Genomic DNA, 121,896 nt, shown 5'->3' on the forward strand with positions numbered 1-121,896 from the left:
CTGCATTTATTTGGAGAATAAAAAAAACTGGAATAGAAATAGTTACTCCTGGCTGAATAGTTGTTTTACAAATTATTCCTATTTTTTTGGATAAAGATGTTTTACTTCAGAAAAAAAAAAATCTTATCCTAAGAGCAAAGACATTTTGTCTTTTCTTGGAATGTTTAATTTAGTAAAAACAAGTTTGATTGGAAAACTATTCTCCCTTAATTTGCTCTTTTTTAAACTCAAGTGACGGAATAAGACTTATTCCAAGTCTTATTCCAGATTCGTTTCTGAACCAAATCCAACACGAGGAATTGAGATGGAAACAAATGAGATGCACTCTTATTTGTTGGAGGCAGGCCATCAGATGTGACAATAATTGAACGCTAATGTAAAGGAGATGAGATGACAATATGGCCTCAACTCTCAAGATGGCATGATAGAATAAAATATTTCTCAAGGTGGCCTTTGTTCAAACCTTGCACCTACTTGTCCCAATGCTCTGAATTGTTGGGCTTTTGCTCGCATTTCTCGGGACTTGTCCAATTAAAGAGTGGAACCAAGATTTCCTTTAGAAGGATAGCCTTTAGAATAATGGTATAATAGCTAAGAGCTGCAAACAATTAGGGGGCAGGCCACTGATGGAATCATGGGAGCAGTGGGAGATGGAGGTAGGTGGCCGCTCGATAGTCCACTCTCCAGTTTGATGAGAGGAGGATTTGGTTATTGAGCTATATTTTTTTAAACCTCTTTTTCGAATCGCATGCATAGATCTTGAAGTGGTTATTGCGCAATCCAACGGTTGATATCATGAAAGAAGATGAATCATTCTTTCCCACCAAAGATACAACCCGAACCTGGCTCTCAATTTTATCAAGGACAGGAGATGTCTGGATATTTAACCAAATTTATGGGCTTACATGGTTCTGGGTCATCTCAAGTAACCAAACTGGCTCATTGGGTTAGTCATATTAATTTGGGTTTAAGCATATATTAATTCGATTCCCGTTTTCTTTATAGAAAACCTGATTGGATATCTGTTTAATTATGGATCAAGAGGTTAATTAACTAATCTTCAACCTCAAATATTTGAATCTAGGTAATTTATTTTAGATGGATCTCTCTCTCTCTCTCTCTCTCTCACACACACACACACACACAGAGAAAGTGTGAATTCCCTTCTTTCTTTCTTTCTTTCCTTCCTTCTTTCCTTCTCTTTTGTTATGGAGCAGAAGTCATTAAACCACGTTAGATCATAGCAATCCAATCATGGATGGTTTCAAACTTGTATAGAATCATGTTACTGTCAATACCCTCCTAGATTAAAACTACAATGTGCACCTTTTGAATCCAAGCAACATGCAATCTCTTGGCTCTTCTACCAAACTATCAAGAACCATGCCCCAATCTTTCAAAAGCATGCTTATAATAAGTCATTGTTGTAGTCCAATTGGCAAAAGGTCATCCAAGGGCTAATAGCATTTTATCATATAATTTTACCCCATACATTCTTTCGGGAGCAAAAATTGTACACCATACATCTAACTTCAGAAGAAAGCCACGAGACAATGATAAATGGGAGACAGCACGGCGAATGGAATGCATCTTTTGAGATAACCATAGACAACAAATCTCGAGTTCAGATTTTCTGCAGTTCGTGTTTTGTACAGTAAAAAGCTGTACAGTCCTGGATAGCTACCACATCATCTATCTGAAATTCGAGCAGTAACGTGCGGTGCCAAATCCGGCAAGCACATCCATCCTCAGAGATGATGGGAGTAGTACAGCTCTTATATTCTGGCAGATGCAAAAGAATCCAAGGGACTCAAAACATTGAGAAGGCCATTAGCTGGCCTATGAATTGTCTTGCCAATTATGAAATGACAACGTAGAGTGGATAGCCTTGATAACAAAAAAAATTACTGTATGATAGGGTTTTTTTTTTTCACCATACTGTTCCAGAAGGATAACCATACGAAGAGAACACACGAGCAAACAAAATTTTGGTCACTAGTAATGAAGGGAAGATGCGGTCATTGCACAGCCACTGGGAAGCACAGTGGAGAAAGGTGACATGGTGAACAGTGGTGCATGAAGTTCGTATGGTGTCCAGTCCTGGTGCTCGGTGATAGTATATTTATATGGTGGGTCCAACTTAGCCAAAACATCACAATCTTTGGTGGGATTTTTGACTCCACTGGTCCCTCACCATGCATGGCTCTTGGACACATAACGGAAGAAAAAAGTGGGAATGGACCCATCGACAGCAACACCACCACCACCTCCGGATCCAAAGAGAGACAGGGAAGACAGCAAGCAGTGCAACAGTTCCATTCCTCTATCTCCTCTGGATGGAGGCCACCATTGCTCCCATTCCATTATGATTGAGAGGGCCAAGCGGGCCTACTCGGCAGTAGCAGAAGTTTGACTCAAGGTACGGTCTCGCAACCACTCCACCTGAGGGTAAGAGAGAGATAAGGATCGGTGGGGTGTAATAATCCGTCACCAATGATGGCCACCATGTAGTTAAAAGAGAGAGCTAAATAAAGAGGAGAGACCGGGGTTTGAATTGTTTCTGAAGGGTGCCTTTTGCTTTGCCTTTTGACCTTCTGAAGGCACTTCGCTGAGTGGAATGATGGGATCATATGTTAAGAGTGGTTATTGACAGTGGTTCTTGGGAGGTGTCGCCAAGAAAGAAGTTAAAGAGAGAGATAGAGATAGAGAGGAGAGAATCAAGGAACTTTGTCCCCTCGCATGCACTTGCTCTGTTGAATATTTAACAGCTTTATATAACATATGCATGCGGCAAGATGCTGAAAATTTATTAATTTGTGTCTTTGTGAATTTTGTGTATGATTTAATGGCTTGTGTTAATGGAGGAATTCAAAACTTGATTTCACCTTTGGTTTTATGTTTCTTCTAACTAGAGGTGGCAATACTTAATCGTTTATTCTGCCTAACTTAATTCAACCCATTATAGTTTAGATTATGTTGGATTCGGATTGACAAATTTTTGATCTATTTTGTATTTGACCTGATTCATACCTAGTCTGACTTGACCCGATTGCCACCTCTACTTCCAAGGCATATCATTTAATCCGATGAAACTAACCAGATTTGTTTCCAGATCAGTCTCCTATGAGATGCCGAGTTACACAGGATCGCTCCACGACAGAATTGCTGAAAGGTTTTTGATGTACCTATGGATGGATGAGATGTGTTTGGGCGGAAATCACACAGGCAGCATCAAGGCATTTTCAGAAATCTCAATGCATGCTTGTGTGAGGAGACACACAAACTTTGGCACCTATGATAAACTTCACCATGCATGCCTCAATGTAATTACACTTGGCTGTCCCACTTTGCAAGGAAGTATCATTTATGGCCGTAGCAAAAAGGGTGGCCAAACGAGGAGTCAAAAGATACAAATGACCGCAGTGTTCCGTGTGTACTTTTCATATAGTTTATAGTAGATATCCCTGAATCTAAGCTCCAACCTTTGCCGGAAATGAAGGGTCCGTTCTGTCCTTGAGAAGAACTTTAACACTGGTCCATAACACTCCACCATTCTACAAACCATCCCATGGACCAGTCACCTCATGAAACCAAGCAATCTCTCTATTGGACCAGCTCAGATTAAATTCACTTCCAAAAGTACCTGCATCTACTTTTTCCATAGTAATAGAGCAACAGAAGTTTACTTAAAAACATTCGTCTCTTAAGGCAAAAACAATACCACCTAATCGCATGGGGGTTGCATCCATAGCTCTCGAGCACGAGAAGTTAAAATTAAGAAAGAAAAATCTTAATAACATTGTACATAGCTTATGTGTGATTTCTCTACCATTAAAGAGTTGCCAGTAGATGTACATAATAACTATTCATGCACCATTTTTATGTGAGATTTTCTCTGTCACAGAAGCAGTAATGCTCCAGTAGCACAGGGTATTGGCTCCGCCGACTGCACTGAGTTTGAAAGCAAAGAAAGACTGCAAAGGAACCATGGAAGACAATAAAGAGAAGAAATATATATGTAGAGAACACCGGAATATAAAGGGGTGCACTGAGAAGGCTAGGTGTGTCATCATTGTTTCTTCTTTTGCTGACTGAGTTGTTTCTTGCTTTGCTGACTGTCTCCTAAAGTTCATACTTTTTTCAAAGTGAAATTAAAGAGGTAAATGTTCATAGGATTGGAGTAGGATTTAAAATAAATTAGGTAAATGTTCAGATACCCATTGTTTTCCCCAAGAACAGAATAAAAACAATTTCAGCAATATCATTGTTATAACAGCTGTTATGAATGTAATTTTAATTTGCAACATTAATGGAATAAAATGATACTGTAATAGTCAAAACAAATATTTTGGAAGAAAAAATGTTATTTCACTAATAATATCCATCTTTATTTATTCCCTTAAAGTCATGTAACTAGTTTTTAATAAATGGAGTTGTGAACAGGACATGCATAGCCACTTTGTGAACTGAGTCCATGGATAGCTTAGCTTGCAAACATTTATGCTATTCATATGGTTCTTTTTTTTCCCCTTTTATTGTACATCTTGGACTGTAAACTGTTGATAGTGACAAAGATAATGAGAAAGCACCACAGTAGAGGCATGTTTGGTATCACTTTTGTTTTCTCTTTTTATTTACAAAAGTTCAAGAAGAAAGTTGAATTAACCGATCAGATACATTTCGTAGAACTCCTTGATTTCTTAGATTGTTTATATAACATTTAGAGATTTTGGTAACAAAATTTTATCGCTTTCAAAAAGATGAGAATAAAAGTATGGAGTGGATATATATATATATATATATATATATATATATATATATATATATATATATATATAGTAAATTCAATACCGGTGCACCAAATATTAGTTATGCCATTAATGGTGTTAATAGGACCTAATACTCGAGTCAAACTTGAATGACACTATTAAACCTTAACTGGTTTTGACACACCATACTTGGCGGATCTAAAGCCTGTCTGCTCTGCTTTTAATTCTAAACAAAACCAGATTTAAGCTTGATCAATATTTCTTAACTTCTTTTCACCTTATCAAATAGGGCCCCACTAGATCTAATTGGATCCAGATGGATGAAAGTACCTAATCTAATTTCATTAAGTTAAATTTTAATCTGTATCTAACTTCTAGGCCTTACTCTGGAAGTCAAAAGCTGAAGAAAAAAAGTTCATCATGAGTCAAAAAGCTTATTTCTGTGAAATTACCTGCACAATCTCTCTGAAAAGAGCCTTAAGCCTAGAAATTAGGGATCTTTTAGAAATCAGAAGTCATGAAATTCCAATTATCCAAATAAGTCATGAACTTTAATATGAAAAATTCAGATCGTATGGTTAACTACAATGTCACAAAGATTCTCTAAGAGGTGATATTTAGAATTTTTTTTTTTTATTCATACAACCCAAGAAAATTCATAATATAGGGTGTCACATAGGTAAAATAAAGAAAGTAATAATAAAGCCAAATTTTAGTGAGGATTAGTAATTATTAAAAAAGAACAAACGAAGTATCGGATAGATGAAGATTCTCTTGAATATGATGCAAACTCTTAGAAGAAGAACCTACGCCCTACTCAGGTCTCCATAGTCCATAGCAAATTTGAGGGGATGACAAGAAGAATTTTCAATTCCAATGAGTATGAAGTTGGTTTTAAATAAAAAATGAACATGATTCTTTTAAACATTAGCCGACAGGGCTACAGAAGAAGAAGATTCATGTGATTCCAAATCCAGTATTTTAATCTCCTCATCTCTTCTGCCACATTAACTTAATCATATATGCAACCAGCAAAGCCAAAAAAAAAAATGTACATTAGGGTTTTATTTTATGTAATAAAGATTCCCAAAGATCGCCTCATAAAGCAATTCTAAGATGATTAAACAATGTAGAAAGCATATACAAGATCATGGAAGAAGCACAGAATCGGCGAAAGGAAAATATGCGAAACCATGCAAACATAGGTTGCATTTATATTCTCTGAATTCATATAATGCCTTGATGATGCTGCTTGAATCCACCAGAGTGTCAATGATCTATATGATGCATTTAATCTTAGGATACCTTATTGGTTCATCTCACTTGAAATGAGGAGATTTATGCATCAGCTCAAAATTAGAGCAAGAGGACATGTTGATCATGATAAGTTGAGCTTTTGCATGACTTCACGATCCATCTTCACTAGATATTTAGAAGGCTATCATGCTTCTAAGAGGGGTGGCCTGAAGTAGGTCTGCAATGCCAAAACTTTTGCTTTAATATTAAGTGTGATGGTCCTATCTAGCATCTACCACTTATCATGCCAAGCGGATGCTTCTTGAGGGGGATTCTTCTGTGGTGATTGACTGGATCCGAGGTGTGGATAGATATGGTGATAGCCATCCCTTCATTAGAGAGACTCGGAGATTGGCTCAGGAGTTGAGTGATTTTCAGGCAGTACACGTATTTTGGAAGGCGAACAGGGCAGCAAAATGGGTCGCCTCCTTCGTCGCCTGGTACTCCAGAAAGTTCCTGCAGGATGTACTTACATTAGAGCTATATAATTTGCCATTTTTATCAAAACAAAAAGAAAAAAAAGCAGTGGGGCAGACACACAAGAATTGTGACGAGTATACAAGCAGAGGAAATGCCCTCATGCGGCGGACAAGAGGGAGGAAAACTCGGGAGTAAATTTGGGCAGTCCTCTTTTAATAGAAGATTGCTTAAATGACACCCACTCTACTTTTGCACTAGAGACATTCTCAACTCCTTTTGGTAAAGCGAATGGCAACTTTAATATTGTTTCATTATCACTCATCATGGCAGCCATGAGCACACAACCAATCCCCCTCGCTTTAATCCAACACAGAGAACATCACCAATGCGTCACAACAACCTGCTCCCCAGCTGAAGTGTGAAAGCGCCGATAGCAACAGTTGGAGGCCAAAGGGATTGGAGGCTAGGAAAAATATAAATCACCACAAAAAAATTCACACATCATTAGATGGACCATGCTTTCATTATTATTATCATCATCATTTTTAAACTTTATAAACACATATCAATACATCCATGAAAGCTAGAGCTCTAGCTCCCACCATAACATTCGCCTTTTTTCCTTTCACATCTTATAGAGCCCACAAGATAAACCAACTCTCCAACTCCCTAAAAGCTTCAATATAAACCTCATATAGATCTATAAATACACCTATACCTAACTTCAACATCAAGCAAAAAGTTCTTTAAAGAAGATGAAAAGGAAATTAACAGCAGAAAAGGGAAACTAAGGAACCCAAGTTTCTCATGTATATCCAGCAGACTCTCTGGTCTACCTCTTGACACCCTCCATCACTTGAAAGGAACCTAAAGAGAGAAGAAACAGAGGAAGGAACACCACCCAACCAAGCAAACTCCTTCCTTTCCTCACATAATTGAGCAGCTATTGGGGTTCTCATCACTGAAGAAGTTTGTATATGAATCACCATGAGGGGGCGGCATCGGCGCCATCGGCGCGTATGGCGGCGGCGGCCTCCCATATCCATATGCCATCTGCGGGTATGCGGCGGCGCCGGCTTGGCCATTCATCATCATCCTCTGCTGCTGCATCAAAGCAGCCATGTACTGCTGCTGCTGGTAGGGGTTGGCAGCAGCCATCATCTCCGGCGGCGGCGCCGCCATCCCTCCCTGGAAGTATCCGGGCGGCGCGGCCCCGGCTGGGAGGCCCTGGACTGCGGCGCCGGCCGGAATATTCCCCATGTGGCCCATTGGGGCCCGAGGCATGCCCCCCATCTGACCCAGATTCATGCCTTGGAAGGACTGGCCCATCATGTTGGGGTTGCCCATTGGCTGGACCCCTCCCACAACATCATTCTTCCCACCTCCCTTCTTCCCTCCAATGGCTGGATTGCCATTATTAGCATTACTCCCACCATTGCCATTGCCACTGGGAGCCCCCTTGTTACTGTTTCCTCCTCCATTTTTACCATCTTGGGGCCCGCCACCATTTTTACCACCACCTCCACCGCCTTTCTTACCTCCCCCATTGCCATTATTACCGCCCATAGCCTTGGTTTGCACTGGAATTTCTACACCACCCCACTTCTTACCATTGCCACCGCCTCCGCCCCCACCGCCACCGCCACCCTTCTTGTCATTAGCCATCCCATTCCCGTTAGGCTGAATATTCATGGGCTTCATCATCTTGGGATCATAGTCGAAGTCATCGTCGAAGCCATCCATGTCATCGAAGTCATCGTCATCATCAAAGTCATCGAACTCGTCGTCGCAGTCGCTCCCTTCGTCGCCATCTCCCTCAGGAAAGCTGAACTTGACTTGTTTCTGATCCTTTTGGAAGGGGAGCTTGAGGTCCTTCATCTGGGGGAGCTTCATATCTTTGAGACCTTTCATCTGCTGTAACAGTTGCAGCTGCTGCTGTGGAGTTGGTTGCTGGCCCTTCTGGGCCTTCCCACCACCACCACCACCGGCACCACCTCCTCCTCCCCATCCTCCACCCTTCTGCTGCTTGCCATCGTCTTTCTGCTGCCCTTTCCCATGCTCAAGCTGGAGCTTTTGAAGCTGGTTGCTGAGATGTTGGTTGTTTCCACCCTTTGAGCCCCAGAACTCTGCATGCTTGCCAGCCTTGTTTAGCTTTTTTATGAGGGTGGCAGGATCAACATTGCCTGAGACAATCACCTTCCCCTGCTCCGCGTCTATGTTGGTCTGGTAGACCCCTGAAAATTAACAGGAAAAAGAAAACATAAAGAATTAGAGGCACACAGAGGGGAAAGAAAAAAAAAGAAGAAATTCTGTGCAGAATGTTGGACAAGAAGCCCTTACCATAGTAACATAAAAAAAAAAGAACTAATGACTCTAGACAGAAGCAGTAAATCATAGACTAGCACTCAAAATGGGGAAGGGTAAACTAAAATTTGGTAAAAAAAAAAAAAAGAGTGGGAATACCTTCAATCTTATGAAGCAGCTTCTTCACCTTCTTCTTGCATCCATCACAGTGTATGTTCACTTTGAGAACACATGTCTGCAAGTAAGGAAAGAAACAAAGGGAAAGAAAAAAAGAGGGGAGACAACTAAGAACACATACCAAGCACAACAATCATGAAACACAGTTATAGATGAAGAAGGATAAAAGCAAGAAACACCATTATAGGAAAAATAATTACATGGAGAACAAAAGGACATGAAAACAAAGAAACAAGCATGTGATGCCATTGAGCTCAGAAGAAGCAAAGTGAGAAAGAGTGTGAAAAAGGGAAAAGAAGAGGAATACCTGTATCTTGAGGAAGTTGATATTATCTTCTCTACTCATCCTCCCCAGCAAACAGATCAACCAAACCCAGGAATGTATTCAAAACAAGAACAACTCCTCAGAGATCTGGGACACAGAGCAAGTGAATCAAAGGAAGCCAAGGCCTAACAAACAAAAACCTACAAACCAAATCCCTTCCTCTTGGCAGCTTTCCAAAGCCCAAAAGAAAAACACACAGCACTAAGTAGAAATGCCTTATATCAAGAAGATTTTAAAGCACTTAGGTGGGCATCAAAAGGACACTATGCCCAAGCCTTGGTTTTTCTAGCCTCCTCCCTTTAGAGAGAGAAAGAGAATGACAGTGAGGAGGAGGAGGAGAAGGAGGAGGAGGAGGAGAGGGAAAGGACCATTTCCATATGGAGAAAGAGAGACAGCCAGCTATGGCCTTCTCTCTTTCAGCCTTTATTTAGCCTCTTTTCTAATTTTTATTTATTTTTCTTTATGTTTTAGCAGTGCTTTTTAGTTAATAAATTTCCCTTGGATTTTCCTTTAGTCATCACTCATCAATCGGGTTGGTACTCCCATGATGTCAAGCTGGCTCACGGGGATGGGTCAGGTCACCGGTGGTAAAGATAAGATGAGGTTTTTTTCTGGCTGTGTCAGAGAAACGGCATCCCGCATTAAAATCGGTGTCATTATGCCACTGTCGCATTCGAAATTTACGTAACTACCCGCCTTGTTTCGGCCATACCCCCCCCCCGGCTCCTTCTAGTAGTTCTTGACCGTCCGTTCAGGTGGATCCGGATGAGGCGTTTTGATAGATCTTGGAGATGGTTAGGGGGTTGCTTTCTTAGTAATAGAACCAACACTTGCAAGGTGGGTCATTTTGCATGTGTTTATCTGATGGAATGGGGCATCCAAAGACAAGTACACCAAAAATACAACTAAGAGCCAGCCCTTGTGATCAACCAACAAATTATTTGTTGAAAGGAACTTATGTTTTAGAGGTGCATACTTAGATAGCAGAATCCCCTACATAGTTGCTCTTTATTGGCATGTTGCAAGTCGATCTCATCATGCTTGTGAAAATGGCAAATAAGCCGTGGTCCATGGGATTCCCATGCTCGGTTTGTCGCACTGAACTTGTCCTACTCAATATTTCATAATTAAGATCAGATTATTTGCCTAGCTACTTAGATCTATCAATATACAGCTTTTATCTTGCACATTATACACAATAGTCCTAATATGGTTTCATAAACTTTTATTATTGTTATTATTATTATTTTGCAGTTCGATGAAGGCAAGATTGAATGATGAATCCGTCATTTTCTTCTTACTTATCTTTCATTAAGCGGTTCTACTTATCTTTCCTCCTTTTTTTTTTTTTCTCCTAAATAAAGAGAAACTCAAAGAAGTGATAAAGTTGAATATACATGAATCGATTATTAATGACAAGAAGGTAATTTTGCTAGCAAAAGACAATCTAAGATGTAGAATTTTCGACTAGGAAATCTTTGTATCAAGAAGAAGTAACTTAGAAGTGGGTGAAATCTTGGGACCAGATTTGGGCGTGCAGGGTGGTGGAGCCACAATATAAATTATTAAGTTTGAGGTGATACGTATGGTGGCGAAGTATGATTTCAATGTCTCTTCGTACCTCTGTTCAGGAGATAAGAGGTTTGAGAAGAAACCCTGTAACGCCCGTGTAGTCTCTTAATTATGTGCTTCTTTTTTATATATATATAAAGCAGTGTCTTCATTATCTCACACACGCAAGTGGACTCTTGGATGCCTAAGATAATTAATGTGTCACATCATGCATGGTTACTGCTCAAACTATGATGAGCACCCTTGCTTTAACTCTGAGATAAGTACTGAGAAAAATAGCGATACTTCTGTTATAATTATCTTCTGGTAAAGTTCTCAACAAAATGATAATAATAATAATAATAATTATAATAATGTTGAGTAACTTTTACGACTACACTTCCCTCAATCACGTTTCTTTCTCTTGCATACACTATGGACATGGTGGAAAATTATTTATCCCACTCTAGTATGGTTTCTTAAGTACTTGTCTCTATTAAAGAGTTTTGAAAGCTTTCACAGAGAAGGACTAATTCTGTTTGGCAGCAAGGTAAGGCATAGACAAGGAAAAAGAAAACAAAATTCCTTTCCATCTGAAAAGGGAAATTTGATTTTTCCTGATTTGCTTAATTTGCTAGAAAATTTTATAATCCTGAAAAGGGAATAAAAAGTTAATGAGGCAGAAAGGAATGGTTGAATTCTTTTGGCTTTCAGACACTCCTATTTAACAGACACGAACTAAATTAATTTTTCAGCATACATGGCATATTCCTTCTCATGTATTCAATTTTACTTGCAAAACAATGAACAAAAGAAAATAACTAATTTTTTCTCCTTGCTTTTTTTATTAAGGATTGTTTTAATATCATGATGCATCCATTGGAGAGGCCCTTTTGAAACATGGAGAACTCAATATCCTCTCTTTGTTAATTGGGTTTCTATGGTAATAGATTGCCACAGTGAAGGAGGAATAACTTTTTCTAGAAACAAATATGAGTAGTACAAATAGGCATAATTTAAGCATGCTCTGTCCTCTAAAGCTTGAGTCGATCCATTTTTAAAATCTATGGTTGTGCACCACTTATTGCAGAGAAATTGATCACTAGTTTACTGCCCATCATTTTCCTTTGAGAGCATGGGGCCTCACTCTTTTGTATTTAGGAAACTTTGGGCGCAAAAGAGAAAGTTATTGCCTCCCCTACTTGAAAGTGTTCGCCACATGATAAGAGTAATTTTAGGGTGAAGTTCTTGGATATTGTTCAAGAGTTCCATACTGGTGTTGCAAATCTAGTGGAGATTCTTTATGGTCATAAGCAAGGTGTTTGATGTCTTAATGGAGAAGGCTAAGCCAACACCCTTCTTATTTGTTATTATGATCTTACAAAATGAAACATCTAAAAATAAGTTTTAGCTAGGACAAGATTATGTCCTTCCAAAATTCGTATCACTAAAAAAAGAATATCTCAATCAAATGTTAAATCATTCTATTATTCTTGTGACAGAGAGAACTCCGGCAAAAAGTTATCATCAAGCATACCCTATAAATTTAAATAAGCTCGGTTGGATCACATGTACCCGCATCATCCTAGCATTTTCTCTTTTTTTTTCTTTTCTTTTTTAACATCTTGTATAGCTTTAGCGCCAACTTAGGGTTTTGTGGCTCGACTTTTTTTTTCTGTTAGGTTTCGATTGACCTCGTAGACTACCTAAATTTGGATTTACTATAACCACTAAAATCAATAGTAGCAGTAACATAATTTAAAAATATCGGGCAATGTAGTTCATAGTCATATGATAAAAAATAAATGCCCATCAAATTAAGTCATGATTGTGAGTACAATCAAATCGAAAGATCGAAAGTTGAACAAACATAGTTGAACCCTAGTTGTTAAAGCAATCAATCATGAAGCTAAGCATTAAATTCCCCTAATATGTTTTGTGCTAGATCCAGACATTCTTGGAAACTGACATGTTAGTAATTATGAACAGTAAACTAATTATTCTCAACCATACCTCTCTTGTGGACATGCACTCCTTGATCTAATTACCGGAATTCTAAATCCATGCTGTTGCTCACGGAATCCACCTAAATTATTTCACCTCAGCTAGTGAGCGAGCTCTTGTCGACACCATTAGCTAGATTGCGTGCACTACCTTATATAGACCGCTACAATTCCCTACTCCTTATGGTCTATGGTTTCACCCTACCACGTGGACCGTGCATCCCCTTCAATGCGTCGTGAGTCCTTTTCCTCCTTCCCTAAAGAACTCAAGCATCGCACCTTCTAAAGGTCCACAAAGGGAATGGCAACCATTAGCTTTAGAAGAAACGTTACGGAATTAATAACTGAAACATACGTTACCAGCCTTTGCGTATTTGTCCTGCTTCCCATAAGCTCATGCAACCAATGACGCGTTTGGTCCATGAAAAAAAAAAAAGTAGAGGAGAAAGTGGGGTCAACAAAACCTCATAATTGGTTAAAAAAAATTTTAAAAAAGAGAGAGTATAATAAATATTTTATATTTTTTTTAGAAAAACAGATGCTTTTTTATGATAATCAAAAGTATAAAAAAATAGTTTTTTTGATATTATATACCTAGACATCAATTTTTAAAAAATAATTTAATAGAAAATATTTTTACGGTGAACCAAACGAATCCTAAAGCAAAAGCTTGTGCAAGTAGCCCACCAAACTCGCTTGCACTTGGGTCTACATGGTAAAACGGAAACATGAGGAGGTCCAAAACAATTTGGGTTGTCTGTGGCCAGTGTGGGCCCACCCCATACTTGTCCTTTAGGAGTCGTGAGAGGACGAGTTTGGACCGTTGGATACTTCAGGGAAGCATGGGAGGTACAGAGTGTCAGTGATTGTCTCACATTAGTGCAAGAGATCAACAGCGGAAGAAAGATCTTTTCGGGCTCTCTCTCTCTCTCTCTCTCTCTCTCGGGAGAGGGTAAAAAAAAGATCAGAAAAGAAAAAGAAAGAAGGAAGGGAGAGAGAGAGGACACGGAGTCCAAAAAATGCCTTGGAATTGGGTATTGGTGCTGTGGGCTTCAGGCCAAGCTATCGTTCAAGGACCTTCACTTCGATCAGAGTTGTCGGGAAAAACGCGTTCCCCGTGGCTTTAGAAAGGCCTCAGACAGACAAACTTGAACGTTGGAAGACTTTCTTTTGGAGCAACGCCACAGGGGTGCCGCTGCGTCACCCACTCCTTTCCTCCACTGACCTGGCAAAGAGTAATTGGTGCAGTTCGCTACATCAGTTGCCACGTTGGATGGAAAAGTGAGTCGGCAAATAGGTGATGCTTCTGGATTCAGGGTCCGAGCGGTGGTGGGGTGGTTCACCCCTGCTTCGAAACATCTGGATAATAATGAGGAATGGATAGCCTTTTAGGCTAAGCATGTATTTAGAGAAGAAAACGAGATCGTGAATTGGATGGTTGCTTACGTGGCTAGCTATTTCGGAGACACGATGTGGGCCGAAGAGGAAGAGTTGTTTTCTGACTTTATTAAATGTACCGATACTCGTGTGGTATGAAATTAGCGCAAAAAAAAAAAAAGGTGATGCTTCTTGATATTCTTCGTGGAAGGGTAAGAGGTTTCCTCCCTCGCTGCTAACTTGGTAAGGAATTATGCTTTTGGATTTGCATCAACAGTACCAATTTTTCAAAGATTTTAACTTTTAATTGATTCTGTAAGAATCATACATTTGTGATTGGAAAAAAAAAATCTTAATTGGATGTTGTTGGAAGGATTGATCTTATTCTCCTTAGAGTGAGTTCAATTGCTTGCTTTGAAAAAAAATCCGAGATTTTCCATGAGGAAAAAAAATCCGAGATTTTCCATGAGGAAAAAAAGAGATGCATTATTACCTCGCACAGCTTGGATCGATTTATGTTCTTCAGTGACATGATTTATTGTGCCAAATAAGATTTTATGTCAAGAGTTTATGAGCATATAACACCGTATTATGTTGAGAATCCTTTAAAATTGTGGCTATTTTTGCATTCACAATGTACTTTCCTCAAGTTAAAAGAAGAAAGTTTTCTCCAATGGAAAAGAGGCTTAAGGCCATTGTCAGCATTGCACCTCATGATATCAAAACTTTCTTAGGCTTGTTTATTGGATTGTATTATCTTATATATAAATCAATTTACTTATACAGACAGACGCACACACACAAGAGGTTAGCTTGTTGTGTTTGGATCCAATTTGATCACCCACCATCTATGCTATGATAAGTGGTAGATTGTAGCTAAGAAGCCTAAATTGATGTGGGAGAAACACTTGTAATAGGCTAAATAAGAATAGAACAAAACGAATGAAGAAAAAAAAAATCGGCCAGAATTCTCTATGGTGCAACTTATGCACTGTAAGATACTATGCATCCTTGGATGATCATCATCAGAAAATGAACAGTTATTAAACAGCTGTGCCATACATGATACGGTACATGCTCATAGGCTGTCTTGTTTAATAACCGTTCATTTTTTGATGACGGTCAATCGTGATAGTATCTTGCATGCATCGTAGAAAATGTGTATAAAAAATTTATATTAGTATTTATCTTTTATCAAAGAAAAACTATTAAAAAGTGACAATTCAAAAAGAAAAAAAAGGAGTGTTGTCTGGTGTAACAGAAAATAAAATGTTGCTTTTCGTTAGTTAGGGCATTTGGTGTGACAATGATTAATATTAAAGGATGCATTACCAAAAGTCCACCCGTCAATCCACAAAAAAAAATGACTTGCTGGTTAAAATCGTCGGTTTAAGAAGATAAATAGGACTGTAGACTGGATGGCGTCCTTTGTAACCAACCACTCTGGAGATCATCTTTTAATAAGAGAGGCGGAGTTGCATATATATATATATATATATATATATATATATATATATATTATGTACCATACTTCTGTTTCAGGAAAAAAAAAAAAAGACAAGAAAAGGAGGAGGATGCATTTCCCAATCTTCCCATCCCTTGGCACGTGAATCTATTGTTTGCCGCTGCTCATTTGGCACCCAAGAAACGGATGGTGACAAAACACTCTTTAACTCCTAATAATGGATCCTTTCTCCCCCCCTCGTCACAACTAATAAATCTTTTTATCGTTTCTCCCCCTTCCCCTTCTACCGGCCGGCTCTCGGGAGCGGTTTCCATTAATAAACGGCGAGAGATAGGCTTGTTTTATATTTGAGGTAGTACTGCTGCTCGACTTTATTTGTTCCATGCGCACCTTCCTATGTTCCGGTCAAACCATTAGATTGAAATCACATGCAACCTCACCTCACGCACTAGATGGTTGTCACGCCCTCCACCCCTCTCTCTCTCTCTCTCTCTCTCTCTAGAAGATAATCTTCAGCCCTAGGGAGAGTGTCCCAAGGATACCGATTTATTGCATCGATACCGATCCATCTCATGATGGCGGCCATCATATATCGCCGCACAGCACTTCAAGATGTAACTACATGCCGCCGAGAATTCTAGGTCTAGTTCGAAAGTTCAAAATTGCCTTCCAATTTTATGATCTGTCTAAGTTACAACTAGGCTTGCAACCAAATACGCTTTAAACCGCATCGAGCATAATTCTGATTTGATTCGGGTTTTTTATATTTTGATTTTAGTTTTGATTTTGAGAGAAAGGAAGGAAGATCGATCTATATGATAATTATCCACGTATGGTGTTAACATCAAGAAAAATGGACTAAAAATGTCTATGAATAGCTTGGATATAGCGCGACAAAAATATTTGATTGGGCACATCCATGCCAAGCTCAAATAAGATATCAAACCCGGATCGTTAAGTCTGGTTTAAATAACTGAGCCTCCAAGGTCAACCTGACAAACAGCTCGTTCATTCTAACCGATGAGCTTGTTGCCAAGCTCAAGTCTCAGCAGCTTCTTATTTGCATTCCTGTTGTAATTGTACATGAGTGCTCAATGATCTCACCTGAGGCCATTTCTCTACAGTTCATTCTCATCATTTGAAAGAGAAGTTGGTTATAATCTTTTACAAAAACAATCAATTTTGGACTTCACCAAACACTTATGTCCCTGCCCTTATGACTGCCACAAGAGCATTTCCTGTTATGTGCATCGACCTGCCATTAATGATATGCATGCATCAATGATTCAGTTCCCATAAAGTGCATGCAATCCATCAAGAGATGGAAGGTATAATGGTCGTGTTCAATCCAAAGCAGGTCATTTCCGCAAGAGAATAGAAGTGGCTTGCCAAATAGAACATTAAGTTGGATTTTTTCTCTCCAAAAAACCCACCAAAATCACCTTTAGCCCTTGAGCTTTTGAAAGGAAGCAGAGAATAAGTGGTAGATGGGCATCTATCCACAAAATTTTTGCCCTGATGGACCGCCTGACTCCATAAATAGCAAAGAATTTTTGGGATGTTAGGGGGCCAAATGATCATCAAATCCAATGACTCCATAATATATCTTTGCACAATCCACAACATACAAGGTAATCTGGTCTTTGTGAAAAATGACAGAAAAAAACTATCCTTTTTTTTCTCATGAATGAAGATTTTTTTTTCCTTGTTTAACATTTTACGGCCTTCGAAGGGCCAAAATTAGACCATGCTATTTTTCAGATGAATGCTTTAAATTTACTTCTAAGGGGTTATGCCTTTATGCAATGCTGTTGAAAGCAAGATCCACTTGCTTCGCAATCCTGCTATTATTGCACCAAGGGGCAAAACTAGTGTTTAGTTAATTGTGATTTGTGAAGATCAAATAGAAATAATAAAATGAGATTGGTAACTAAGGCAAAGAACATCAACTTGATGCATAAGTTGGAAGCTATCATCATAATGCAAGAGTCGATTGACATGAATATTATTATTTTATTAAGCTGTAGCTGCTTAATCTAGCATTGTAGCTGAAGCAGCAAGCTGCTCTCCTAAGCCAATAGCTCTCTATGATAAACAATTTACATTTGCAAGTGATCACATTTAGAATCAATTAATATACAAGGGGTTTCCCCTCAGGCAAACTATTAAAACCCTTTCTTTGCCATTTTGAGAAAACAGCAGTGTGTGATATTTGGAGGTATCTATTGAGAACCCATTTTCTTCCTAATCTTTGTCAGCATTCCTAGATTTTAGTAACATCATTTTCTCTATTATTTGATACAACTTTGAGCACCTTTTCCACCAGCTCCTCTTCAACAGTCCACCACTTTACATCTTTTGGTCTAACTAATGCAAGTTCTTTACCTCACATATCTGACTCTGTCTTCGCGGCACATATGTTCCTTGGAGCTTTTAGTGCCCCCTTTCTTGTATTTCCCCAAAACCTGTGAACAAGTGCTTTTTCTGGACAAATAATTCCCATATTCTTCAAAGCTTCCTTCGTTTGCATTCATTCACCTAGTTGTAATCTTTCATATTTACTTTTGAAACCCTTTATGATATCTTTTAGTCATGAGGGTTTTTCAGCAATATGGCCAATTACTCTTATATTTGAAGTGCTTGCACCTCTCTTCTTCTAGATCATATATTTGCCCTTTTTTTTAAGGTTTTATTATATTTCTAGTCTCCTAAGCCTTATTTACGTTACATTTGCTCTTTTGTGCATTGTTATCACATAATGACTTATATCATGGCATGGGATACCATTTCGTATCAGCAACCAAGTTAACCATAGAAAGCGCCTGTGCTTAAAAGCTGAAGGCATATAAAATTACTATAACTTAAGAACATTAAATTCCTATCATATTTGCAAGGTCAGAGAGTTAGGATGATAAGGTCAATCTTGAGGTGAAGACTGCATAATAATGCTGCTTTAGTCTTGTTGCAATTGTAATGTCAGGATTTAAACAAGCTAGAGGCACTGAACAAAGCATTCTGTTCTACTAATGTTTTTTCTCCATCCTTTTAAGACAGTCACATTTTTTGAATGCTTGCTTTGCTTATACATGCACTAAATTTTATTAACTTTGAAGGAACGGGTACGAGCATTCATCAAAGATAGTGAGGACCGAGATGTACTTGTGCTATATGTTCAAGATCCATTTCACAGATTATTGCTGCATGGTGTATGTGAAATAACTTTTCCTCTGTTGTGTTTGCAGAAGAACCATGTTCGTATCAAAACTTTAATTTGAAATGCTGACTGTTTGGCAGTTAAGGCTTCACTGCTGAAAGTGGATAACACTGGCACTGAATGGTGCCACTTGTATCTGCTTTCAAAAGAATTAACATGGACTAAAATGAGCATCACCTATGGTTTATTGTTTTTACTAAATCCTAGAAATAAAGGCATTGTAGAGAGAACCAGAGCAGATTTGTTAATTTAGGTTTCTATTTTATGATCCCTGCAAAAAAAAATTGCTTCAAAAGACATTGATTTTTGGTAGATACTATTCTTTTGATCTCACAAGACTCAAGGGTTTCATTATTTAAATCTGATCCTTCATAATTTCTTTACATACAAGCTAATCTCTGCAACTGTGAAAAATCAAGAAGTAAAAACATAGATCTAAAGCATATTTGAATTTCTAATCTAGCTTTCATCGTGTTCCACCGGATTACACCTTTCTTCTAGTCCTTTATTCCGGTTCTATACCCCATCTCCCTTTAACGCTGTGTCAAGGCCACAACGAGCGGAACGGAACTTCTATTTCGCTATTTATTTTGTTGGAACTCTGTCAACCCCTTTCGAATTGAATGATTCAGTGTGAAAATCACACTCACTCTCTCTAGACCCAACCAAAGCCCTTCACTCAACTCATAATAGCGTATATTAGAAAGCATATCATGAGTTGAAAGACTCGTTACAACTTGTGCTTTTGTCAAGGGCAAGGGAATCACCCGGCTCATTCACCAGGAATCAGCCATTGATTTTATTCTAGTTTGGTCGGCTAAGGCCAAATTGTTGGTAATCCATTTGTGACCTGATCGAAAAGGTCTTAACTCTTAGTTCTTGTTAGTTCAATGGGTTGAGTTTGGGTGTGAATCTAAGATTAGGTCCAGGTCTACCATTCCTCTAGCATGCCTAGTTAAGCTTGTGCGAAATCTTTTGATGTCAATGATAGTCATAGACCAATGAATGGAACCAATAGCTTTATAACTCGACTAAATTAATAAAAAATAATCCATCCCGGATCATCGGATCAACTTAGAATATGGGCCAGATTTGTACTGGTACTTCTTCGATAACAATTTCCGTACATAGAGATGCATATCGTTTCTAGATAGACATTAAGTACGCAAATATATCGACCTACACATTTATGGTCCGCCAATTTATGATAGATATATAATTGAACCATCAAATACGTGGTTTGTTTGTGGAATCTAAGATGATATCAATAATTTACTTTTTTGGTACATATAAATAATTTGATGCTACCAATATTGGTGCTATATGACTAGGTTAGTAAAGTTTTTTTTGTAGGTTTACTAAGAGATTTATGTTCATTTACAGTATTCACCAAATAAAGTACGGAGAGTTAGGAAGATGCCCGTTTATAAAATTAGTGAACCTTTGTCAATTGTATCAGATGATCTGAGAGATCAAATCTCACATTCACCAACATTATAAAATTAGTGAACATTTGTCCAGGAACCTTTTCAATACCATGTTTGAACCCCAAAGAATTCTTCCTCATTAAAATATTTTTAATTGATTGGAGCGGGGGATAAGAACCTCCAGTCTCTCAGGAGTAAAGATGGCTATTAGTCATTAAATTTGTTTTCGGCTTATAGATTTAGACCTGGTTGGTTGCCCGTTCTCGGAGGAGGAAGAGAGGGATGGCGTGGTGGAGGAGGTGGTGAGGCTGTGCAGCTTCAAGAAAATGAGCTACCAGGAGTGGGGATCGTAGTTTGGAGAAGTTGACATTCAAAAATTCATCTTTCTACGGAGAAGGAAAGGTTGGAGATTGGGTGAATCGTTTGAGCCCTGAGATGGCGGAGAGGCTGGATCACATTGTGCAACAAAAGCTGCATGGATCTGGTCTAGCCTACCAGCAGTCATATGAAACGTCCTCGTTCTAACTCCAGAAATCATGATGTCTCTCAATAATAACTTCCTGTTAGTTTCATTTGGAAGAGCAGAGAAATTAGCACAGATGGGCGTTGATTGTCAGAAGTCCAGATTAAATAATTTTACTCTCATTGGTTAATAAATTTAGGGGAAGTGCCTTACCTCCTCTGTCATCGCTCCAGAAAAAAAAAGATTGTCAGAAGTCCATATATTAGCAGAGATGGTTGTTAAATTGTAAGAAGTTTATGTAATCTGAGTTTTTTTTAATGTATAATAGCAATACCACCTAGAATGATTTTATTCTAGATCTATGGTGAACCTAGTCTATCCAATAATTTCTCTTTTCCAACAAGCTAGAATACAAAACAGCGATGGTGTCCAGAACTTTCAATTCAAAATATAAACTAACACCGAACCAAAGTTTTAGTCTATCTGAAAGTAGTGTGTCAGTTCCCACTTCATTATTATGGAGAATTATAATACACCCAGAAACTTAGATTGATGAGTTTAGTGACGTAATCAAATTTCAAGAATCATGAATAATATGAATGAGAGAACAAGGAAAAAGCATCATACCATGCATAGTCCCTCTTGCCTTTTTCCTTCCTGAAGACTTAAATTCCTTAGACTTCTTTTGCAAAATCATTTAATCAACTAAATCTTATGCTATCTCCCCCCTCCTCTTTTTCTAATTGGTTGCATGTTGGGGGAAAAATAACAAGATGCGCTCTTCCGTGTTCTAGTACTCGACAATCCAACATCCCAAACAGTCTGTAAGAAAATAATCAAGCCCAAATCATTGGGTTGGATGACAATATGAGCAGATTTTACATTGATAGTGACATTTATCTATTAGTATATAAGCACATATTAATTATGTAATATATCTTTTATATGTGTTTCAAATAAGCAACATGTGCATTTTACAACTTGTCAATATGATATACTCAATTTTTCTCATATGGATAAAAGTTACAAACTAAAAGGTTCTAATCATTAAATAAAAGATAACGTAAATATTTTTGCTTATTGAATTAATGCTCATTTTATAAGGTTGTTATACATCAAAATGAAGTTGTCTGACAAAATTATTCATAAAGAGCAATCATTTTAGAGATACTATATCTTTGATTATGGATCCAGACCTAACTTGAACTTGACAACAAGAAATCAAATTCAAATGCTAACTCATTTTAATTAGTCATGTTTATATTGCAGCAATATTGATACCATTAGGCTAGTTTGGTGCAAAGTTTTTGTCTTGTTTATATTGCAGCAATATGGATACCATTAAGCTAGTTTCGTGAAAGATTTTTGGCTTAAAATCTCGATTTTCATGGTTGATTCGGAAACACAGAAGATGTATTTTTAGAAAGAAACAAGGGGCCCCAACCAAATGTGTGTCTGTGTGTGTGTGTGTGAGAGAGAGAGAGAGAGAGAGTCATTACATGATATGTTCGTATTTAGACCACAATAAATAATATTTGTTATGTATTTTTACTACTTATTTAATTACATTAATTAGCACTTGAGGATATCAAATATTCTTTGTAATTCTATCAAAAAAAAAAAAATACTCTTCATAATATAAATTCATTCACAAGTTTCACTCTTGCAATATCCATATTTTATGGGGCCAACAGTGTGGTACTATTATCGTTATCGATCTCTTAAACTCCACAGGAAGAGATACGAAGCAGAAGTGGAAGCCTACCTATCGGATTGAAATAGTTCGACGGGGTGAATCCAAGATGGAGATTTTGGTCTCAAATATTCTGGAGGTGCCGCTGGCGGTTGGTTTTCCGCTATTCTTTCACTGTTTGATGATGTTTATCTCACCAAGGCTTCGAGACTTAAACGCTCTCTGGTAGATAATTTATGAATGATTGAGATGAGAGATAAGGACCTGGAATCTCTTACAGCGAAGTTGGCTATTAGTCACTAAAACCTTACTGTTACTTAGGACCATGTGTCTGTAAAAGTTTTCATTTCTTGGTGAACACAACCTACAGATTATGATTTAGTGTTTACTGTTGACTAGAAGATGGCAGACTGTTCCTAATATTTTCAGCTATTATTCCTATAGATTGCATCGTTACCTTATTTCGTAGTAAATTAAATTACTCTATCAAAGTTATTATTATGTTGCAGACTTGATCTTCATTTAGCATTGAAATTTGGTCGCGAGAGATAGCAAATCAATATTGTCTTAATTTTTGCATTCAGTTCCTTCAACCCTTCTTGCTAGTTCCTTTGATATGGCTACATGAGGTTATTATATGAAGAATTCAATTAATCACATGTCTATGTGTCAATCTAATGTTCTTGCTATTGTCTTAGAATGTCAAAACATCTTTCCCTAGCATTGTGTAACGAAAGAAGGAGCCAACTTCAGCTAGAGCCCTTCAATCAGCTTTATTGACATGTTTTATGTCTCTTATGTGAATTTTGGGCAGCAAGGATGACTTGATCACCTTTCTAGCTTACAATTGCTATAATCATTCCATCCTCCTCCCCCTCTTCAAGCATTCCTTGATCTTTTTTTTCTCTCTCGCACTCTCGAGAAGCATTTCATGCGCGTTTCTTTAGCTAGAACTCGCTTCAATGTTCTTTTGTGCTGATTTTATTTTTAAAATCTTTTCTTCACAAATGTGTCCTTGTGTCAAATTATCTGACTGGACAAGTTTTACCCTTTCTTATCGTATTTCTTTGCTTTCTTGGATGACATTAATGTAAAACACCGGCAAAAGTTACTATTCCTGTAGTGATTACATCTAGTTGTTTGATTCTGACCTATGTCGGCACATCACATAATACAAGGAAACTATTTTACATGACAACAACCAAATTTGGGTGCACATAACTACAAAGCCTTTTCTTTTCCCGGGGATTTTTTTTTTAATTTTTTATTTTATAGCAGCTTAACATGATCTCAAAAGGAATGCACTTTTACTGCAGAGTATAAGATCTTACCTACATTTTTGCTACAGAAACCAAACAAGTTCTCAAATGTTACTCTTTTGTTATCACTGATCATATTGAAAGAAAAGGACACAAATCAAATCCTTGCCTTGCTAGCCAATCTCTCTAATATGAATCTTTCTTTCAATCAACTGCCGCAGGACTTGACTGCCTCGTGTTTATTTCCCCAAAAAATAATCAAGTCAACCAAAAAAAAAAAAAAAAAAACACATCGCACAACAAAATAAACATTAAATAGACAGCAAATAGTAAATTTATAATCATAGATCTGAAAAATCCATTCTGGCTACTAATATAACTCAAATTAATAGAACACAAAAAAAGAAACATAACAATTATTATCTGATACACCAAAAAAAAAAGGAAAAAAAGAGACAGAGACCTTTTCGAGAATCGAACATGGAAAACGGGAAGAAGTCCTTCCCTCTTCAAGAACTCCAGCTTCGCCATCGGATTCGAAGATGAGAGAAAAAAAGGCACCAACTTGATCAATTTCAACGCTCTCTCCGAGGTTGGAGGTGGGAAAGGAGATCGAAATGATCGGCGGGGACGAGGACGGATGAGACGCTTTGGGTGACAGCATATACCATCTTTCCGTTTCCTTGTTCAATCTTAGATAGCTAGATTAGATCTCGGAGACATCACATCCGTCTGTCGATCGAGACTTAAATTGGGTCGGATCTCTGGTCTGTCCCGGCCCATGTTATAGTTTAGATTTATCTGGGCCAGGCCTAACTCCTTGGAACTTAGCCTCAAGTTCAACCCAATTCTGGATCATAGTTCTCACTTGTGATCAAAATTGTTATTTCATGTACAAACAAGTCTACATTGATAGTTGTGTTCAACAGGAGAAATTCCGAGCTGAGTTGGTTCGTATTTGCATGGATAGTGTCTCGTAGTTTAGAATACTGGAAGATCCATGTGGGATGCGATCCAACGATCGACGTCATGAAAGAAGATCAATCGTTCTTTCATGCAAAAGATGCAACTCAAACCCTACGAACTCAGCCAAAAAAACGAAAAAAAGGTTTACATTCACATCCTAACAGTAGAATAAACTAATTAAGCCTTAGTCATAGCACTCAAAAAGTTTAGGCAAAACACTTAACTAGATTGAATTACTTTAAGAATACAATTCCCTTGTTAATGGAGAAGTATACCCCTGGTTGTTCCTTTTGAGTAGATAATGCCATATAGCTTTTGGACGTAGATAAAGCCAGCCTCTTTGGCATCACACCAATTATTGCTGAGCCAATAAGCATCCAACCGACCATCATTAATGTAACATCAACTTACATCCATAAGTTGTTTTCTAAGTGCTACTTCTAGTTTGACACTAGCACCACTGATTCAGTTTCAGGTCCATTGTTAGTTAGTACTAGATTTGCATATTTGTCTAGGATGGGGTTGTTATTAGAAATATTCAGATGTGTAATCATTAAAGAAATCAACTTGATGATAAGACACCATACAAATTAGCATTTGATGCCAATCTGCTATTTTGGCATCTAATTGACAAGTTATCTCTTGTCAATCCATGAAGAAGATTCTCTTAGATTTTTCTTACCCTTTGGAGTTTAGTTTCGGATCTGCTCAAAGTGAAAAGTTGCATCTGATGTCTCCAGTTATCTTAGGAGCCATGATGGCCTAGTAGATTTAGACCCATAATTGAGCATTTTTCTTTTCTTTTCTTTAATTCGACTCTCAAGATTTTTAAAAGATATGCCTTGCAATCAGCAAACACAACGAAATTCAGAGGTAGATGCCAAGACTAGTCGATAAGATATGCTTTTATCAAGGGAAGATTTAGACTTTAGAGCAGTAAGAATCATATGTTCAATCTCTGCTCTCTTTAATTTCCTGCTATAAATCTTCAAAGGTTTCTTCTTTTCTTAATGTGCATGCATAGACATTCCAAGTCACATTTCCAACTTTTACTCACATACTCAGTACATGAGCATCTAAATTTCTTAAATATGCAAATATAAAGTTCTAGTTCCCTGAAAATCGTAGTCATCTCAATCTGAAATAGAGTAGTGGAAGAAAAAGCGCAGAACAAGGCCCTCTGTGAGTACTGTTTTCAGATCTGTGCACTGTTATCAGGTCCTCTCGGTCACTACGTGGGATTATAGAAGTGACGTACCACTAATTAAAGAGCCTCTTTTTGCCCACTGCGTTCTGAGAAAGCAACCCGGTCCTGCCCACTTTGTTGCCTTCTTTTCAGAAGATAAGCACCCTCACACCATTAACAAATCAAATTAGGTTCTTCAAATGGAATCACTGCCTTTAGCTAAGCTATAAAAGAAACACTAGAACTAAAGAACTCCTCAGTAAGGCTTAACCAAATAATAAATCCTAGAGTGGCGTTCTTAGCGTATAAAGATTTAAACCGTCAGCTTAAGCATATCTCCAAACACACTGTCCATTTTATTATCCATACTTCCATGTTGTGCAGCGTCAATATCTAACATTAAATATATACTAATCTTTGAGATGCCCAAAATGGTAGGCACCGGGTGCAGATTCAGTGGACTGCATGGCGGATACCGTTTTAGAATTTTTTGCTTCGGATTTATCTGTCATACGTGAGAGACCTTAAAATCCATGCTAGCCGTACTGTATTTGGTGATGAGTAATGTTTTAAAATCTAGGCCGGATCGACCGGTTGCCGTTAACTGGTCTAGCATCCGATCTGAACAATCCTTTAAGAAACCTTGATTGTCATAAAAACTAGTATATTTTGTGAGATTTGCTTTAGATTGCAGTTGAACTGGCAACTAGCTTGTTCGAACTGCTTTGAATTCGAGCAAACTAATAGGTTTTCAAACTGAATAAAACTTCCACATCATATTAGAGAATTAATATTTCAATTGAGACTGTCTATTTGCCTCTTTTCTCTTTGAACGAGACTCTCCTCTCTATTCCGACATGAACTGTGGATGGTTGGCGGCAGGCAATAGACAGCCAAAACCCGTCCGATAAGCATCTCACCTTGAACTCTTAGAAGGCTTGATCCCTCTCTATTCCTCTCTTCTCCCTATCTTTCTCTTCTTGTCCCTCAATCCCTCACTAGATCCCCAAGGATGGCTGGCAACAGGAGGGTCAAAGCCAATTCTTGAGGCAAATGATATATTCATCTCAAGCCAAAGAAGAGGATTGGCTTCAAACCAACATATTTGGCACTCATTGAAATCATTTGTGGACATGTTTGTAATGTCATCATTGATAGTGAGTCGTGCAAAAATATTGTATCTTAAGAAGTCATTAATTAACAAGCTCAATCTAAAATTAGAGAAGTATGTCCGACCATATGAAATTTCTTGGTCCTATGAAGGTAATTGGTTAACCATCTCCAAAACATTGGCTTATCAATTTCTTTATTGGTGACACTTATATTGACAGTGCATGGTGCGATGTAACAATGATAGATACTTGCCATATAATATTAGGTCATCCTTGGCAATATAATCAAAGGGTGATCCATGATGGAGGGCACAATACATACTCTTTCCATTAAGATGGAGTAAACGCACTTCTCCAACCTATGAAAGAGGAATCCCTATCAAGGAATAAGGAGGATCTGAGTATCCTTACTATCCAAAGCTTTCGTAATAAAAGCAAGGGCTCAAGTTGCATTACGTGGTCATCCACAAGAGGCCAGTGTAAATCCAACACCCGATGATGTGAAGCCACTTCTTGAGGAGATTGATGATTTGTCGCCTAAAGAGCTCCCCAAAGGTTTGGCCCTATGCATGACAACCAGCACTTAATAGACCTTGTACCTAGTAATAACTTCTTGCACACTATAATGTGGTGCTAAAGGAGCATGAGGAGCTACAAAAAGGCAAGTCAACAAGTTTTTCAAAAATGCTTGATCAACGAGAGTGAAGTTCTTGTGGGTGCCTACCCCACTCATTCTACAGAAAGAGGGAACCTAGAGAATGTGCACGAACAACTACTTCATCAATAAGATCATGATGAAGTATAATTTTTCCATACCTCAGTTGAATGATATGTCAGACCACTTTGTTGGAGCCCATATCTTCTCCAAGATTGACCATTGCTCGGATTGTCACCAAATTGAAATCTATCTAAGTCTTTGAGTGGAAAACTGTGTTTAAGACATAGGATTGGTTTTACAGATGGCTTATTATGCCATTGGGTCTCTTTGATGTCTTGAGCACGTTCTAAAGGAGCATGAGGAGCTACAAAAAGGCAAGTCAACAAGTTTTCCAAAAATACTTGATCAACGAGAGTGAAGTTCTTGTGGGTGCCTACCCCACTCATTCTACAGAAAGAGGGAACCTAGAGAATGTGCACGAACAACTACTTCATCAATAAGATCATGATGAAGTATAATTTTTCCATATCTCAGTTGGATGATATGTCAGACCACTTTGTTGGAGCCCATATCTTCTCCAAGATTGACCATTGCTCGGATTGTCACCAAATTGAAATCTATCTAAGTTTTTGAGTGGAAAACTGTGTTTAAGACATAGGATTGGTTTTACAGATGGCTTATTATGCCATTGGGTCTCTTTGATGTCTTGAGCACGTTCTAAAGGAGCATGAGAAGCTACAAAAAGGCAAGTCAACAAGTTTTCCAAAAATACTTGATCAACGAGAGTGAAGTTCTTGTGGGTGCCTACCCCACTCATTCTACAGAAAGAGGGAACCTAGAGAATGTGCACGAACAACTACTTCATCAATAAGATCATGATGAAGTATAATTTTTCCATATCTCAGTTGGATGATATGTCAGACCACTTTGTTGGAGCCCATATCTTCTCCAAGATTGACCATTGCTCGGATTGTCACCAAATTGAAATCTATCTAAGTTTTTGAGTGGAAAACTGTGTTTAAGACATAGGATTGGCTTTACAGATGGCTTATTATGCCACTGGGTCTCTTTGATGTCTTGAGCACGTTCATGCAAGTCATGAACCAGGTATTTTAACCTATTTTAGAAGATTTTGTAGTTGTATATTTTGATGACAAACTACTATATAATTGCAATTCTTGCAAGCATATTGAGTACTTGAGACAGGTGTTTGGACCCTTACATCAAACGAAACTATATGTTAATTTCAACAAGTGTTCACAGATGGTGCGCAAATTGATCTTCTTATAATATGTCATATCTAAAGATGAAATCCAAACCGACAAAGTGAAGGTCAGAGCCATCAAAGAATGGCCAACTTGTCGAAACATCCATGTTGTCTGGAGCTTCCATGTCCTTGCATCATTTTATTGGTGCTTCATCAAAAAATTCTCCTCCATTGTTACCCCCATCACGGATTACATAAGGCAAAGAAAGTTCATTTGGATGTCCAACATTGAGAGGAGCTTTCATAAATTGGAAGAGTTAATGAAGTAAGCACCCATCTTAGCACTAATTGATTGATAACATGTTCAAGGTGGAGTGTGATGCATCCAAGATCAGCATTGGTGCAATTCTTTCTTATGAAGGCTGATCAATGGCTTATTTTAGCGAAAAGCTAAATGGAAGTTACCTCACTACTCTATCTACAATGTAGAATCAACAGCATGACTTTGTGCTCTACACCGACCATAAGGAAATATCCTTGATGGTAATCACTGTCTTAATCGTTGACGTGGAAGATGGATAATTGCATTTATCTAGTAGTTCAATTTTGTAATTAGGTACTAGTCCATTGCGACAAACTAAGTAGCAATATTCTACTCAATAGCATCTTTATAGAGGTAGTGGGTTGTGACCTACTAAAGTATCTATACAAGAAATATACAAATTTTGGAGCTATCCAGTCTTCCTTCAAACGTGGAGATATTCTTAATTTCTCTTCTACCAATAGCTTTTTCTTCTTTGAAATTTGACTTGCATCCTAAATAGTTTTATGAAATAGAAGATCATTTAAGAACTACATTCCGGAGGATTGAGTGGTCATTTTTGACAGGATAAAACCAAAAATATTGTTCACCTCAATTGTGATAAGAAATAACCTAGTTAGTAATGAAATGTTGAATTTGCTAGACAACTAAAGATAATTATGTGTAGATCCTAGATCTTTATAACTTTTTTCCCATCCTTATAGCTCTATGGATTGAAGTTGGCATGAGTTTCATTCTTGGTTTTCCTAAAATATCATGCCAATTTGGACTCTCTATATTTAGAGTTGGATAGGTTTGATAAGTTAGCATGAATAGCAAGAAAGATCGTTGTTGCACTACATTGGCTCCCTGCACATCGCTCCCCCTCATCAAATGCCAAATCCACCTAGGTTTGTTTTCCTTCCACTTTCTTCTCCTCTCTAGATCGATCTTCTATTTGATTTATTGCTACTGTGAATGATGGAGAGGAGAAGCAATGGGACTACGGTTTAGATTGTTTCATTGGATATTATTATTGTCTAAAAATGTCCAATTCTACAATTTGTTCTATAGAAAATATATAAGAAAAGAAATCTCAGGAGAGACTATGAGCTATCTATAAGCAAACAAATATTTTTGAAATAGATTTTTATGTAAAATATGTTTTGCAGAAGATACAGAAAAGCCCATTTTTTCATAAATCTTATTTTTCAGATTTCTTGAAACAATCTAACAAATGTTTCAATAAAGTATACATTTATTATACATGTTTCAATTTTTTAATAATTTTTTGGTACAAAATTTATAATTTTTTCTATATAGAAATCATCAATGTATTTTTTATAGCATCCTGATGTCCCACGTTAACTTGGTTAACTCAATGATTGAACGATGACCCGTGATTGGTCCCTTTGTTTGTTTTTAGTTTGACTTGTTTTATCCGAACTAAGAGGTGTTTTTAATCCTGGGAGAGGGAACTCCCGTTTCCACCTGCCCCTTCTATTTCCTCTTCTAGTTTGGATCAGGCATGGCGCATATTTTCTACATCTATACACGTACAAACCCTTGCCACATCATTCATCCCATAAATTAACGGCTCTTACTTATTCTAAAAACTATGACCATAATATTGGAATGCCAAATATTTTTTTATAATAAAATATAATTTCAAATATGAAGTTCATAGTCCATAAAAAATGCTTTATAATAAAGCAATTATGAACCTATTGAATTTTATAATATCATTTGTTTGATTCTTATTTTTTAAAATATAATAATATTAATATTTAATTATTTTTATATTTTTTAACATTAAAAAATAAGTATAAATTAAAAAAATAGTAAACAATATAAGATTTGCTCACAAGTTTAAATACTGGTAACAATTAGTTATCAAACATGTCAGATAAAAAAATTCATACCAAGCCTTTAGTTTTCAAAATGGACATACATTGATCATTCGTGTCTTGATCTTCAATGACTGGCAGAGATTTATTCATCAGCAGCCATCACTCGTGTCTTGATCTTCAAGTACATGTACTTGTCCCTGAGCTGATCCACCGAATCCGCACCGAGGCTATATAAGTACTTCGCTCCCCTTCTCTCGAGCCCAGAGTGGAAAGAAGGAAGAGTCGATCGACCTCCTCCACCCCTTCTCTCTCCAAGCCAACTATCTCCTTCTTCTCCCTCTCCAATTCACTGCCCAACTCTATCACCAAAGACCCTTGTCTCAAAAGAAAAGAAGTCAAAGGAAGCCACAAGCAAACGTATAGGCTAAAAAGTGCGAGTAAGTTTATACTTGCTCTAGACTTTTATGCCCAATTCGCCGCGTCTACTGCGGTTGCAAACCTTTTCGTTCATATTTTTCGGCAACAAAAGGAGAAGTTACACTACGCTGATAGATTCAGGCAGCTTTATCCTGTCGTTCCCTGGGAAGCGCAGCATTTAAACTTTAAAGAGAAGTGGTTTCCATGGCCTACAAGATCGAGTGATATCGAAATAGGCTGAAAGATTGATATTGATAGCTCCGTACGGTGGACTTATTTCTCCTCTTGTTATTATCTCTCATGAGGCTGCTGGAAATTCTGAACCAGGTGTGGTTTCCGAGAATTCCTCCGGCGGGCTGCCGGCCGGTCGGTAGGTCGATACTTCCGATGGGCTCCTTCCCGGTGCGTGCTCGGAAGGGCAAGGTGGTGGTGGTGATGGGCGCGACCGGCACCGGGAAGTCGAGGCTGGCGATCGACCTGGCGGTCCGCTTCGGCGGGGAGGTGGTCAATTCCGACAAAATGCAGCTCTACGACGGCCTCGACGTCGTCACCAACAAGGTCACCGACGAGGAGACCCGCGGCATCCCTCACCACCTCCTCGGCGGGGTCCCGCCGGATGCCGACCTCACCGCATCGGACTTCCGCCTTGCGGCCGGCAGTGCGACCAACTCGATCGCGCAGCGCGGGTGGGTGCCCGTCGTCGCCGGGGGCTCGAATTCGTACATCGAGGAATTGATCGACGGGGCGGGGAGGGAGTTCCGGTCGAGGTACGCGTGCTGCTTCCTGTGGGTGGACGTGCAGCTCAAGGAGCTGCACCGGTTCGTGGGGGAGCGGGTGGACCGGATGGTGGAGCGGGGGCTGGTGGAGGAGGTGCGAGGGGTATTCGACCCCGAGGCGGACTACGGGAGGGGTATTCGGAAGGCGATCGGCGTGCCGGAGATGGACCGCTACCTGCGAGCCGAGGCGGAGGGGGCCGACGAGTGGACAAAGGCGAGGCTTCTGGAGGCGGCGATCGACGATATCAAGGCCAACACCTGCAAGCTCACCTGCTGCCAGCTGCAGAAGATTAACAGGCTGCGCACGCTGCCCGGCTGGGATGTGCACCGCGTCGACGCCACCGAGGTCTTCCGCAAGCGAGGAGAGGAGGCGGACCGGACCTGGGACGAGCTCGTGTGCAGGCCCAGTCTCGAGATCGTCGGAGAATTTTTGAACCAAAAGGAGAAGGTAGAAGAGAGAGAGGAGGGACAGGAAGAAGCTTATTTTGTTGCCAGCAGCGGCAGGAAGGAGGGGAAGAGCGTGTTGACCAATGAAACAGTGGTGAGAACGGGCGGCGCCGCTGCCGCCGGGGCAGCGGCCAAGCTGGCCTCGGCCGTGGTTGTGGGGGCCACGGTGTGAGAGCCGTAGAGGTCGGGCCCACGGCACGTGTGGGGGGACCCAGGGTGGGCACCGCACGGGCGCAAGTGGGTGTGTGGAGTGCAGGTGGGTTGCTTTCAGAGCCGTTAATGGTTCCCTAATATGTATTAATATATATATAGAGAGCGAGAAGTGCTGAGGTCGTACAGGGCCGGTGTCCGTCCGCATCGGCCCATTCCGAGGGTCGCACGCGCGGGTCTCCGTACGTTGTGCGGCCGCACTGAGCTAGTGTAACTAATAAATTATAATGGATGGCCACGACATTTGCGTTTTTTCTCATGTAACTTTCTTATTTGATGAGCATGGTTTTCATGTTGTCGAGGTATATCAACACAGGCAGTTATATGTCACACATAATATGTGTATGATAAGTGTTTGCTTGTGATATATAGTTGAGAGCAGGTTATATATTTGGACTCTTTCGAGTGTGGTCAATTGGATACCGAGTAGGTTAGTCTTATTGCCCGACTCATGCTTGACATATGTACGACTTGATGAACTCTTTTGGAACATTTACATCTATGCCAAGAAGCCAACAACGCAGCTAATATGTTAGTTGATATTGTTAGTCCAATTATTTTGTATTTGGACTTTTCGAATAAATAATAGATGATACTTTAGGTGGCTATTTTGAGCGAATGTGATGTAACTAAAATGGTTGCTCTTTGAATTTCAAAAGATGCATTAAGAATTAAAATCGGACAAAGATCGATGGGTGCATCTAGCACTTGCCACATATTAAGATTGGTTTTCATTAGGATGTTGGTGTAAGTTGATATGCCAACAAGTTAGCTAGGACGTTTCAATATGTTAGGCCAATGTCTCAATGAAGCAAGCACCTTGTTTATGTGGGGTGCAACTGGTGAAATTAGTTGAAATAAGTAGGTGGTCTCATGCTGTGCTTATGTCCTCAAAAATTTCTCTTAAATATCACGAGGGGTGGGACGGAGCAGTGTAGAGAAAAAAATATCGGCCTCATCACCCTCGTTTTACATGTCAAAACCGAGGAATTTTGGACCGAGAAAGAAGCCAAAAGGAGGCTTTGGACTAAGCAAGTAAGCATGGCATGTCAACATCTGGAACTGGGTATTTTTTTATTATTATTTAGTATTTTGTTTGAGCATAACCGCATGCCAAGGGAAAGTACCGTTGCAAGAAAACTTAAATTTTTTTGTCGGGCCTGGTTTGGCCTAGACTGCCGCACCCACGTGCTTTGCACGCACGGCTGGGAGGAAGACAGGACTCTTACTTATTGGAGACTAGGAAGGACGACTTGTTCTTATTCTCCTCTCTTTTCCGGCTCGTAGGCCGTCCCTATTGCTTGAATTTAGGCCCATGCATCGCCGGAATTCCACGCGCCACCAACCCGCCTTTAGGCCCATGGCTTGTCGCCGTTGCCACTGCTGCCGCCACTGAAGGTTGCCACCATGGGCCGAGCACATATTATGATATGCCATTACGGGCCGAAACATGTGAATATTATGGTTTACCACTGAAATGCAGATATTATAGTTTGCTGCCACGGATTGAAGCGCAAAAATTATAGTTTATCAGTCATAAGCCGAAGCATGATTGCGGATAGTCCAAATTAGAAAGATGATTATTGATTAAAAATCTAGGTAATAACAGAAGATAAGATATATAAAACCATTACTCAACGAAAGTTTTAGACTTAAAAATATTTGACATGTTTTTTTAAGTGAGTTGTATATACGATGACATACATTTACATGTATATATTTATATGGATTTACCCAAGCTATGTTGAATAATCGGTATGAGATTTTATAATTTTTGCCTATATTTTAATATGCTGTATAGTTAATCTTTATTTTAAATTTACTATATCTTTATTGATGTGACTATGGAAGATTCTTACTGAATTATAAAGCTTACACTATCTCTCTCTTTTTTTTTTCGGAGTTATAGATGCATAGTCTCGATTGGGTTGAGTGTGGAGTTCGAGCTATGGAGTCATTATTTAGCTGATTTTTCGATAGCAAATGAATATTTAAATATTTCGTAATCGAATAAGTTTAATGATTTGATTACGATAAATTTATTTACTAGAATTATTTGGTTGCTAGCTATTGATTTAAACTTATGAAGTTACTAAAAATTTGTTCATCCCAAGTCTGGTGTAATCTTTAGGATACTGCTCTAAAATTCGTGCGGTCGTTTCATGCGGTCAACCAAAATGCCATGAAAACCGCTTTTTTTAGTGCGCTAGACCCAGAAACGCCGGGTCCTACAGGTCCTGGCACTAAGCTTTATCCTCTTGGGTCGAGGGCCGCGGATGAAGTGGGGAGAGCAACGGAAAGCAGGTACAGAGCACGCAAATGATGCCCTCTCGCATTATCTTCTCTTCTTTACTGGTGGCTTCTTTTTTTTTTTGTGTGTGTGGGGAAGGTAGGATGAGTCCCAAGAAGACTTCCATCAGAAAGACCTTTCAGTGCAAGGAGTCATTAGCTTGTTGAAGAGCACTGATAGAGAAGGATACCCTTCAATCCTCATCCTACCATCTTCCCTGCAAGCATGTTTAGTCGTGCTGCTCGCATATTTTGGATTTTATTTTAATGGTTTCGTGGACTTCGAGTTGAGACTGTAGGTTGGTCAGGATGGGCAGCAAACGAACATATATATCTATATATCAGAAGTAGGCATTGTGCAATCAATACGTAGGGCATGACTCTTCCGGTAGGGAGTGATGATAAGAAAAATATGTCTCAGTGGATGTGAGACAAAGATTTTAAATCCCATTATTATAGTAAGGATGATGTCGTCCAAAGCAGGAAGAGAGTGAAAAGAAGAAGTAATTATGATTTGAAAAGAAATTAAGAATTTTCTAAGAGGTTTTAAGAAATTAATATTAGAAGGAGATGTAAATATGGGATCTTCCATAGATACCATGCAGGAGATTAGACAAAAATTATAAAATAAACTGGAAAAGATCGAAGCATATACCTTGTGAGCCCTAAGCAGCCATTGAAAATCGCTATAGCAGTAGATCTTCCTCTCCTTCTCCTTCTTGATATCTATCTCCTCATGACATAGATGCACCCTAGCAACAGAGAGACTTTGATGCCCTAAAGTTTTTTTACGGATAAAAATATATTAGTAGAGGGAGAACTTAGCCTAGTTAGTAATCCTAATGGTTTCACCTATTACGGAGCCCATTAACCAAATCAAACCTAACCATATGATTAAGGCAATAGGGCCCAAAAATAGCTATACGATCACAAATTAATTATAGGCTTCTTAAATATTTATTCAGAAGATAACTTAGCGCGTATTACATAATAAATTAAAATAAAATCAGTTTATAATCAACAAAAACCCACCTTATGAGAAATTCCAATGGTAAATTTAGAAAGCAAAAAATTAAATAGTCATGGATAGGATAATTTATACTACATACTACATGAGAAACACTGCTAAGAAAGAGCATAAAAACAACTACATTGGCTTTTGAGTGATCTATATAAAAAAAAGAGTTGCATATCTGGATAACAACCAAATAGAAAATATTTATTATTCTAGAGGTCAGGAATATGGATTTTTCAATTTATACCATGTCATGTATTATTTTACCCACTAAAATCTTGCATGGCTTATTCAATTTAGTATTTTGCATACGCAGTGCATAAATATAAGCATGGTTTTCCGGGTATATTGGGGGTCCAAGCCTTACCTATTAAGGACACCCATACCCTTCCCAGAAAACAAAAGGTAGGCTTCGGGCTTGGAGGCTGGCATTCAAGTCTTTCCTATTATATAAAGTAGAGATTAAAAACAAAAAATCTAGAACATGTCTATAACTTTTCTAGTGGCTTATATGACTCTTCAGCAGATTAAAATCCTAAAAAACCTAGTCTCTAAACCATATATCAATTTCCATCAGAATTGGCATGACAAAATCCATTATCTTTCCAGAACATAAAAGCCTCGACAAGCAGCAGCCAAAGCTCTTGCCAATAATCTTGATTAACAACATATATAGGTGAAAAAGAGCCAAATTAAGAAGGCATTTCAGCTTATTAAAGCGGGTGAAGAGTGAGAGTAGGAGAAGGAGGACAATAAGCAATCAATTCTATTAAAATTTTGTACATTCTTTCAAACAAATATAAATTCAACACTATTTTTCTTGAGCCCATCCACATCTTAGCATCATAAGCTTAGGTATACTTGGATTTTTAGCATCTTCTGCAACTTTGACCCCAAAATAACGAAAGTAGAGTCGAACAACTGACTTTGCTCATATATTTCATATTATTGTCAAATTTCTAACTCCCAACAGTTTGACAAAACTGTTGCTAATAATTTACTTTTTAATAAACAAAAAAGTAATATTAAATAATCAAGAAGTATATAATTCAAGAAGAGAAGACTAAGTTTGTCATTCACTAAATAGACGACTTCCTTGATAAAGTCACACTTAATAGAATCACAGCCATCCATCACATATCCCATTTGGCTAGCATGGTAGTTGCACTTGATGGAATAGTAGCTATTGAGAGGGAAAAAAAATTTAAAGCAAGGACGTGCCATGGTGCATCTCCTTGGTTATTCATACATAATGCTAGTTGTAGTAATAGAAAACAATAATCTAGCCCCGACCATATCATAAATCAAGTAACAGAACGATTCAAGAATGCTATTACTTTCCATGACACAACAAATCAAATGATGGACTAGCTCGAGGATCCATCATTATCTGCACCTACATCCTCATTGGTTGAAAGTGTGGTGTTAAAAGGAAGAAGAGGTTGTTGCATTGTCTCTAGGACCCACTTAGTTTACATTAGTCTACAACACAATTACAAAAAAAACCTTATTATTATTACATAAAACAAGTTTTCTCTAAGGTTTTTTATTGGCAGAGGAAAATGTAAAAGGATTTCAAACATATTTTTTCTTGGATTTCATATGAAAAAATTCGCTTGGATGCTTATTGCAACTTGGTATATCTAATGCCTAAACAACTGCATATTGTATATATCGCATAATTTCCATCACAGTATCATAGTTTTATTATTCTCATATATGTTTGCAATGACGAAAAAATTGATCTTGTATTAGTGGATTAATTAATCATTTACTGAGTCACCAATTTCTTCAAAATCTTGAGAACTTTCAGGAATTTTTTCTTTTTTGTGTGCATTAGATGTTTCGAAACCATTCTTGAACACTATGGTTTGCATTCATTTTTAAATTCAAACCCCTAAACTAAACCGAGTAATAAATAAGGTGGTATTATCATAACAAATGCTAAGGCTTGCAAAGATCTTGCTGCATTAAGAGAAAAGCCACTTTCAGAATGTGGTGTGCTTATTTCCTAAAGGAGCGGTGGCCGGTCAAAAGCCTCATGAGATAGAAAGGCAAGCATCCCACCTCCTCAGATCTCATTGGCTCCTCCCAATATCAATCATGGTGCACATTGTTTTACTATCATTGGGAGAGCATTGCACTCATCACGTTCAAATAGAATACCAACAAAAGGTTTGTTCCATCACATCAACCATATTTAGTACCGATCCTCGGATGTACCATCATTAATTTCTTTTTGCACTAATGCCCACAAGTTTAATCTTACATAAAACCCATCATCATGTCATGTCACAACACACACTATCGAGTGCCCTTGTCAACTATCATCTCCAAGTGTGCCTCTAAAGAGAACTGACAGAAACCAGAGATTTCAGAATTTTTTTATTTGAACACAGCAGACCCTAGTTTAGATCTCAAAAATTTATTCAATGACCTATCTATTTTATTCAGACATTGGGATGGGAAGACCATGATGCCTTCCAAATGGAAATTGTCTCCTGTTCCTTGTCCCCACCTCAGTATGAATCTCTCTTCTCTCTCTCTCTCTTTTTTGGAGTTGATATAATAGAAAAAAAAAAGGCTCAGATTCACGATTTAATCCAGCATAATAAAGTTACGTTAATGTGAATCTTGTGAATAAACTCTGAAGATGGTTTAGGTTTAGGGTCAGCTCCAAAACATGGTAGAGTCAGTCGTGTCAAGAGCCAAATTAACTGTTCTTGAGTGGCTAACCACAAAGCCGAAGGGCCATTTGGGTTTCCTTTATGAAGGAAATCTGAACGATACACTAGGGGGCTAAAAGCTCAAATAGAATGATGCCCATGCAGATCTTTGGGCATGATTCCACGGATAGCCTGCATGCATATTGTCGAATCGAATTCTCTTTGCCAACATAAAAATAGATTGGATGTTGATTAGGAGATTGATGAAAACGGGCAGACTCTATCTACTAAACGATCTAGAATCAAGTATCTATACGGATATGATACTTAAATTAGAAAAAGGAGAGCCATTAACAAGTTTGTGCACTTTAAATCATTCAAAGAAATGCCTTTTTGTATCGGATGCTTGTTTCCTGTCAATGCTTATGATCAAACCATTTTTAGAGACAAACTGCATCTCCCAGCTGGTTTTCAAATAGTTAATGATTCTGCGCCTTTTCCAACAAAATTATCAGACAATATCTTCACCACTTGTGTACCCCATGGAACAATCACTTTGTTAGAATGTGAAGATCTGCAAGTATAAACTGACAAGCCTGGAAACTGAGTTGATATTGGTTTGTACGCTAGATTGCTGGATGCAACTAACTAATCGTTCGCTGAAAGTTTTCTGGTTCTTATTAGAAAGAAAAAGCTGTCCTGCCTTGCTTCAGACATGATTCGAAACCTTGATAGAGCAACATGAAGATCAACCTTATAAGAATATCATGGTCAAAAGGCCAAACAAGAATTCACACTTCTGTTTGTAGATGAGAAAATCAAAATGCCACCATGATGACAAGCTGTTGAAATCCCCTTACTGGGCAAAAGTTCTTAGGGAAGAAATGATCGATCTACTTCATTCCAAAGTATTATGCTACAAATAGACATTGAAATGTACTTTATTCCAAAATGTTATGCTTTAAATAGACATTGGAATGTAACATTATGTTTACATTGAAAGCCTAATTTGGATTGAAATATTGTTCCTAAAGCAGATTTAGTGAATGGTCGGTTCGCCGCGCCGTGGATCATCAGCAGCTAACAGCTAGAACAAAATGGTAATGAGAACACGAGAAAGATGCATCAGAATATCATGTTGATATTGGTACAGCGTTCTTCAAGGATCCATACATAAAATACTGGTTTCTAAGACCAGGATTGAATATTTGAATTCAAATATTACATTAATGTATGACTACCTTCTAAAATATAGTTAATGATGTGTAGAAACTCGAAATGTACTTTTTCGCATCTCATAAACGCATACTTAAGACCTAATATTGTTAAGTGACCTAACAAATACTGTTTGACCAACCTTGACTGACTTAGACTAAAAGATGGGTTAGCTATATAAGCACTCCAAATGGGCTGGTCTAAAATAAGTAGTCCATTGCTTGGATGTCAAAAACTTTCTGCAGCATAGAACTCGTCCTTAAGTTCTTTCGAAGATAAATGCTTTACAAATTCCTTGTCCTTCAAGTGATACCATGTAAAATCTCTGGCACATAATTTGCAATACCGTAATGAACGATCTTGGTGCTTTCATGGGGAGATAAGAATGCTGTGACAGATGATCTAGTGAGTATCTAAATTTGAGTATAAAGCATTTCCCAATCACCACTTACTAAATTTGAGTATCCAAATTTGAAAGGTGAAATTCAATTTCCAGAACTTCCAAGTTTTGTTTTCCAATAGAACTTTAAACTATCAAATTCCCCACTCGAATGAAACTTAGGCGACGTGGAACTAATGGCAAGCCATAGGTGACATAGAAATTTGAGCAGTATGAGGTTCAAGAACTATAAGAGGAAGTACCTAAGCTTTAGAAGGAGAATTAGGAAGGCATGGTAATACAGTTTCAGAACTTCAGGGAAAAAATCAAACTTCATTTGTTTCCTCTATTAGCTCTTTGTCCTGAGGCTGATATAGTATGGAATAATCACTTCTAATGGTTGATCATTAAAAGAAAGTTCAACTGCAATAAATTGAAAAACCATAGCTTTAAGTCGATCAAGGTACTCTTAAAATATCTTGTTTGTTCTTTAAATCGGTTTGCTTGTTCTCTAAATCCTTCATCTAGTCTTCCTTCTGTTTGAATTGAGCATTCTTCATATTGACAAGATAGCCCTCCGTAGAGTCGAAATTTATCATGCTCGTTGTTGGTGCAAACCAACACTTGAGAAATGGGATGTTTTCTAAAGATAAAAAAAAACCAAGAACATAACGAGAAATCAAGTTGATGTCGTAGTAGCAATTGATGCTAGAATTATACGGAGTTAAACACATGTAACAGAAGATTGTATAAAAGAGAAGAAAGCATCCACCACTAGATTCAAATAGATATTTCATAGACTCACTTTCTACATAAAACCATATTAAATATTTATATTTTTTATATTAATACATGAGTACATTTTGAAAGACATATCATAATTGCCTTTATAAACTTTTAAGAGACATACTGAACTATAATTAATGATGTCTACAAACTCAAAGACGCCTTCCACATTCAAAAACATATTTAAGATTTAATTATTAAACCTAATAAGTATTTTTGACTAGTGTTTGGCTTCTTGACCTAGATATAAACTAGGTATGCAGGCACCCCAAATGGATTGACCGAAAATAAGCAGTCTATCACTCTTACATCGAGTCAGAAAACTCATAATACACAAATGGATTGCTTGTTGATTAACCTTGACTAACGTAACCCGCACTTCAGTAAAGTTGAATTATAGATGTAGAAACAGAAAAATTAGTTCCGGAGAAGACAATCAGGTTGATTTTTGACTTGTACTCAAATGCACGCAGTTGGCAAAATAATCACAAGAAAATCATAAATTAATAATACTCAACAACAATCAAGTAATAAAATCTGGACAGACATACAAAAAAAAAGGTGAGTAAAGAAGGCAAATGAGAAAAAGGTATACATAGAAAAAAAAGGAAATCGAATTCAAAATATATGTATATATAGACACAAACATGCAGAAATCTAGTTCCACGGATCATCCCATCCTTTCGGTCCTTCCCTCTTAACAAAATCTAGGATGGCCTGAACTGCTTCTTGCACTCTATTAGAGAGAGAATGATTTCCCCATTCAATTTCAACCTTCTCGGCACCTCCCAAAGCCTGACATAGTCTGCAGGATTATGCAAACTAGGTGATTCATGCACCTCCGATAAGAAGTGGTTCATCAATAACTATATGACATCCTTAAGCTGTAGGATGAGCTTGAGAACTGTTACCTTTCTACCAGTGCTTTCTTATCAACATAGTCTGGCACATTCTCATCAGCCATGGAGAAAATAACCTGCAGCCAAATAATCAGAAACACAATTTAAAACAATATTTTGTACCAGAAAGTAGGAGGAACCTCAAAAATGAACGCTAGCTAAAAGAATCCCAGAGTCTACAACATTCTGCAAATTTTACAGCACAAAGTAAAGCAGAAGGCTTAATTTAGTTACCCAATTATTCCACAAAGTAAAACAGTCACAACTTTATCCTCCATTGGTGCAACTCAGAACGCTTAATTTAGTTACCCAATTACTTCACATGGTGGCCCGTACTGCCGAAGGCAATATGTTTGTCCAGGAGATTGATTGTTCTAGTGTAAGGAATTGAGATGATAAAACATCTCTATCTGGATCCCCAGCTGAAATCTAAAGAGCCAGTAATGAGAAGTCTCATGCAACCACAAACAAATATTATTGACTAGGAACTTAAAAAAGACGAGGACCAGCACTAAATTAAATATATTACTAAATACTACCGATTTGATCTATTAAGCTTTACTGCTAACTTGTTTCAGGCTTTTATAAACCAAGATTTTGTGAATCATTCTAATAGGTTGAGCCACTTATAGTTGAGGGATCTGAAGCAGTAGCTTTAGTGTGAAGTTGCATAACAGCTGTGAAAAGATGTAAATAAAATATTGATGCTTCATTAGAACAAAATAATTTTTGAACAGACACAATTATCAGTCGCTGAAGAATTGAGAAAAAGGTGATAATGATAGCGCACCTACGAATATTTTAAAAGACACTAGGCAATGCACATCTAGCAGGTTAACCCAAACATGATGAAAGAAAATTAGCAAATTTGACTGCAACAATTTGTTGAAGAAAAAAATATCAAGGGGGGAAACTCGCTAGACCAGATTCTGGAGAAAATTCAGGTGTGGCCTTGATGCTACAAAACCGAATAGCAAGTCCATTATCGGTTAATGATACTATGCATTTAAGAATGACTTTTGAATACTGGAAATTTAGATACCATGATGAAATGCCAAACTAACACGAGAAGAGCGAGGGAGGGAGTACTTTGTTTGCTTTCTAGAATGAGGGTAGGCCTTGGCACAAATCAATAAGGTTACTCTATTGACTTCGGTGTCACAGGTTCGGAACTCAAAAACAGTCTCTCCCTAGGAGGGGGTAAGACTGTGCACATCTGACCCTCCATAGACTACGCAGTGGTGAGAGCTCCAAGCAATAGGAGACCCTTTTATTCTAGAATGAAATATGAACGGCAAACAACTTGCACCAACATAAATCGATGTAAATGCAGAAAGCCTAATAGGACAGTGAACAGGACAATTAGAAGTTGAGAGAACCTTGGTGTTGAAATTAAAAGCGCTGAGTACAAAGAATTCAGATTGAGAAATAATAACTGAAAGGATAAGAGACAAGCCAAAGATGGTGTTCATACAACATCAAAAAAAATATTAATTGCTTCAAAAGAATGATGCTCGAGAGAGTGGTTGGACGACGGATTTTTACAATAAATTTATAGCCAAAAAGATAGCCTAAAACAATATAAAAGTTATGCAGAATGCATTTTGCTGATTATCATGATGGTTTCGCATAACCATGCATCACAGACTGTTCCTAAAGAAGTCTTTTGCATGAAATTAAACAAATAATTGGATGGACTGATGTTCAAACTGTGTTTAACGACTAAATGCAAAATAAAAACCTTTATGGACTAAACATAGAATGACAATCAAAGGACCAGGTGTTGAGTTCCCCCATACCGAATGCACAAAATAAGCAAGCATAAAACTTCTTCATGCTTTTGCGGATCTTAACATAATTCATTGATTCATCATTGATGCTATCAGCATCCTTAACAATGCTAGTTGTGGCAAGAAGGAAAAACTGCCTTGAAAGTAAATCATACAAATGCAACAGTTCTATTCTTTTATTCAGTACAAATGACGATGAAAATGAAAACATGAACACTTCATCAGGCAGTAACCAATCAAAAAATTAATGCCATGCCCTGATTCGGCATGATATGAAGTACTGTTGAAACACATTATGCATTGAAAAATAGCAAACTCAATAAACAAAAACAGATATAAAAGAGTGATTACCTGGCAAGGTGTACTTGTCATGTGACCAAGTCTCAATCTCAACTGGTCCTCGCTAAGATCTGAACTGAACATATCATCATCCCCCATGTATGCGCAAAGTGAATGGTACCTTTTAATTACTTTGGAATATCAGTAGAAAAGATTAACGAAAACACACATGCGTACAACCAGGAAATGTGGTTACAAAGTGACAGTACAACCAAGAGAATAATAGAGATTTACATCAATACTTGCTAGCTCCTCCCTAGCAGACTAGCTGAAAGCCTTCTTTATGAAGACATCTAGCCATTTTAATCATGAACTATATCTCAATTAATGCAGTTTCCGTATGAAGGCTTGAATGGTCTGCTCAATCTGATAATGGTGAAATTTTGGTGAATCACTACTTGACATGTGGTCGCAGTAATGATATCATTATTACTATCAGGCATTTAACACAAGATAGTTATAGGATTCACAGCTGTGCTAGCAGAGCATTTTTGCAGTGCCAAATTATATTTGGCAAGTGCACTTCATGCCCAGGGTAATTAACGAGTGTGAGAAGAAATATGTTGATTTTGTAGGAATAGGGCATTATCAACCCGTGATTTAAGTATCGTACTGGTAATGTACCGATAGCGATATGCCCCTTGGTTGAATGCCTAAAAAATTTAATAGAGAGGTGCTTCTATGGTATTATGTGATTGACGCACGCCTTGATGACCTAAAGTAAAAAATTTATAGAATGAGATTTACTATGTTGTATGACTCAAAATATTACACAATAAAAAGGGCTCTAAAAAACAAGTTGAGTGAAACAGGAACATGAGAAGGAAGAGATGGGTGATGGTGTATGTTGTTATTTTAGCAATTGGTGATGATTGAATGCTCCCTTGTGTGTAATAAAAGAAAAGTTATGTCCAGCAACCTGACATTTATGCAGCAAAACAAAAAAGGAAAATATATTTTAAGTTTTAACACTTCGAGTGTACCACTCAAGATGACGTGCTAAGCCTTCCATGGTACACTCGAGATAACATGCTAAACCTTCCATTAAAAAGTCAACTACAATAAAAACAAATAAGCATGAAGGTATTTTATGTCATAACTCAGGACCTCATCCAAAAAAGCTTGCCGGAAAGTATTATTTGGTTCCTTAATTCTGTATAAGTACTCAAGATCTATCCAACGAATAACTGATATGGAACTAAACACACGCCCGCACGAGTTCTCACATATTTCCCCCGTATAAGTCCCGACGTCCTCGTCCGGCTAAAACTTCAAATCCATATAAATCTAATCACAAGCATCACGATCAGCACGTGGTCAGCCCCAACAAATTCGTGCTATAGTACCCCTTCGTCCACATAGCTTATGAGCTGGATCCGCTCTGATATTATTTATGTGAGGACCTGTGCGGGTGTGTGTTTAGTTCCATATCGGTTATTTGCTGGGTAAATCTTGGATACTTATACAATATCAAGAAACACAAACAATACTTTCCGTCTAGCCTTTTTGGGTGAGGTCTTGAGTTGTGACAATATGGTATCAGAGCAATAGGTTTAATTGTGGGTAAAACTTAAAAGTTTAGCAATGGGTAGTTAGGTCTCGTTTAGTTAGGTTCCGCATAGTTGAATAAGAAAAGATAGATATTCTTAATTTTATTGTTGCTCGACCATAAAAATTGATTAATGTTAGTATTTTAATAGGTGATAATAAGCAACAGAGAAGAGGAGGTTTTAGCAAATTTTGCTGCAAGAAAAAGAGGAGCAAGAGTGACCACGAAAGGAGATGCCAACTAGCCAGTTGAGCAAGTTTCAAATGCCCCAGCCACTAGGGTAGACATTGTTGGAGAATGCCAAATAGTGGCTCAGCTCCTTCAGCAACAGCAGCAAATGCAGGCCACTCCTAGACCTACACCACCTCGAGAGTCCTATTACGAGAGATTCAGAAGGCTTAACCCACCGATGTTTAAGGGTGGAGCTGATTCTCTACCCATAGGGAATCAGGAGATGGAGAAGATGTTTGATCCACTGCAGTATTCCGATAACGTAAAAATTAGAATGGCCATACCGATGCTCAGAGGAAACAACGAGTTTTGGTGGACTACTATAAAAGCTGCTAATGGAAATAAGGATGACCAGCTGACGTGGAAAGAGTTTAAGAAAATATTTTATGATCAATACTTTTCTAAGTCAGTGAAATTAGCAAAAGAGAATGAGTTCTTGGTTTTGGGGCAGAAGGATGACATGACAATATTAAAGCATGCAAACAAATTTAACAAATTAGGCCGACTCTATCCCCAACTCTCAGAGTTCGAAAGGAGCAAGGCTAATAGATTTGAACAAGGTCTGAGATATCCGATTCGATCTCGTTTGTCATCTCACCTCTTCAGTAGTTATAAAGATGTGCTGGAAGGAGCCTTGAAGGTCGAATCAGATTTGAAGAGATTAGAGAAGGAAAAGGGTGACAAGAAGAGGCCAAGACCTGCAGAAACTTAAAGTGACAAGAAGATAGTCGTACCGGTGTGAACCGGACCAAGACTTGCAAGAGCTTAAAGCGACAAGAAGATAGCTGTACAGGTGCAAACCGGTCCGGTTCGCACTGGTACACTTCTATATCGCTCGGTTCCGGCCTCTTTGGGGCCGAAACCGTTTTCCACCGCCATATCGGACCAGTCCAGTACGGGCCGGTTTAGCATACCATTGTATATATGGAGAGAGAGTAGAGCTAGGGTGCTCTAAACAGGATAGCTGAGATAGTCATTTGTTCTTCAAAATCAATGATAGGTCATCCAATTTGAATATCTAAACTATTGAACATAATTAAAAAATGCCGAAATCAAAATCCATATATTGTAGTCTCTAACCTTTGCATTGGATTGATGATCATGAAATGTATCCATGTTCCATATACCCACCATTCTATAGTATGAGCATTGGATAATGGGTATCCTTATAAATCAGAATTTAGTTTGAGTTCCTTTCACCCGAACGATTAAGCTGTTAGCCAACTAACATGTTCTACAAACCTCAAAATGAATATGTAAAATCCACATCCATTGGTACAAGATAAAGATATTAAATATTGGCAGTGCTCAAATGGAATAGTAACAAGTGGCAAATATTGCATTTCATGATTTGGCATGTCAAACACCAATTAATTTCTTTTAGTAAACACAAGTAGAGCAAAATCTGCTGAAGATCATGGACCTTTTAATAGAATAGCATAAAAAATGTGAAAATTAAAGATGATTTTAGAATCCGGTAGTAGAAGACAAGCCATTTTGAAATGTATGTCTATATCAGGGCTACAAACCTACAACATAGCATGGTGGAAGGTAATGGCAGAAGTTCCTTGAAACCAAAGGTCAACAGAATTTGATTATTCATACGTAAATCAGCTTAAATGATTTAAAGAGAACATTGTTAGCACAATCATTAAGAGTAAGAGCAAATATTAAACAATGGAACTGCTGTAATTTTCACCTGTAGGCAGTTATTGGGGCATCTGGATTTGCTTCTCTGGGCATTAATTCCATTCCCCTACCTTCACTTATCATTTTTGCTGCCAAGTCTATCATCACAGCAGTTTCGGGAAGAGTTGCCCTGTATTCCCGGTCACTAACTGGGGCCTGATCAGTTATATCAAATTAAGCATATAAGATATTAATGACAATTATATACACAGTTTTGGCAGCATACATTCCTCAAAGAATCGTTGCCATTTTACCAAATAGTGAATTTTTAAATGAAAGATAGGGGGATAAAAATGTGGAAATTAGTTATGCTTAATGTCTGTAATTATAGAAATAATACGCATATAGGGCTAGAAGTGGGTTCAAGTTGGCTCGAGGCCTGTTGGGTCATACCAGCTTGGGTTTTGGCATGGCCTAAAAGGGTTCAAGTTGGGTTGGGGCACAAGTTGTAGAGCCCGAACAAAAACTTAACCTCACCCGAACCCAGCCCAAAGCCGGACCGGGCTTGGTCCGCCACTTGAACCCATTTAACCTTAACCCTAACCCATATTCCCCGACCCGCACGCTCTCTCTCCTACTCTTCTCTCCACCTCTTTCTCCCACCCTTCTCTCTACGTTTGTCTTCATTCCGTGACTCAAGCTCCTCACCCTCATCCTCCCTTCCCTCCTCGCCCCCCACCCACCTCAACATGTAAAGCCCCTCCCAGGCTCATGGATACCATCTGGAGGCTTCCACCCTCCCCCTTCCCCTAGCCTTCACTTGCTCCTTGTCGCTGTCATTCATAACTCCGACACCACTTCCCTCTACTCTCGAGATCTACTCCTCACCCTCGTTACCCCAACCACCGATGGCCCAAACCTAGCACCCATCCCCTCTACCTCCGCTTCTAGATCTCCTTCCCTTGCTCCTCCCAAACACCTCACAAGTACCTTGTTGCTGCCCCGCTGTCCCCCACCAACTCCCTCTACCTCTTCTCCATCGACCTAGTCAACTCCATCCTAGGATTTGGTCTCATACACGGCCACTAGGTGGGGGTTGCTAGACTCGAGCAAAGTTTGCTCGAGCTCAATTCTGGTTGGGCCTATTGGGGCTTTAGGTCAATCTCGGATCAAGCTCGGGCTTGATCTAGGAAATCTTTTTTGATCTTTGTCCTCGCCTAACGCCTGAAAAAAAATTTGGCAGGCTCAAAAAGGGCGCGACCTGTCCTAGCACAGCCCACTTCCAGCCCTATAAGGCTAGTATCTAAGAAAGAAAGCATTTAGAAGCAAAAGAGAAGTCCATCAACCTTGAATTTTTTATTAAGTTTATAATGTGTATTTTGTCATTGAAAAGTATTTCACTGATTTATCCTTGGTTATAATAGTAAAGCCCTAACAAGTTATCTGTTAGTAGTGGATTTGCACAAGAACGGCACTAACTAACACATCATAATTGTAGCAATTATAGACATATGATCCTAGCAGCTGAAAAATACACCAGTAACTTTTTTGAATAAATCAAGATAGTCATGTCAGAAGTTTGAAGACTATAATCATTAATCTAGACATGCTTAAGATGATTAAAAAGGCGTGTCTTTTCTCCTATGTTTCATGAATTTCTCACTCTTTGTACTCTGATTTACAATAGCCTTGGTTAATTTTGTCCATAATACCTCAGTTCTACCGAAAACACGTGAACCAGACATCGGTGGAAATTGCCCCTGAAATCAGGTATTCTGAACTTAAAGATAAAATGTGTAAGTGACTGGAGAATTGCAGATCATAAGAGGCTTGACATCCAATTCATAACTAATATACCCCTTAAATGAGCAACAATGCAAGAAGATCAATAAGCATTTTTACCCTTCAAACGAAGAAACTTTGCTTTGAGATTGGGGTTCAGTTCAAAGAAAACAGAGGAGATACTACTTTTTTCTCTGTGTACAGTGCGCTCAGTTGGCTTTCGTGGTTCTTTCAGGACACCAAATGGCCTCACTTCAGTCAGATATCAGAGCACCTGATTATTGAGCGGATGAGAGTCATGAGACAGTCCTGGTTGAAGACATCTCCTCAGAATAAAGGACAGCTGGTGTTGACATGGGACAACAGGTATTTTTTATTTGATTCTCAATCATCCATGATGACAGGAATCGGATGTCCTGAGACTTTGACGATCAGGTTCAGAAGGTGCCCTTTCAGTTTCAGGACACCAAATGGCCTCACTTCAGATAGATATCAGAGCACCTGATTATTGAGCGGATCAGAGTCATGAGACAGTCAGTCCTGGTTGAAGACATCTCCTCAGAATAAAAGACAGCTGGTGCTGACATGGGACAACAGGTATTTTTTATTTGATTCTCAATTATCCATGATGACAGGAATCGGATGTCCTGAGACTTTGACGATCAGGTTCAGAAGGTGCCCTTTGCTATGACTATAAGCAATTACTGATGTAGCTAGCTTATAAGAACAAAATGCTGACTTATGAGGCAGGATGGTTAGTTCATGGATAACTTCCTTGAGGATAAAACATTGAGAATTATTTTCCTTGAATCAGGCCTTACAGGTTTTTTTTGTTGTCAAGGAAGGCAGCAACAGCAACCTATGCAGACTTTGTAACTGTATCAGCTGCCTGCCTCCACATCAGCTTGTTGAAGGATGTACTTGGTGCACTCAGGTGACACCCTTAGCTTTTTGTTGGATGATCTCGATCAAAGAATTGACAGAATCTTTTTAAAGCAATTCTAAAATAAAGATGACTATTGTCGAGGATGTCCAATAGGCAAGACAACCCCTCAATGTGGAGCTATAAGGTTCTTTGGGCTTTCTTCATGTGCTTCAAACTGGGAAACCTTTTAGGAGAATCAGCCAGGAGAATTATCAGCCTAAGACACTTCATTTGTTTGGTTATTTTTTAGTCTTCCAACATATAAATCACTTCCTCTTTTTGGTACAGCATTATTATGTTTTGGGTAAGAATTTGACCGGGTGGGAGATAAAGCTTATATAACCTCCCTGCAACCTTGCTTGTTCTTCTATCGATTGAAAAAGAACATGACAAACTCCCCCACATTTCCTAAAAATTTAAGAAACAGTGGCGTTGATGAACTTGCAAATTTTGTGATATAATTGACAATTTTTTTAACTTAGGACATTCTTAATTCATACGGAGCCATAAATGTAGAAAATATATAACAAATAAGAAAATACCTGTAAAATGACTCCACGAACCGCTCTGGAGAATGCAAAATTTGTGCGCATATAATGCACAATATCCTGTATAAGTGTTCGTGGGTCAAGTTAATATACTTGACATGTGTCTAGATGGTAAGGCAAGATAAGCTTCAACCAAATGTTTGAATTTCACATATATGAACCTGGCAACCAGTACTGTGCCCAAGCAGCACAACACCCTCCGAGTTTTCCTTATTTATTAAGTAGCCAATAAGCTGATCTATCTCCAAGGAGTCCTTTGATACACAATCAGAAAACAGAGTTAGCGCAATAATATATGTATTCAAATGAAGAAAAAAAATAACATATACATGAAATATGCTAGCAGAATCTAAATTTACTTTATGTTTAAATAAGTAATAAGGTTACTCAAGAAATCGTGCTTAATCATGTCAACCTCATATTAGATCATATTAAATGTAATAGAAAGTTTAGTAGGAGCTAAAAGTTATGGCACATACTTAGAAGCATATCTACTACCAGACTTCATATATGAATTCTACTATATGTTTATTTCTTGAAGTTTAAAATCTAGAGTAATGTAGTTAGATCAATAATCATTACTTGTGCTGGCGAGGAAAATAAAAACTATTCCCTACCTGACCATATTACCTGCATACATTTATCGATCTGTGATAGCAAAATACATCAAAAACTAACTGTGACTTTGTATCAAGAACAACCAAGATTCAACTCCAGTCACAAACTTCCAACTTCAAAAATTAGTAGAAGATTTCTTAATAACTATGTGAATTTTTTATCAAAGGTCTGACCCAAACTCTATCATGAGTACAGATTGTATGTTTCCATACATAAATCATGGGTTTTACAAATACACTATTGTTTTCTAAAATTCTCTAAATTTTGTTGTATGCCAACCCTCATATCAAATGTCCCTCATACTCTTCAACGTCTCTTTATTCCTGAATATTTTGAGCTCCAGCAACGTCAAGACTTTCAACAGAATTTCTTTTCAAAAAAAAATAAAAGAAAAAAAATCACCTTTTGCAAAGTTCAAATAATAACTCTTTAGACAACCGTTACAATTCTCTACCTTTCGTTTTCAACAATTTCTTGTCCTTGACCAATTTAAAATACGTGGTTAGATTAAAAGGTTTGCCAAAATCAACCAAATAAACAAATACAGAAAGAATACATTCTCTCTCTCTCTCTCTCTCCGTGTTCCACCCTGTTGCTTATCGGCATTGAAGATCTCTTGTGCAAGAGTTGGAATTTATGACTACTTGAAATGGAGGTTACACACTTCTTTTGGTAACAAAGTTAATAGATATATATATATATACACAATATGATGGGGCAGTGACAAAGAGAGTCCAGTGCACAATTATCCATGCAATTCCTTTGCCCTTAAATGTAGCAACCAGTCTCTTTAATCTAAAAATAAATGGTTGATTTGGAAGAAGAAAGACACAAAGAATTAGAATGAAGAAGGCTTATTGAGATCAAGACTTAAAGACCCTCTGAAACAAGATGGATACCGTTGGTACCGCACCACTATAAAGGAAAACAAGCACCAGTACCGGGTGCGGGATGCTGATCCTTAATTGGATTCATAACCCAGCCAAAAGTGTTTTGGAACATGCCTGTACCAGGGCCAGGTTGGTTGGTACTGAGCACGAACCGACCAGGTCACCACATTTGGAAAAAAAAAAGGAGAAAGAGAGCTTTGACGCCTTGCGCTCTTTCCTTTTTCCTCCGGTCACACGTTTGCTATGGGTGGGAGACCGAGAAAGAGAATGGGGGGGAGAGAGAGAGGGGGAGGAAGAGGGGGGGGGGAGAGAGAGAAGGGAGAGGAGGAAGAGAAAGAAAAAGGTAGTGGGTGCTGGTACCAATATTGGCACCATACATATGTTGAACCACCTCAAAATTCATTTAAGCATGAAAAAATAAAAAATATTCACTAAAAATTTACTTAAAATTAAAATTTTTAAAAAATAATAAAACCACAGAAAAAGGGTCTCAGCACGATACTGAGACACAGAATTTTCCCAAGAGTCAGGTGACTCAGAACTATATAGTCCCGATATCGTATCAACCCAATGAAATATCAGTATGGACTTCAGTACCGGTGATTTGAATGATTGGATGTAATGCCAAATAGATATAAAGTGATATAAAAGACGGAAAGGTACTAGATAATAGGAGGTATTTGAATAAAGGGAACGGAACATGATGGGCTCCTAATTGTTTAGATGGGAAAAGATCCAAAAAATTTAATCTTCACTGAATTGAATGACTAAAATATCAAGTCTCCACTCTTTGCAACCTGACCATGCTCTTTGAATCAAACTTAATTCAATAGGAAAGTGAAATCCTAAACATACCCAGACCTCTGATTGAAAATTAAATTAATTATATTTTACTTTTAACTCTTCTATCAAATTATTTATTATTCTTATTTTTACTCAAAAAAACTAAAGCTTCCCTACAACCCACTAGGGAATAGAAAACTCCTTTGCCACCTGGATGCCTACTAACACAAGTATTCTGCCCGATATTACTCTTACTACAAATTAATAATAGAGCATCTTCAGCATTAAGCACTTCACAGTGCTGCAACATTAAGATATTCTCCTAGACAACGGTTGATATGAACAGGAATTCATTTTAAAACTCTTTAAAATCACTCCAACAGCAGCTTCCTTCTTGCTGCTGCTTATTGCAACCATTGCTTCCAGAAGCTTTTCTTAGACTATGAATGCTGCACTTGCAGCATAACTCCTGCCAACTTAATTGCATCACAAGCTTCCAAACCAAGAAAACCATCTTAGAAACTTCACTTCCTTGGACCTCTAAAGTCTAAATTCATAAATCAAGCACAAGATAAGAACCTCTTAATTATCACAAATATTATTTCTGCATCCAAATGGCATGACGAGGTAAAGTTTATTATGTCATACTTGCATAATATTTGTATTGATCATGTGCAATGAATTTAGTGAGATTGCTTTCTATTAGTAGAACAAAGTTTAAAGTTAATTAGTAAGAAGGTCTTTAGGAGTTATGAATATTTCAGTGCAAATCCTCCCGGAGATATAGATCATCAACGAATAAACATTTTGATCCTCAACAGCATCTACCAAGAATACCCAAAATGAGCGAATAACTTAAAAGCTCCTCGGGATGCCCTTGAGAGGGTCTTCAACACTTTAAATGACAGGATAGTGTCTTTTGCAATTTTGTTCCAAAAATATGTTGAACAATTGTTAGCAATAAGTCTAATCTCATCATCAGGAAATATGTCATTTCAAAGCAATGATTTATTCTCAGACATGCATGAGTTTAGTTCTCTTTGGATTAAAAAGCTTCGAGATCACTAGGAATAACAAAATGGTGCCAACAGATTTAGTGTGTCAAACATGCACAGTCATCTATGTTAGAACTATTCAGAATTTTCAAATATTCTGAAATATTTTATAGCTCGATATAAATTATCATGAAATAATAATTAGCAAAAAAACAAAAAAATAATTAGCAGATTTGACAAATGGAATATAATATAATTCTTATACCTCCCCTAATTTTTCCTGACTACATCAACCACACAATTCATGTGCTCCATTCAGTTTAACTTTCCTATCTTTCATGGTTTTTAAGCATCATTTTCTCAATTTTTTGCCAATCTGTAGCAGATCAACCATGGTACAAATCCATTGTGCTACGATCAACTTTTTGATATGCCTGACCAGTGTTTTTAAGATATTATAGTACAAAATGATGCCACTTTTTAAAACAAAACTTTCAACTGTGTGAACTTATTCAGACTTGCTTGGCAAAAGGTATAGTCGAGATACTTGTGCAATGGAGTATATAATATTAGCTTTGCTCTTGAAGTTATCACTAGTCTAATTAAATAAAGAAAATGTTATGTTAAAAAAAATAATTCTAGATGGCATCAGTAATCCAGTAGCCAATTTAAGAAATCATACTTCTTCTAAGCTGGAAGTGCCATATCCAACATAAGATGAAGAAAGTAAGGGTTGCACCAAGGACCATTTCTCATTCTCCAAGGCAATTGACAAAGGTTCCAAATACCTGCAAAACAGCGAAATTTCTGAACACTAGAAAGAAATTATATCAATAAAACATAGTGTGAATTTACATCTATAAATAGTTATATTACACGCATTTTCATCCATTAATAACAAGGAAAAAATTGAATCTAGGAAATTTTCTCTAGGAATATTGCAGAGTTAACACCATTAGAGTCAGGAACCCCTCATCAAAATCCAAAGTCGAATCTATTTATAGAAAAAGTGATAATTTAAATTTCAGGAAGTGTTTTAGGTCGACCAAAACCAATTTACCCAAGCTTGCACAATTCAACATGACTGTGGGAAAGAACTTCAGATTTCAGTGAGGTAAGAACTAAATAAGAATATTAATGACTAAAAATGTTTTAAATGGATGAGTTTCTTACAGCTAAGAAGGTCACATTACCAGAGTTTTGATTCAAAATACAGTTTAAATTTAAACACAATAACAGGACACTAGTGTCAGGTGGTAAAATTCATGCATTGTTAGTAACCAACTATAGCAGTAACATGTTCTTGGATGCCTTTATTGGGGGAACTGGACCTAGAAAACTTTTTCTTGCTCCACATAATATATGAGAATACTTTAAGATCCGCAAAAGCTTATAGATGACCACCAATCAGAGACATGATCTATAAAGTTTGTAAGAGCTAATAAGGAGAATATATCAGAACATTACAGTGTCATTGGCTACTGTATGGAAAGGGACAAAATAACAAAAACACTCGTTTCTCATTACAGATGCAAGCCAACCAAGATTACACCAAGTACAAACCCAAAAGCAGTACAGAATGTATTTGTCAAATCCACAGGTTAGACCCATTCCCTATTGAGCAATGTTCAATCAGTGCAAAATATAAATCAGCCTAATATTCAAAAAAAAAATGATAATATCAATATAGATTACTACGAAAAGAAAAGTCTCAACTGACCAAATTACTTAATAAGAAGTTGGATCCAAGCAAAAACAAATATTAATAACTGGATCGAGCAACGGTGGACACAGTCCCCGGACTACCTGATCCCATCTCAGACCATGTTGAACCAGGGCCAAACGCCATCATCCTATTTGGTTTAGATTGCTTTAAGTAAGAATATTCTAAGTTAGTGGCATTTCATGTTAGGATCAAATATGTGTTTTAAAAACTAATATTATTTTTAAGAGACTAAAAACGACACGATAGCCAGGCAGTATATAAGACATAAAAATTAATTGATGAAAACAATGAATGAAACAGGAAAATATGTCTCAGAAGAATGTTGATATACTCAGTTGCCAAAAGTCCTTCTGTCAATCCACCAATAAAAATGACTTGTTGGTTAAAATCGCCGGTTTTGAATGCCACCTGTGAGAAAAAAAATATTCCATGGGAAAAATGAGAATATCATACAACCAAGTATTGGAAATATTATATATCTTGAACAAGGCACCATTGTAGATGCTATAGTGTATAAAGAAGAAACCATGGTCATTATGAAAAGATATGCTGGCCCTTCCCAAGGCACTGGGGCAAATTCACAAATCTCAGCGCACTACATCATTGACTTCATTAACAAACAAAATCAGTCATCTGCAAATGCTTTGATGCAGTCCCCAGAAACAAAATCACTTGATTCGGAGGGTAACAAGTTGACTGGCATAATATTGGAGAACATGAAGGCCAAATATTAGTGTCTGCATATTAGTGTTAGCAGTGCACATATAGGTCATCTGCAACTATATTAAAATGTCAAATTCAGATTTGTTCTGTAGAAAGTCTCAACCATGAGCTTTTCACTGCCACAAAACAATATCAACGCCTGTCAGAAGGGAAAATAAGCCACTTCCTTTCCTGACCATATTTAAAATAGTTAACCCCATGTTAACTTAACAGAAAAGATTCCATCGCCTAAGATGTCGGAGAGATCTTAAAATCAGTGTCCAGATTTGAGTGTCTTTTTCTTCTCCAGATGGCACCATGTACGGGAAAATATAACCTCACATATGCATGTAACGTTTTGAGATCTTTTCTACAATTGGTTCTATATTTGAAATCAGCTCTATGGATAGTCATCAAGGTTCTATAGGAGGTAGCTATAAAGGGAAAAGTACCTGCCACAAGACCTGGAATGCTTGTGCGCGAGTAGAACATACTACATGTGTTGCTGCTTAAGCAATTTACGGCCACAAACCAAGAAGCTACTCTCCAAGATCTAGAAAAGAGTCCAAATGGAGATGGAAGAAGGTAAGGTTTGATGAGGGAAATATGTTCATCTTTCAGGCCCAAAGCTCATAAACCAAGTCAATACAGAATCCTATACATAAGTCTAATAAGGAGTATGAGATCCAAGGGCACGAATAAGTTCAAGAAAATAAGGGTATTAGCATAAAGTAAAGACAAGCAATCCAGATTTCGGATTACAAATCTTATAAAACGAGCTTCATGTTAGTGGGATATATATATATATAATATTAAAAAAAAGAAAGTTTGCTTATCAGATCTCCATTATGAATGGATTTGAACATACTAATATAAAATAAAAATGAATATGAGGGCAGTGTCTGGAGTTCCTAGTTGCTATTGATTACAAAATGTACAGTGACGTGCGAACAAGTCATGGAATAGACAGGAAATAGCCCTCGAAGATTTGTAGTAAAATCGAATCAGGTTTTATCGATCAGATCAGTTTGAGATTTAATGTAAGAAAGAAAAAAGTACATAATAGTGATGGTGATAATCACAATAGGAAGAAAAGAATAGAAGAGCACAACATAATAGAGCAGATTTATCTAAGATCATATAACTCTAAAACCATGCATCTGCACACTTTCATTACTAACTTATGCCAATTATAACTATATCAATAATGACTAAGATACTGCTATTGTATACCCTCTAATAAAAACATAAATAATGACTAAGAGACTGTGATTGTACACCCTCTAATAAAAACATAAATAATGACTAAGAGACTGTGATTGTACACCCTCTAGCAACAACATATGTCAACCTAGACATAAGTTCAAAAACAATTATGTAAGTAATACAAAATAAAATAGGGTCTCCCAATATGATGTGCTTAAGGATCAATTAGAGAAAAGTCTGATAAGAAAGAAGAGAAATAAGAATAACAAAAGGTACAGTTGCTTGTGCACATCTAACTGTTAGATCCTTCTGATTCCTAGAACTTAAGATATAGGAGCATCAAACAGAAGGGCATAAACCATGTCTCACCAAACAAAAGGCAAGAAATCCAGGCTTTCTTTTACTGAATCTCATTCCTCCATCCATTCTCCCCTACTTATAAACAACTTAAGCAATCAGCCTCCTCAAGTATGTTACTGATGCAGTCATGAAGAAAGAAAGGGAGAGAAAAAGGCCTTCCCCATTCTACCTTCATTCAAATTCCCAAACTCATTTATGCATGACTCGGCAACAAAAGAAAGTCTCCTCCAGTAAAGCAGCAACAACCTACAAGAACCTCGAGACATTATCAACCATATGCGATCCACTATCTTCTTGATGCCATCTTTGCCCAATCTTAAGTGTCTGCACCATCTCCAATAAATCCACGTGCCTATGTACGTAGGAATTGCAAGGACAAATACTGGCAAACTAGTCTTTTCCTGATAAAGATTGAGAAGGCAGGACTTTCCGAACCAGCTTTCCTAAAAGACGAGAATCCTAGAACTTCCGTTTGACTCGAGTAATTATACATGTAAGTTGGGAACATTGCGTGTACCAAGTACAACATGACAAGATCCCCAACAGCAAACATGGAGCAGTTGCCACTCAACCTTTGAGACATCACCTTGACAGAAGAAGCACAGCCAGCATCACGACGCAATCAAGAAGATATTTAACAAAATAACCATCGGTAAGAAATGATTACTTTATCGAATTTTTTCTGACATCAGGAATTTTGTTTACGGTCCCAAACAAGGGGCCCATATGCTACCTTACCGGTACCCCATACATCAGCAAACCAACAACACTCACCATGCTGCAGTTTGGCCAAGAATCAAAACCACGCAATTGATAAATACCAAATAAAATCTAGCGAATGCATACATGCCAAAATTAACCACGGAGACAAAGACAAACCCTAACCTCCCATCCATCAAAGAACAGCCCCACTTACAAACATATGATCAAGAACCATATATTTACCATCAAGAAAAGCTATAAAGAGCTCGAATCAGCATATTCTACTACAGAGTTCTGTTAAAAAAAACAAGAAGTTAACTTTTTCCTAAATTTTTTTCCGTTTTTGCTTTTTACCTGGACAGGCTTGGGGCCGTACTTAAAGAGAACGCCGTGGAGCTGGTTCTTGCGGGAGCCGGGGCCGAGGCCGTTGGCAGCGGCGGGGATGGAGGAGGCGCCGCCGCCAGAAACGGCGGCGGATTTGAGGGAGCCGCTGCGGACGAGACCGGCAAGCCAGGAGGAAGAGGACGAGGAGGAGGAGGAGGAGGCGGCGGGAGCCGTGACCGAGGGATTCATGGCGAGCGATCGGCTGCTCCTGCTTCCCCGCCCATGCGATGGGGAGAAGTAGGAATTATATTTTTTTCTTTCTTTTTTTTAGGTTTTTGGATGGGGGGCGAGGGGCGTTGGATCGGAGAGGAGATATTTTTCAGGGTGTCCGTGCAGCATGAGAGAATATCAAATGGATGGCTGTGATCCAATCGGCTGACGATTATAGAGCTATTAATATTTTTAACTTAAATTGCTTTGGAATGTCTATGCGCTAGCCAGCATTCAACTATACCCCTGAGACCGGCTCTTGGCCTGCGAAGAGAACTCTTCTTGCGAGCCGCGTAATATTTTTCTTCGAATTTATATGTATCTGCTTTATTACCTACGCACGTTATAATGCAAATCATACTAGTGATTGTTAAGATTTAAATGTTTTATTTCATATTTATTAATTAAAAGCTCTAGCCATTGGTAGGTTTGTCAGAAACTTTAAGTATTTGATTATTTGATTTCGTGGCTGAGAAAGTACTTTATTTGTGGTCCTATTTTATAGGAGTTATGGTTAGTACCAGGGGTGAATCATTCTGATGTAAAGCCTATTTATAGGATCTTATTCTTTATCAAAAAAATGACGATGAATAAAGCTTTGCCATTCCAACAAGTCTATTTTATTTTTTCTTAATTTTGTATCAATGATTGATTTATTATTATTTGCAATTTATGCAAATTTGATAATAAGAGTATATCTAAGCATTATAGAATCAATTTATTTTGTGGTGATATAATTACTATACAATTTTTTTATAATACTCCAATAATAAATTAATAATAAAAATATATTTTATAATTATAGTAATAATATGGCAATTACTATACAATAATCAAAATGCTATATTACTGTAATAATCATTACTATAATAATAATAATTAATAATACAAATATTTATTATTATTATCACCACTATTATTGTCGTCGCTGCTATTATTATTGTTATTATTATTATTGTGTCATATTGACTCTTACTGAAATTTATACATGATATAATAATAATCAAATTGTGTTAATAATAATATATCTAATTATATTTTTATTGAATTATTTTAAAATAATATAAGTACTATATTAATAGCTAAAAATAATTAAATAATAATTTAATAACAATATTATTTTATTTTATTATTATATAAATAATCAAGATGTAGTGCATAATGAAAGTGAATATTCTTAGTTAGTCTTTAAATATCCCAATATCTAGATCCAGACTTCAAAGGCTCTAAAGATTTATGACTAATAAAAATGAGGTTCTTATTCTATTTTATGTATTCATTATAAAATTAATATTCACCATAAAATTCTTGCAAGTTACAAAATTAATGATTCATTATTTATTGGCAATAAACCCCTACATGGCAACCATGTACAAAGTATACCGTACTTTGCATTGCTGATCTTTATTACAAATAATTAAATAGAAATAGCTTTTGTAACTATAATTTTAATAATTGTAGCAGATGCAGTTATAGTCCTCATTTGAATTGTATACAATAAAATTATAAGCAAATAAATGGCTTTTAAGATTTTTTTTAGCCATCTTTTCTTGCTTTTTTTCTTTTTTTTTTCATTGGCGCGAGCATAGCCCAAAAAGTTAGAAAAAAACAAAAACTACAAAAAAATTTGGGACTGAGCCACGTCCGTCACAAATAACATTTTCGGAATATTGGGCTACATAGAAAGCCACCTAGTCCACAGCACTATTGGTCTCTCTGTACATATGAGTAGCCCGGAATAGAATACAGTCGTCCAAAAAGCGGCGAGTATCCTGAATCAACCGCATGCTCCCATCAGACTACCCAGAGCTCGGGATCTCCTCGATCACCGTAGCAATATCTTCCTCAAGAATGATATAATCCACACCCAACACCTGTTTCGCATAGAAAACACCCTCCCAAGCGCCCCTAACCTCGGCCCTGACAGGGGTCTGGTCAAAAATACGCCACCCCTCAGCCGCCGCTAGTCTGGCCTGTTGATTTCTGATGACAAACCCAGCGCTACTGCAACCACCCGCCCTAATGCAACCGTCAAAGTTCATCTTGGAAAAATCAGAGGGTGGGGCTCCTGCCTTTGTATTAACTCTTGAATTCCTTTTCCATCCAAGTAATCATGGAACCCACTTAGGGCTCGTTTGGTTCGCGGGAAGCATTTTTCCTCATAGGAATATGATTCCTGGGAAACAAATTCCTAAAAAGATGATGCCTAGGAAAATACTTTTGGCATGTTTGGTTGACCATGGGAAAGTGACAATTTTTCAAAGTGTTTGGTTGGCCATCCACTTTCCTCGGAAAGTTATGTATAATTCGTACAATACTTTTAATAAAAATTAGGTCTTTAATACCTCTTTAATGTTTCTTTAATGCTGAATGATCTTTTTGGGAAAAAATAAAAATAGAGTGATTTCTGCCTCATAGAAAAGTTACTTTTTCATGTTTTTCATGGGAAAGATTTTTCCATGAAATATGGGAATCATATTCCAATGAGAATACAACTTTTCTATCTCTTTTTTAAAAATTTTAATTAAATAAGAAATATTTTATTATTTTTTTGTTGCCTATATTTTTTTTTTTTTCTTCTTTTTCCGCGAACCAAACGGGCGCTTGGTTTTTTCAAGGAAAAGAAGGGCAACGCAAGTTACTCTCTGTAAATTTTCAATATCGCAAGGAGGAAAATTTACGCACTGACTCAAAAAAAACTTACGCATAGAAACGAGGGGCCGTGCTTGGCCGTGCAGGATATAATTTCTTTTACCGGGCGCTGTTTGGCAACAAATCTGGAGAACTGTACAAATAGCCTCATGACACGTGGCACAGAAAAACTCTCGAGTGATTTCTCTCTGCCCCTTCAAAGAAGCTTCAACCCTGATACTCCGTCTCTCACGCTTCCTCTTTTTCTTCCTCGGCTCCAACCCGCGTCTATACTATCAGCTACTTAGCTGAGGTCAGGCGCTTGCCCTTTCCCAGTTATTCCCACTGTTTATCCTCTTCTTGAAGCTTCCGATCTCCATCGGGATCAGTTCGCGTGTTCTTTTTCTTTCCGTTCTTTGTTTTCTTTTGTCTTCAAGGCTTTATTAATGTAATTTTTTTTTGCCTTATTTTTGTGTTTTTTGTGGTTAATTCTTTCGATCTTGTTAGGTTTCTTTGTGGTGGAAAACTGGAAATTTGGCAGGTAGATGATGTTACGCTCCATTTAAGATTTGACACCCCCACCTCTTTTTTTTTTTTTTTTGATGTTTTCGCAGATTAAGAGCTCCGAGAAGATGACTTGCAAGTCAGTCTTTTATTCCTTGCAGGAGGTTTTCCCCCAAGTAAGAAATCGCCTTATAATCGCAGTCACTGATTTTGATTGTGGAATGGAATTCAGTAAGTAAAGTAAAAAACAAAAAAATGATTTCTTCAAGGTGAGGATGACCGGCTGTGTATTGAGTTTTTCTTGCAAGTAGCCTTCTAATCTATGCTAACATAATTTTGTTCTTATTTGTAGGAATTTATGTTTTTTCTTATCTTTCTACTAGGAATTTTCTGTATCTTTAGGAGATATGCTAACAAGTCACATAAACTTAAGCCTAATGGTGCTTATGATCAACCACAACAATTAACTAGGCATATGTGTGTGTGTGTGTGTGTGTGTTTGTCAGCCTGAGCTTTACTACTGTTTATCATTGACACACAACTTGAACAAGGCAGTCATATTTGTCTGCCAGAAAAGATCACAAATGTTAATTGAATTTTGATATGTTGATAATGAAATATTTGTGCAATTAGCTAACCTCAAATCATAGTTCTTGCCTGGAAGGACCCGAATATTGTCTTTCCCTTTCTATGAAGCTCTGATTTTAAACATACAGAACCCATGCTTGCAGACTGTTCCAAAGTCTATGATAATACTGTCTCTAGGTCCCTTGCAACACGTTCCATACCTGATGGGTCTCCAAACAATTTGCTTATGATGCACTCATCACTATCAAGTATCAACTGATTAAAAATGAAGGCCTTTTAAACTAGGGCATTTGTAAATGTTTCAGGATCCTGCCCATGCATGACTTGTAGACTTGTAGAAGTAACTTGAATGACTGATTTCCTTCAATACTTTATGGAAACTTCTTTAGCGGGCCTTTCTCTCAACAAGAGTCTAGCATGCATGTTCATATGACTAGATGGTATGGATGTATGTCATGCTCCAGACTAGTTGAATATTTTCTTATGTTATTCTTTCAATTTGATGAATACATGCACTCCTCTTGTTTCTCTCCCGCGAAGTAAAGACTGAGCTAAGTGGGGTATATTAATTTAAGATATTTGTAGTTATTGGCAGTGTGCAGATGAATAACTGTGCAACACAGAGCTTCACGGACAGATTTGGAAGTTTGGATTTAATATTTTAATGTATAGATAGACGGATAAAATGTTTAGCTAGCAGCTATTTTAAGGTTTAACATGTGGGCGCCAATGATTGCAGCTGCTTTTCGCATAACATGTGGGCTGTGGAGCACCATCAAGCGGCCCCCAAGTGAATTGGTGTGCCCTAGTTGCCACTCATGAGGTTTTAATTCGAAAGGCTGTTGCGTGCTGTTCCGCAATCCACAGCGTTTGCATCATGGTCAGCCTTTGATAGCAGATGCCTGGAAAATATACCATGCCCTTTTGGTATAACTATAATACGTACAGCCCCCAAAACTCAAACTCAGGAAAACTAAGTTCTTTTTGTGCCATATTCTAGAAAGAAAATCAATGAACATGGAAGAAGCTTTCCTAACAAGTTTACAAAGGGATAATCTTATTGCATCTTCTAGATTTTCTGTGTGTATTATCACAAATTGAAAATTTTATGTGGAAGAACCAGCGAGCCCTCCCTCTCTCTCTCAATCTGTGCTTTGTTAAAAGCTACTAGTAAATTGTCTTTTGAAGTTTATTATTTTCTTTTCTCATGTATTTCGGGGCTTTTACCACATACATTTATAACCAACCATATCGTAACAACCTGTAAGTGGCAGCGCATACTTAAGGTTATTGTGGCCATAAGAGATATATATAGACACACACACACACACACACCCTCCTGCCATTGGCTCTTTTTTTCTCCTAACCAAAGGGTTTAGTCAGGATGTTATGCAGGTTCTCTTTTAAATGAATTGTGGTGACTAGCCACGGTAACTAGAGAAAACTATGCAGTACATTACTGAAGTGGTTTCCTTAGAGAAAGGCATAGCTATATCTAATAATGATAGTTTTGATGGTTTAATTTATCATGCAGTAAGTCCACAACGGTCTTTCTGAAACTAGCTACTTGAGGTTTGTGCTATTTGAATGGAGCACAAAAGTGAGTTTGGACCTGAAATGAAATGTAAAAAGTTGTCTTTCACATGATATGACATTAACTTTGCACTTAAGATACTTCAAAGTTCAAACATCATACAATAACTTGAGTATTTACATTATAATTACTTTTTGGTAATTCAATTAAGTAGGTTGGTTGTTGTACAAGGCTTGTTCTGAAATTCAGTTAACTTCTCAACTTCTTGAATTTATTAATTCTAAACCAATATATGTTAAGTAAATATAAATGCAAGGTGTATTATTCTTTTTGCGTGCTCACAAATTTGTTGCATTTACAATTCAAGTAATGATCAATTCTTTTTCATGACTTCCTGCAGATAGATCTTCGTATCCTAAAGGCTGTTGCAACTGAATATTCGAAGGATGTTGATGCAGCTGTTGAATTTGTTCTTTTGGAAGTTTTACCATGTATAAGTGAAACAAGGGAAACATCTTATACACTTGATCATGCTTATGACATGGAACATTCACTTGCCAATGGTAAGTGTTCCTTTGATGATGTCATATATTATATTGGAACTACTCATCTTTTGAGCTTGTTGATTATGGCATTTTTTTTATGCTCCATATGCACTTATGTAGGACAAACACATACAATATAATGTATTTTTGCTTTTTCTTTTTGGTAGCTAATACTAGATAACATGTTGGATGTGTAGCCGGAATGAACAAGCAGGATAGTTTGTTGGGACATCAGGGAGACAAAGAGAATACAAGTCTGCTCCCGCTCCCGGAACCATTCGTTGTATGTGAAAGTGCTATTTCTGATAATTACACACAAGCAGCTAATGCTGAGTCATCATGCATGGAGAAATCAGTAAGCAAAGGTTCGCATGTAGGAAGGCCAAATGAGCCAGGTTTGTTTCCCTGTCCACATGAAGCCGTTGATGTTACTGCGAGTCCATCATCACAAGCCAAAATGATGGAAGATGCAATAGATCTTATTTTTGATCATACAATTAATGCTTTTGATTCAAAGCCACACTCCTTGGATGAAATAGTCATGGACACTTCACCTTCCAATATCCTTGTCCATGATCACCTGTCCAATGCAGAACATAGAAAGGCAGTCAATCTGGTAGAACAAATAGTTGAACCGTGTCAGGGATTGGCAAAAAATCAGTGTGTTTCTCTTGATGGTACTGTCCAAGAATTGTATGGGACAGAGGCTAATGGTACTGTGACATGTGTTGGTATGCAAGCTCAGAAATTTTCAACCCCAATCTTTGTAGGCAGTACAGATATAATGGAACTTGGTGCTGCTGTAGAGAAGGATATGAATGGTCATGAAGGTGAATATAAAGAACAATTATTGAGATGTTTGACAGAGGCTGCAAATATCCAGGATTTATGTGATTTAGAAGTTAATGACTCTGTTGTAACTTCCTTTACCCCGTCTGGTGATATCTCATCATGTAATCTTGAAAACAGTACAGACTCTGTGAAGCATGCTGAGTTGTTGGCCTTTGAGAATAAGATGGCTTCTTCAGGTGATAATTGTCAATCTTCAATGGTAGCTGGTCGATCTGGCCAGGTTGTAAATATTAATTTTCTTGAAGATTCTATCCTTGATGCTGAAAACAGCAAGGTATGACTTATGCAATATAGTGCATTTTTACATCACTTCAATTTAGGTTTTTTTGTTTTATGATCAGTGAATTCTTTTAATGCGAAATAAGCTAGTATTTTGATAAATCTAGCATTTAGTTAATATCTTCTTTTTCCCTAGACCTTCAACAACACACATTCATTTAGCATCATATAGTACTGTGGTCATCTTATTCTCATTCTAATGATGGGTGATTTTAAAACAGCTGAATTGCACTCTTGTCAAAACTATACCTAACAGTTTTATCCTTCTTGTATGAAGAATCATATTTAGATGTTAAAGGAAAGATGGAACTTAAGCTTAGAAAGTAAACATCATTCTCAATATGTACTAGATACCTGGTATGGAATAACCAGAATGAAAGATTAGTTGCAGATACTCTAAAAATGAAGGAAGAAGGATATTTTTGAGAATCGTGAGTTCAATTTGCAGTGCATATAACATGTTTTTGGGAGCACTACATAGGGTTAGTTCTAGCCATCCTTTTGCAACTGCAGGCTAAGATCAAGGGTTTATATTAATGTTTGGTTTTCTTTGATTTTTAGATGTAGTGTAAGTACAGGTAATAGTGAGATCAAACCCAGCAAGTGAATAAGAACCCTTATTTAAAGGTCTAGAATAGGCTTCTCAGAGTGGAGTCTTTATCTGATTTTTCTTTAAGATGGACCTTTCATCTTTCATAGACATTCTGGAGACTTATCTAAAGGGACTAAGCTATCCTAGGGCATATTTTTTTTTCAAAACCATCAGATTTTATTAACTAAATTCAGATGTAACTCGTATGATTTATGATATTTGTCCAGAAGATGATTGTGGTGAGGAGAGCATCATAAGTCATCTTTGGCATGTGGATAATCTCTTTCTTTCAGACCTTTTTTTTTGCTTTTGGTTGAGACTCTAGAAGATAAATGTAGTCTAGAAATATATTTATCATTTTTTTCTGTACCCTCTAAATGGCAAAGCTCTTCATTTATATCTGAAAGAAGATGATGTGCCGATTCATGTGCGATAAGAGATTACAAAAGAGTGTGATAGGCAGTAGTGATCTGCTTATTTCAGTTTAAGAATATTAAGAATTTTATTTGAAGAGGGATTAGAAGGAGGAAAAGGGAAGGAATAGGGGAATGTGGCATGAGAAAAAAAATTCTGATTTTTTTTTTTTTTTAACTCGTGGTTTTGTTTAATTTCTGAAAACAGAATTAAGGTGGCATTGCTCTTTTTAACTTCACGTAAAACTAGACTTGAAAGTTGGATTTAATTTTATGATTAAATGCTTGAAAAAATTTGGATATATTAATTGTGAAAATGGAGATACACTGCTCACAATTTACTTTTGGCGTCCTATGTTACACACAAAGTTGTGAGGTTTAAAAAATGAAGGTGCATTTCTCATATTTCATCCCCTTTTCGTTCGTCCTTATAGATCCTTTTTTCCATTTCACATCTTGCAAAGTTATCCCCCATTTGATTGCATTTATTCTTGAATAAAGAAAGAGAAAATAGAAAGGCAAAAGGACTACTTCCTTATCTCGATATAAAGTCTGGTGATGGAACATGCAACTTTTAAGCCAATTAAGTAATAATGGTTGTTGTAATTCACTGAATCAGATGTGGTGAAACAAATATTTAATTTAATGGAAATATATAATATGAAACTAATTCCATCTATATGTGACATGAGTACATAATGTTATGTCCAGTTGGGTTCCGATGGCCAAATTCAAAACTCAAACAGCCTCCATTGCCTAACTTTAGCCATTTATTTTTTTACTTTTTATAGTGGCTCTTCACAACTGCTCCTCTTGACAGCTAGACCACCCTGAATATCAGTATGTACTCATTACTCATATATATCTGTATCTGACACGGATTACACTGATTATGAATTATAATTGTTTCTTTTTCAATTTTCTTCTTCTTTATCACTGGAAGGAGCCATCGATCTGTTTAGTTTCTAGATATGCATCTGCTGATTAGCCATCAAACTGGGAATGATATTTCATAATCTTGTTTCTGCCAAATGTAGCTTTGTATTTTTAAGTTCTGTATGTATTGTCTTTACCCACTTTATATTCTTTTGAATGACTATGGATCATACACTGTTTCTGCTTTGCATATTGGTAGCTGCATGCTATAACTTCCATCTTCTAATATGATTTTTTTTGTGTGCATCTGTCTTTGTTTTTGCTTCTTTCAAGTCCTGAGTATTGCAAAGAAGTTTGCTTGTTTAAGGCCTTCTCGAAACAAGCATAGGGCAGGGTTTTCCACTACTTGGTTAAGAACTTATGTTTTATAGTTACTGTCAAAGTAGATATAATTTCTTCACTGAAAATTGTGCAGAAAACATTGGAATCTGCCTTGGAATCAGTTATTAATATGGTAAAAGCAGTAGAGCTTCATGAGGAGAGAGCTAAACAGGCTAAAGAAGAAGTTATCATGGCCGGTCAAGATATTCTTACTAAGGTGGAGGACCTCAAACAGATGGTGAAACATGCAAAGGAATCAAACGACAAGGTTGTGCACTTGGTTTTTTTATTGTTTCTTTTTCAGTTTCATGATAGGGAACTGATGTTATTTCTGATTTTGTCAGAGAGCCGGGGAAGTTTATCATGAGAAATCCATATTAACAACTGAAATTCAGGAGCTTCAGTCCCAGATTATCAATATGTCAGATGAAAGAAACAAATCTCTTTTAATCCTTGACGAGGTGAAAAAGGAAATACATTTAATATATATACCCATTTACGTGTTTTTATCTGCCATGCAATGAGTACTTGTTCTTTTTAAATTTTTAAAGTAAAATTTTCTGGTAATGGATGTACAAGGATTATAGCTTCACATGTAAGTTGCGTGGCAGATGCATTCAACGCTCTTGCATCCAGAGCTCTCTTTAAAGTTTCAAATATATAAATTTACTAAGGATTTGAAATATCACATATCATACCATTAGTGTTCAGTTCCTGAATTCTTTTAATATTTCGGGTGCAATATCATGGATTTAAGTCATAATCCAACAACTTGAATGCAATAAATAACCAAGATGAGAAAGAAACTAAATTTCTTTATAATTTGCAATATAAGACAAGACAGTTGAACATTTACTTGTACTGGATTGGTTACCTTTTGGTTTATTGCAATCCAACACACATTTATGCAATTTAAATCCATAATGGAAGAGAACAAAAATCTCTTAAAAGTTCAGCTATTTGAAAGCCCCTAACATGCTTTAGGCCCTTTATGGCTATGCGAAAAATGTCAGAATTTTCTGATGATGAATGAAATTACAAAAATAAATAATTTATAGTAAATAAAATAACAATATACCATTATTACAAGTTTAGCAGTTATTTAGAACTAATCGTCAAGGTTCTTCATCCTATTCTGAGCCTAATTGCTCAAGCTAGATCCAATTTTCATGAAATTTGGATGGAAAACTGTGATTATACTAACGTGTGATATTAAGCCATTATTTTCATGGACTAAGATTAATTCTGGTTCCTAAATAATATTCATTGATTGAATTACACCAAAGCCCAATGCAATCAACCTAGCCTACCCATCAAGCCCAAAACAAACCAGCCCACAATCCTTTGTTTGGTGAATAAGGTTTAGATCTGAGCCGAGATTCAAAACCGACCTGAACCATAGGCTTGACCTAGTATGCCTTCTCCTTTTCTTATTCAAACCAGGGAAGGAAAGAAGAACAGCCATGATTAACCATGGCTGACCCTCCCATGGCCATGTCGTAGTCATCGCTGGGCAACCACCCATCGGCCATCCAACTATTGGGAAAAACTGACAGGCATCTTGACGCCAGCAGCTGATCATGAGTGTGGGAACTCAAGTTGAAAGGGATAGTGGCCAGTAGTGTGGTCGACCATAGAGATGGACAGCCAAAGGGTACCCACCAGTCAGCCACCTTGTTGTCGATATACCAGCTGGTGTCTGGTCTGGCACAGTCAGGCTGGTGGTCACTTGTAAGGGTTTTTAATCTTTCTTTCATAGAAGAATTATACTTTTACCTTGCTATGATATGATCCAGCGACCAATCTATGATGTGGTCACCACCGTGATGTTGGTAGTACTTGAATCCAGTGATGATGTTCATGAACACAAATCTCTTTCCAATGTTAAAATTTCTGTTAAGAAAGAGGACCCTTTTTTTTTATAATCTCACTAGTAGCAAGAGCACCATCTAATCATGAGAAAACTAAAACCCCTGATTTACCCCTTTTTTAATTCCAAAAATCAGTATGAAACCATTATATATTAATTTTAGATTTAAGAGAAATCCTTTAATCGAAAATTCAATGGGATTTGACCCAAAAAAATATTTTAATCTAAAATTTCACTTCCACTTTTTCTCTCGGCTTTCAACAACTTTCGCTTGATCTTGCCATGATTTGCTTTATCATAGAACACGAACCATGGTTTTCTGGTCTTACATATAAGCATATGTACAATAATGCATAGGATCATTGTTCTCATGATCAAGGAAAATCACAATCAGTATTAGGGTTGGATTGCATACCTTACATTGACAATAGCCGTAATACTCCTATAATCGAAGCCAAACTGGAGAACAATCTACTGGAAATCACTAAGCATACCGGTCTTCTCTCACCTCACTCTCCATGTAGGGTATTGGTGGGAAACTTTGTGGGCGTATCTTGATATGAGTTAGAGAGAGGGACCGGAACCCTCATATATCTAGTTGCTGGTTTCATAAACCTTCAAGATCCTTAGTCTAGTTAGGACTTTCATTTCATCTCCCAAGTAATTGGAATAGGCAACTTAACTGACTAGGCTAACCTTATGTGGGAGTCCAGGTTTATTAAAACAAAACATGGAGCCACACCTTCTATCTACAAGTGATTATTTAGGCCACATTACATGGATAAATTCTAACATGCGTACATGCATGATCAAAGCTCCCCTTGACTAGAGTTTCCATGCAGTTGTCCAACTACAGGGCAGTGCTGGCACTCAAGGAACCCTTAACACCATCTTCCTTTGCCATGAACTCCTCTCTCCCCCATTTGCCAGGTCTTCCCATCCCTTGGTTCTGAGTTGTTTTAGAGAATTCAACTTCCACGAAATTGATCTTTTTTATACCTCTTTTCTTTAAAATTGTCTTTGCTAACAATTCAGCCGTCGTCATAGATTCAAAATTTAGAAAAAGACAGGTATTCGCCAAAAGTTCACAAACATGAATGCACAAGTTAATTGTATTCCTTTACAGATTTTGGTTTCAACCCCTTAATTGTCCCTACTGTGGTTATGGAAAACCAATATCAGGTATTTTAACAGAACGGGTTCCATGCTTTATAAGTTGTAGGCAGCCAGTAGATAGTGTGAAATGCTGAATATTTTGACTGTGGTTTGTGTTTTCTGCTCCTGACCTCAGCTTCTTTCTTGCTAGATTCACCAAAGTCTTGAAACACGATTAGCTGCTGCAGAGGAAGCACGGGCAAGAGCTGAGCAGGAAAAGCTTGAAAAGGAAGAATTGGCTCACAGGGTTCTTGACGGGCAGGAGGCTATCATGGTGACCGTAGAGCATGAGTCTAGAAGACTCCAACAGGAAATGGAGGAGAACTCCAAGGTAACCATTTATTAATTCTACTATATAACCCAAACTCTGGAGTGGAGCTCTCACGAAGTTCCCTTCTTCATGCTTCCATGGCAACATGCATTGTACATGCCATGCTCTAATATATAATTTAAAAAAGAAAAGTTGGTATATATTTGTGCTATGAACACCCCACCTGCATTAAGAATGAAATGCTAGTCAGCAGCTTTATAATCTTCTGGTTACTATGTTGCAGTTGAGGGAGTTCTTAATGGATCGTGGCCGCATTGTTGACGTCTTGCAGTAAGTTTCCACATGCTTAGTTAATTTAACTTTGAATTTGTTTGCAAACTCCAATGGTATGCAAGCTTCTATTTTCCAAAATTTTGTCTGCAGTATGACTTTCTTGTGTAGTGATTATTGCATGCATTCGTGGTTTAACTTTTCAAGTGCTTTTTATATGGAAACAATAATCTTGACTGTAAATTTACTATGAGTATAAATCTGGAAAAGTTGAAGTCCACATTGTGCATTCTTTTATTTCCAGCGAACAATATATCCTAAGTTGTTTCAAATGAATAAAATATATCTCATGTAATTAAGAATATTAGAACAAATATGGATGAGCAGAAACTTAACTAATTAGAACATCACTTTGCAGAGGAGAGATAACCGTTATCTGTGAGGATGTGCTGTTGCTCAAAGAAAGAGTTGATGGACATGCTCCACTCGACGGAACAAGGACATTGCTGACTTGCAGCTCGACCTCCTCAGGCAGCTCGTTATATAATAAAAAGTTATTCGCTGACCAAGTTCTTCATCCTCTAGATAGAGAAAGCCCAAGAATTAATGAAAAGTCATCCGAAAACCAGCTTCTGGAAGGATATGTTAGTGACAATCACAAGGCATCTCTTGATGATGACTGGGTACTTTTTTGATGATAAGACTGAGGTGTACAGCTGATAACCTGTGGTTGTCTGAACAGCTTGCATCAGACATTGATTGAAGGCTTGCTTCTTGACTTGCTTCAAATTATATTTCCAGTTTCCCTTTCTGGTTTCTTAAGAGTAAGATATGAACTACTTGTCTATGTATCAGTTGTATGTACATATTATCGTTGACTGCCACTCTTTGCAGTTGTAAATATGTGTATTCACCTTGAAAACACTTTTTTTATGATACCTTCTTCAGTTGTTGGCCTTTCTGCAAGGCGTTATGGATTTAGGTCCTGGAGATCTCAATCTCTAACTCATTGCTGTTGCTGATTTGATCTAGGGCACAGATCGGTGAGCAACCTCATGAGAATATCTAAATTAAGTACTTTAAAATCGTGTTAAGAAGCCGATTGCATTCGTTTCCCCTTTATGGAGATTGGGTGTAATTCCTTTCCCCTTAACATCGCCAGTCTCTTGTAACCATGTCTGGAATCCATTCTTGCTTGTTATCTTTTTATTTTGCAACCATGCTTGGAAATTGTTAAAATCAGACCAGATTGAACGGCTGGTCGGACCGAAAACTGGTGAACTGGCTTCCTGTCCGGTTTGACTTTTGTGGTAGGATCGGAAAATGCAACTGCCATGGTGAGAACGAGATCAAACCGGCCGGTTGTCGTGAAAACCAGGGGAGCAAAGAGTGGTGGGTGGAGTGGTAAAATTCGAACTTTTGCTATTTGTTTGAGAAAGCTCTTAACCTATCAAACCACCTCTCAAACAATAGTGGAGTTATGATGGCTTATTAAGTTATAAAAATTATATTTGCATTTGCTTAAAAGGAGTTCATTGCTTAGTATTTCTATAATCAATTCTCTTCAATAAAAAGAACCAATTCCCTTACAAAATTAAGTAAAAATATATACTTTGTTTGTTTTATTTAGATATCTTTAAACTATTTTTTTCTTCAATGTTGTTAAAAGAGCTAAATGAAAAAAAAATCAATAACTATACATATTTTTTACATTATATTTTAATATTTTTTATTTTAATTATCACGAATGCAGCCTACAAAAATGAACGCCTATGCGTGGTGCATCATCATATGGTGCAGATGGTATAAGATATAATTTTTTAATAAAATGGTATTTTGGCCGATTAGATCTTTTCGGCCGATTTTAATAATTGCAGGAAAGCTGACCCGGTAGTAACCGTTACGCCGCTTCCTCTTAACTCGGGTCGTGTCAGGTCCTCAGCGTATCGGGTTCGGTCGGATTACGGCTAGTGTCAGGACCCGACCCATCGGCAGGTGTGGTGCCGGGAGGAGGAGTAACTGTAACCGCTCGAACCGTCCCCCTCCCTCCAACCATTTGAACTCTTTTGTATGCCCGCGTTTCCCACTTCCCAGACCAACGTAACCACCTTCTCCCATGGACGACTCCACGAACACCACCACCACCACCACCATCGGCTTCTCTCCTCTTCCTCCTCCCGCAACCCTGGCCGCCGCTCCGCCGCTCATCCACTGGCCCGCGACCAACAACGCCTCCGATGGTGGCGGTTTCTCTTCCGGGAGTCTCAACCTTCCCCTCCCTTCCCGGGACGTTGTCTCCTACCCTCCCACCACGGCCACCCCGAAGAAGCCGAGACCCCCTCGAAGGAAACCGGATGCTGCCGCCTCCACCTCCACCGCCACCCCCCCGAAGACCACTCCACCCTGCACCGAGTGCGGCAAGCGCTTCTCCTCGTGGAAGGCTCTCTTTGGCCACATGCGCTGCCACCCGGAGCGCCAGTGGCGTGGCATCAACCCCCCACCCCACTTCCGCCGCCTGTCATCTCCTGCGGCGGCCCACTTCTCCGACGAGGAGTACCAAGTAGCCACCAGCCTCATCATGCTAGCCAACGGCCCCCCGAGGGATGAGCACGGCATCGGTGTGGCTGTTGATGGCAAGTTGGTGTTTGGGTGGCCGCAGCGCAGAGCCAGGCTGACGAATCCGAGGAGCGAAGGAGTGGACGGAGCGGTCCATTGCGAGGTTGGTGGAAAGAAAGCGTGGGTGGACGGCGAGGCATTAGGATCTGCTCACAATTGCAATCTCTGCTATAAGGGTTTCTCCAGTGGGCAGGCTCTCGGGGGGCACAAGAGGTGCCACTGGGAGAGGGGAGAGCACCAAGTGGGGAGTTCTTCTTCATCGGCCAAGAACTATGTTTTGGACCTCAACCTGCCTCCACCGACGGAGAGCAACGAGAGCAGTCCAAGACCTGCTGTGGATTTAAGGCTGGGGATTTGAGGGGATTAGATTTGTGGCAATGCAATACGTAGGTATATGTTATATACTTTTCCGTCATTTAAATTTGAACCTGATTTGTACTTGAACATCCGTGTTCTACAAAGTGGAACGTGGATGGAGAATGTTCAACGTTGTGTTCTGATTATTTTCCTTAATCAATCCAAATAACTGTCAACAACTGTCAACTTGATTCCTACTTAGGTTTACTTTGCTCTATTTATATAAGTTGTGGTCATTCGTCATCCGTTCGTACTACTGGTGACATGGAGTAACAAGCAGTCCTCCTCATACTTGTTCTCCCTCAATTAGAAGTTTTAATGATATCACCCAAATTAAGTTACAGCTTTCTCTATGTCTGCTTGTTGAGCATCTGTTGTTTTCTGAAATGAATGAGAACCATATCCGGCGTAGACAATGATTAGCTATATAATCTGCGACTTCATTCCCCTTTTTATTAAATATGATTCCTTTTGATATATTGTTTTCAATAAGTAAAGGCAGACTAGATTGAGTCGAGGGTATAGACAACATATAGTATCAGCAAAGCAAAGGTGATTTGAAGGACTTGGGAAGTCTGCAGTGGGGAGCAAAAGGGTGGTTGCAGAACTGCCTCATTGACCAGTCATCAGACTTTCAGAAATCCAAGGTACTCCTCTTGCCTTTTGCTCAATCAACTGCATTAGTTTCTATCTATCAATGATTTTGTGGATTGATCAACTGAACCTTTCTTTCTTTGTTCTAAATGTTGGTGGTTAATTAATTTACAAATAATTAATGGTTGCAAAAATTTGTTTTTACTTATGTACTATGGTTTTAGGTTTTAAGTTGTACCACTTTTATTTGATATAAAGACTGGTTTGAAGCCTGCGACATATATAATGAATTCTCCACCATGGTGTGCTTAAATTGTTAGTTTTGATTACCTCATGTTGTGCTGTTGCATGAAGGAAAAAAAAAAAGAAAAAAGAACTAATGTGATTCAGATTTCGTTAATGAATTGCTATCCGTACCAAAAGTTACCAAGCTTTATGAGCTCTCTTATGAAAACTTATATACTGTAATTTTTGTTCGGAACTTTGGGTAAATTGTTCAACTAATTGCATCTGTAAATGATCTTTATCATGCTGATCCAAAGTTGCTCGCTTCTCTTTGGACACCACTTTTGCCTGGAAATTGGGTCCTACAGCTAAGGTAAATTCTGACTCTATCTTCTGATATCGCAATCCCTTTTCTTGATTATTTCTTCTCACTTCTAATAACAATCTCCTAACATAAGGCATTTGTTATTGCAAACAGGAAGTATGCAACAACTCTCATGACATGCTTGACTTTTGATCCTGTAATAAGTTTTCTGGAATTCGAGTATGCATTGCTTACGTTTTCCTTGATTTTGCTTTCTATTGCTCCTAATCTTAAGTCGTGCTGTACTTTCACTTTCTGTCTTGCAATATCGACACTTTTCCTGGAACCTGATCCCAATTTTCATTCTTCAGACTTGCAATTTTGCAATGTCACAGGAACAGCCTCCACTTGGGGACCTGCATCAAGTACTTGTGTTGCTGATTTTGCTACTATAATATAACCCCCCCCTGCCCACAAAAAAAATAAATAAAAATAAAAAAATAAAAAAGGCCTTCCAAACACTAATGATTAAACACCATATTTACCCTAGATGTTCCATCGTGCTTGTAATGCACTAGTAATTCTGTTCTGGTCTTCTAATATTTTGATTTGTGTTCTTTATTTTGCATCTTTGGCTAACAGTTTTTCCCTTTCATGCAGATATGAAATGAATCAGCAAAACATTCATTAATTTTATTGCAAGTAGCAGAATATATAGATTCTTCCAAACATGGATCTTTTACTGCACCATCTAGGTCCCCTGGTCAAAAGGTTAATGCAATTACATAAAAGTACTTCATATTGATCTTCTGTGCTTTATGTTTGTTTAGATTAAAAATATCATATAAAACTTTTCCTGATTAATTTGCAGAAGTTCTTCTGGAGGAGAGTTACAAAAAGCTCAGTGATTTCTCATGCCAAAACAATATGGTATTGGTGGTATCCCGTTTCGGTTGTATTTGAATCTAATATGATTTGCTCTACATTTCCATCTCTCTGCGACCATGTCTGGAAACAATTAACATCCATCCTTGCCTGAAGTTAGTTCTTTGGGTGATTTTTTTAAGAACCAAGAATATTTCATCTTGTCATTTGCTCTGTACTGGATGGTGATATACTGCATTCTATTTAAGGGGAAAAGAAGGAACCGGTCGAGGAATTTATTGAGCAATATCACAGATGCATTAATGTCCTACTTGTTACTCTCTTTTCATTCTCAAAAGAGGATTGATAGAAATAAGCGCGCACGAAGTTGAGGCCACCTACATGTTGTCTGAATTGTGAAACACAAACAGCTGCCTCTTAATATGGGCCCTGCATCTGATACATGCAGGACCATGATTTAAGAGTAGGAAAATTATGTGTGTGTTCCCTTTGGCAACGTGCGAGTTTAGGTCTTTTTTCTCTCCATCTTATGTAAGAGGTGAGTTCTCATAACAGTCAGCTTGTTTGCCAATTTTTCTCCTATATGCCTGCAGGAAAAGGGCCTCTAATCAATGGATTCATTTTTTCTGGTTCTCACCTGATCCTAGATCAATCATTACAAAAACTATATCTGCATATGCAATGCATGTGGTTTATTTAAAAGAGGAACATTTGATGGATGGCTTTGATTCTATCAACCAAGATGGTTTGCAATATATGTAATTATTAGTATTTTCTGTATTTTAGTTTATAGTCATCTATCTGACAACAAAAATAGGGTGTGTTTGCTAAAAGAAAGAGCACTATAATTGGATCGTAGGCTTAGAGATGCAATCATAACATCATGTGCAAAGGAAACCATGAGATTTCTGGGCTTTCCTCCGGCTTTGTTTACTTTTTCTTTCATCCTCAAGAATCCGAGATAGACTTCTCTCCAATTTCTTTGCCAAGTGAGATCAAGTGACATTGTTGAACACCTCAGTCTGGACTTTGAACTGATATCAGTTTAGTCAAGATACAAGATCTATAGACAATAGGACTTGTTGTGTCTCTATATCACATAGCAGAAGATTTTCAGGCGTCAAGACCATCTAAACTTAGCTTAAGCAATCCTTCTGCAATGCCTTTTACTTCATCCAAAATTCCAGGTCAATATCCCAGAAATAATCAGCAACTGGAAGCAACATTTGTTGCCATTGTCATTTTGGTTTTGAATTGTTTGTAGGTATTGGAGATTATGATTATAAGATAGGTCATAATTAGGCTAAAAAATATGATATCAGAGATTACAGTTTCCAAGGTTAACTTCAGAACCTCCTTTATCATGAATGCTCTCCTGTTAGAGATAAAATCCAAACTCCCAATCTCCAACCTAGGGAGGGCCAGTTGTTTCAACTCAATCGTATATTGGAGGGAAAAATAGCATCATCATTCTTCCTTTTAGTTTATGAAATTACTCCATATAACGAAATCGATCGGTGCACAGACTACCGGAGGGGGATGTTGCATGACTCTTTGTATTCATATAACTCAAGCTCGAAGTCAAGAGAGTGACTTTCAGGAGTTATGTGGCCTATCACCAAAGAGCTGCAACATTCACATTACACTTTCATAGCTTCAACCTCCAAAAAGAGACTCAAAAAATTAACAGCCACGGGTAGGGTTGTCAATAGAGACAGCCAACCGGCTAACCCACTCCAAAACTTCCCTAAAATGTAGGATTGCTTTCGGCATGAAAAATAAACCTAATAAGCTACTAGGTTGGGTTTGGGTCCTAAAGATACAGCCGGTCTTATTGGATCAAGTCAGGGTTTAGGTATATCCATACCCGAAAACTTGAAATCCAACCAAATTGTAAGTATACATACACACATGCACATATACATACTACGTGCGCGTGTATGCGTATGTATATATGCATTTATATTGCAGTCTTTTTAATTGCAAAAGGTAGAAATTAAACAGAGAGCAATCAAACTATGAGCCATCTTGTCCCACAGAATATCCTATCTTGTGATTATGGTTGGTAGTTGTTATTAATAAGTTAATCTTTTTACAATATATTTGTTATGATTTAGCATCTATACTAAGCCTAGTTATTGTAGGATCTTCTTCCTCCATATTTTTTTGTTGCATGGATATTAAATAACGATTGAAAATATGATTTTTTTATATAGTATTCTGGATGTATTAAATAATATAGAAATAGTCTAAAAGCATAGCAAAATAATTTGTTAGCTACCTGATTTTCATCCAAAACCAACCGGATATTCGATCTTTTTTGAACTAATATTGGATATGGGGGTACAAAGCTTTAATTGGGCTTAGATTCATGCTTTGAATCTAACACATTATACTTTGGGACCCACTGACACCCCTAGCCACAACATAAAAACAATCTTTCTTACCAATTTTCCATTCCAGCTCCACATCCGATAGCCTCTCAGACTTACTAAAAGAAAATGCAAAATATATTTGTAGATTAAGACTGCTTACGTCTCTTGTACCAAACCCTTTTAAGTGGATCTTCTCACTCCTGGGGGATTCACTTCTGTCACATGCTGGTTACTTTGAAGGAATAAATTCTTTCTTGCAACTTCACAAGGCAAGAAAATCAAGGACTAATTTGGGTAGCGTCCAGTAGAGAAATTTGATGATGGCATTTCTAGCTCTGCTGTAAGAACCTGGAAAGATTAATTCAAGGTTGCGGATCCAAACCTCGTCCTGGTTTTATGCTTGTGAACTCATAGAGATAAACATCAGCCAGCCCAGCTTGCTAGAAGATGGCCCATATAGCGAACAGAGAGCATTGGGAATTTGGGAAGAGGTTTTCCCCAATAAGTGGAAAGAAATAAATGACGGCAGCATCCTGATTTTAGTAAAGTAAAATAGTCTTGGCTCATTGGGCCTTTTTACTCTCATAAACAAACTAAACGAAAGATTTCTGTAGCATTGAGCGATATTCAGTAATCAATAGATGTTAACAATACCCATTTTTTACATTGACAGATCGTCCGAAATCCCTTCTTCAGGTCGAACAGAACAAGAAATAAACAGCAACAAATATAAATCGAGAAATTGAAAATATATAATACATAAAGATTGAATAATCATACAAGAAACTTCTTGAATGCTGAGCTAGTTATGATGGAATGATTAACCTTAATGAATCATAAATCATACCTTGACTTGCTAAATCCATCTTGAACTTTAAGATGTGTGCAATCTGATCCACAGCCGCGATTAACTGAGATTTGCTCTGATCTAAACAGAGATTAACGAGAGATCTTTTGGAGAGAGAGCTCTTAATGCGTGTATTAGAGAAAGGGTCTAACAGGTTATTTATAGCTCTCTCCAGGGACCAAATGCCATAGTTAGTTACACCAGTGAAGAGTCACCCCCCATCAAGGGAACTCTTCACTAAGATGGAATTACCTTAATACCCTTAAGATTATCAGAATTTACGAAATTCAAGGGACACTTGTCAAACGTGAGTTCTAATTAAATGAGATCAGGGTTTAATTAAAACGGGATCCAACATTCTCCCACTTGGACCATATTGACGTCATTTATCAATGTGGGCCACAACTTGACGGGATCCCAACATTCTTCCACTTGGACCATATTGACAAATGAAATATTCTTAGTACTTGAATTTTATAATATTTATACGCGTATTCTTTCTATTCTGATATCAATTTGGACAAACTTTATGTTTGACTACTTTGAGAATAATAATACGAGCCATGGCGGAAATAACACCTATTTGATTGGCGTATAACCTATTTGATTGGTATGGTATGGCGTTCCTTGGTTGGAAGAGTTCAACTCTCTTCCGATCTTTGAAAGTGGCTACCAAAAAATTTCATAAGTATCCAAATGTTCGATACGTATATGACAGATTTTTGGAGTTGGATACGAGTTTCCAAGCAACACAGGTAAGTTATAAATTCAATCCTTTTGAGGCATACAAGAAGATACGTAGAAAAAAATAAAACCCACAATATTGTATGCTTCATACCAAGGTTCGTTGACTGATGCATACCGCCCTATACTAGATATACCGCACCATATCAGTACCGAACCAAGATTTAATACAAGATTTATGCCAAACTGATCACATACCAGGCATGCTGATAGTGTACCGGCATGATACGGTATGAGATTCGGTACCGACATGGCGAGCCTTGTGTCATGCTATTGATTAAGAAATAGGACAAAATGAATGAATGAGTTTTGAGGGTTATATGTACAAGAAACAAGAAAAAGTGAGGAAGGAATATATTAAAGAAAGAATATAAGCTCTACAAATCAAGGACAAGGTGGTGAACTGGAGATAAATTGATTTAGATAGTACAATAGTGCAATTTAGGGATATAAATTTTATTAGAGAATTGAAGGAATAAAAGGCCTAGAGAAAGATCGACAAAGATAGCTCGACATGGTACAATTAAGCTTGCTAGTCATAATTCAGGTTTTGCGACTAAGGACAGTCTATCAAGCACAACCACAAAATAAGAGAATGTAATGATACTTTGAAAAAGTGCACTACTGCCTAATATACAGTGTAATTAGCAAAAATCATCTGCCTAGAATTACAAAACAACTTACCCATCAACGAGGTCCACCAACTTTGGATATAGCTTCTCATCACGTAGACGGTTGATTTCTGAAACTGTTGAATCCATGGGCTGCATATGGACTATGTATCTCGTATGCAAATGACTTACAGCTGATTTAGTTTTCTCCAGTGTTTCGGAATTGACACCACGTTTCTTTTGTTTATTCAGTAAAGCAACCTTCCTTTGATACTCAATCTTCATAAGCTCGCCTGTCTGCCTCCAATAAATAAAGCAATCTTTAGATTTATTATTTAATAACGGCTCAGGAAAGGAGGAGATGATTAAGAAGTTATGTTACAATACTTTTCTCTTGCATAGATTTATTATTTAATAACGGCTCAGGAAAGGAGGAGATGATTAAGAAGTTATGTTACATACTTTTCTCTTGCAATCACATATCAATTATGCATAGATCAAAAGTTTACATATCATAATCCACTCAAGCATATATCATTGATTGATCAATGATCTATACAAGTGTCATACCCTAGAAGTGTCTTGCTGCTTAAATTGGACATTAGGTGCCAAATGGAAGAGTCTACCCTAAAAGATAAAAAACTATTTATCTCAAAAGGATACACCAAACAATGCTAAACTTAATTTAAGTCAAATGAAAACTCTGAATTTATCTTCCCTTTTCTTTTAACATATGGAGAATATGTGCACTAGCATTACAAGCATATTAATAAAATTTACAATATTTTACATAACCAATAACATAGATTTAGATATCATGCTAACTGCCCTTAGGGACTTTAACTAAGATATTGAAAGAAATGAATCATATTGTTCCCGGTTGGTGTAAAATAGAGAAATTAGATATAGGGTTAACCAATACATGCTCCAACCTGAAATCCTAAACTATGACAAATCCATGCACACTAGCAAGCCTATAGTGCAAGATGTTGCAGCATGTTGTGTACATTACTGTTTCAGTGTAGCAAAAGCATCATCATAATAATAATAATTATAATTTGTTTTTGTACAGATGTTCTCATGAAGTTTTATTGTTCCTGAAATATTGTGCAGTTGTCACATGCTGGAAGACTCGATGATCATCTGTACAATACAGTAATGCGAGAAACAGCAACTGTGTATCTTAAGTCTGGTAAAAGGTTGTGGGAATAGAGTATGAACACTTTAAAGATGAGGAGGGTGTATGATAGAACGGAAAAGTTCGAAATATTAAAATTGAGTAAACTATGGAGTTGCATAAATTGAAGATAAAGTGATGATTTAATTAACTGACACAGTATTGATCTTTTGCAACAAAAGTCAAATGAGGTGATCATTAGAAAGCACTCAAACTTGTACAAGAGTATTGGGATTATGAGAAAGAAACCATTGATAAGTATACACATAAGTTACAAAAATAACCTAAGGAGTTTGCTTTGATGAGAATAAAAAAAATAATTCATAATGCAATGAAACAAAATGAGGGCAAAGCATGTTGCTTGTAGTGTCATGGCAGCACCATGTTAGTTTACTAGATTATTTTGCAGAAAAGGTAAAAGCTTTCTTTTGGTAATAATTATGGTAACTTAATGCTTCTATTTTGTCTTGGATGCTTTAATGTAGTGTATCAAGACACATGAAGGACAACCACAAATAGTGCGGTTAGGGCTTGCTGCATATGTGGAGAATCACCAAGTTTGCACCAGTAGGGGAAAAAAGAAAGGAAAATATGATTAAAGAGTCAGCAAACATTAGATTAAATCAAATATCAGAAAATGTTCCCTTCTATTTTGTCTTGGATGCTTTAATGTAGTGTATCAAGACACATTAAGGACAACCACAAAGGGCTCGTTTGGTTCGCGGGAAAAGAAGGGGGGAAAGTGTGGTCAACGGGAAAGTAATGAGATGCCTATTGTTTGGTTGGAGTTTTCAAAGGAGAGAGAAGGGAAAGTTATATTCCCATGGGAATGTGATTCCCACATTTCATGGGAAAGTCTTTCCCATGAGAAACATGGGAAAGTTACTTTCCCATGAGGCGGGAATCACTCCATTTTTACTTTTTCCCAAAAAGTCCCTTCAGCATTAAAGAAGCATTAAAGAGGCATTAAAAATCTAATTTTTATTAAGGGCATAATAGGAATTATATATAACTTTCCTAGGAAAGTGGATGGCCAACCAAACATAAGCACCTTGGAAATTTGTAACTTTCCCATGGTCAACCAAATATGCCAAAAATACTTTCCTAGGCATCCTCTTCCTAGGAATTTGTTTCCCAGGAATCATATTCCTAGGAAGGAAAATGCTTCCCGCGAACCAAACGAGCCCAAATAGTGCGGTTAGGGCTTGCTGCGGAGAATCACCAAGTTTGCACCAGTAGGGGAAAAAAGAAAGGAAAATATGATTAAAGAGTCAGCAAACATTAGATTAAATCAAATATCAGATACAATACCTTCTCTTCATCATAGAGTTTCTTTTCCCATGCTAGCTAGCATCTTATCTAGAGTGGTAGCATGAGTTTCCCATTCATCATTATCAAAATCATCCTTCCCATCATCAGGGTCAGCCATGCCCTTAATTGAGCGATTCCATGTGATAACTCGCATAACTCTTGCAGAATGATCAATATGTCCTGAAAGAGATACGTAAAGCATCATCAAAACATGCATGCTAGAAGAGATGATTTATCGCATAACTCAAAGAAAATATTTAATCATATTACTGAAATCGATATATTAAAGAACAAAAGAAAAAGATATTTTACACAACTAACATAACGTGTTAACGATGTACTGCTATCACATGCTGTTCCCATGTTTCCCATATCAAAACAAAGCATGAATTCTAGTTGTTACAATATGAGCAAAATGGGCCAGTACTATTAAAGGCTAACATGATATAGGACTATGTCATGATGAATGCCCATGTCATGTGGTATAAACACAAATGCACACAACCGCACACATGCATACATATTTTTTATCTTATATCAATTTAAAATTTTCATACAGTGCAAGGACAAGTTTAGAACTAGCAAATGTAGTTTTAAGAGATATGTAGAAATTTTACATCATGAACCAGCGAGATACATGTGCTGAATGTTGCTTAACATTGCTCTGTATAATTTCGAGCCACACATACATACATATTTCTATACAAATCAATTTAAAATTTTCATACTGTGCAAGGACAAGTTTAGAAGAAACAAATATAGTTTTACAAGATATATAGAAATTTTACGTTATGAACCACTGTAGATACATGTGTTGAATGTTGTTTAACATTTGCCGACTAAGGGCCAGAATGGTAAAAAATCATACATACGCCATACATACATAATACATACATATATACATACACACAAATATACATATATAAAATGCACATACATAAATATGCATATAAGTTGACACATAAATACATATATATGTACATACATATGTACACAGATACATAGAAAAAGTCTCCAATAGGTTAAGTTCTTAACCTCCCAATTCAAGGATGGTGTATAATGTGCTGAAGACCTAGAGGGACAGTACATACTATCAGTATAATATGGTAAGTAATGGCACTTTATGCATATTGTAGACTATAGCATTTTATCATGCCTTAAATTTATAAAGATAGTACGATGCAACAAGTAATTAAGAAACTAAGTGGATGGATTTACGATTGGCATCTTAACTAATAATAAGCTGTTGGTACTTCTTCAATGCTGTCCTATAACTGAAACCTACAAAGGGAGTATTCTCAAGCCCACCTAGCAAAATATAAAATAGTTGAATTTCAAGAGCATAAGTAGACTACTTAAGTATTGTAAAACAACATCTTTAAAAAAAAAATGAGTCAAATTGGTTTTTTAAGATACTAGTCATGATCTAAACACATGATTTGAAAATCTATTTCTAACATAGCTTTGGCAATTTTTAAGAAAATTAATCAAGGATTTTATTAACCTCTATGACTTTAGTTCAAACTAAATATTTGAACATCAAACTAACAAAAATAGTCATAAACCAGAACATAAATATCATGAATATGTTAATACCAAAAAACTACTCAACATAGAAGTAATATTTGAAAATTTCAGTTTTATAATTTGTAAGTTATCATAGCAAATAGCGTGCTAACTATGGATGAAATCTAATGATACTAAATAAGAATGCATAACATGAGGTATGAGGATTAGAGAAGGTTTGGCTATAGAAAGTGGAACCAACTTACGTCGAAGGGTCAAAAAAAAAGAGAAGAACTAAAATAAACCAGCTGGAAACGCAAACTTTTTTCACACAAGGACGTCACTTGCTTTCCATGCATGCATCCTATTACAAGAAAACTGCTGGGCCCCCCAGCCTGCCGCGAGAGGGAATCTTCTTATTCTTGAAAATAAAAGTCAAAAACAAGAAAGAAATTGAGATTAGAATAATCTTAATAATCTGAATAATGAGATTCATTTCTTCCTCTTGACCTTGTTTTTTTGACACCAGTAATGGAGACTGTTTTATCTTGTGCTATAGAGACCGTTTTGTTTTTTATTATCTTTTCAGAGATAAGAAAGTTATAGCAAAAACAGGGATAACTTGAGACCCCTAGATCCTTAACGTTCCTTGAATGTCGCTTCTCGTTTCAGTTTAAGTGAAATAGCATGCATGGGGGTATTGTTGTCGTAGAATATGGAAAGCTTGCAGCTGAGGCTTATGGTTCTTTGATGACTACCGCAGTCAGTATAATTATTTCAAATGGTCGTCTCTCTCTTTATCATGTAAATAATAAGCAATGGTATGCATTCATCGAGGAGTTCAATTGCATGTTGTATTTTATTGCTTCAATTGTCTTCTTTCAAGAAAGCATGTTTAATAAAGTCGGTTTTCATGGAGGAATTTCCTTCTAAGGGCACGATTGGAATTGGAACGGAGGACGCGTGGCAACTCCTTTTTATAAAACAAATCATAACAGGGAGCCTCAACTCTCCCTGTCTCTCTCTCTCAGAGAGAGAGAGAGAGAGAGAGAGAGAGAGGGAGAGTTGAGGCTCCCTGTTGAGAGAGAGAGAGAGAGAGAGAGAGGGAGAGTTGAGGCTCCCTGTTGAGAGAGAGAGAGAGAGAGAGAGAGGGAGAATTGAGGCTCCCTGTTGAGAGAGAGAGAGAGAGAGGGAGAGTTGAGGCTCCCTGTTGAGAGAGAGAGAGAGGGAGAGTTGAGGCTCCCTGTTGAGAGAGAGGGTCAACTCTCCCTCTCTCTCTCTCTCTCTCTCTCTCTCTCTCTCTCTCTCTATATATATATATATATATATGTATGTACCGTAATTTGCCGTCAACATCGCCCTCGCAAAGACCGAAATGGCCATGATCTCGTACGCCATCCGTGGGCCAGAAAAGTAATTTCCCGAATTTTAAACCCTATAAGCAGCTTGCTTAATTAGCTACTACCACAGCAAGCGCTCACTTCTCGTCCCAGCTGGAATCGAGCGAATATATGCCAGGGTTTCCCACTTCCCAGACCAACGAAACCTCTCCCATGGACGCCTCCACGAACACCACCACCACCACGACCATCGGCTTCTCTCCCCAGTCACAACCCCGAGATAACAACATCTTCTCTCCTCTTCCTCCTCCCCCAACCCTGGCCGCCGCTCCGCCGCTCCTCCACTGGCCCGCGACCAACGACACCTCCGATGGTGGCGGCTTCTCTTCCGGGAGTCCCCTCCCTTCCCGGGGCTTTGTCTCATACCCTCCCACCACGGCCATCCCGAAGAAGCCGAGAACCCCTCGAAGAAAACCGGATGCTGCCTCCACCTCCACCGCCACCCTCCCGAACACCCCTCGACCCTGCGCCGTGTGCGGCAGGCGCTTCTCCTCGCCGAAGGCTCTCTATGGCCACATGCGCAGCCACCCGGAGCGCTCGTGGCGTGGCATCGAGCCCCCACCCGACTTCGGCCGCCCGTCATCTCCTGCGGCGGACCACTTCTCCGACGAGGAGCGCCAAGCAGCCACCATCCTTATCATGCTAGCCAACGGCCCCCCGAGGGATGACCAGGTAAACTAAAATCCACGGGATCTAAATAATCATAATTGTCTAAATTTCTTTTTATGCGGTAATTGTGTACTTGGATCCATTGGAATAATCTGAATACTGAGATTCATTTCTTCCTCTTGATGTTGTTTATGACAGACTGTTTTGTTTGCTGCGCTGAGTTTTTCATTATCTTTTCAGAGATAAGAAAGTTAGAGCAATCTTTTGAGTGAATTACATAATATCTATTTAGATAGAATGAGATAAATATTAGGCGCGCAACATTTTAATCTACAGTTAATTTGGTCATGATAATATCATATTTAAACAACTTACTGACAGTTGGAGACCTACGGTCGATGAAGGCTAACATGTCAGAAACTGATTTCTGAAAACTTGCGATGGGTGTTTTAGGGCCTCGCATGATTCCATCTTCAAAATGGACGAACCTAGTTCATCATCATACACCAAATAAGGTAGTAACATCATGGATGATTACTGCCCTCCCTTCCCGGGGACTTTGTCTCCTACCCTCCCACCACGGCCACCCCGAAGAAGCCGAGAACCCCTCGAAAGAAACCGGATGCTGCCTCCACCTCCACCGCCACCCCCCCCCCCCCCCCCCCCCCCCCCCCCCCCGCCCCCGCCCCCGAACACCACTCCACCCTGCGCCGTGTGCAGCAGGCGCTTCTCCTCGCGGAAGGCTCTCTGTGGCCAAATGACCGGAGCGCTCGTGGCGTGGCATCGAGCCCCCACCCGACTTCCGCCGCCCGTCATCTCCTGCGGCGGACCAAGTCTCCGACGTGGAGTACCAAGTAGCCACCAGCCTCATCATCCTAGCCATCGGCCCCCCAAGGGATGACCCTGTAAACTAAAATCCATGAAATCTAAATAATCATAATTGTCTAAATGTCTTTTTATGCGGTAATTGTCTACTGGATTCATAGAATAATCTGAATAGTGAGATTCATTTCTTCATCTTGACCTTGTTTCTGACACCAGTGGTGGAGACTGTTTTGTCTTGTGCTAGAGACCGTTGAGTTTTTTTATTATCTTTTCAGAGATAAGAAAGTTACAACAACCTTTTGAGTGGATTACATAATATCTATTTGGACAGAATGTGATATATATTAGGCGCGCCAATATTCCTTAATTTGGTCATGATAATATTATATTTGAATAACTTACTAATGCAAATCATTCCTTGAATGTCGCTTCTCGTTTCTCGTTTCAGTTTAAGTGAAATAGCATCCATGGGGGTATTGTTGTCATAGAATATGAAAAGTTTGCAGCCAAGGCTTATGGTTCTTTGATGACGACCACATTCAGTATAATTATTTCAAATAGTTGTCTCTCTCTCTATCATGTAAATAATGAGCAATGGTTAATGAAGTCGGTTTCCTCTATCAAACTATATTCCTACGACCATTATGGGATGGGTACGTAGGAAGCTTCGCAGTGGGCCCCGTCACCGAGCCGTCAGATTTCCCGCGCGTGCAACCTTCCCCCTTTCCCATCTTCGTGGGTTCAATTCAGATAACCATTTTTTTTCCTATCAATTTTTTTATAGTGGATAATCTCTCCTTTTCTCAACATGTTGGATCACCTGTCTATTATACCACCATACCTCGGTAACTTATAACTATAAGTAAAAAATAAATTAGAGCAATTAGATATTTATAAAACAGAGCCTCAACTCTCTCTCTCTCTCTCTCTCTCTCTCTCTCTCTCTCTCTCTCTCTCTATATATATATATATATATATATATATGTACAAAAAATAGGGATATTATTTTACGTGGATTTGCGGTCTACCCCGCAAGTTGCCTCACCGACCGGTGATCCGATTCCCGGCCTCCCAAAGACCGAAATGACCGGTGATCCGTGGGCAGCAACCTACCCAATCGCTTTGGCCCCCTTAACCTGGGTTAAAAAATAACGAAAGGAAATTAACCCCGAACCCAGGTTCTAGCAGTCACTCTCGCCTCTCGTCCCCAGTCCACCCTTTTATGGAACGTGGGATCATCAAGCGATCTCCTTTAAGAAAAAACCAGCACGGTGGGAAAAGAATGTTGGAGTGATAAGGCCATCCACAGATCTACTTTCTAATGGAATATATAAGCACTCAAAAGAATTTCAAACTATAAAAGGGTGCAATTTTAATGTGATGGTTGGTGTGAGCCACTGTCTCATTTTGAAGCAAGCTTAGAACCGTATGTAACACAAGGAACGGCATATTCTACCTCGAGCCTTAAAATAAGCATCTCCATCACCACCCCTATCCTTATCAATAATTTTTTTTTTCTTAAATAATAGAAGAACACTGCAGAGATGGAAAAATAGTTTCATCTATAGTGTCAACTGAATACATCGGATTAGAGCAAGAAACACAAGCTGAAAACAAATAAGGGGAAAGACACTCCAAAAGACCCCATCGAAAAGATCACCAACTCCCACTCATCCCACAGAAATGAGAGGATCTGTCTCCGAAGGAGCCATCTTGCCATCATCACCGGTGCACAGAATCTCTTCCAAATCAGCCGTGTTCCTGCCCTCTTGATTAGGAGCTGGAATAGCATTCCATTGCCATTGCCATTAGAATCATTAGTCATGGGAAGGGTAGCAGAAGAAGAAGAAGAAGAAGAATTAGCAGCCTTTGTCAGCTCTTTAGCTCTCTCCACCTCCACCGCCCAATCCGTCGCAATGAGCACATACGCCATTAACGTCGCACGTACATGATGCCTGCGCCGCAAACAAGCCCAACCACAGGCCGGCGAAGCCCATGCCGGCGACAAACCCCATGAGAATGGCGCCCGGCATCCCAGCCAGGCAGAATGAGCCCAAATTGATATTAGCCTCAGTGCTGGCCCTTGCACTCCCCCTCAGCACACCGCACCCGGTGGTCTGCGGGCAGTTCCTGAGGTCGTAGAGTCCGACATCCGGCAGGGCCGCTGCCGTCAGCTCCAAAATGACCATCATTTTTATATAACCCAATTTTTGATTATTATTATTATTATTGGGGTCAAATATATCCTGGTACAATATTCTTGATTGGTGGCAAGCATTCCCAAGTCTGCCACTGTTGCTGGAAATTGGACCCGGGGGCCGCCGCGAAGCCGGGGGAGGAGGAGCTCCGCTGCAGGGACGGTGGTCGGCGGCGCGCCGACTGGTGGCGTCCTCCTGAAGGGGTGCAAGTCCGCCGCAGGAACGGTGGTCGACGGTGCGCTGGCTGGTGGCGTCCTCCTGGGGGGCGCAAGTCCTGCAAAAAGCCGGTGGCCGGGCTTCCCGGCGCCGGCCCTCCGATGCTTAAGTCAGAGGGGGCAGATATGTGGAGAGAGCAAGGAAGGGAGTATGTGGAGAAGACAGAGAGAATATTTGGATAAGATGAAGAGGATTTGTTTCCTCAATTGTGTCTGTGCCGTTTACTTCTTTCCACCCGGTCTAGGAGGGTTCTGTTGGGGGTTTTTTTCTCCCTTCCCCCCAGGTTTCCTTTTATAGAAGGATTTTTGTTACCTGGGAGGTGACAGGAGGTTTGTCCTGTTTTGTAATAATTGGGCACGATTTGGCCCATTAATGGCGTAGTGGGGAACGGGACCGAATCAGACCGGAACCAGGGAGTTGTCACGGTTGATCGGACCTGTTGGAGTGGTTGAACTGCCGGCCGTGGTGGGCCTGGGGTCCGTGGATGGTAAGTGCATTTATTACCGAATGAACCGGCGGTCAGGGAGGGCCATACGCTCTGATGGTTCAGTGATCCGGAGATCGTCTTGGGCCGTGTTCATTAAATGACTGAGTGCATTGGAGACTTGAGGGAGTCTCATCATTAATGGCAGGTCGTGCCGAATACCTGCAGAGATCTTATGCCTTGATGGCTTGGAGATAGTGGCAGGTTGTAGTAGAGTCGCGTGTATAGCCGCCAGACCTTTCGAGAAAGCTAGGCGGGGAGGAGTATTAGTTAAGGCATCGGCTCGGCAAGGGTGCCGAGCCGAGCTGGTCGCCCAGAGGGGCGCCCTGTGGCGGGGTTGCTTCTAGTACTTCTGGTCGACGCCCTTTGGGCGAGCACCTTCTAGCCGAGCGCCTCTATTTGGCGCTTTTTGTCTCTGGTCGGCGCTTCCTAGTTCGAGCGCTTCTCTGGTCGGCGTCTTCTGGTCGGCTCTTTCTAGCCGAGCATCCCTACTTGGTTATTTTGGTTGGGCGCCTCTTGGCGCTCTCTCTGGTCGGCGTCCTTTAGTCGAGCGCCTTTCCGGTCGGCGTTCTCTAGCCGAGCGCCTCCGTGGCGGTGTGACTTGGGATTTTTCCCCCAACACTACCCCCCGACTTCCGAGTTCCAGTTGGCTAACAGCTGGAGCGTGGGAAGTAGCTTCAGTTGGGTCATTACGGATTCCGAAAATTTTAATTTGTTGCGCGTTTTGAATTATCGAGCGCTTTGAGGTGCCTTTAATAGGCGGCGTCTCTCCTTTCCCGAAAAGTCTCATTATTGGGACACTTTTTGCGAAGCGTCCTCGCGTCGTGGGCTCATGATGGGGCCGCACGATCCGATGGGGCGCTTCGGCGTCCGAAGCGCTAGCCCTAATTAAATGCGTCGTTCTGTCTTTTGGACCGACACGCGTCGCCATCTAAACAGGATACAGCGTTTTTCTCGCTGATCCGGGCCGTTGGGGAGGTTTATTTAAACTCTCCCCTGGCCCTCTGTCCTCTTTCTATTGCCTTCTGCTTCTAGCTTTCTTCCTCTCAGCCTCTCTCGGTCCAAAGTTTTATTCTCCGGCGTTTTCCCCAGGTCGTCCTTTTTTTCTTTCTTAATCCCTTTCTTCCCTCACAATGGGTGCTCTTCCCAGTGAAGTCGAGTCTACCATGGGCGTCCTGGAGGTCGAAATGATCGAAGAGTGGTTTTTTCCTCTTCACGGGTTCCGTTTGGAGCCCGCCAGGCGAAGGGATTGGATAACCGATCCTCCGGTAGGCCGGATCGGAGTGCACCTGGAATCGCTCTGGGCCGGCCTCCGGTTTCCTCTTCACGGTTTCGTGAATGAGTTGCTTACGGTATGCCAGTTGGTTCCGGCGCAAGTCACTCCGAATGCCTGGAGGACAGTGATAGGTTTCCTGTCACTGTGCTTGCTGCAGGGGATTCCGACCTCTGTCAACGTTTTCCGGCGACTTTTTATCTTTAAGTCGAATCCGGGAGACGGAGAGTGGCTTTATATCGCCCTTCGGGCGGGTCGGCCGCTCTTTCATGGTGCCCCTCGTCCATTCACGACTGGAAGAAGAAATTCTTCTTTCTGGGTTCTGAACGGTCCTGGGGGTTTGACCCCAGGTGGGGGCCGGCCCAGCTCAAGTCCATCAACAAACCCCCCAGACTTTCTCCACGTGAGCAGGGGATCCTCGACGCCATCCGCAGCCTCGGGGACAGCATCTTATTGAACGGCCTCATATGTGAGGACGCTTTGGTGAACGTGGGCTTGAGCTCGGCGCGTCCCCACGGTAAGAGCAATTACAAGGTGTATTTATTTCCTTACTGTTCTAACGTTCTAATCCTTTTTGCCTTTGCAGACATCGCAAAGATGGTGACGAAAAGCGAAGTCCTCTACGCCCGCTTCCAGAAGAGGGCAGCCGAGCTCTCGGGCGAGCCCACCGAGCCGAGAAAGAAACAGAAGGTCTCGGCGACCCCAGCGACCCCGGCGACGACGGTGGCCGAGGGGGGTCCTTCTCGCCCCGTGCATCCTGACGCGGGCCTTTCTCGCCCCGCGCACCCCGACGCGGGCCCTTCTCGTCCCGCGCACCCCGACGTTGGTCGGAGGGAGAGCGCGGACTCCAGGGGCACGGGCTCCCGGGGAGCTTCGGCAGTGCTCCCCTGCCCTGTGCCCTTGGCACAAGTTCCTGGTCGGCCGGATGCTCCAGTCGCCGACCAGGGGAGGAGTCCTGCGGGTCCCGCGCTCGCGCGCCCCGCTTCGGCGATGCGGCAGTCAGATCGGCCGCTTGTCCGCCCCCAGCCTTCCAGCTCCAAGCTAGGGAGCGGTCAGGGGGCCTCGGGGTCGGCTCCATCCAGGTCAGCTGATGCTGACCTTCCGGGCCCATCAGGCTCGGGGGAACGGGTGCCCCTTGCACCCGTCTGGGCAGTATACGAGGGCGATTCGGCCCTCGACAATCCTCGAGTGGCGCGCGAGGTTTTTCGGGTCGCGCTGCTCCCGGCCGACCGGGCCAGGATCCAAGCCATGAGCTACAATGCTTTCATGGACGCTGCCCGCTGCAACGCCGTCCGGGTAAGTAAAATTTTTCATCTGTAATTTGTAAAAATTTTACTCGTAGCGCCTTATGTTTTTCCTTTCGTCTCTTTTTACAGCATTTACACGATACGGAAATGCTGATGCACATAGTCCACGACTACCGGGAGAAGGCCCGGAGGTGCCAGCGTAGTTACGATGAGGCCCAGGCGAGGTACTTGGCCGCCGAGGCGAGGTACCAGGCCTCCGAGGCCGAACGTCAGGTGCTCCAAGAAAGAATTGGAGCATCCGAGGAAAGAACTCGAGCTCTGACCGCCGAGCTCGATGAAGAAAAGGGCGCGCATACCCTGGCAAGGTCCGAACTGCGCGCCGCGGAAGCTCGTCTAGCCGCGGCTGAGCTGGCATTGGCCTCCCAGGAGCAGGAGGTGGGGAATGCCCGCCTCCGACATTCAGAGCTCGAGCGGGAAATAAGAACCCTCGAGCAGAAGGCCGCATACCACGAGGCTCGGGAGCTCGAGGCTCGGGAGCAAGCTCAGAGCGCGGTGGCGCTCTTTCGCGAGTCGGAGGAGTTCCGCGACCTCCTAGCAGAGGAGGGGGTGAACGGGCTGATCCAAGGCTTCCGGGATTTCCGTAACCAATTGCGGCGGCTCCTCCCGAATTTTGACGTGGACCTGCTCCAACCGGGAGCAGGGGTCGAGAGGGGTGATGCGGACGAGGCGATCCCCGAAGTCACCGAGGTCGCCTCCGAGGTTGCTCCTGCTGCTGCCGAGGCCGCCGAAGAGGCCCCGACTGCCGAGCCCGCCACTCCTGGTGCTGCTGGAGCCGAAGTAGTCGAGCTCGAGATTTGATGTAATTTTTGTTATGTTTCGTAAAGTCGGGATGGCCCCCCATACTTGTAAGGGCCAAACCCGAATTTTTGTACTTAGCCTACGGGCCCTTTTTGAAATGAATATACTTTTTTGGAAACTCGTCTGTTGTAGTCCAAGTTTTTCTGCTCGGATCCATTTTAGGTTCCGAGGATATGGGCTCTAGGGCCTCAGCTTTACCCGCCACAGGGTTTGGTTTTAGGTTCGGCTTGCCGAGCTCCATGGCTCGGTCCTTCGACCAGTGGTATAGCAACGCTTGTGCTTAAGGGATTTGGGCTCGGAGAGTCTTTCCGAGCCTAGCCCAGAATTCGACCAAACCCTAAGGCGGTCACTGGGACTTAGCTAAAAAGCAAAGTTAGTAAACTTTGGGTCCGAGCCCCACATTGCCGGGGCGGGTCGGATTCTTTTCCAATGAATGGGTTGAATACTCGTCAGCTCGTGACGGGGATTCACCGGGCTTAGTATAATAATGTGCTGGTGTCGTGAGCACTTCTTCGCCGAGGCGATTAAAAATGTTCTGCTCGGAGTCCACTCTTTGGGGACATCGGCAGAGAGAAATCCAAAAGCAGAATAGATAATGTAAAAACATTAAATAAATGGGTACCTTGTACCGTGTGCGTCCTTGCACCGAGGCGACTGAAGACGCTTCTCTGCTCGGACTCCGTTCTTTGGGGACGTCGGCAGAGAAATCCAAGAATAGAATAGACAATATAGAGACATTAATGTAGAAACATTAAGTAAATGGGTACCTTGTACCGTGTGCGTCCTTGCGCCGAGGCGACTGAAGACGCTTCTCTGCTCGGACTCCGTTCTTTGGGGACGTCGGCAGAGAAATCCAAGAATAGAATAGACAATATAGAGACAATGTAGAAACATTAAGTAAATGGGTACCTTGTACCGTGTGCGTCCTGGCGCCAAGGCGGCTGCAGACGCTTCCCTGCTCGGCCTTCGTTCTTTGGGGACGTCGGCAGAGAAATCTAGGAATAGAATAGACAATATAGGGACATTAATGTAGAAACATTAAGTAAATGGGTACCTTGTACCGTGTGCGTCCTGGCGCCGAGGCGACTGAAGACGCTTCTCTGCTCGGACTCCGTTTTTTGGGGACGTCGGCAGAGAAATCCGGCGATGGAGAACGAGCCGAGCTCGTTGGCTGAAGCTGGTAGAGAACGAGCCGAGCTCGTTTGGCCAATAAAGACCACATCCCAACGTATCGGGGCATCCCGATGAATCGGGGCATCTCGACGTCTCGAGGCATCCCGGCCGAGGTCGGGGTAGGAGAACGAGCCGAGCTCGTTGGTTGATGGAGCACGAGCCGAGCTCGTCGGTGGAAACCGATAGAGAACGAGCCGAGCTCGTCTGGTTAGAGAGGACCGGAACTCATATCTCGACGTCTCGAGCTTCCGGGTAACCGGGGCATCCCGACGTCTCGGGGCATCCTGACCGTGGCCAGGGTAGGAGAACGAGCCGAGCTCGTTGGTTGATGGAGCACGAGCCGAGCTCGTCGGTGGAAGCCGATGGAGAACGAGCCGAGCTCGTCTGGTCAGAGAGGACCAGAACTCATATCTCGACGTCTCGAGCTTCCTGGTAACCGGGGCATCCCGACGTCTCGGGGCATCCTGACCGTGGCCAGGGTAGGAGAACGAGCCGAGCTCGTTGGTTGATGGAGCACGAGCCGAGCTCGTCGGTGGAAGCCGATGGAGAACGAGCCGAGCTCGTCTGGTCAGAGAGAACCGGAACTCATATCTCGACGTCTCGAGCTTCCCGGTAACCGGGGCATCCCGACGTCTCGGGGCATCCTGACCGTGGCCAGGGTAGGAGAACGAGCCGAGCTCGTTGGTTGATGGAGCACGAGCCGAGCTCGTCTGGTCAGAGAGGACCGGAACTCATATCTCGACGTCTCGAGCTTCCCGGTAACCGGGGCATCCCGACGTCTCGGGGCATCCTGACCGTGGCCAGGGTAGGAGAACGAGCCGAGCTCGTCGGTGGAAGCCGATGGAGAACGAGCCGAGCTCGTCTGGTCAGAGAGGACCGCAACTCATATCTCGACGTCTCGAGCTTCCCTATAGCCGGGGCATCCCGACGTCTCGGGGCATCCTGACCGTGGCCAGGGTAGGAGAACGAGCCGAGCTCGTTAGTTGATGGAGCACGAGCCGAGCTCGTCGGTGGAAGCCGATGGAGAACGAGCCGAGCTCGTCTGGTCAGAGAGGACCAGAACTCATATCTCGACGTCTCGAGCTTCCCGGTAACCGGGGCATCCCGACGTCTCGGGGCATCCTGATTGTGGCCAGGGTAGGAGAACGAGCCGAGCTCGTTGGTTGATGGAGCACGAGCCGAGCTCGTCGGTGGAAGCCGATGGAGAACGAGCCGAGCTCGTCTGGTCAGAGAGGACCGGAACTCATATCTCGACGTCTCGAGCTTCCCGGTAACCGGGGCATCCCGACGTCTCGGGGCATCCTGACCGTGGCCAGGGTAGGAGAACGAGCCGAGCTCGTTGGTTGATGGAGCACGAGCCGAGCTCGTCGGTGGAAGCCGATGGAGAACGAGCCGAGCTCGTCTGGTCAGAGAGGACCGCAACTCATATCTCGACGTCTCGAGCTTCCCTATAGCCGGGGCATCCCGACGTCTCGGGGCATCCCGACAGATCGGGGCATCTCGACGTCTCGAGGCGTCCTGACCGTGGTCAGGGTAGGAGAACGAGCCGAGCTCGTTGGTCGACGGGGAGCGCATCACAAACTCACGAACCGTCTTCAGGGAGTCCACATAGGTACTCTATCATCCCGAGATATCGGGGCATCCCAACCGTGGTCAGGGGAGGAGAAATAAACCTGGGACCATGAGATAACCAGGAAAATCGGTGAGCTTGAAATGAATATGCAGACCATAAGTTTATTATGAAATGAAATTCATAGAATGAAATTCAATAGTTGTTGGGATGCCCCTGGGTTGCAAGCTTTGGACGGCGGTAGCCAAGGCTTGCACTTGTTGCACCAGGGCATCAAACTGCTCCGGCCGAACTTGATGAACTGACTCAGCCGGAGGTGGTGAGTTCCGGACGGAATGCTCAGGACTGGGTGGAGGACGTCGAGAGGCGTTAGAGGCCCCTTTGCTTCTTAGCTTCATGGCAGCGAACTCGGGCCCTTCCTCTAGCGCCAACTGTTGCTGGAAATTGGACCCGGGGGCCGCCGCGAAGCCGGGGGAGGAGGAGCTCCGCTGCAGGGACGGTGGTCGGCGGCGCGCCGACTGGTGGCGTCCTCCTGAAGGGGTGCAAGTCCGCCGCAGGAACGGTGGTCGACGGTGCGCCGGCTGGTGGCGTCCTCCTGGGGGGCGCAAGTCCTGCAAAAAGCCGGTGGCCGGGCTCCCCGGCGCCGGCCCTCCGATGCTTAAGTCAGAGGGGGCAGATATGTGGAGAGAGCAAGGAAGGGAGTATGTGGAGAAGACAGAGAGAATATTTGAATAAGATGAAGAGGATTTGTTTCCTCAATTGTGTCTGTGCCGTTTACTTCTTCCCACCCGGTCTAGGAGGGTTCTGTTGGGGGTTTTTTTCTCCCTTTTCCCCCCAGGTTTCCTTTTATAGAAGGATTTTTGTTACCTGGGAGGTGACAGGAGGTTTGTCCTGTTTTGTAATAATTGGGCACGATTTGGCCCATTAATGGCGTAGTGGGGAACGGGACCGAATCAGACCGGAACCAGGGAGTTGTCACGGTTGATCGGACCTGTTGAAGTGGTTGAACCGTCGGCCGTGGTGGGCCTGGGGTCCGTGGATGGTAAGTGCATTTATTACCGAATGAACCGGCGGTCAGGGAGAGCCATACGCTCTGATGGTTTAGTGATCCGGAGATCGTCTTGGGCCGTGTTCATTAAATGACTGAGTGCATTGGAGACTTGAGGGAGTCTCATGCATTAATGGCAGGTCGTGCCGAATACCTGCGGAGATCTTATGCCTTGATGGCTTGGAGATAGTGGCAGGTTGTAGTAGAGTCGCGTGTATAGCCGCCAGACCTTTCGAGAAAGCTAGGCGGGGAGGAGTATTAGTTAAGGCATCGGCTCGGCAAGGGTGCCGAGCCGAGCTGGTCGCCCAGAGGGGCGCCCTGTGGCGGGGTTGCTTCTAGTACTTCTGGTCGACGCCCTTTGGGCGAGCACCTTCTAGCCGAGCGCCTCTATTTGGCACTTTTTGTCTCTGGTCGGCGCTTCCTAGTTCGAGCGCTTCTCTGGTCGGCGTCTTCTGGTCGGCTCTTTCTAGCCGAGCATCCCTACTTGGTTATTTTGGTTGGGCGCCTCTTGGCGCTCTCTCTGGTCGGCGTCCTTTAGTCGAGCGCCTTTCCGGTCGACGTTCTCTAGCCGAGCGCCTCCGTGGCGGTGTGACTTGGGGTTTTTCCCCCAACAGCCACCATTTTTATTACTGAAAGGAACAAAAATGAAAATAATTATTTTATATAAAAAATACATAATGCCTCAAACTTGGGGGCATGCCTAAATCTTGCTATGATTGGTCTTTGATTGGACACGTTGAGGTCCCTCGTCACTCAACCATGTTGGTGATGGAGAAAGAGAGAAGAGAGAGAGAGAGAGAGAGTCACATAATTTGACATAGGTTAGGCGCCCGAGAAAAGGGCACATCAATCAGATCTTCTTCCATGTGGTGTCACCCACTTTTAGAGGTGGGTTCCGTGCCATCACCTTTGATAAATGCCCTTTTACCGTATTCCCCGGCTCCCAAGTAACTCAGCTTCCCACTTTTCGCCTGCACGAAGTCCCATTCCCCTCCCCCCGCCCTCCTAATTCCCCAACCCTATTCGATCACCCTGTCCCAAAAAGAGAGACCTCGTAATCATTGAGTCCAGAAACGAGATTCCTCCTGCCAACGGTTTTTGTCCCCCCCCCCCCCCCCCCCCCCCCCTCCTTTTTTTTTCTCTCTCTCTCTCTCTCTCTCTCACTCTCTCTCACTCTCTCTCTCCCCCATCTATCATTAGTCAGCCTATAATTTTTGACCCAATAAATCATTCAAGTCGGATCAGATCTATATATAATCCGGACCCAACTTAAAAAATTCAGATCTGCATCGAATCCGAGTCCGATCAGTATAATGTAAACCACAAAAAACCACAAAATTGGTTCCACCCAATTTTGACATATTCAATAGATCCGCTTACAGCTAATTATAATCTCCCAGAAAGTTGCTGCCAACCAAATTTCCAAAACCAACAAGCCCTCCGCAAACATGTGAACCAACAAAGCCGTTGCCACCCAAATTCCCAATACCAACAAGCTCAAAAAATCTGTCTTCGAATTTTGCGACATGGATGATACTGAACCATGAGGCAATTAGCAGTTACAGATGCGGGACAAACATGTTTCAGCCCACATGCAGCAACCACACCCCAGATGATACCAAACCATGAGGCATTGATGCACACATGTTTTTTGTTGCATTTCCAGGGTTGTTGGTTAGTAAGGAGCAGTACTTAACTACAAGATGTAGACATGGAAGGAATTGGATGGTGATATGCATGAAAAAAGAATCCAGCTAAAACCAAGGCAAGCAAAACAATACAACCAGATGTCCAAATCCCAAACCACAAAAGATTGAAACAAAATGAACAACCAGTTCAACCATGCTCTCCCCCTTTCCTCACAGAACCCATCAATTCAGTCCATGGATTGTAGGGGGACGAAGCATCCAAGGGATGGATAAGATAGGCGAGGATTAGGGCCACCAGCATCAGCACATAGGCAATTCCTTGGTCAATCGACATCCCTACAGAGTAGCAAAGAAACAAATTATTCAACATCAACTTTAAAAAACCACCATATAGAATCCATTAAACTTCATCTCTGAGACTGCAGGTGCCTGACAAATGCCATATTGCCATCTATGATCTATATAAACCCCCAAATAAGGATAAATGCCTGATAATGACTTTCTTGACTGATGGTTGAAAGTACAGACTATAGATGCTTGCCTTTTGAATCCGGAATAACTGCAACCATATGATCATGGTGCATTGCAATAGGTGATGCACTGCAAATTGTCAACTCTTCATCAATGAAGGAAACTGTCTAAGGTCTATACAAGAACTTTTGATTCCTAGGGTCCTAAGGAAGCATAACAAGTTTTTTGCATGCAGAGAACACTAAATGAAAGATAATGAACAGAGACTTGGTTATAGTGATGTCTAAACATCATGAAAGAGCAGATGGTATGAATTTGAACTTCTATGATAACCTGCAAAGGAGAAACTAAAATACCTACTTTATACTGACATGTTACCAGCAGACCGAGAAATATTGAATAAAGGTTCCTCAGACTCCCAGTAGCTTGGAAATAAGTTGCAGTTTGATTTGGTTTAATATGTTGGAAATGGAGTTTGCTGGTTTCCCATCGAACTATATATTGTACCAGATTTAACAAGAAACTTTCAACAATTAAGGATGAATAGGAAAACATGTTGGTTTACATATTTCTAGAGAATGAGAAAAAAAGGGATAGAGAAAGTCTAGTAAAAGGAGATGACTTGAAGAATCAGTAATTGTGGTCTACAATCAACTTTTCATCCGATCGTCCCGAATCTGAATGGAAGAGAGAAATAAAGTAAATCCATGGAACAAGAAAGAAATAATAATAAAAGAAAAAGGAACGGAAAGAATTAAGGGTTAAGGAACCAGCTGTATATAGATGTTTACCTCAAATAGGGGAGGTGGAAGGACACGGGTCGGATCCCGGGATCCGGCGAGGGGAAACCGACGGCGCTCGGACAGGAGATTTAGGAGGAGGGAGAGGAGGATGAGAGGGCGATCGGGAGTGGTGTCCTTCGATGGTGGAATTGAAGGGAAGAAATAGAGGAAATGGAAGAAAACGGGCAGCGGAAGCTGCGGAACCGGTCAGTTTCCTCGCGTCGGCCTAGGCCCATATATTTCCGGGGAGAAGAAGGGGGAAGAAAGAGAGGAGGAATATCTACAGAAGGAAGGGGGAGATCTAGGTTTTCGAAGGAAGGACATACCTTGGGAAAACCGGAGAAGGGACGAAGCACGCCGAAGTCGCCGCCTCGCCGGACGCCGAAGAGATTCGCGGGCGCGCAGAAGGGGCCAAGGGGGAGATCAATCCGGGAAGGAAGGAAGAGATCCAGATCTAGGGTTCCTCTTCAGAGTCCAGTCTCCGCCTCAGCCGTTCGAAAATCGAAATGGCGAACTGAGAAGCGAAGAATCGCCAATTTCACATATAGTATGGGCTTTGGGCTCTGGCTAGCGGGCTGAATGCCTGCAGGCATGCCCCTGCGAGGGTGGGCTGCGGTCTGTGAGCCTGAGGTTCTAAATGGATTATGCATTGGATCTAGATTGGGTCGAGATTGGGTTGATCCGTTTCGATCCGAAAAATAAAACAGTCCAAATTTAAGATCCGATTCGACCTCACGAGTCCTAAAATTCGAATCGAGTTGGATCTCAGGTCAAATTAGAAAATTACTAAAAGAAAATGCAAATGATATTTGTAGATTAAGCCTGCTTACATCTCTTGTACCAAACCCTTTGAAGTGGATCTTCTCACTCCTGGGGGATTCGCTTCTGTCGCATGCTGGTTACTTTGAAGGAATAAATTCTTTCTTGCAACTTCACAAGGCAAGAAAATCAAGGACTAATTTGGGTAGCGTCCAGCGGACAAATTTGATGATGGCATTTCTAGCTCTGCTGTAAGTACCTGGAAAGATTAATTCAAGGTTGCGGATCCAAACCTCGTCCTGGTTTTATGCTTGTGAACTCAGAGATAAACATCAACCAGCCCAGCTTGCTAGAAGATGGGCATATAGCGAACAGAGAGCATTGGGAAGAGGTTTTCCCCAATAAGTGGAAAGAAATAAATGACGGCAGCATCCTGCTTTTAGTAAAGTAAAATAGTCTTGGCTCACTGGACCTTTTTCCCCTCATAAACAAACTAAACGAAAGATTTCTGTAGCATTGAGCGATATTCAGTAATCAATAGATGTTAACAATACCCATTTTTTACATTGACAGATCGTCCGAAATCCCTTCTCCAGGTCAAACAGAACAAGAAATAAACAGCAACAAATATAAATCGAGAACTTGAAAATATATAATACATAAAGATTGAATAATCATACAAGAAACTTCTTCAATGCTGAGCTAGTTAATCACCGTCCAGGGACTGGGAGACAGATCTTAACTTTTTATACATCTCAGAACATGCGAGAGCGAAGTCTGACACATTTCTGAAGAGCTCAGGCAGATGTGTCCTAAGAGTCCCGAGCGACTTCTCCCTCACCTGCTTGCACAGTCTTGCATAGGCTTCCTCCTCATCCTTTAGCTTGATCTCCAAAGCTTCTACTTCAAGCTTTCTTTCTGTCCCACGGTCCTGATTGGATCCTTCACCGCCCTCTGGATTGGCATCCTCACCTGATGCTGCCTTTTTCTCTGAATACTTGCGATACCAATCCTCAAAAGCTCGTTTCTTTCGCATAAACTCTTTGCGCAAATCCTCACATTTCTCTTTCATTTTCAGTTCGTCCTCCTGATGCACCACAATTGTACGTACAACTTCTGAAAAGCTATAAATAGCACTCCTGGCCAGCTCATCTGAGAGTTTCTCCAGCTGATCATTCCATGAATGCAGCAGGGCCTGGATAGGGGGTCGAGATGGCCGTGGTGGTGAAGACACCTTCTCCTTCAAGCTGCTCTCAATTGGAATGAGATTCAACTTTAACCAGCTATTGAGAGATTTGATGTAATCTTTCTGATTTTTCATGAGTTTTTCAATCTGTGAATGCCACTCTCTCACAACTCGCCAAAGCTGGGCGGTACATTCATGGTGCTCTTCGCTTGTTTCCTTGGGAGCAAATGAGATGTCAAATGCTCTGAGGTTTGCAACAATCTTATACTGGGTGCCATGATGCACATGCATTGTTTCCCACATATTCGCCATCCTGATTAAAATGCAATATTGAAAATTGAAGTATCAGAAGCTCATTGTATTTCAGCACAATTAGAGGGAGAAATCATCAAAACTGATATATATTAGAGTAAATATAAGGAGGCAACTTTTTTAACACAAGGACGTGACTTGCTTTCCATCCTATTAAAAGAAAACTGCTGGGTAATACTAGTGTTCGATACAAGGAACTTAAGAGACAAAATTAACAAACTATTTAACATTTGTACGGTTCTTCTCACAACGTCCGCCCCCCAAAAGCCCGCTGCGAGAGGGATTCTTCTTATTCTTAAAAAAAAAAGGTCGAAAACAAGAAAGAAATTGAAAATGTGTAAGACATTAAGGAAATATACAAACTACATGACAAGCCTATTTTACAATCAAACCACTTCCTCAGGGCCAGGATTAGTGTCAATATTATCCTTGAAATCAGGGGTTCATAATTGAGAGGTCCCAATTGTTGATAAGCTTGTCCTCATTATGCCAAATAATTGGAACATGAATTAACCTGATACTAATGTTAATTGGGCATGTGACACAAGTGCCAAGTATTCAAGTGTCCAGAAAAATCCAACATGGGAATTGGGAACCCTTTAAAAATCAGACACAGGGACATGTTTGTATCTTGTATAGAAGTTCCCAAAGAAGACGTGATGATACATGATTTGATCGTATGAAGTATTAAGGAGTGCCATTAAGTGTCCGAGCGTCCGTGTATCCAAAACATCCAAAAACCTAAAATTTGGGGTGCCCAGGTAACAGTATCCGGTGTTTATATCTTTAATATGAACAGTAATAACTCTTTGCTCTCCTCACCAGACAAATTTTGTAAGTTAATTTAGGTATTAGGCTAACCAACAAATATGGAGCATCTAATTTACTGAGTGCAAAAACAGGGACAACTTAAGACCTTTAGATCCTTAACATTCCTTGAACGTCGCTTCTCGTTTCATTTTAAGTGAAACAGCATGCATGGGGGTATTGTTGTCATAGAATATGGGAAGTTTGCAGCTAAGGCTTCTGGTTCTTTGATGACTACCACATTCAGTATAATTATTTCAAATGGTCGTCTCTCTCTCTCTCTCTATCATGTAAATAATGAGCAATGGCATGCATTCATCAAGGAGTTCAATAGCATCTTGAATTTACCAAGACTCAGAATGTTGTATTTTATTGCTTCAATTGGACTTCTTTCAAGAAAACATGTTTAATGAAGTCGGTTTCCTCTATTAAAATATATTCCTACAACCATTATGGGGAACCACTAGTATGCAACTGATGCTTACATGGAGGAATTTCCTTCTAATTACATGATTGTGTATCATGAAATTGGCCTGAATCATGTTGGAAAATTAAATCCAGCTGGATTCATGCCCCAAGGGTATGGGATGTGGTACAAAGTAAAACTTTTACAAGTATTGCAGCCAATTGGAGTGGGACAATCCCACAAGGAAAAAAATCCTATCTAATGGGTTATACTTGTTTTACGTTCTATTTCTTCTTCCGCTTTCGCCTAAGGCATGACCCCACCACCCCATTAACTTCAAGCAACCACTGCCCATCTAGATACAATCTCTCTCACACACACACACCTTATTGTAGCTCCAACGTCACCACCACCTGCTTTTATTTCACCTCTCCCTCTCCTTCCACCTCGATTGCTACTCCTCCACGATCTACTCTTCTCTTCCCACCTCACCACCACTGACCATGACCTGCCCGTACTCCCGCCTCTTTCCCTTTCCCACCTCTGCACCATCAATAATTCTTTCCCTTTCCCTCTCCGACCTCTACCACTAGCCAGCTACCACCATCTAAAAGCTCTTTGATCAAATGCTCAATAGGAACTCCAACATGAAAAGCCATGATGATTTCAACCAAGGTATGCGGAACCGATACTGCGCTATGTACTGATTGGCTACTAGTTTGGTATGGTCCTGGTTCAATACTGTATTGACACGGTATGGTGTCGCATGCTGGTTCCGAACCAACATGCCAATTTTTATTTTTTCCAATTTGTAGCATTTAATGAAAAGTAATCAATTTTTTTGTGTTTTGAATGATTTTAACTCTAATTTGATGTTTCTTGATGTCCTTCGATATTTTTATTAAGGTTTAAATCCTAATTTGATGTTTTTATCATATGGTACATCTTAAATAATGCTTCTTGACCCTGAGTTGATATTTTCGAGTAATTTTTTTTCATTACCGTGGCATTGCTTTAAAATAATGCTACCTTAGACAAAAATATGGCAAATCCGTGTCATTAGGTTTGCTACCCTAGCTTTACCTTTCGCATAAGTAGAGTCAAGATTCCGATCCAAAGGTGACTATAGATCTTTGAATAGATAGTTAACCGACAACAAAATATTCATGGCAGTATAAAACCAAAAAAATGACGGTCTTTAGCGCATTAGGCCAAAGATATAAAAAAACAGCCAATGATCCTAGCTTCCCGCGCTAGAATAAGCAAGGTGCAATATCTAAAATCAATTAGTGAAATACAAAACATACAATGATACAATCAATTAGATATATTTAAAGTACAATTTACGTACCGACATCTAAAATCTAGTTGAATATCGATTTTTCACGTAGATATCGAGATCATTAGTATAATCAAGAAGCACACCAGTCCAGCCCTCTAACCAGACGGTATTGTAGTCCTATATGCTCATCCCATATGATACGCGCCCTGGGTTATGTTTTATTTTTTTAATCCAAAAATATATTTTTTAATTTAAAAATTATTGATTTAATAAAAATTAATGATTTTAGTTTTATTGTGCAGATTATCCATAGATCTACAACATATCATGAAATCATGCCAAAATCAAAAATTTTGGCATGACCTCTATTTTTTTCAATTTTCTTACTGATTTTCGACCTAAAAAAGAAGGAAAAAATGAAGAAATAGAGGGGAAGAGCGGGAATACACTGAAAGAGGCTTGGATCTTGCATTTTATTGTTGAAATCGGTGTTTATTTTTGATTTTTAGAGAAAAAAATTGGGTGGACTTTGAAGTGGGGAGGCGTGAGAAGCAATAGAAGCTTCTTACGACCTCTCCCTTCAATCATAAGAGGGGAAGGAGCCGATTCAACACCGAACCGGTGCGAATCGGGCGGTTTGCACTAGTTCCGCTCTAAACCACTCGGTTCAGAGCAGTTCGCACTAGTTCAATGCCCATTTCGAATTTTGGGGGTGAAATAACTTGGTTTCTAGACGATTCGGTTCGATACGCCCCGAGCCTTACAATACCACATACCATGATTTCAACCAAGATGGTTCTTAACATAGCCTATAAGATTTTCAAGCAAATGCCTAAGAGGAACTCCTCACATGAAATGCCATAATCACCAGGCAAACCCATAGTAGGAACTAACCCATAGTAGGAACTAGGAAGTGCCACAATGAGGTTCTTGCTCTTGTGTCCAAACACAGCACAACATTGAAATCTAGTAAAATTTTCCTCCATGAGATATTATTAGGTGCAATCCCAAAGGATGCAAATCTATAACTCATAAATATCTTATCCTATAGGAAAAAAGTTCTAAACTAACAAAGAAGCTCTATTATTTCAAATAGGATCATGGGCAATATGAATAGTCACAATAGATACTCCTAATAGTCTTAATTTCACTAGCAATAGCCAACAAATTCCTAAGAATTATTAAAATAAAAATATAATATCCCAAGAAGAAGGAAAGCTTAGTCAACCTAGATTACTCTTTGTTATTCAGACTAATAATAGTAGAGATCTAAGAACTCCCAACAAGTTGTCTAGTAAAGAATGGCTCGGGACATTGAGATTCTAAGGTTGTGCTTCGTGCCTTCATGGATTTAAGGATCAGCTACAGAAACTTCAACATTAGTTGCTCTGAAAATAGTTGTTTCCTTGACTACAGTTAATCATACAAGAAATACTAGCTCGATGCATAATTTCTTTACTCTTTCTTCTTTTTTGTGCATAAATTAATACGCAACATCCTCTCACCATGTCACATTTAAAAAATTCTTATAAGATCCAATATCATCTAATAAGAAATAGTTATAACTTATAACCATGTTCTGACGAACCGGCCTGTATCGGCCGGGTCGGGCCGTATCGGACTAGTCCGGCGTGTAACAAATACGCCAGAGCCGTGGAAACCAGTATGGGCCGAACCCAGCCGATGCCGAAGAAAACGAAAAGAAAGAGAGAGAGTGGGGAAGAGAGAGAGAGGAGAGGCCTTCGCCGCCCGCAGAGGGCCGTGAGAGGCCGGCGGAGCCCGCGGGGGCACGGCGAAGGCCAAGGACGCGGCCGAAGAAAAAAATCTAGAATTTTTAAGTGAAGTCGGCAAATCAAAACAGGGGATGCGTCCGCGGCTTCGACCTCTACCGCGCCCCTGCAGGCCCCCCCGCGCTCCGCTGCCCCTTCGGCCTCCGCTGGCCCTCCACGGGCGGCCTCTCCTCCCTCCCTCCCTCCCCGCTCGCTCTCTTCTTTTTCCCCGGCTCCGGCAGAAAAGAGTGTTCCGGTTCGGTACCGGTTTAACCGTACCGGTCCGGTAGGCGACCGGTATGCTTACCAGTACCGGTACGGCGAACCTTGACACTCATAACACATTTCTAGGACTAATAGAAATGTATAAAAAAAATGCAATAGGGTATTAAAAAAAAATATTACATATGGCCATGCAGCTTATGGTAATCTCTACTAGGACAAGTTAGGAGGCAAAAAGAAAAATCTATGTATTACTTAAGAAAAGAGGAAAGTAATAGATATAGATTAAGTTAGGTGTAGTGACAACCGTTGAATAACAATGACAAGACAAGCAAGTGCTTGTCATTGGGAGCCTACACCAAGGTTGGCCCTAAAAGCATCTCTGATTGTATTCCTTAGAGATGAATTTTTCAGAATTAGGTGCTGTATTGAAATTTATTTACATGTAATATTGTAAATTTGGACACAAGCATAGAAGTGAATGCAGAATTATAATTTTAAGAGCTCAGAACCAACAGAAACAAAAGAAAGAGTTCACAAAATGTATTGTTAGTAAAATTAAAAATGAAGGAGCTGGCAGTAAATATTGTAGTTAATCAATTAATACAACATAATATAAGCAGACCTTGTAGGCCCCTTTAGATCCCTGATCAAGTTATCATGGGATAATTCCCCACATGGGCGGGAGTTGTTGAGAAAAACAGTCTTGCCAAAGAGAAATTTCAATATATCCTGGGAGACTGCCAATGTCCTAAAATTGTGGATAACAATGTCTGCAAAAAGGTCATTTTTCTGATCACTAAAAAATAGGGATAATCGAATCAATAATTCCCATCTCCCTCAAACTTTTCCTTAATCATAATTTGTTTCTCAAAGGTCTGCCCATGCCCACAGATAATATTCATGGACTAGGTATTGAGCCATCCAAACAGGCCTGTAATGAAAATTAGCAGAAAATCAACAATAATTGTCAGGAGCAATAATTTCAATGTTATTGATTAGTTATTTCAGATTCATTATACAAATAACAAGTAATTTTGTGATGGGAAAAGAAAATGGAGATGTATGTTGCAGTGTTGCATAGACATGAATCTAAGAATCAGATTCAGATGCATATCCAAGTGCCTGACTTGGCATGAGGGAAAAAAGGAAGATGCAAGGATATATAAAATAAAATATAATTTAACTCAATTACATATTTATGCCTTCAGACATTGTTTGTATAAACATTGAAAAAAATAGTAAAATGATATTGTTTGATGAAATATTTGAATATCTCGATACCAAGCTCCATACCGGTACCATCCTATTACTGCATCGGTACGTCCGGTACAAAGACTAGATCGGCGTACCAAGTGTCAATACGCCTTCAGTACCACATACCGATACTAAATCGAGACGGTACCTCCGTACCGCCCGGTCCAATACGGTACCTCTGTACCTGAATCGGTATGGTATGGCGTTCCTTAATTGAAAGAGTTCAACTCTCTTCCGATCTTTGAAAGTGGCTACCAAAAAATTTCATAAGTATCCAAATGTTCGATACGTATATGACAGATTTTTGGAGTTGGATACGAGTTTCCAAGCAACATAGGTACGTTATAAATTCAATCCTTTGAGGCATACAAGGAGATACGTAGAAAAAAATAAAATCCACAATATTGTATGCTTCATACCAAGGTTCGTTGACTGATGCGTACCACCCTATACTAGGTATACCGCACCATATCAGTGCCGAACCAAGATTTAATACGAGATTTATGCCAAACTGATCCCATACCAGGCATACTGACAGTGTATCGGCATGATACGGTATAAGATTTGGTACCGACATGGCGAGCCTTGCTTCATGCTATTGATTAAGAAATAGGACAAAATGAATGAATGAGTTTTGAGGGTCATATGTACAAGAAACAAGAAAAAGTGAGGAGGTAATGCATTAAAGAAAGAATATAAGCTCTATAAATCAAGGACAAGGTGGTGAACTGGAGATAAATTGATTTAGATGGTACAATAGTGCACTTTAGGGATATAGTAAAAGCGATAGGATTTTGTTAGAGAATTGAAGGAATAAAAGGCCTAGAGAAAGATCGACAAAGATAGCTCGACATAGTACAGTTAAGCTTGCTAGTCATAATTCAGGTTTTGCGACAAAGGACAGTCTATCAAGCACAACCACAAAATAAGAGAATGCAATGATACTTTGAAAAAGTGCACTACTGCCTGATATACAGTGTAATCAGCAAAAATCATCTGCCTAGAATTACAAAACAACTTACCCATCAACGAGGTCCACCAACTTTGGATATAGCTTCTCATCACGTAGACGGTTGATTTCTGAAACTGTTGAATCCATGGACTGCATATCGACTATGTATCTCGTATGCAAATGACTTACAGCTGATTTAGTTTTCTCCAGTGTTTCGGAATTGACACCACGTTTCTTTTGTTTATTCAGTAAAGCAACCTTCCTTTGATACTCAATCTTCATAAGCTCGCCTGCCTGCCTCCAATAAATAAAGCAATCTTTAGATTTATTATTTAATAATGGCTCAGGAAAGGAGGAGATGATTAAGAAGTTATGTTACATACTTTTCTCTGGTAATCACATATCAATTATGCATAGATCAAAAGTTTACATATCATAATCCACTCAAGCATATATCATTGATTGATCAATGATCTATACAAGTGTCATACCCTAGAAGTGTCTTGCTGCTTAAATTGGACATTAGGTGCCAAATGGAAGAGTCTACCCTAAAAGATAAAAAACTATTTATCTCAAAAGGATACACCAAACAATGCTAAACTTAATTTAAGTCAAATGAAAACTCTGAATTTATCTTCCCTTTTCTTTTAACATATGGAGAATATGCACTAGCATTACAAGCATATTAATAAAATTTACAATATTTTACATAACCAATAACATAGATTTAGATATCATGCTAACTGCCCTTAGAGACTTTAACTAAGATATTGAAAGAAATGAATCATGTTGTTCCCGGTTAGTGTAAAATAGAGAAATTAGATATAGGGTTAACCAATACATGCTCCAACCTGAAATCCTAAACTATGACAAATCCATGCACACCAGCAAGCCTATAGTGCAAGATGTTGCAGCATGTTGTGTATATTACTGTTTCAGTGTAGCAAAAGCAAAATAATAATAATTTGTTTTTGTACAGATGTTCTCATGAAGTTTTATTGTTCCTGAAATATTGTGCAATTGTCACATGCTGGAAGACTCGATGATCATCTGTACAATACAGTAATGCGAGAAACAGCAACTGTGTATCTTAAGTCTGGTAAAAGATTGTGGGAATAGAGTATGAACACTTTAAAGATGAGGAGGGTGTATGATAGAACGGAAAAGTTCCAAATATTAAAATTGAGTAAACTATGGAGTTGCATAAATCAAAGATAAAGTGATGATTTAATTAACTGATACAGTATTGATCTTTTGCAACAAAAGTCAAATGAGGTGATCATTAAAAAGCACTCAAACTTGTACAAGAGTATTGGGAATATGAGAAAGAAACCATTGATAAGTATACACATAAGTTACAAAAATAACCTAAGGAGTTTGCTTTGATGAGAATAAAAAAAATAAGTCGTAATGTAATGAAACAAAATGAGGGCAAAGCATGTTGCTTGTAGTGTCATGGCGGCACCATGTTAGTTTACTAGATTATTTTGCAGAAAAGGGAAAAACTTTCTTTTGGTAATAATTATGGTGACTTAATGCTTCTAAAAAATAAGCAGGAGAAAATGTTCCCTTCTATTTTGTCTTGGATGCTTTAATGTAGTGTAGCAAGACACATGAAGGACAACCACAAATGGTACGGTTAAGGCTTGCTGCATATGTGGAGAATCACCAAGTTTGCACCAGTAGGGGAAAAAACAAAGGAAAATACGATTAAAGAGTCAGCAAACATTAGATTAAATCAAATATCAGATACAATACCTTCACTTCATCATAGAGTTTCTTTTCCCATGCTAGCATCTTATCTAGAATGGTAGCATGAGTTTCCCATTCATCATTATCAAAATCATCCTTCCCATCATCAGGGTCAGCCATGCCCTTAATTGAGCGATTCCATGTGATAACTCGCATAACTCTTGCAGAATGATCAATATGTCCTGAAAGAGATACGTAAAGCATCATCAAAACATGCATGCTAGAAGAGATGATTTATCGCATAACTCAAAGAAAATATTTAATCATATTACTGAAATCGATATATTAAAGAACAAAGAAAAGATATTTTACACAACTAACATAACGTGTTAACAATGTACTGCTATCACATGCTGTTCCCATGTTTCCCATATCAAAACAAAGCATGAATTCTAGTTGTTACAATATGAGCAAAATGGCCAGTATTAGAGGCTAACATGATATAGGACTATATCATGATGAAAGCCCATGTCATGTGGTATAAACACAAATGCACACAACCGCACACATGCATACATATTTTTTATCTTATATCAATTTAAAAATTTCATACAGTGCAAGGACAAGTTTAGAACTAGCAAATGTAGTTTTAAGAGATATGTAGAAATTTTACATCATGAACCAGCGAGATACATGTGCTGAATGTTGCTTAACATTGCTCTGTATAATTTCGAGCCACACATACATACATATTTATATACAAATCAATTTAAAATTTTCATACTGTGCAAGGACAAGTTTAGAAGAAACAAATATAGTTTTACAAGATATATAGAAATTTAACATTATGAACCACTGTAGATACATGTGTTGAATGTTGTTTAACATTTGCCGACTAAGGGCCAGAATGGTAAAAAATCATACATACACCATACATACACCATACATACATAATACATACATATATACATACACACAAATATACATACATAAAATGCACATACATAAATACGCATATAAGTTGACACATAAATACATATATATGTACATACATACATACACAGGACCAAGGTCCGCCGTACTGGTACCGGTCGGCGTACCGGTGGCGGCCCGGACCGGTCCCGTACCGGTGGCGTACCGGTCCGAATCGGTCCGAACCGGTCCCGTACCAGTCCGAACCGGTCCCGTACTGGTTCTTCAACAATAAACTAGCGGTACCGGATTTCACGTTGATCCGGTACCGGTCCGGCCTGGGACCGGTACGGCAGACCATGCACAGGACATAGAAAAAGCCTCCAATAGGTTAAGTTCCTAACCTCCCAATTCAAAGATAGTGTATAATGTGCTGAAGACCTAGAGGGACAGTACATACTATCAGTATAATATGGTAAGTAATGGCACTTTATGCATATTGTAGACTATAGCATTTTATCATGCCTTAAATTTATAAAGATAGTACGATGCAACAAGTAATTAAGAAACTAAGTGGATGGATTTACAATTGGCATCTTAACTAATAATTTGTCATTGATACTTCTTCAATGCTGTCCTATAACTGAAACCTACAAAGGGAGTATTCTCAAGCCCACCTAGCAAAATATAAAATAGTTGAATTTCTAAGGGTCAAAAAAAATAAGAAGAACTAAAATAAACCAGCTGGAAATGTAAAAGTGTCTAAAAACTAGCACCACTTGATGATGAAGACAAGGTTTGCCATACTGACCCATACCACCGCATATTGGATGTACCGTACTGGTAAGATAGCAACACTGTACTGAAGTTCGGTATGGCGTAGGGACCAAACCGAGTTATATTGAGTAGTTCTGCTCGGTTTCACATTGTACCGATCCATATTGTCTGATTTCGGACGATACCATGGCTAGGTGTCAGAAAAGGATCGCTCGATCCTGTGTTGGTACAAGAGTGGCACTATATAGATAAAGCAAACTATACCATACTGAGGATGATAGTGTTATTTTGATGATTAACACAACCATTGAGGGAATATCTAATTAAATACTACAAGTTAATTTGATACATCAATACTGAGTTCGACACTCTCGGTACATTAAAAGAATGAGATCAAGATGCATTTCAATAATTAATAATGAGATAAAATTTGCGATAGAAAAGAGATAGTAAATTCTAAATTCTAATTCGACAAAGTTTCAAGTAAAACGTACTCTTAAGAGGACAATAGTAATTTTCATTGTTAAGAGTATGTAGCAATACCATGGCATACATTTAAAATTGCTTGAAGTATATTTCATTGATTATACGGATGAATCTAATCTTAAGTTGCAGCAAAGTGTGGAATGAGTCGACTCCAAGATTGATGGAGTCGACCCCGGCACATCATGGAACTATCAGGCACACTTCTGCAAAAATGGCACGGATGAACAGTAGTTGAGTCGACCCCAAGCTTGCTTGAGTCGACCCCATCTTCAAGCCTCAAGAAAACAAGTCTCTGAAATTTACTGAGAGGGCCGACCCCAACCTTCCTTGAGTCGACCCCAGATTGAGTCGACCCCAGGAATGCTTGAGTCGACCCCAATGGAGTCGATCCTAACTGAGCATGAGTCGACCCCAAGGCTGTGTCATTCAAAGATGTCTCTCTGGAATCCCCGAGAGAGTCGACCCCAATGGAACTTGAGTCGACCCCAGTGAAAAACAGCTGAAATATAAGGTTCTGTGTTTCCTGAAAGGGCCGACCCCAATGTAGCATGAGTCGACCCCAGTGAAAGTTGGGTCGACCCCAGTGAAAGTTGAGTCGACCCCAAGTCTGATGAACAGTGGTTTGAGTCAACCCCAGAAAAGGTTGGGTCGACCCCAGCACGGGCAGAAGCATAACGGCTAGTTCTGCAGAAGTACTTTTTGTCCTCCCAACAGTAAGTAACGGCTAGTTTTTGAAATCTAACCAACGGAGGGTGTCCAATGGATGAGGAAAACTATTTAAAGTGACACTATTCATCAGAGAAAGTATCCTTTTATGAGATATCAAAGCTTACATAAGAAAGACAAGTGCCCTAATTTTCTTCATCCAAGTGCTTCACTCAAAGAGTCAAAAGAAAGTGGTAGAGCAAATTCTAAGGAACATTAAGAGCTCCATCAACCCTTGAAGAGTAAAGCAATCTTGACAAAGAAGAGAGAAGTCTCATCAAGCGATAACTATATTCTAAACTCTTCTTTGTAGCTTATAATTGTTATATTTGCTCATCTAGAAGTTTCAACCTTCTTCTTCTTTTTAATCACTTTGTAAAGGTTCGTTGGTGAGCCCGTAAAACCAACGGTGTAGGTTTGTTGGTGAACCCGTAAAACCAATTGTGAAGGTTCGTTGGTGAGCCCGTAAAACCAACATAAGTTTTTGGTGATCCCGAAAAACCAAAATATAAAGGTTTTTGGATTGTGAGCCCGAAAAACAATCCAACTGTAATCCGCGGGATTATAGTGAATTCCCAAGAGGTCGTTTGGAGAATGGACGTAGGTGCTTAGGAGAGCACCGAACCACTATACTTGTGTGTTTGCATTGTGTATTGTTTTAACATCACTCACTCATCAATTGACTAAATTAAGATAGTAAAAATTTAGAGAAACCAATTCACCCCCCCTCTTGGCTTGTCACCTTGGGCAACACATACCGATAAGGTATCGGTATGGTACCCAACATTGATACAGTCAACCTTGGATGAAGGTACCCTAGCAAGAAAGAATGAGGCAGGCTATCATGGATTAGGCTAGTTGGTTGTTAAATATGGTCTTTGAAAAGAACATGTTCTTGGATATAATTCAATTGCAATAGCCAATTGAAGACCAATATAGCATCCATCTCAGACTCAACAATCAAGCATGTTCCTAAATTTTATCTTAATCTGAAAAAAAGGAAATCATGCAACCTGCCCTCCCACACCAATCAAATGCCATCATCCCTCAATTTTACTCACCCATCTTATTTTTCCTTAACAATCACTACCTCTGCCAATTGCTCACCTTACTCGTATCACCCATTTTCCTCCTCTTCTTGTCGCTTCCTCTTTGCTCCTGTCTTTTTCTTATTCTTCCTCTTTTATCTGCATACCCTGGTACCTTGCTCCACCCTTGCCAACTCTTTCCAATAAAGGAAAGAATGGTCCAAAAAGTGGACAGCAATTTAAAGTACGGTGGGGATGGTAATATAGGCAGAATTGATTAATAGAAGGTGAACATCAATGAGAAAGGAAAGAACAAACTACACTAAGCAACAAAGCAAGAAGAAAGAGAACCAAAAATGGGAAACAAGATCTCATGTCTTGAATGTGAGACATGACATTGCATATTAGTCAATGGATCAACAAGGTGATGCAAAAAGGTGGCAAGGTGGGTGATTTGGGAATTGGGAGAAGGGGCAACATTGTTTAAGCAATATTAGAAACAAGTGAAGTAAAAAACATGTAATGCGAGGGGAGTGTTAAGTGAAGAGGTGCATATAGCAAGTGAACAAGAATATGCTAAATAAGAGGGAGAGAGGTGGAAGGCACTAGGGCAAATGGTATAAGAGGGAGGAACAAGTTGAGTTGATAGACGAGAAAGATAGGATGGATCAACAGTAGTAAGAGGTATGAGAGGAAGGTGGAGACGGAACATAAAGAAGGGGAAGATGAAAAGTGAGAGCATGATGCAAAGGAAGTAAAAGCTCAGTGGAAAGAAAGCATGTGGAAGAATGGAATGTGGCTAGGTGTATGTCAAGCCTTGTTGAGAAAGGTAAAGAACAAATTAGGTGCATGATTGATGTAAAAGGATGTCCTAATGTATAAGGCTCGTACTAGGGGTCTGGGGAGGGTCAAACGTACGCAACCTTACCCTAACATATGGATATGTTGTTTTCTTGTTTCAAACTCATGACATCTAGGTCATAATGGAGTAGCCTTACCATTGCACCAAAGCCACCCTCATGAAAAAGAGCATCCCATTGCACGAGGGTCCTGCCACAGCAGGATTTAGGAAGGGTCAAATGTACATAGCCTTATCCTATGTGCAAAAAGGCTATTTTCATGTTGCAAACCTGCAACACCCAGATCACAGTAGAGCTTTGCAACACACAGATCACAGTAGAGCAATCTTACCGTTGCACCAAAACCCAACCTCTTATAAAATATACATATAACATAGTGAGGAATTTGCAATGCATGAAGATTCTTTAACTAGACACTTTATATAAGATAAAATCATCTAGAAATATAGTAATGATTTCAATTTTCTCCTCTTCTTCTTTCAATGAGAACCCCTAGGTTAGCATGATTGCTCTATCATGTTGAGTTTGACATCAAACAAGAGATTAATTTCCACCTCATTCTAAACTAAATTTCTCAAGTTCATCTTCTTGGCAATGCTTCTTTACCTTCCTTGGATTGAAGTTCAAACGAAAACATGGTTGTTATGGCCCTAATATTCAAAAAATTCAAGGTTGAGTCATGTTAAGATTAGCATAAAATGCTCCTAGGATCTCCCTTTATTTGTTTCTCACCTACAAATGGTGAAGAATGAGCCTTTTTCCCCACTAAAAAAAAGGCATTCTCAAGCAATACCAAGTAGATTTGTTTGGTTCAAGCATCATTTTAGCCTTGGTATTGGGTGAACCAAGCTTGATCTGCCCCAAACCACTCAATTTGGAGTTTGTTCAAGGGGTTCAGGTGGTATTTGCGCGAACCAAGAGCCCTTTTATCATTTTAGGATCGATACACTACATAATGAACAATACATACGGATCAAGGATGAGACTCAAGATATCTCAGCAATTCAATTTCACTAAAAAAAGGCAAGAAAGGAATAGACATCAACCTATGTTTCTATTACTTCTCAAACAAAACATCCTTTAGCTATAGAGCTTCTTAAAAAGTTTCTCATGTTACCCAATCAAATAGGACCCTTAAAAAGAGGAAAGAAAGTGAAAGAAATATATAAAAGGGAAGAAGAACAGAACTACAAGAAACATTAGCCCAAAAAAGGGCCCCACCTATTTGTATTGATGACTAAAATGATGGAAAACCCATTTATACATAAGAGAATAGAAAATCAAGGCTTTGGGGAGGAGGGTACAGCTTATCTAATAGAGCTTAGGAAACCCATATGAAATATCTACCTAATTTGGATACTACCAAACCCTTAATCGAATAATAAGATTATTGGGCTAAAATTATTTTTATATATCCATTGAAAGAACTTTTATACTTAAAAATGTTACTTTTATCAAATTATAAAAACTCATAAGTTTCAATTTTTTGACTTGTTTTGATATAGTTTTGACCTGTTACTTTTATCAAAAGGAACTAAACCAACTAGGATTTATATTAAAAATGTTAACATGCATGCCTCCCATCATTTTAGTATATGTGCCGTTCAGGTGTTAATAAAATCTAGCACATGACCATAATGTTAAACAATAGAAGAATGATCTTGTAAATTACGAATTAGATATCTTTTGTAATGAACAGGAAAGAAAATAATATCCACTCATTATGTGAATAATTACCAAATTTTTCACATAAACTATGAAAAATTTCATGATAGAACCACAAACTTTACACAATGATGGTTGATCCAAAAAAGATATATAATAAGGATGGAGAAATATAGTTAAAACTTCTTGGGAATTGAACTTGGCATGGCAGCATGCTAGAGAGGAGATCCAAATTCATCTCTCACAAATCCACCAAGGTCATATTTGTGAAGTCACAATGTAGCAGGCCATACCACTCACATACCTTTCTTCTCTTTCTCTCAAAAAAATCCATGATAGACCCAAAAGAATCTAAAATCCTGCAATAACATCACTTCCCGCTGGCATTCATGCGACCAACAACCCAAATGCTTCCAATTTTCTCATAACATGTAAGATTGAAGTTAAAATACTCTTTAAAATTTAGAAAAGAAAATATTACCAACAAAATTGCCATATAAAGATTAATATTGGACTTACAGATCATTTTTAGCCTAAACTCTAGAATCCAACCTTGATCCTCGACTGGCTCTGAGAGTTTTTGGTTGTGAAGGTCTAACTGAAACTTAATAGTATGGTCAGCTCATACAGCATGTGTATGAAGACAGCAAATTCGAGCAACTAAAAGAAACTGAGCATCAAAAAAGGGGTTCCCTTGATCGAAGTGTTACATCTCAAATCAACCACCAATTCCAATATGCAATATAAACACTTTGACAGAAAAAGCATGATGATAGTAACAGAAGGTGGCTTACCTCGATTATCAGCAAAATTGGAGTGGTAGTGCATCCGAGTGGCCTCCAGCATTTTGGACACCTCTTGAGCACTCTCTGATGCCTTGAGGAAATGATCATCCAGCTCGTTCAAAATCTGTAGCAAATTAACAGGAGGAGCGCTGGCGGCCACCATCTTGCCCCTCTTGGACTCCGATGTCCCAGCCGACAAAGCATGGTGGTGGTGCGCCGAACCACCCTGCTTCGGCTTCTTCACGGCCTTCGGCGGCACAGGCTCGGCGACTACCTTCTCCGGCGCCACCGTGGGTTCAACACCACGGATGTCGTTGCCCACGGCCGACGGCGGAAGGGAAGTGGCCGGGGTTTTGATCTCCTCCTCCTCAATTTCTCTTCTTTCAGCCGGCGGCCAGGTATCCTCGGGCTGGCTGAGGGTGGGAGGGGGCATGTTCTCCTGATAGCCGAAGAAGTAATCCCACGTCCCCAAGTCCTTGGACTCCGGCATCCGGGGCGGAGGCGGGGTGGTGCTGCGCTGTGGCTGGGACGGCAGCGGAGGTGGCGGGGCAGGGGAAGCGTCGCTGACAGGAGGGGCGGCGGAAGCGGTGGAAGGGACGTCATCGTCCGCGGCGGCGGCGTCTTCGTCGTCCTCCTCCTCGCGAATGGAAGCGCCGGCGAGGGGCTTCTTCTTGGGCTTGGGCATTCCTAGTTCAGGCAAGCTGGCGGAGCGCTGGAGCGGGGGGGGAGTGTAGTCCGGGAGGGGCGGGGGAGGGGGCGGGAGGTTCTCCATGGGGGGCTGGATGGCTACGACGGCGGCGGCGGTGGGGGCGGCAGAGGAGGAGGCGGAGCCGCCGCCTCCGCCGGCGGCGGCGGCGGCGTTGGGGTGGTGATGGTGGCCGAGAGGGGGGACCTCCCCCAGGGCGTAGTCGCTGAGGGCGGCGCCGGTGTTCTTGAGGGAGACGGCGTAGGCTGAGTGGGCGGCGGCGAAGGCGTTGCGGAAGGAGACGGCGTCCTTCATCCACTTCTTCCGCTCCTTGCATCGCGTAACGGCCTCCTCGTTCTCGATCTTCGACTGCGCGCACCCCATCGCGATCCCTCTGCTCTCTCTCTCCCCCCTCTTTCGCACGGACCTCGAGGAGGAATTTTCGAGATTCGGGAACGTCTAATCGCTTCCAGGTGGTTAAAGAAGAGAAGAAAAAGTGAAAGTCATACTTTTGGGAGGCGGTGGGGCGAAAAAAGCAACCGGCCGTTTGGGCTGGCGGTCATGTCGCCTTTGCATGGAAGTGGTTGTGGGAAGGTTGGCCATTGTTCTCTCCATGGGAAAGTGCCAAAAGAAAGAGAATTAAGAATCAAGAATGGGAAAAAAGATAAGGCTGGGTAACGTCTCCAGTTTGGACCGAGGGCTTGTAAGTAGTGGTTGGGATTGTTAATTTTTCGGTTTGGGGAATTGTTGAACTGACTTGGACGATGAATTGATAAATAATAGTAGGTGACGCGAATTATTAGATTTTTTATTCATTGATCGACCCGATATTAATTATAAGAGGCTTGACGGTCAGCGAGTTGTTGAAGAGGTTGGAATTGGGCGACGATGGGCATTGCTATCTAGTATATTAGCGTATGCTATAGAACGTGAATAAGATTTTGATAATGCAACCAGATTTGATCATCCCATGCTATCGAAAAAAGAAAAAATAAAAAATTTGATAAATATACTCCTTTCCTCTTCTTTTGCTTAATCATTCTAAAATATGGAGACATGTATTTATTATTAAAAAGGTGCAAATATAAATGGATTATATATATTTCAAAATAAAAAAAAGGATATAGGTGAAGTAATACTTGTTGCTGTAGTTATGATGTAAGTTATTCGTATTTTTATGTGGCTGCCGTTCATTAAATAATCTTTGACCTACGATGTTTTTCTTTAAAAAAGAAAAGAATAGATATAAATGATAATTTTATTCCAAGACCAGTTAGTGACAGCATGCTTTTGGATTTTTGCTTATATATTGTGAGGATCCGTGCGGGATATCGATTATTCACTGGGTAGATCTTGGGTACTTATACAAGATCAAGAAATCCAAATAATATCTTTCAGCTAGCTATTTTGGGTGAGATCCTAAGTTGTTACAAATGGTATTAAAGCAAACCCAGCCCATAATCTATGTGGACTAAAAAACACTACAGGGGGTTGACCACGGATCGATCATGGTGTTTGTGATTAGATTTGAATGGATTTGAACTCTTAGTCTGACGAGGATGTTGAGGCTTGAATGGAGAAAGTATGTGAGGACCCATGTGGGCGTGTGTTGTTTAGTCCCACGTCGGTTATTTGCTGGATAGATTTTGAGTATTTATATAGGATCAAGTAATTTAAATAATATCTTCCAATTAGTTATTTTGGGTAAGGTTCTGAGTTGTTATATATATATATACTTGTTT

At 39.6% G+C, this 121,896-nt stretch overlaps 6 protein-coding genes and 1 long non-coding RNA gene across 10 annotated transcripts; 3 read left to right on the forward strand and 4 right to left on the reverse strand.

Annotated features, from left to right (window-relative positions):
- Window positions 1-6,989: 6,989 nt before the first annotated feature.
- LOC103709921 (heavy metal-associated isoprenylated plant protein 32) lies at window positions 6,990-9,702 on the reverse strand. The gene is made up of 3 exons (XM_008795457.4): window positions 9,274-9,702; window positions 8,949-9,024; window positions 6,990-8,719 (listed from the first exon to the last, which is right to left on the reverse strand). The coding sequence occupies exons 1-3, from the start codon at window positions 9,310-9,312 to the stop codon at window positions 7,413-7,415; spliced, it is 1,422 nt and encodes a 473-aa protein (XP_008793679.1). The 5' UTR covers window positions 9,313-9,702; the 3' UTR covers window positions 6,990-7,412.
- A 6,992-nt stretch (window positions 9,703-16,694) lies between these two features.
- On the reverse strand, window positions 16,695-24,449 carry LOC113462589. The gene is made up of 2 exons (XR_003385278.2): window positions 24,207-24,449; window positions 16,695-21,613 (listed from the first exon to the last, which is right to left on the reverse strand). It is a non-coding gene; the product is annotated as an uncharacterized LOC113462589 (long non-coding RNA).
- Window positions 24,450-31,282: 6,833 nt separating this feature from the next.
- LOC103705113 (adenylate isopentenyltransferase 5, chloroplastic-like) lies at window positions 31,283-33,132 on the forward strand. The gene has a single exon (XM_008788726.3). The coding sequence runs from the start codon at window positions 31,741-31,743 to the stop codon at window positions 32,833-32,835; it is 1,095 nt and encodes a 364-aa protein (XP_008786948.2). The 5' UTR covers window positions 31,283-31,740; the 3' UTR covers window positions 32,836-33,132.
- Window positions 33,133-41,696: 8,564 nt separating this feature from the next.
- LOC103705095 (UPF0613 protein PB24D3.06c-like) lies at window positions 41,697-59,599 on the reverse strand. Its single transcript, XM_008788709.4, has 9 exons — window positions 59,252-59,599; window positions 56,259-56,335; window positions 54,884-54,989; window positions 51,077-51,169; window positions 50,910-50,975; window positions 47,731-47,876; window positions 44,264-44,372; window positions 42,135-42,199; window positions 41,697-42,028 (listed from the first exon to the last, which is right to left on the reverse strand). Exons 1-9 carry the CDS (start codon window positions 59,468-59,470, stop codon window positions 41,881-41,883), a joined length of 1,029 nt encoding a protein of 342 aa, XP_008786931.2. The 5' UTR covers window positions 59,471-59,599; the 3' UTR covers window positions 41,697-41,880.
- A 2,706-nt stretch (window positions 59,600-62,305) lies between these two features.
- Window positions 62,306-73,213, forward strand: LOC103705094. 3 transcript variants are annotated; one of them, XM_039132282.1, is made up of 10 exons: window positions 62,348-62,435; window positions 62,737-62,802; window positions 63,954-64,156; window positions 65,149-65,311; window positions 65,491-66,419; window positions 68,781-68,954; window positions 69,031-69,147; window positions 71,863-72,042; window positions 72,266-72,312; window positions 72,671-73,213. In XM_039132282.1, exons 4-10 carry the CDS (start codon window positions 65,290-65,292, stop codon window positions 72,945-72,947), a joined length of 1,746 nt encoding a protein of 581 aa, XP_038988210.1. In that variant the 5' UTR covers window positions 62,348-62,435; window positions 62,737-62,802; window positions 63,954-64,156; window positions 65,149-65,289; the 3' UTR covers window positions 72,948-73,213. The 3 variants fall into 3 exon arrangements, with proteins under 3 accessions (XP_008786927.2, XP_038988210.1, XP_008786928.2); XM_008788705.3 differs by lacking the exon at window positions 63,954-64,156 and having other exon boundaries at window positions 62,306-62,435; XM_008788706.4 differs by lacking the exon at window positions 63,954-64,156 and having other exon boundaries at window positions 62,430-62,570.
- Window positions 73,214-74,597: 1,384 nt separating this feature from the next.
- On the forward strand, window positions 74,598-75,395 carry LOC103705112 (zinc finger protein ZAT3-like). Its single transcript, XM_008788725.3, has one exon. The coding sequence runs from the start codon at window positions 74,708-74,710 to the stop codon at window positions 75,224-75,226; it is 519 nt and encodes a 172-aa protein (XP_008786947.2). The 5' UTR covers window positions 74,598-74,707; the 3' UTR covers window positions 75,227-75,395.
- Window positions 75,396-80,202: 4,807 nt separating this feature from the next.
- On the reverse strand, window positions 80,203-120,802 carry LOC103695745 (nitrate regulatory gene2 protein-like). 2 transcript variants are annotated; one of them, XM_039132283.1, is made up of 5 exons: window positions 119,479-120,802; window positions 112,318-112,493; window positions 110,630-110,853; window positions 103,073-103,865; window positions 80,203-80,414 (listed from the first exon to the last, which is right to left on the reverse strand). In XM_039132283.1, the coding sequence occupies exons 1-4, from the start codon at window positions 120,536-120,538 to the stop codon at window positions 103,073-103,075; spliced, it is 2,253 nt and encodes a 750-aa protein (XP_038988211.1). In that variant the 5' UTR covers window positions 120,539-120,802; the 3' UTR covers window positions 80,203-80,414. The 2 variants fall into 2 exon arrangements, with proteins under 2 accessions (XP_038988211.1, XP_008775372.2); XM_008777150.3 differs by lacking the exon at window positions 80,203-80,414 and having other exon boundaries at window positions 102,861-103,865; window positions 119,479-120,801.
- Window positions 120,803-121,896: the final 1,094 nt, after the last annotated feature.

The sequence above is a fragment of the Phoenix dactylifera genome, chromosome 12, assembly GCF_009389715.1.
Source record: "Phoenix dactylifera cultivar Barhee BC4 chromosome 12, palm_55x_up_171113_PBpolish2nd_filt_p, whole genome shotgun sequence".
Lineage (NCBI taxonomy): Eukaryota > Viridiplantae > Streptophyta > Magnoliopsida > Arecales > Arecaceae > Phoenix > Phoenix dactylifera.

Coding starts and splice junctions, on each gene's coding strand:
- LOC103709921 (XM_008795457.4), bottom strand. CDS start 9,312: ATGAGTAGAGAAGATAATATCAACTTCCTCAAGATACAG. Junction 9,025..9,273: donor TCAACTTCCTCAAGATACAG/GTATTCCTCTTC, acceptor CCTTACTTGCAG/ACATGTGTTCTCAAAGTGAA. Junction 8,720..8,948: donor GCTGCTTCATAAGATTGAAG/GTATTCCCACTC, acceptor GTTAATTTTCAG/GGGTCTACCAGACCAACATA.
- LOC103705113 (XM_008788726.3), top strand. CDS start 31,741: ATGAGGCTGCTGGAAATTCTGAACCAGGTGTGGTTTCCGAGAATTCCT.
- LOC103705095 (XM_008788709.4), bottom strand. CDS start 59,470: ATGAATCCCTCGGTCACGGCTCCCGCCGCCTCCTCCTCCTCCTCCTCG. Junction 44,373..47,730: donor GCCCCAATAACTGCCTACAG/GTGAAAATTACA, acceptor AGTAATTAAAAG/GTACCATTCACTTTGCGCAT. Junction 42,200..44,263: donor TGACAAGTACACCTTGCCAG/GTAATCACTCTT, acceptor ATTTGGCTGCAG/GTTATTTTCTCCATGGCTGA.
- LOC103705094 (XM_008788705.3), top strand. CDS start 62,755: ATGACTTGCAAGTCAGTCTTTTATTCCTTGCAGGAGGTTTTCCCCCAA. Junction 65,312..65,490: donor GGAACATTCACTTGCCAATG/GTAAGTGTTCCT, acceptor TTGGATGTGTAG/CCGGAATGAACAAGCAGGAT. Junction 72,043..72,265: donor AAATGGAGGAGAACTCCAAG/GTAACCATTTAT, acceptor ACTATGTTGCAG/TTGAGGGAGTTCTTAATGGA.
- LOC103705112 (XM_008788725.3), top strand. CDS start 74,708: ATGCGCTGCCACCCGGAGCGCCAGTGGCGTGGCATCAACCCCCCACCC.
- LOC103695745 (XM_039132283.1), bottom strand. CDS start 120,538: ATGGGGTGCGCGCAGTCGAAGATCGAGAACGAGGAGGCCGTTACGCGA. Junction 112,494..119,478: donor CAATTTTGCTGATAATCGAG/GTAAGCCACCTT, acceptor TATCTCTTTCAG/GACATATTGATCATTCTGCA. Junction 110,854..112,317: donor AACTCTATGATGAAGTGAAG/GTATTGTATCTG, acceptor TATTGGAGGCAG/GCAGGCGAGCTTATGAAGAT.